Source organism: Halichoerus grypus, chromosome 8 (assembly GCF_964656455.1).
Source record: "Halichoerus grypus chromosome 8, mHalGry1.hap1.1, whole genome shotgun sequence".
Lineage (NCBI taxonomy): Eukaryota > Metazoa > Chordata > Mammalia > Carnivora > Phocidae > Halichoerus > Halichoerus grypus.
This window is the reverse complement of record NC_135719.1, coordinates 143,869,222-144,013,400: the sequence shown is the minus strand read 5'-3', so window position 1 is coordinate 144,013,400 and position 144,179 is coordinate 143,869,222. Positions and strand designations below refer to the sequence as shown.

At 42.1% G+C, this 144,179-nt stretch overlaps 1 protein-coding gene across 4 annotated transcripts; it reads right to left on the bottom strand.

The window, feature by feature from the left end:
- Positions 1-31,994: 31,994 nt before the first annotated feature.
- Positions 31,995-125,897, bottom strand: VRK1 (VRK serine/threonine kinase 1). 4 transcript variants are annotated; one of them, XM_078054183.1, is made up of 14 exons: positions 125,801-125,897; positions 92,618-92,782; positions 80,631-80,686; positions 72,704-72,773; positions 71,841-71,928; positions 68,222-68,330; positions 68,011-68,103; positions 65,588-65,720; positions 64,689-64,809; positions 64,330-64,388; positions 53,095-53,273; positions 41,272-41,359; positions 39,959-40,030; positions 31,995-36,386 (listed from the first exon to the last, which is right to left on the bottom strand). In XM_078054183.1, the coding sequence occupies exons 2-14, from the start codon at positions 92,775-92,777 to the stop codon at positions 36,355-36,357; spliced, it is 1,260 nt and encodes a 419-aa protein (XP_077910309.1). In that variant the 5' UTR covers positions 92,778-92,782; positions 125,801-125,897; the 3' UTR covers positions 31,995-36,354. The 4 variants fall into 4 exon arrangements, with proteins under 4 accessions (XP_077910309.1, XP_077910312.1, XP_077910310.1 ...); XM_078054186.1 differs by lacking the exon at positions 125,801-125,897 and adding an exon at positions 125,349-125,547; XM_078054184.1 differs by lacking the exon at positions 125,801-125,897 and adding an exon at positions 125,199-125,339.
- Between the last annotated feature and the right edge of the window lie 18,282 nt (positions 125,898-144,179).

Here is a 144,179-nt window from a genome sequence, read left to right as displayed (position 1 = left end):
ATTAATCACAAGGATGGTGACAAACTATGATGACACAGAAGCCTGGAGTCACCGGGCACTGCAGTAGAGGGTGAGCCGGTTAGGAGGAGGATGTGGGCAGAGGTGAGTTCCCAGGAGGAGCAGATCCAGGGGAGAGGGAACCGGGGGGGGGGGGGGGGGGGTGCGGCACTGTGCACGCGCCATAGATGAAAATGAGCTGGGGGCCTCCAGAAACCAAACAACCCCAGGGTGTCCAGGGCGGAGTGGGCCACAAGGAGGGAGGAACCAGACAGCTTGGAGAGGTGGGGAAGAGTCAGGGCAGAGGGGCTTTAGCACAAGGACAACCTGATCATGGGGGCAAGTGTGGGAAGAACGAATTCAGACTGCATTCGGATTTGACACGGCAGCCATCAGAATGTGAAAAGACAAAGCAGATTGGGAGAAGGTATTTGCCCCGCATATGACCAGCCAAAGGAGAGAATCAGAACATATATAAAGAACATCTACAAATCAGTGAGGAAAAGACAGAAACGATCCAAGAGGGAAGACTTTGAACAGGGTTTCCGCGAAAGAAGAAACACCAAGAGGCCACAAGCTTATAAAAGGATGTTCTGCTTCGCAAATAATTAGGGGATGCAAATTTGGCGCCCACAGGGCTCGGCATGTGGTGCAGGGCGCGACGGGGCACAGAGCCCGTTAGGAAGCATTTGTGATTATTTAAGAATAAAACAAGAATATATTTTTTTAATTTACATGTGTTAGTTCTTTCAAATGGTTACTAAGTTGTTAGGACATGAATATGTATCAGGTCGTCTGGACCTAATACTTAATAAACAGAACCATTGGGTATTTCTTTGGTGGAAGAGTTTGTGAAGGAGTCCTGAGACACGGAGGGTGCCATGAGCTGAGGCAGTCTGGGGACCTCAGGGTTAGAGAAGACGGGGCTGTTCCAGAACCAGTCTAAGAGGCTGCCCCCAAATCACGGAGGGGTGGGGAAGGCAGGTGGAGGGTTGTGTAGGGGGCCTCTGGGAACCACAAACAGTCCTTCTCCTCGGGGGCCATAAGAGTTCCTCTAAGTGACTCGCGACCAGCTCCTTCTTGTCCCTGTTTCAGGGTGCAGGCAGTATGACTGGACATCGGACGGACTCAGGGGCAAGGGTCCACGCCCTGCGTGGTGGCCTGAATTGTGTCCCCAAAGCCATGTCTAAGTCCTAACCCCCAGAACCCGTGAATGGAAACTTACTTAGAATTAGGGATCCTCATAGATGTAATTAGGTTGAGACTCTCAGTATGAGATCACCCTGGATTTAGGGCCCACCCTAAATCCAGGATTGGGGTCCTTATAAGAGAAAGGCTGAGGGAGAGGCCCGAGACCCAGTGAGGCACGGGGAAGAGGACCACAGGTGCAGACAGAGACAGAGAACGGAGAGATGCCACCCCAAGGTGGGGAAGGCCAAGAGCCCCCAGAGTCTGGAAGACACGAGGCAGCCCTCCCCCAGAGCCTTCGTAGGGAGCCTGGACCCTGCTGACACCTTGATTTAGGACTTCTAGCCTCTAGGACCGTGAGAACAAATTCTCATCATTTTAAGCCACCCAGTCTGTGGTAAGTTGTGGTGGAAGCCACGGGAAATGAATACACCGTGTCTGGCCATTGCAGCAGGCCAGCCGGCATGGGACCCTCCACTCAGAGTGGGCTGTCACATCGTAACTGCCAGGAACTAGCAAACCTACCCACCTGACCCAGCCGTTTCTGTGCACCAGCGACTCTGACCTTGGCATAGTGGCCTCCCCAGGCGGCTTCCCCCTCATGGGAGGAAGGAAGGGGCCGACACACAGCCCGTGAGACACTAGGAGACAAACAGCGGCAGCTGGGGAGAACGATGCTGGTTCCCACCCAGGTCCCCTCATTCTGTGCCGTGCAGTCATGGGTCCGTCATTTCCCCCTCTGGGCGCCCGTTGGCCCACGTGCCACATGTCTTGAGAAATGAGTTAGCGTTGGGCCCTTATAAACCATCCACCAAGGGCCCAGCCTGTGTGTGTGTGTTAGGCAAGATGCTCCAAGTCAAGTCACCACCGTGACGACATTTCCCTCCTTGGCAGGTGGGGCAGGTCCCCACATGTACTGGTCAGTTAGCACTGTTCTAGCCAAGTCCCACACACCGCGGCTTCTAACAATGGAAATGTATTGTCTTCTGGTCCCAGAGGCCAGAGGTTGGAGATCCAGGTGTTGGTAAGGCTGGTTCCTTCTGAAGACGGTGTAGGAAGAAAGTGTGACTTTAGACAATTGTCTTAAACCCCATGAGCCCCTGGTGCTTCCTCTAGAAAATGAGAATAAAATCTCAGTAGTTGGTCCACGGGGTATCGGCGACAATTAAAGGAGAGAAGCCTGGGACATGTGCATGTACGTGCCCTCGGCAAGCAGTACGTTATGACTGTCCTAGGTCCCCACTTTCTGGCACATCGTGGGCATTTAATTCATGTGTGGGGAGTAAGGGAGAGAATCAGAATATATAAAAATAAACCAATAAGTAGCCATGATTTTGACAGCTTAGGAATAACCAAGCTTCCGCCTTTGGGGAAAAAAAACCACAGTGCCCAGTGAGTTGCAAAGATAGCCAATGTCCCTGCATGTCCCCACCAAGGCGTCTTCCGTGGGAGAAGGCAGCTTCACGGTTTCTCCCACTGTCGAGACTGGTAAATGTTTTATAGTTATTTACAAGGCAGAGCAATTATGTATAATTATTCCATAATGCAAACACATTATGAATACTTACAGCACCGTTCCCCCCCACCCCAAGGAATCTGGCGGAACTGTGTGTTAAAGATATTTTGTGTAATTGAAATTTGGAACAGGTGTAGAAAGGAAAAAAGAGCCTTCCTGACAGAGGTAAGGGAAACTGCCAGACACTCTCTTGTTAGAATAAGAAAGCCATTCCAGGAAGGAATGGGGAAGGGCCCTGCTGTGGGAGGTCCCGCAGATGAGAGCATCGAACTCCACTCCCGAGAAGAGGCCAGGTGCCAGCCCGCTCTAACACAGCACCTCTTCTTACCCCCCATCGCACTCACCACCTCCAAGGAGCCTCACCTGCTCACTTGTCCGTGGTCCGCCTCCCCCACGGAAGGGGAGGATTTCTGGTCTTGTGCACTAGTCGGGCGCACAGTTGACACTCAATAAATTCCTGTTGAATAAGCAAGTGTAAAAATGAATAAGTCACTCCCCAGGGGGAGGAGTGGGGGAAAAGGAATTAGCATTTGATGAGCACTTACTATCTGGGAGAGTCCCAGGACAGCACTTAGCCCTCAGGAGCTCCCGGGGCTCGGGGTTTTGCCCCCCAGTGCCCAGATGGCGAGATCACACAGGGACAGGACTGTGGAGATGAGCTTCTCACTCGGGCCCCGCTCCCACCCCTCCAGGACAGAGGCCGTCCTCGGCATCTAACACCAGCCCGCTGATAAAAGGAACATTCTGTATGGGCAGCCAGGACATCATAAATCACCCTACTGAACAGTGCCGCTGTGATCAAAAAGGAGCCATCAGACACAAAAACTGCTCTTAAAAATGAAAAGGGGAACCCAGTGGCCACAGGGGGCGGGGGGGCGGCCTGCATTAGGCAAGCTCATTTTCCCGACAGCTGAATGGAAACTTGAACCGCAGTCTCTCAACCTGAACTTCGACTTGGCCTAATTCCATATCAAGTGACAAGTTTGCCACCTGTCCTGGGTCTGGCCCGCAGAAGACCTCAAAGGGCACCTCTCCCCTCACTTGGCCTTGACGTACAAATCCTATCTGTTTTATTTAAGAAACAATAATAGCATTTATACCCCGTCCCCGCACAGATGGCTGGACAGTCGCCTGATCCTGTGTCTGCCCCTCCATCTGGGAGAGTCGGCGGCGGTGGGGACGGCCAGTTTAATGTGCGGGTGAGGCTGACGAAACCACCTGCAGGCAGAGGAACCGCTTTAATGGGGGCGACAGATGAAACTCGCCCACCTTGGCCCTAAGTCTCAACTTGAGGACACAAGGTGAACCTGGTAGTCAGACAGACTGTGGTCAGGACCCTGGTCCCTCACATACTCCTTGTGTGACCTTGGGCAGGTCACCGGACTTCTCTGCTCGGCTGTTTTAGCCATAAAAAGAACCCCTTCCCTGTGGTGTGATTGTGACGGTTTAATTTAATGGGATAATGTACGTAGATCGCTGCAGATCTGACATGAAATGAGCTTCTCAAACAGTAGGTGTCATTCTTAGGTTACTGACTCTCGGCAAACATCTCCTGAACCAGCCAAGTCTCCAGGAACAAGGCCGCAAATCTGGTTCCCTGTTGAACTCACTCCTTCCCAGGGCTCATCCAGAAAGTCAGGGCCTCACAGATCTGTGAGAGACCTTACACGTCATGTGATGTGCCCGTTCTCTACAGAGAGGGACACCAAGTCCCCGAGAGGAGAGAAGAATTGGCCACGGCCACCCAGGGCAGTGGTGGCAGAGCCAGGAGCAGAACCCCGGATCGCCGAGAGTGTCCCCTTAGCTCCTCTTGCTTCTATATAGTCTGTCAGTTACCCTTGCTGCGTAACAAATGCCCCCAAAAAGTACCGGTCTAAAACGACAATCACCTTCTGCGGCTGCTACTTTGCTCGGGCTGCTATCACAGCAGCTCACCACACCCTGAGCGGCTTAACCAACAGAAATTTATTTCTCGCAGTCCCGGAGGGTAGAAGTCCAAGATCAAGGTGCTGGCAAGGTTGGTTTCTCCCAAGCCCTCTCTTTGGCTTACAGACAGCTACCGGCTACCTTCTCTCTGTGCATCTACATCCCTGGTGTCTCTCCCCTTCTTATCAAGACACCAGCCAGACTGGGGTAGGACCCACCCATCCTTAGCATCTCATTTAATTTTCTCTTTAAAGGCCCTAACTCCAAAGACCGTCACATTCTAACATCCGGGGGTTGGGGCTGCCACATACACACTTGGAGGAAGGTGCAAAATTCAGCCCCTGACATTGTCTGCCACTGGTTCTGCAGGCCAGGAATTTGGGAGTGCTCAGCTGGACGGTGGGGCCAAGGGGACCGATGGTGCGGCTGCAGTCAGATGGCAGCGGCTGGAGCTGGAATGGCGGAGGGCTGGAGCCTCCGGGGCCGGCAGGGCATTTCTCTCTCTCTTCTTCATGATCTCAAGCCTTCTCCGGGAGGTCTGTGCACGTGGACAGCTCTGGGCTTACGCAGGCAGCCACGCCGCTCCCATGACGGCACAGGGCTCCAGCACGAGCAATCCAGCCGACAAGCTGGAAGGTGGACGACCGGGCAGCACATCACTTCCACTGCCTCCTTCGAGTCACAAATTGTACCCGCTTGAAGAGGGTCCCCGCAAAAGCCACCAGAAGGTCACCTTATTTAGAAATAGGCTCGTTGCAGAATCAGGTAAATGAGGTCATATGGGAGTAGGTTGGGCCCTCGGGCCAATATGACTGGTGTCCGTAAAGGAGAGGGAGAATCAGACAGAGGGACAGAGGGGACACAGTGGGAGAAGGCCATGCGAACGCGGAGGCAGGGCCTGGAGCAGGGCCGCTACGAGGAAGGTCAAGGCCTGCCGGCAGCCACCAGAAGCTAGGGAGAGGCCAGGAAGGTTCCTCCCTGGGCCCCGCAGAGAGAGCACGGTCCTGCCAACACCTTGAGCAGTGAGGGAATAAATTTCTGTTGCTTTCAGTCACCCAGTTCATGGTAATTTTGTTGGTGGCTCTATGGAAAAAAGACACAAGCCCAGCCAGCTTCCGGGGAAGGGAATCAGACTTCACCTCTGGAAGGAAGGGGGCAACATTCTAGAAGAGCACAGGGACAGGAGAAACTGCAGTGACCACCTACGAAAAGTGCAATTGGGCACAAACTCTAAGTTGATGAGAAGAGGGACGCTAAGGCACAGGCCTCCAGACCCTCCCAAGCCAGTCCACGCCCTCTGGGGTTGACCACCTCTGCGGAGAGCCCCTGAAGGATTTAGGATGAGCCAGACCTGCGGCAGGAATGGGGCTGGCTCAGGTGGCCAGAGAAGCTGGGGAGGAGTGGCTTCTGCACCAGCAGGAAGCAAACCAGCGCCTTGTGGCCCGTGAAGCCTGAATAGGGGTGTTCACCGGGCAATGCCAGGAATCCGTCTGAGCTTTAGGAAAGCCTGGTGCTTCCTGGGCTGACTGGGGCTTGAGGGGACGGTCTTTTTTTTTTTTTTTTTTTAAGATTTTATTTATTTATTTATTTGAGAGAGAGCAAGTGAGCGAATGTGCGATCAGGACTGGGGGAGCGCAGAGGGAGAGAATCTCAAGCAGACTCCCTGCTGAGCATGGAGCCCAACACGGGGCTCGATCTCACAACCCTGAGACCATAACCTGAGCTGAAACCAAGAGTTGGACACTTAACCGACTAAGCCCCCCAGGTGACCTAAGGGGACAGTCCTTCTGATTCTAGAGGCACTCTGCCATGCCCCACCAGCCACTCTAAGCCGCCTCGCCCAAGCTTCCTGTCCTGCCCTTTTGTTGCCACGCCCTTCACTGAGACCACAAGGACTTGCGTTTTGTTTTTCAAATGCCACCCTTGACTCAGAGTGTTAGGGTCGGGGTGGAGGGAGGGTGGCAGGAGACCTCCAGTTTCCCAGGACTACTCGCTAAGATCACTCCCCACAGGTCTTAAGGGAAGACCCTAACAATCCAATCACTTGGGATGCTAAGGGTTGTAATAAACCAAAACTCCACCTTGAACTGCCTTGATCTCAAAGGAAATATTTTACTTCCTTCAAGTATAAGACTGGAAATAGGGTAAACTCCAAGAAGACTCTATTACTTAAAGAAATCCTAGCAGCAAGCAAAAGCAAACTCACAAGTGACTCATGGCTCCAAGTATAATAGAGGTTTATGGCTCATTCCTGTAAAGCCCAAAGCAGGGTTCTGGCTGGCAGGTGTCTCCTCTCCAAAGTATGACTCTGGGACCCAGGCTCCTTCCACCCTGTGGTTAGTCTCCTTTCAATGTGAGGATTCCAATGTTTCCGTGTTCAACTGCATCAAATTTACAGAGAGGGGAAAGAATTGGATGATGGGCGGGGGTCAGGGGCCTGCTTACTTCCCATCTCCCCTACAAGGACGCATGTTCCATGAGGGCAGAAATTTAGGAGGCATGTCTACCCCAAGCGTGGGATTCAGCACACTCAGTGAATGGGCTCGTTTTTAGACTTATCCCTCATGGTTGCAAGAAGGCTGCCATTGCCCCAAGCATTACATGTTCACACTGCAGCATCCACACCAAGAAGCAAAAAAGGAGACTCTAGCCAAAGGAACTCCTCATATATACTCTCTCTTCTTGTCAGAGAGGAAAATCTTTCCCAGAAGTCTTCTTGTTCATCTCATAATCCCAAACTAGAACATAGGACCACGGCCTTGCATATGACAAAAGGGAGACTGGCAAAGGGAATAACAGGATTTTTGAGCCTCTAGCATGGAAGGTGAGCAAGGGTGAGGGAAGTATAGAATAGGCTTTGCCACACAGCCTTACTCGAAACCAGCCCCGCAGTGGGGCGCCCTGGAGGCTGCATGATGGAGATGTCCAGGCCGACCTGGGAGGGGCGCCAGGCAAGGCCAGAAGTGACACGTGCAGCACGAGGCTCATAGGGAACTAGAGATGGGACGTGTGCCCCAGCCTCCCACAGCCCAGGACAGCACCACCGGCCCAGCCACGTGAGGAGTGAGCCGGAAGGTCCCAGAGTCAGCCCATGAGGTCGCGTTAGAGGTGCTCCCTTCGGCATCAGAAGAAGTGCGAGGGCAGAGATGAAGCAGGTGACTGTGAATGAGAACTGTCCCCCTGGGTCGAACCCTGCATTTCTGCAGTGGCTTCTGTCTGAAATCAGCAGCGCATGGACCCAGGCACAAGCTCTGTCCACCCGCCCGCCATCCCTGTCCTCCCTTTCTCCTGTTTAATTTCCCCCTTTGGACCCCGTGATAAAATACAGTACAGTATTTTCCCCCTCGGAAAGGACAGCTCTTTTAACAGTATTACAAAGCACCTTCAATTTGAACTCAACTTGTAACCTCAACTGAAGACTATTTTGCTTTTAGTACTATTATGTGGAATGTTATTCATTACTTTCTTTTTATTCCCAGCAATGTGTTTTCTATCAATGTGTATCTTTTGAAACTTTTTTTTTTTTAACATGAATGAATTTTTCTCTACCACGATATTACAGGAGGAGACAGCAGGCATGCTAAACTCCAGAGTGTCTGACTTCTTGGAAGGGAAAACTAACATGGGATGGAGTTCATTCTTTCTCCTGGGCCTGTCCTCAGGACCTGCCAAACCCCGAGTTCCCCACTGCTCACCTGCCTACTGAGAACTGCCCCCCAGGGCCACAGTGCAGGCTCAGTCTTCATGGTCATCCCAAGCGTTGGGGCTCGTGGCCTGTGCGTGCTCAGGTTCAGGATAGACAGGGGTTTGGTGACTCTGGACCCTCGGCACCAGATGTCACCCCCACTGAAGAGAAAGCCTGCTCTGCCCAAGAGAGCAGGGGTGGCTCCAGCACCCTGAAGAGTCTGGGGTTGGGTGCAGAGGGTGTATTTTCTGAGTGAGTGACCTTAGGAAAGTCACTGATCCCCAGAGAGCCCCGGTGAGCCTCAGTGTGATCTCTGCAGAGTCGGGGTCAGCCCCCAGGGCTGGGTGTGGGCTTCAGTCTCTCCTGTCCTTGTGCCTGGCCACCTCGGAAGGGCGGGGCTCTCTCTACATGGGAGTCATGTTGTTCTTCAGAAGAAGCAGAACTGCCCAACGTGGTCACTGCCCTCAGGACTTTACAGTTTGGAAGGAAGAAAGGCAAGAAATGCCTCCAGTCCTCGAGGCACCATCCCAATGCTGCCTCCTCCAGGAAGCCTTCCTGGTCCCTCCACCCCTGCTCAGTGCCCTGGAAGCAGGTGGTGAGCATCTTCTGTCACTTTATTCTTTGTGGATCTGCAAGCCTCTGTCATGCCTGAGCTCTCCCTCCTTTGTTCCTGAAAGCCCAGAACCTAATTTCTACTTGAAGACATTCAGAAAATACTAGCTGACTTAATTGAGACACCCAGAGGTGCAGACAGAGGTAATTGCGAAGTTAAATCACATCGGTCTCTGCAGCTGCAAGTGGGTCTCATGAGCATTCCCTCAAAACACAGCTCCTGGAAGAACTGATTTAGAAGAAGGTGAGGTGCACTGAAGGGCCAGGTCATGGCCAAGTGGTCATTTGGAAAGCTGAGTGTCATCATTTCCACATTACAGTGAGAACTTATAATTGACCAGGCCCACCACCATTTCCAAAGAGCTCCAGGGGATGGGGGCAGGGGGAGGACTATATTCACAATGTCTAAGCCTGCAATGGGTTAGTAGCTAGAATGTGCAAGAGACTCCTGCAGATCGAGAGGAAAAAGAGAGCAGACCTAATAGAAAATTGGGCAAAAGGAAAGAACAGGCAATGTACAGAGGAAGAAAACAAAGGACCAACAAGTATGTGAAGAGATGCTGGAACATACTAGTCATCTGAGACGTGCTATTTAAAACAAAGACAGCACATTACACATACTGGACTGGCAAAAATTAGAAAGCCGAGTTACGCCAGGTGTTGGTGAAGATGCGGGCTGTGGCACCAGTTGGTCAGATTACAGGCCCCACGGCACGAACACGCCCTGTGAGGGCACCCGCTGGGGCCCTACAGTATTTTCCCGAAGCCAAGCCTCACTCCACTGTGAGGAGCACCAGTCTTGTGTGTCCCTAATAAAGGGCAAATTGCCACCATGAATGACAAAATGCTTTCTTATCACTTAGGATTTTTATACTCATTGAAAGGGCTCTTTTTGATTTGTTTAGACACAGCTCTTTTTAAAAATTACTTTCTGCTCTTAGGCTCACAGAAGAAGGAGAAGATTAGTGAAATAAATGGAGTGGAGTCTTCCTAGCTCTCCTTCCCGCCCGGGCCCAGCAATCATGCACCAGCTTTTGGTGTTGGCAGCACCCATCCTTCCCAAACCTCGTTGCCTTCACGGCATTAATCATGGGCGTTTCTTGAAAGAGGGCTTGGCCATCAGCCCCCAACATTCTCCCAGGCTACAGTCGCCCCGCACAGGTTGTCCCCGCGCCCGTGCTATGACATCCGTGGGGGGCAGGCAGGGGCAACGTGTCACAATGGCCAACAGCAGGCACAGGGGGCCAGCCAACTTCAAGATGTTAGAATAACTAAGAACATGCCTGTTAGGATCCCTGAGGCATGGTATTTGTGGACTGGGAGCCCATCTGGGAACAACAGGAAAAACGAGACACAGACACCATGGAGAACCACGAGCCTAGAAGCATCAGACACGGTGTGCACACGCACCTGCTTATGTAAACCGAAGCAGTAATTCTCATTAAACTTATGGGAATGGTTGTCTATGTGGAGAGAAGGACAAAGGGAGTGGGGAGAAAGTGGAGCAGGTATCTAAATATGTAACAATGGGAGCAAGAGTGAAAGAGCGAGAGAGGTCTTGAAAACACTGAGAGGTCACATGTTCAGCTCATTTAATCCTCACGGCTCTGACCACTCCCAGGAGGCTCTGAGAAAGTGGGAAGGAGAAAGGGGTCCAGGAGAGGGAAAATTCCCATTTATTGAGCACCTAGGGTGCACCAGGCACTCATTCACTCAACCTCACACCAACCTGCCAAGGCAGGCATGACTGCCCTAGCTTTATAGATGCAGAAGCTGATGCTCAGAGAGGGAGCTCTCTTGCCTAAGGACATACAGCTCAGAAGGACCAGGCTGAAACTCCAGAACTTAGTTTTTCCACAATTTGCCTATTTCCCCAAGTGCCCATGAAAGGCTTGGGCCAAGAGAGGGAGGCAGAAGAAATTCCAAGCACTTGGAGCTCAAGGCCAAGCCAGCTCTGCACATTGACGAGGAGAAGGGAGGGGTGCACCTGCCGGGGAGGAGGCAAATCCCTTCCCACACTGTGGAACTCTGGGGCTATCAGATGGCCTCATTCACCCGGGCTAGACAGGAATGGCAGGCTTGGTGCACAGACCAGCAGGAGCGCCTTTGCCACATTCATCCTCTGCGTAGACCTCCAGGCGAGGCTCCAAGCATCCGTGCCTGAGCCCTCATCTGTCCTTACTTCCAGCCTCCCAGGCATGCATCTGTGCCCAGTCTAGGGGGAGAGATGGGGCAGAGTAACCACTGGGGCAAAGGTGGCTGTCCCAAAGGGAAGCAGGCTGGGAGAACCTCAGACCTCCCTCTGGCTGGAGCTCAGAGGGCAGAGGGAGGAGGATGGAAGTGAGGCCGTGGCGGGCAGGGGCTGTGGTCAAGGCTCTGACAAGGCCCCCTGCCCACCCCACGGGAACTGCAGCCCATCTCCCCTCCTGGCGTCTCTGGCTCCACTTGCAGCCAGCGAGGTGGTGAGGTCCCAACTGCCGCCATGAAACTCCATGGCAGGCAGACAGCTTCATTCGCCCTTGGAACTTCTCTCCTTCCAACGTGCTATCTGCTCCACCCTGGCCGACTGTAACCTCCACTGGGGCGGGGGCTTTGCCTGCTTTATTCTCTGCTGCACCCGTGGTACCCAGAACGGTGCTTGCACACCGCAGACCCCAGTAAAAGCTTTGCTGAACGACTGAAATCAAGAGCATCTTACATCCCCCGCCAAGGGGTGCAGTGGCCTCCTCCTTGAGGCGCCGGAGTGGCCACTGGAGGGTCTGAGTGGGCCTGTGACGGGCTCCGGATCTGCAGGGGAGCAGCAACGGGCCGGCTGGGCAATCTTGTGCAAGCCACTTAACCTCAGCTCCTTCGTGCGCAAAATGGGGATGACAATAGCACCTCCTCCGTAGGGTTTTGTGAGGGTGAAAGGAGTTCATGCCTGCGGTGTTTAGAACAGGGCCTGGAATGTAATATATGCTATGTGTTAGCCATGTACCAGTTAGTTTGTGCTGCATAACAAAGCCACCACAATTAGGGACTTAAAGTGGCAGTCATTGATCCAACTCACGATTCTGTCGTTTGGCAGTTTGGGCTGACCTCCACTACAAGGTTCTTCTTCTGGTCTTGGCTGGGCTCACTCTTCCGTGTGCTGGCAGTCATTGACCTCGCTCCCATGCCAGACAGTTAGCTGGATGTAGCCGGGGTGACAGGGGTACTGGGGCCGTGTGTACCCCCCGTCTTCCAGCAGGCCAGCTCAGATCTGTTTGCAGTGGTGACAGTCCCCAAAAGCAAAGAGTGAAAGCAAGCCCCAACAAGCAAGCACGCATCAAGCTTCTGCCTGCATCATTTTGCTTATATCCTACTGGCCACAACTTGCCACACGGCCAACCCAACTTCAAGGGGTAGAGAGGTAGACTCCACCTCTACCCCTTGTGATGAGAGCACAAGAATTTGTGGCCATTTGCACCATCTACTGGGGCCCTGGTGTTTTTCAGAAATGCTAAAGACATCTCAAGAGAATTCAGAAAGCCTTTGCCAATGGCCAGATTTGATGGAAGACTAGAAGCCCTCCTGGGGTGAGAAAGAGAAAACCAGCCTGTCCCATCCTATATTCCTGCTTCCAGCCCTCTATGATAAAAACCAGTCATTTCGAGCAGGAAGTGAGCTGATGCCAGAAATTCCATCTCAAATGGTCCTTGAACTTTTGAGGATGGGGAGGGAGCCCAGGCTTAGGGCAGACGTTCTTCAGGGGGTGGGCAGAACTCTCTCTGCCTGAGGCATCCTTCTGAGGGTGGTGTTCCCAGCCCTCAGCCTCCACATTCCTGGCACTGATAGCCTGATCTCACTTGCTGTCTTCTCAAACAATAATTTGAAATCAACGAATTCTGCTCAGACGTCCTCCTCCCCCATGATTACTGAGCTCTAGACATGGGGAAACAGACATTTCTCAACTGAGCCCTCGATCAGTGATTACCATTATTGCATAATTGGGGACATCAGAAGCAAGAGTGCCGCGAGCTGCCAGGCCCAAGCTCCTGCTCAAATGACACTCCGAGTTCAGCTGCTGGAAGACGGGGAAATGTGGCTAATTGAGACTAAAGACTGTTCTGCATAGCTTTCTAATTTTCCACGGTTAGTTCTTTTTTATTCTGCAGTGGTATCCTTTTGGTAATTGACTTTCAAATACTACTTGTTACATATCGCACTTAAATGGGAGTATTTCTGGCAGGGTTGAGCTGCACGTCAGATCTAGAGGTGGATTTCATCAGAGGAACCAGCTCTGTAGATCTAGGGCACCCCCAACAGTGCCTGCCACACATCAGTGCGCAAGAAACACAAGCCCATGGGACACATTCCCACAAGTATCAGTGTAAAGAAATCATGGTGTCATGTGCGTGTGCACACAGCAACCACGCACATGATCACAGAATTCCCACATCTTTTCTCTCATTCTACAAGATCCTGTGAGTTTACAAGGACCCATGATAAATGAGGCAATGGGTTCATGAGAGTTGGAGCGGTCATTCAGAAAGCATTTCATTGCACATCTACTACAAGCCAAGCACTGGAAACATGGATGTGAATAAGGCAGCCACGCCCGCCTTCAGGTGTCCACGGTGTGGGCGTGGGGGTGCGAGGAGAGCAAAAGCAAGCAGATTGTAACAACGCACTGGGAAAGTCTACCTAATGGAGAGCTACACAAGCGCAAAATGAGGCCGAGGGGACTAACTGTGGGGATGGAGGAAGAGAAAGTCAAGTTGAGTCTTGAAGGATGTCTAGGAGCCACGCTGGTGGCAAGGGGGTTAAGGCACTCTGGTTAGAGCAGCAAACATGCCTGCTGCAGGGAGGGGGAGATTCTCCAGGACCGTGTGCCAGGGGCATGGCAGAGTGCAGACTGACCACAAGACCCTGGCCTTGACTCAACAGCCATCATTTTTGTGATTGTGGGCTACCTAACTGCTTGGCAAATACATCCCCCTCTATGCCTGCATGGGACCTTTTATGATGTCCCCTGGGAAGCCACATACGCATTTGATTGGGACTGTCACTGCTCCAACCTCATTTGGATTCTTCTTTTGGAATTGCCACTGGAGCCCATTTGTAAACCATATAATGGCTTTGTTTTTATGGCCATACATTGTTTTTGATTCTCCAGCGCCATACTCCTCAGCACGACTGCCCATTCCATTGCTAGATCTGCCTCCAGAGCATCTGAACTATCTCCAAACATCAAATCTGACCCCAAAGGTTGGTGATGGCCTCTGCACTGAGCGAGTTCAAAGAAACCCGCCCTTGTAGATAAAGTTATCCCTCTCTGTGCCGCCCTTGTCACCCCTCCCCGGGGGAAGGAAACTCTGTCTGACCAGTCAGTTCCAGGACACGGGCTGGGCTACTCTGGGCAGGCGACCAGGAGCCCGGAGGCCAAGGACCCTGAGTAACCTTGGGTAGCACCCTGTCCCCAACCCCACCATGGACCCTAAGATCTGGAATATAGAAGGCTCCGCTGGGGCGCCTGGGTGGCTCAGTCAGTTAAGTGGCTGCCTTCAGCTCAGGTCATGACGGGGTCCTGGGATCGAGCCCCTCGTCGGGCTCCCTGCTCGGTGGGGAGTCTGCTTCTCCCTCTCCCGCTGCCCCGCCCCCTGCTCGTGCTCTCTCACTTGCTCGTTCACTCTGTCTGGTAAATAAAATCTTTAAAATAAAAAAAAAATGCTCCGTTTGTTTTGATAGACAACATACTCATTAAGATACAAACAATGTGGAATGTTTGTTTCAAAACTTCTGGTGATTTATTAAAAGCCACACCTCGCACACAGTCAATGCGAGGAAGGGTAGCAAAGCATTTTCCATTAAAAATGTCGGCAAAATCCTTTTCAAGGGAGCATGACTCTGAATCCAGAGAGGTGATGGGAACCAAGAGCCCATTTCGTAGACCAGCATGCTAGTCACAGGGTTGTCCTTCAGGGCACCGGGTGCCCGTCTTCATGCATGGGGCACCGCCCCCCGCTGTGGTGGGAGCCCCCGGCCCAGATCCATCACCTCAAGGAGGCCACTGCAGTGCTACAACTCCCACCCTGGCTGTTGGAATGACATGCTGTGAACTACTGAGAACAAAACCCCGGGCCCGCACAGGGCATCCGAGAGGACGACTGGCATTTCTGGGCTGGGAATTACAGATGGAGGTGCCCTAGCGGGGTCTGTGGTTCCTGCTCCTGAGGGCGACCAGGGCGGCTGGCTGCCCCGCTTCCCACGGGAGCCGGTGAGCAGTGTGACACCGTCACTCACCAAGAAAAGTTCACTTCCCAAAATACCACACGCTGCAGGTAAATGGAAGAAAGGTCAGAATGATGTAGGTGTGCGTGTTATAAACCACCTCGTACATAAAAATTGCCTAATTACTGGGAAGATATGGAAGAGCATATATTACTCTGAGCAGCTAACCCCCAGGGCTGTGTATGAGGGGGAGCACACCTTGGAGCTGTGTAGACCCACCAGACCTCAGCTTGCTCCAGCTGCATAGAAAACAGCAAAATTCTTTAGCTCCCACCCCCACATTATTACATATAAAGTAATCTCTGTAAAAATAGCATGAAAACGTCATTTATATTAGAATCTTTTGTATTCCTTTCATACTTAAATAACGTGACTAATCATTGTTTTTTACTCTGTGTCCTTGAATTTCATTATGAAAATTCAGAAGGTATAACTTTCACCCATTAGGTTAGGAAGCATACATAGTATGTTATTTGAATGAATTAAATTTTGTTGACTTCTGTCTGTTTCAGTCAGAGTTTGAAATAAGAGATGGGTGAACATCGTGTCCGCCATCACGTCCTTCTGCATTCCTTGGTATCCAATCTCTCTGTGCCCCAAACTCTGCAAATAGGGGTTTTTATCAATTTTTATTCAAGGACCAAATGCCTTTGGAAGCAATACAATTACGATCCCCTTAAAATAACCATAATTCATTTACCCCACTAAAAATTAATTTGTTGGGTGTCCCTTATGTTCTAGACATTGGGCATTAAAGATTAAGTCAGCAATTATTGCTCCAGTATTTCTGTAAGCTTTTTAGAAGAAGACAACCTATAGATATTTAATTATAAAAATAGCTGTTTAACAGAGAGCAAACCGGCGGGATAGCCAAGCCAGGTTGGTGGTATCAGGGAAAGCTTCCTGGAGGAAGTGGAGCCGACTCTTAAAGGATTACTAGGAATTAGTTAAAGGGGAAAGAGCTGAGGAAGGGCTTTTGGAGCAGACGCAGTCCCGGGTGCAGACAGGGAGGCTGGACAGAGCAGCTCACTGGAAGACCTGCACAGTGTTCCTTTAAGATGCATTGCATCAACACGGACCAGGACGAGCAAGCCCTTTGTTTCAACTTAGTTTTTCTGCACAATAAACAGAACACCTTCTCGAGTCTTCCTTCTTTTTCCCTCGGTATGACCGTGAATCAGTGTCATAAGTCTATACTTTCTTAGAAGATAGCCAGTAGGAGAGAGACTCTCTAAGCCAGGGTAACAGAGATTTCTAGAGAGATGGATGGGGAGTGAGGGCAGTGAGGCTCTCGGATGTGCTGGTGAAATGCGGATCCACAGGCCACAGGAAGCGACTCTGACCATCACAGGAGGAAATGGTAGACGCAAAGTCAACCTCTAAAAAGGGCTAGATTCTGCACTCCCACCTCCCTGTCTGCACGTGCATATGCACATGCACACACGCACACACACACACACAAACCGAGGTCGTCTGGGAGAGCTCTGGGTCATTATTTCAGGTTGATCAGACCAGCAATAGTGATTGTGCGGCCTGGGGGAGAAAACCGGGAAGTAAAGGCAGACACTCGGTCAGAAAGGAATGACTGCAGAGCAGAGACGGAGTTGTCTACGTCCCAGGAATCACTAGTCACAGACTCAAGAGTATCCTCAAGATCCCACGTGTCCACTCAGGGAAGAAAGTGTCTGTGGCTATGGGGGGAGCAGACGACTTTGACCTCCTGAGGCCTTGCAGAAACGCGGCTTCTCTGCAGTGCCCACAGACCCAGCGGACAACACAAATACCCTCCAGCGCTTTCCATTCACTGGAATTCCGTAACCCTGTAGGAACTTGGAACTGTTTTCTTAACTTCTTAATTTCCCAAACTTTTTCCAAAGGGAAATATAAAACCAGAACACTTCCAAAAAGTCAGTTTGCCCAAGGGTAATTCCTTACCCGGTGTATTGATCATGCTAAGCCACTGGTTCTCACACTCACCCAGTCTCTCCGGAGAGCAAGCGCTAGCGAGGCGAGCTGCCCTGTGGCTCACAAGAGAAGCAGAGGGCTCGGGTCCAGTGCCTGGGGGTTAAAGTCTCTGGGGGGTGGGGGTGGGGGACGAGATTTTGCACAGGAGACAAGAGCACGTGACAGAACCCAGCCAGGAGCCTGGAGGCTGTGCTGAACAGATCTAGTTCAGCAGATCTTTACTGAACGTTCGCTGGATCACACGTTCCCCCATCTATCTGTCATTCAGTGTCTGCCAAGCACCGTCCAGGTGCCACAAAATGTGGGGAAAACAAGGGTGATTCAGAAGCCAGGTGTTTCTTAACAACGAAGGGCAAGAAGAGAGTCAGACGTGACTGCCGCCCAGCCTTGGAGCTCACGAGGGCCACAGGGGCAGCGCTGTGGGCATCTAGAGGAAGAAGAGAGCCCCGGCCTCGCCTTGAACACCGTGGGCAGCCTGAACCCAGTAGCAGGCTGATGCGGGAAAAAGGTGTACAGAGACTCAGCCCTTCACCTGAGTGTGGGACTGCCCTGCAGGACGGTCCCAGCCTCCCTCCACGGTGCCTGCACCGCAGCTGAACGTCCCCTCTGCCCCATCGGTCTCCCTCACTCCCCAGCAGGCAGTGGTGTGCTGGAGCCCGGGGCCACCGGCTGCCAAGAGCCAATCCCCTCTTCCCAACTCGGGTGTCAAGGGCAGGTTGGTAACGAGGAATCGGCCACCGTGGGAGAACTGACACCATGGAAATTGGCAAAGCACGAGTCAGGACTCTTCCCCACCAGGAAATTGTTAGGAAACATTTACCAGCACGCTGCTGCCCACGCGGCCGATCCCAAGGCATGCTTCAGTAAGCTTCCTGAACTCAAGACTCCTCCCCATCTCAGGGTCTGTTTCTTGGGGACCCAACTGAAGGTGCTAGCTGACCTCAGGTGGGGCCCCTCTTCAAACCAGCCCTGCCTCCACCATGGGAACTGGGGTATTTCACCTAATCTCACTGAGCCTTAGTTTCTGCATCTCAAGTGAGAGGCTTGGCCTACATCTGTGACTCTGGGCCGTGTTTCGTGGAGCGTGGTTGCACAGGGTATCAGTGAGGTCATGAAAAGGTTATCTCGTCCCAGCACGGCCAGAGACATCAGCCCTAGGGTCCTCATCTATACGATGGGGACCAGTCTCAGGTTGTCACAAGGAATGAATGAGACCAGTGAACAAAGTCTCCAAGCTGGTGCCCAGCCTGAGATGCTCTCTCTGCATATGAATGGAGCGCTCTTGGGCCATGGTCCCACGAAGGGAGCGTTCCTTACTCACCCAGACCCTGGTGGCTCAACAATGTGTCCGGTGACAGGGCACACAGCATGGACAGAAAGGACAGCCAGGCACCCCACGAATTAAGGTCTTCACTCACACTGCTCTTCTCTAATGCTGCCAGAAACAAGATAATCGAGAATTCTAGGAGCAGCTTGTAACGGACAAATAGTTAAACCACGTCTTTAGAACCACTCTGCTGTGCTTCCCACCGTTAGGCTGCTGGCTGGTGCACCGGGTCTGCCTTGGGTTTTGGCGTCACACTCCGGCTTCGTAAAAGAGATCCGTTCTGCCCCGTCTACCTTCGTCCAGCTTCGAGTGAGGGCTGATCGTCACCTTGCAGTGCATTTGCTACTGCGGTTCTCTCCTCATGGAGGGTCATCAGGAGGATTTCCAGTAACCCAAGACGCAGAATCATGCCTTCTTGGAAGCAGATGAAAGCCATTTGTCTTCAGCATTCTGTTGTGTGCCTTACCGATTCCCAATTTACGTGTATCGGGAATGCAGTCGGAGACACTGCTTCCTTGTAGCTCTTCGGCAATGTGCTTTCCTGAGCTGTCTCAGATTATTTAAAAATTAGCAGCACTTGCATTTCAGGTGGAGTTTAGCAAGCAGAAACAGAGGAAACCCAGTTACACTTGAATTTCAAATAAATAATAATGTTTTTAGGATAGGCATGTCCCAGGCAGTATTTGGGACATATTTATACTACAAAATTATTTATTATCTGAAATTCAAATTTAGCTGGGCATCCTGTATTTTACCTGGCAACCCAAATTTTAGGGAACTTTCAGAAATCAAAGAGTAAGAGAAATCTGTGAGCTTCAACTCAAAGCCGTGTCAGCCAGTTTTCTTATTTTGTGTCACCAGAGGTGCGCATGATTAGCCATCTCCCTGGCCGACCCAAATCCCTGTACACAGCAGCTGGGGGAGGCCCATCGGTGAGAGGAGATGGAGTATGGCAATATTCTAAAGACTTGAAATCGAACTTCCCAGCCTTGAATCATAAATTTTGGAGGAATCGCTGAGCAGCAGGGGAAAAAAACAGAGGAAAAAGCCCCCCAAAAGGCAGGCGTTGAACGCAGCTTGGGCCATCTGGAATGTCCTCTAACTGACCTCAGTTCCTGACCCATGAGTAGTTAGCTCCTGCCCATGGGGAGCTCCTGCACCTTCTCCACGCCCTGCTGAGAATGGAGGGGGCCTGAGTCAAGTTTAGAACCTCCGCCCCTTCACAAGGTAGTTTATTTCTGGATTTGGTGCCTCAGTTTCCAAGCAAGAACAGAGGACTACAGCATACCTGAGAAGGTGGGGCAGGGAGGGAAGGCAGAGGGAGGGAGGCAGAGGGAAATCAGAAACCGTGTGCAGCACAGGACTTGCCCTCAGCTGTAGACAAAAAATGCTTGCATTCCTCCTGTGTTCTCGGACCAAATGGCAGGAGAAAGGCTGGGTGCAGACACGAGTTTGCACACTTCTGCTGACTACATGGGCCATGCCTCCACCACCCACGCTCGCACCCCAGGCAGCTGCTGAAGGAAACAGTCCCCACAGTCCATTTGTAACGAGATCCACAAGATCGCCTTCCATGAGCTACACGGAAAGTCTCGTTACGTCACATTCATGCCCTTCAGGTCGTGATCTGACCCCAATAATTTATTGTTATTTTTAACTTCCTATTGGCCTACGTGAGAGCCTCTGTTGGTCACCAAGTTATTTCCAGATCTCTTTTCCAGTGCAGCCTGGGTCCTAAAACATGGGAAAGGACAAATCCCTGTGATTTTTCAGCCACTGGGATTCTAGAATTGTTTGCTGTTGCAGGATGACCTATCCCACGCTGACACAACAGGGTTGGAAATGTTTGGGGGGTGCAAGGCCAGGGTGCAATGGCTGAGCATGGGCTACCAAGTCACTCACGGAGATTGTGGCCACCAGGGGCAGTAGCAAAAAGGTGGCTCTGCACAAGGTTCACCTCATACCCCATTAAAGAGCCCTACCTGCGACTCTGGGCGCCACCTGACCTAAGCATCAAGCTCCTGGAAAATGACAGCACCCTTGTCACAGGCTCTTTAGGAAGATTACAGGGGATACTGCGGGTACATAGCACCGTGCCTGGAATACAGGAGACACTCAATGAAAGTGAGTTGATGTGAGTATGTTTTATATTTATTTCAAGATGGAGGGTCTGAAAATAAAACTCCCCACCACAATACATTTAGCAAGCTTTACGGGAAGCGCCCAAGGGCTGCTGGTTCTATTTGGACCACGTCCCTCAGTCACCTCTCTGCCCTGTGCCAGCTCCGTTTAACTTCCGCCTCTTCAGGCCCTCGTTCTGCTTCTCTGGTGACTCAGTAAAGTCCTATTCTTCTCTCACAGGACAGATTTTCAAGTATTGGTACACACGGACCTTCTCCACCATACTCCAATGACCACTTCTGTTGTCTTCTCCAGAGTGAACAGTCCTGGTTTTTCCAGTGTTTCCCCATGTGACATGGCTCCTTAACCATCCTCCATCCCTGGACTCTCCCTTGGAAGCCCCTCAATTTGTCCAGGGCCATCCAGTGGGGGAGCACCAAGATGTGCTCTACTGGGTGCAGACTAGGGGGTCATAAAGCAACCTCCCTATGGCCATCCCCCTCTGCTGACCTAGCCCAGGAGATGGTGATCAACCCAAACCCCCTGCCCTTCCCCTCTATCTGCTACTGGGCCATGTCTCCTTCATCCTGTTCTTAGGTAACTGGTATTTCTTTCCTTAATACAAATGCTTGGCAGATTAATTTCACTTCCCGGTTTTCCTTGTCTTCCAACCATTCATTCATTCATTCATTCAACAAATATCTATCCCACACCAACCATGTGCCAGACACTCTGCTCGATATTGAGGCTACAAAGACCAAGACAACAAGATGCTCACAGGCAGCTGAGGGAGACTCATCAGTAATCAACAAGACTGTGCAGACTCTTTTGACTCTTTGTATCATCCAAAGTATAAATTGCTAGTCCTAGTAAATTATTTCATCTGTAAATATGATAAGCAGATTTTTATGTCTTTATCTAAAACGCAATTAAAATGTGGAGAGGACGGAGAATCACAGCAGGACAGTGGGGACTCTGGGTGAGCTCCGTCAGCCAGCTACAAGTCTTTCTGACAGTACCAGGCCCATCTTTCTGCACTTTTTCCAGGGCCCTCTCCCTTGCTAAAATAAAGTTTTGTGGGGCACCTGGGTGGCTCAGCTGCTTAAGCGGCTGCCTTCATTTCAGGTCATGATCCCAAGGTCCTGGGATTGAGCCTCAAGTCGGGCTCCCTGCTCAGCAGAGAGCCTGCTTCTCCTTCTCCCTCTGCCTGCCGCTCTGCCTATCTGTGCGCTCTCTCTCTCTCTCTCTCTGTCAAATAAATAAAATCTAAAATAAATAAATAAATAAATAAATAAAGTAAAGGTTCGCTCTGTTTATTCCTCCTAAATGCTAGCAAAGTCAGTATACAAGGAAGGAAGAAGGGAAGGAGGGACAGAAACCAAAGAAAACTTTTAAAAAAAGAAAGGTTAGTATCATCAATTTGAATAACTAAATCCAAATTTGAAGATTTGCCGGTTCCAAGTCTCTGACATTTTTCACTTTTTCCATTTCTCAAAAAATCAACAGTATTTCCGCCACCACACGAGTACATCCTAACTGCCCCCTAGGGGGGCAACAGGGCAGTGCCTGGGCACCTAGATTCATCTGGAGTGTATGCCTCCCAAGTCTGTATTTCTCTTCAGCTTGGAGCATCCCTTAAGAAAATTTTTCCTCCATTAAGAAAACTGAAACGAATTAACACACAAATAGTTCTGCTTATTCTTTCATTGGAAAAGACACTGGGTACCAAATCAGCATTTGTTAAGTACGTGAAGTTTTTGAAGACAGGATGAAGGGTGGTAACTGACCTAGCAGAGCAGAGGCTCCCCTGGTCAGCAAAGGACCCCAGGTTCCCGGGAGCTGTGGAGAGAGGGGCTGGGCTGGAAATGAGGGTGCTCACCACAACCCCAGCCTTCCTTCCCCACTCAGCAAGGCCTAACAGCTCCAAAAAAATTTAAAGACTCTCTCAAATACATTGAAGGCTAAAACAAACTTCTCAAAAAAACAGAATGAAAAAAGAGAGGAAAAAAAATAAAACAGAGGTCTAACAAAGTAAGTGCTAAGAGGTTCAGAAACACAAAAGAGAGAAATCGGAAGGGAGGAAACAAAGATATGGTGCAAGAGCATTTCTCAGAAGTGAGAAACAAAGTCCTCTGGTCTGAAAGGGCCACCAGGCCGTGCTGCATGGAAGTCCGAGACAGTCCACCCTTGTTCCTCTCTGGCCTGCCCTCCCCGAACAGCTGGGGTGTCTTAGAAAGGGTAAAGTGGAGCCTATCGCCCTTCTGCACATGACCCTCCCAGGGCTTCTCTGCAAATCGGACAGAACCCTAACTCCCTTCCACAGCCCTGAACGCGAGCTACAGCTTCTGCTCAACTCTGGGACTTCACTTTGCCCCCCCTGCTTCCTCTGTCCACTTCTCCCCAGCCCGCTCTGCTCCCCGCTCCTCCTCAAAGCACCTCTATGCTTGCTTTTGCCTCCGCCTGGAACTCTCTTCCCCAGGTGCCTTCCTCCTCATCCTCCAGGCCTCAGCTCCAACATCACCTCTTCACAGAGAAATTCCCTGGGCACCTACCATAGCACCCACTGTCCAAGACATCTTTCAGCATCATTTTTCTGTGTTGTATTCTTCATTGTACTTGTCACTACCTGAAATTATTGAGTTATTTTCCCATTTCTCATCTTTACCCCCTGTTGGAATGTAAGCTCCATAAAGGTGAAAACCTTGTCTGTCTTACTCACTGCAGAATCTCCAGGGTTTAGAACAGCACCTGGGACAAAGTAGTGTTCAATATTTGACAAATAATTGAGTTCCCAGTACAACAAATGACAAGAAGCCTCACCAAGGCAAGGGTGAAGAGAAGATCCTAAGAGTTTCAGAGAGCAAAGGGAATTGGAATGCATCACACTTCCCCTCAGCAACATTAAATGCTAGAAGATAGTGGTGCAATACTAAAAATATCTGAAGGAAAAGAATTTTCAACCTAGGCTTCTATACCTAGCCAAACTTTCTCTCAGATGGGAAGGTAGATTAAAGATGACATTTTTAGACATGCAAGGATTAAAAAAATAATCGTTAAGGAAGCTTCTGGAGGATGTTAGTGGGAAGCAAGAGAGAACATTAAGAAAAGAAGCTACAGAAATAAGGAACAGGAGACACAATACAGCAAAGTGGTAAAGAGGAGCCAGTGGTACAGGGAGGGGAGCTCTGGGTGGAGAGCCGTGTGGGAGCCCAGGGCCTCACTGATATTGGATGGAGCAGGAAGGAGGCCTCCAATTTAAAAAAGGAAAATAAAGAAATTGGTGGACTTTCTGATATGATTGAGCATAAAGAAGAAAAAAGCTAGTGACATAACAGATCAACGGAATAACTGTAAAGAATCAAAACTATGTAGGAAAGTTTGAAAATAACAAAAAATTAGAGAGGTCTTTTTTAATGCCAGGAGAAACAAAAAGTTTTACAAAAAAAAAGAGGAAATATCCCAGTACATTGAAATAAACAATACCTACCTAGTCAAAATAATGAAAACACCAAGTACCCATTTAGGTAAAGATACATAATTTTGTTGAGAGGATGGAAGACAGAAAAGAACGAAGATCTCATCTATCATAAAAAGAACTCAATACTTGAGTGTTAAATTTGATAGTGAGTTCATCAACGTCACAAGATTCAAGATGAACGCACAAAACTCAATTGCGTTTCTTTATACTCACCATAAACATGTGAAACTAAAAGTAAAAACACCATTTACAATTGCTTCAAGGGAAAAAAAAAAGACCCAGGTATACACTTAAGAAAATAAGTAGAGGATCTGTATTCTGAAACTTAAAAAGTACTGATGAAAAAATCGAAGAAGACTTAAGTAAATGGAAAGACATATGGTGTTGATAGAAGACTCAACATACCAGAGACGGCAATTCTCCCAAACTGATCTATAGTTTTAATGCAATTCCAATCAAAACTCCAGCAAGTTATTTTTGAAGATAAAATGAGTTTATTCTGAAATTTACAGGGTTCCTGTGTGGCTCAGTTGGTTGAGCGTCCAACTCCTAGTTTTGGCTTGGGTCACGATCCCACGGGTTGTAGGATTGAGCCCCATGACCGGGTCCTTGCTCAGCGAGGAGTCTGCTTGAGGATTCTCTCCCTCTGCCCCTCCCCAAACTTGTACACACTCACTCTCTTGCTCTCTCTCAAATAAATCTTTAATAAATAAATTTTACATAGAAAAGCAAAAGTTCTATAATAATCTTAAAAAAAAGGACAAAGTGGAAGGAATCACCCTACCTAATGTTAAGGTGGATATACAGCTACCAAGAATCAATAGTCTGCAACTGTGAAGGGATGGACGTACAGATCGACTGAACAGAAGATCCAGACACAGATGCCCAAATATGCCCAACTAATTTCTGACAAAAGCGCAAAGGCAATTTAATGGAAAAAGGGTAGCCTTCTCAAAAACTCATCCTGAAACGAAGGACGTGTATAGGCAAAAAAAATTGAAACCTGACTTAAAAGTCAGACCTTATACAAAAATTAACAAAATGGATGACAGATGTACATATAAAACACAAAATGATAAAACTTTTAGGAAAAATAGAAAATCTTTTCAATCTAGGGCTGAGTTCTTAGACTTGACACCAACAGCACAATCCATTCAAGGCAAAAATGGTTACACTGGATGGGTGTTAAGGGTGAATGTTTGTGTCCCCCAAATTCATGTTGAACTCTACCTGGCACACAAATCTCGCAGGCTCTTTTAATTACCCCCAGTGAAATGTATCTCACAACACCCAGTGTGACAGTCCTAGGACGTGGGGCCTTTGGGAGGAAATGACGGGCAGATGAAGTCAAGGGTGGAACCTTCATGAATGGGATTAGTGCCCTTGTAAGAGTCGTGAGACAGCTTATTTCCCTTTTGCTCTCCACTACGTGAGGATACAAGAAGTCAGCAGTCTACAACCCAGAAGAGGGCCCTCACCAGAACCTGACCATGCTGGCCCTCTCATCTCGGACTTCCAGACTCCAGAACTATGACAAGTACACGTGTGTTGTTTATAAGCCACTCAAGTCTATTGGATTTTTGTTACAGCGGCCTAAGGTAAGACGATTGGGCTCTCTTAACAATTCAACCTTCTGGGCAAGGGATAGGAAGAATTTTCTCCAGGGAAACTGACCAGTCCAAGAGGAAAGACTAAGATAATTAATTAGATGGCAGGGCATGGGGCACCTCTTGTACATTGCTTCAAATCCTCTCATTCCAGCCCAAGCCGCAGAGACAGTCTCTGCACAGGCTTCCACCCGCTCCCAAGTGTGACCTGAAAGCCCCTCTTACTTCCGTTTCTGGAATTTGCAGGAAACACCTGGAGGGACAGTGGGTATTCCACATGTGCAACTCAGGATTGTGGGGAAGTTAGCACGCAAAGAAAGGCTGTGAGAAAGAAACATTTCACTGGGTTACCTAGAAGGTCCTGCAAGATTTGAGTGCCAGTCACTCTTCGTTCACAGCCAACTTGATGACGCACCACTGTAACTGTGCTCCCTTCCTCCCTGTCCCTCACTTCTCCCAGGGACCACATCCACAATAAACCACCTGCACATAAGCCTTTATCTCCGGCTCGACTTTCTGAAGGTACCAGGTTAAGAGACAGGGTTCTTCTAAAAACAACCCATGCTACAGGGAAGCCAAAAAAATGACAGCTCAAAACCCCTCCTCATCCCATAGACTCGGAACTCCCAATCACCTTTTCAGTGGCTTCTATGTAAACAGACAGCCGTGAAAACCAGACATTTGAGAAAACCATCTCAAATGAAAGACAAAGACCAAAACAAACAAGATAGGAGAATAGGAATGTAACTAGGGAGAAAGAGAGACTACGTAGGGACAAGAAAGCTTCCAGATCTTACAATTAATATCCTCAGAGACAGAAGATCCTGCATCCATAAACTAAGTCCAGGATGACATTTTAAAGAAATTAGGATAACTAAGGAGCTCCTGGAAAAAATTTAAGAACCAGAAGAATAGAAGAAAACACTGAAGAAATCTCCCAGGGAGTAGAGGAAAAAAGACAAAAGCAACAGAAAGCAGCTGGGGAGGGAAGGTTGCGGGGGGAAGGAAAAAGGGCTGAGATCAGTCCAGGATTCCCAACATCTGAATAACAGAAGTTCCAGAAGGAGAAGACAGACAGGTGCTCAACAGCAATCCTGGAACCCAGAAGTCATCAGAGTGATGCTTTCAACACACCAAAGGAAAATGATTTCCAATCTGCAATTCTATTTGAGTTGAACTATCAGTCGAGAGAAGGGGAGAACAAAGACATTTTTAGACCTGAAGATTTCAAAACAATTACCTCCCATACATCTTTTTGCTCCAGCAATTAATGGAGGATGTGCTCCACCAGCTAAGAGGAGTAAACCCAGAAAGAGAAACATGCTGGATCAGGAAACAGGAGATCCCACACAGGGGATACACAGAGGAAGCCCCAGGATGGGAGAGAAGGGGACCAGGAAAGCTTGTGCAAACAGACGTCGCCTACAAATCTACGCCCAAGGTCTGTGCTGGGCTCCTGAGCCAGAGCCACTGGTCTCCAGTGCGAACAGGCAAAGCCAATCACCTCTGTTGATGGGTCATTAAGAGATCTTCAAAGATAATGATGTAAAACGGAGACCAAATGATGAGACAGTATGTCCCCTAACATCATGAGGAGTTACACTGAAATCTGGCATCTGGCCCCATACCCTGACTCAATTATCCAATAAACCACAACACAGAAAATTTAAGAACTTTCCGTCTCCCCGCAACCCTGCCTTGCTCTCTCCCTCTCTGTCTTTGTCTCACTCTCTTTCTCATACTCACACACGCAGACAGATGGACCGTGGCTTCGGAAAGCTATCCAAACCTGTAACACAGGGGAGCTGGCACTAGGGGGAAGGAAAGGTCTCCGTCTTTAATTTTTCTGCCATAGATTCTTTCAGTTTTTAATGCAACAAATAAAACAGGATTATTCTCCATCCAGATCCCTTGGAGGCCCATGGTCTTCAGTTGAAGACTTCTCACTACTTGCTCTCTCCCTACTGATTTCTGTATCATGTGCCACGTGCATGTACTATCTATTCAAAAAAGGGGAATTTCCTAACGATTAGTTTCAAATGATGTATGGTCAGGTGAGGTCTAACATACATAGCAGACATTCAGTTAAAGCCCTCAAAGCTCACCCATCAATAGCGAGAGGGGTCCCTTAAAAGCCACGGCAGGGCTGGCCCTGCCTTCAGTCTTGGTGGGAGAGGCCCTCAGGCCCTGACCTTTTAGAGAGTTTGTGATCTGATCTTCAGAGCCAGTTCCATCTTTATTGAAGGCCAATTAGTCACATACACCTTTTTAACAGTATGTTAATTTTTTTTAACATATAATCTAGGGCCAGATAAAATGGCCTCTCTTGCCCTCTTCCATCAGCTTCTGGCAGAGAGTAAAAATCACCAGAGAGGGCCACCAGCATTTCTGGTCTTGCTCACCTTTGTCACTGAGACCACACTTTCACTGATGGTGCCTCAGCCCCGCAGCCAAAGGCTGGAGAAGCGAGTCAGGACCAAAGTTGTTACGTGAGCAAGGGCTACTAGGCCTTTTCACGTGGAGGACCAAGTGTGAGGAGCGGTTGGGGCTTCACTAGAATCTGTCTGCCAGGCGGCCTTCGGTAAGGAAGACCGCAGCAGCAAAGCTGAAGCTGGACAGCAGGCCTGAGAGCCTCAGAGGCGGCCAAGGAGAAGAATGGCCAGACACTACGAAATAGAAAGGACTCAAACCCACTCACTGCTTTAAAAATTTAGTTAAACTACAACTCCAACATCTTCTGAATGGGGAAATAGAAACAGCCGCTCTTTGTGGAGTTGCTGGGTTTTTTTTTTTAATACGTATTTTTGAAGTAGGAAAACTACCTGTTCATTTCAAAACAGGGCACTGGCCGAACGGGCGGGGTGGGGGTGGGGGTGGGGAAGCGTTTCAGACGCACTCGGCTCAGTCAAGGTGACAGACTCATTTGCCTGCTGGTTTCTCTCCACATCTTCATTCCTAGGGTTCCAAGGATTCAGAGATGAAATGTCAACTGAACACACCCCGTACCAGTCTAATTTCTCCTGACAGCCTGCCTCACAAATTATACAAATTTCTGAAATCAAGTATCTTTGAACATGGAACACAGACCCACCATCCCGATCTGGAAGGAGGAAGACTCCACGTGGAAACTAAAATCACGGTAAACTAATTTGCAAAGGGTGGGGGTGTTAGCGTCAGAAATGGTCTTCTGAATTTAAAAATAATGACAATGGGGACTATCAATTAGGCAACGGGCGCTCGGAGCCTATGTGCTGGCTCGGCTACAATTTTTTTTTTTTTTAATGTCTGGCAGAATGTTTTACAAACTAAACCCAGCAAGACTACAATTCTACCAGAAGGTGCCTCAGATGGTTTTGCTAATAATTTTGATCAGCTGAAATGGAGAAAAACATCATTTCAATTATTCACTTTCAAAAACCGTCAATTTTCAGTTGGAACACTAAATGCCCCTTTCTTCCCCCCTCTGTCGCCACCAAGCAAATAAAGCCCAACCCCAAAAGAACCCTCACAAAAAGGAACCGGGTGTGAGCGGTGACATTTTTGAATATGTGAACGTAACAAAAATCTTGTCGACATGAATTTCTTGCCACTTGGAAGTTCAGTCCAGCTTGTGTGTAACTTTGCTGGAGGAGAGTGAGTTCCTTCAGAGAACGCGCGGGAGGCCGGCATTGCTGCGGCGGCAAACGTGGGGAGTGCGAACCACCATATATTGGCTTTTGTTTTAATAGCCTTTTAACCAACTTTGTTAATGGACTGAATGCAATTTAGATATGGAACTTGGCTAAAATGTAGCTTCAATTGGCTATTAAAATTTAAGAGCCAACTAAGATAGCTAATTACAAAAAAAGCCCCAGTGATAATGCTAAGCAGAATTAGTAATAGCAAATGACAGTCTGTCTAGTCTTATTCCCATAGGGAAAGAAACTCTTAACTGAGAAGTCAACCAGACAATGTGCAGCAAACCTAATTGCATTACTGGTATTATGGCATACAAATCTGGCAGCTCCCTGGGACAAAACCGGGAGTGAAGTCTGTCAGACTCGAGTCAGAAAGCAACTGACCCTCTTTTACATCCCAGTTAGAGCAGATTCCAGGAAATTTCATTTTTATTCACAGCTGATGGGTAAGTGCTGTTTCACTGAGGGAAGTTCCGGTATAGCCCTGGCAGGGACTGAGGACGGAGCACGGAAGGAAGAGGCCCTCCAAAAAGCACCGGTCGAAAGGAAAAGATCCTTCACCTACCCAGAATGAGTCTCCCTGTAGATGGTTAGGTCTGAAAAAGACAACAATAAATATCTGACTGCTAAAAAGTTGAGCTTAGGGAAAAAAATGTTCTACTTCTTTGCTTCATTACAGATACCCTCATTATGGCATCAGCTGAAGTGCAGACTAGCTCTCCTGTGAAGATTTATCATGCGTGGTGGCCACTTTGAATCGGAGGTACCGGAGTCTTTAACATTCCCTAGTCAAGTGTCTCCCTGCTGCGCCTGTAAATGTCAGTCCAGTTTTTTCACGGCTGTGCGCACAGATTAGAAACAGCGGGCGAGCTTGGGAGTATGACTACAATACCAGTAAGGACACTTGTCTTCGTGGCACTGCTCAAGTGATTCCTGGAATGTAGGACCCTGCTGTTTTCTAATATTTACACACAACTGGAGTCATCAAGAGCAGTAAATGCAGTCTAAAGGCAGCTTGCTTCTTTTGTTAGGAACTTTACATTCAAATAGGGATAGCAACAATAACACCAAAAAAATTTAAAAAAAAAATTAGAAACCCACCATTTTAAAAAGTTTCATATTTTCCCCCAATTTTGCCGCTAAAAGACCAACCAGGTATTATCCTGACTGTTCACTTAGCTCAACCCTCGCTTCCAAACATTTTCTATGTGCATCACACAGTTCACTGGGAACAGCAGGTGTCTGGGATGCTTGACCTCGAATTGTGTTTCTGCGGGCTGTGCTTTCTCTGACCTCTACAGGAGCAGACAGGGCCTTGGAAGCCATTTTCATGTAATTTCAGCCACCTTTGCTTTCTGAACACTTTGCATGGCAGAGCAAAGACTTATTTCGGGGCTGCAGCACCTGGAATACAGACAACTTCTTTGAAAAACCTGGTTAGGAACTTTAAAAAAAGGGGAAAAAAAACCCACCACAACTAAACGTGTATCTTAAGAGATGTCTAAATGATCCTTCTTTAAATTACAAATGGTAGGACAAATTACGTATCTTTGTCATGAGCTTTTCAATCTCTGCCAAGGATTTCTGGACTAGAAACCTGAAGGGCCGGGGGGGGGGGGGGGGTGCGCTGTTGCACGTGGGACCAGATCACACAGCTCTGCAACTACAGTGTTAAACCCATCAGGATGTGCACAATACTTCTCCAGCTGAATGGACTCACGCCTTAGCACCAAAATGTTCTGACGAGTTAATGAAATAAAAGAAGACAAAAGAACACAGTTTTCTTTCCCCGGTTTGGGGTGGGGGGTGAGCTCTTCTTAGGGATCTTAGGCACATTTCTCTATCTAGGAAAGTGCAAGAACTATTCCTCCCTTTTCCCTTCACTGGGAAATGGAATGGAATCAATAGAATCAATATGTACTACCCAACTGTAACTTTCCCTGTGATCTATTGCCCTGGAACTTTCCGGTGTTCAGAGTTAGCAGACCCTTCAGTGGCTCAACTCTGACATTTATACAGTGCTAGCACATACTGGACCCTCGTGAAGTAAGTTTGGGAAAGCATGTAGGGGCATCGCTCTCATCTGAGAATTATACCAAGAAGGATCAGCGTGAACTTCTGTACTAAGATTCTTGTGTCAAGGTCAGAAAGAATTACTGAATAAGCAATTTTTCAGTTTTTAAACAAACTAGCCTGGCTGTTACAAGGTCTTCATGTATATGACTGTGATCACTCCTCACTCGCTTCTGAAAGGTATTAGCAGCAGAAAGACAACCTACAGAAAAGCAGGAACAGATTCAGACCACTGTCCCCTCTCTTCCCCTTGCAAACTCTGGACTGGCCCTTGGAACTTCTTCCCACCCCCGCGTACCAGGGACAGAAGTTATCTTACAGATCATTTCCAGTCATCCTTCCGATAATTCAGACTTCTAACGAGTGCTGCACTTTAAATCAAAAAGAGGAAAGAATTTTCAGAGATCATTTATGGTGGCTCACTTAAATAAAACCATAATTTGCTCAATGCAGAAATTTTACAGGTTAACTTGAGCCAAAATTACAAAAATTCAGGAACGCTACTCACAAATTGCAAAACACTACTGTCATAATAAAAAGCTCACCACTATATGAATAATACATGCTCAGTACAGTGGAAATGGTAAACATTTTATTTGCAAAATCACACCCAAGAATACAGAGTTGCCTAAACCACCTGGTCAGCGGTATACTGCAAAGAATCACTGATCCAATGTGTGAGGCTGTTGCTATGTACCCAGAGACCCTTTTCCAGTATTGATTCCTCAGTGTGCCTTGTCCTCCTTATACCAGCAGAGCTTAATGAATGAGGGGTATAGAATACCTGTAGAACTTTAAAAGAAACCAAAACTCACAAAACCTTATTTATCTATGCAACTGCTATAATTATGAGAAATTACGAAGGCATGATAACAGGACTTAAAAAATATCCTACCCAAAGAACAAGAGTTTGATTTTTGTAGTGTAGTAAGCTCATAAGTGAGTTTTTTCTTTCATTTTGATTTCTGTTAATGTGGTCTAGGAGACAAGAATAAGTAAAATGGCATTAATTACAAATGTGTGGTGCTGGCATAAGGACAGACAGACAGATCAATGAAATCAGACAGACAGTCCAGAAACACACCCTGGTAAAATAACTTAATATATAATAAGGCAGGCATCACAAACCAGGGCATAAGGGGCTGGGGAAAGATTTATTTAACAAAAGTATTGGAGGGCGCCTGGGTGGCTCAGATGGTTGAGTGTCTGCCTTCGGCTCAGGTCATGATCCCAGGGTCCTGGGATGGAGTCCCACATCGGGCTCCCTGCTCCTTGGAAGCCTGCTTCTCCCTCTGCCTCTCTCTCTCTCTCTCATGAATAAATAAAATCTTAAAAAAAAAAAAGTACTGGAGCTACCGGTTAGCTATTTGGAAAAAAAAATACATTGTGATCCTTACCTCCTGGCATAGATATGCCAAAACTAATTCCATATGGATGAAAAATTTAGGAGCATTAAGACAAAAAGCCTAGAAAAAGCTATGGTAAATATTTCTGATTTCAGGATGAGGAATATTTTAAAACACTGGTGGAAATTACAATGAAAAAGATCAAAAGATTAAAGCCATAAATATTAAATTTCACAAAAATAAAAAATATTACCACCAACAAAAAACAAATGGGAAAAAGTCAGCAACAAATACAACCAAGGGTTAAGATCATCACTATACAACAGTACAATCAAATACACCAGGAAGAAAACAGAGCAATTAGTTTACAAATAAAAAATAATTGCTCAGGTTCACTAGCAATTAAAAAAAATTTACCTTATCAAATGATAAAAATTAGTAATATTCAAGGATGACAAATCTAAGCTGTGCACTCTGATTTGCTGGGCAAAGTGCTGGCTGGTGGATTTCTGCAAAGCAACTTGTTAATATGCATCAGTAACCTTCCATTTTCATAGTCTTTGACCCAGTGGTTCCCTTCTGAAAATCTAAGGAAATATTCGCACATGTGGACAAAGATTTCTGCCTAGTTTAATCAAGAATATTACTTATAGGAGCTCCTGGCTGGCTCAGTTGGCAGACCATGCAACTCTTGATCACGGGGTTGTGAGTTCGAGCCCCACACTGGGTGTAGAGATTACTTGAATGAACTTAAAAAAAAACTTAAAAAAAAATTACTTATAATATCCCAATACCAAAGACAACTTAAATGTCCAATATTAGGGAAATGGTCAGGAAAGCGTCATAAATCCACAAGAAAAAATATTATAGAAACAAAAATTATATTCATGAAGTATCTATAATAACATGGAAAGTATTTAATTCTAGCTTTAAAAAGCTATATATGAAGTTTTATATCAAGTATAATAATTATTTGAAATAAAAATGCATAGAAAAGCCTGGAAGAAAATGTGTCAAGACATTCACCGTGGTTGCCTGTGGGTGGGAGTAATATGGCTGGTTTGTCTTTTGATACTTTTCTGTGTGTTCTAAATTTCCTACAGTGACCAGGTATTATTAATAAACTTTGGTAATCACAAGAATATAGCCAACAAAATAGCATTTTAAGGGATAATCAAGCACATATTGCTCAACCACATGTAAACACATACACATAAATACATATAATTTATTTATATTTCCACCACTAATTTATTGCTATGCGACTTAGGCCTTCATATGCACATTTAATTTAGTAATTCAAAAAAATAATTGAGGCTTTATAGCTCTGGCCTATTAGCATTTTATTTGTCTTAAGAGATCACTACTGAAGAACACCTAGAAGCTGTTTTACTTCAGGGCTTAGTTGGTTACCAAAGATGTATCGGTTGCTTTCTAGAACATCTAGAGCACGTACTGCCCCCACGGTGTGAAGGACAAGAGCCCAGCACAGGTGTCGATCCTCAGCAGACCAGACCATCTCAGCTCACTAACAACCAAGGAAAATGGCAGAGAAGGCAGGACCGCATGGTGCCAGGAACACCTGTCAGAACGTGGACGCTGGGTTATGAAGGAACAAAGACTGGCAAAGTCCACTGAAACACGGACTGGAAAGGAAACAAAAATGATGCAAGATAAAAATAGTAAGTACAAAACTGAAAAAGGCAAAAAAAAAAAAAAAAAAAAGCATAACGCCAAATGACGAGGCTATTTGATCACTGATTTAAAATAACGGGAGCCTAAAAAAACCCAGTGTAAGGTAGGAAGGAGAAGAGCAGCGGAGTAAGGAGATGCAGCCAATGCATCCAACTGGCTACTATGGCTACTAGTTTTTAATTTCCGCAGCCCTGCCAACAGAGTAACATTCGAGAAAATGCCAGCACTTGTTAAAAACAATATGTGAAGAAATATCTGTTTTCTTAATATTTAACCAACAGGTTTTGCTATGTTTTTGTGTTTTGGAAAATAAAAAAGGCTAAGGCATATACACAAAAACACACCACACACATTTTATCCTATTTTAAGCATCAATGTGTTTGAAACAGAACTTGAGAGTTGATTTAGGTGTTACAAATAAACTTGGGACCATAACACTGATGAGCACGAAAATCCAACATTCTACAGAAAACAGGAGGAGGTTCTGCCCAAAATCTAGTTCTCTCTTCTGCAAAGACACACAGCTCAAGAACTTCAGGAGGCATTTAAAAGATGAACTTTCAAAGGAAAGTCTGCAGATCTGGTCTGCACTTTTCAACATCTGACCACTACAGTGACACGTATTCCATGTGACACCTAAACACCCACATTTGGGGCCAAAGTTTTAGAGTCTCAGTGTTGGCTCAGAGCTCCTCCAACGTGGTTCCACCTTGACAATTTGGGGTATGTTGACATTCCACCTGTACTATTACTTAACATTTTCTTTAAATCAACTCACTTTTTTAAATACAGAAATACCTCCTTGAAGCTTGTCCTAAGCAACAGAGAAATCACCAGTTTCATGTGCTACTTATGTTCTGAACACATATTAAAATACATGCTTAAATGCTGAAATAAAAGTGTGTCTCTATGTCATCTACAAAGATGGGATGTGCCATTAAACGGTAAGGTGTACCACCCTTTGGGAAATCCAACCCAATTCCAATTTCTGCAACAAAGTAAACCTTGAAATTGTTCATATAGTTTAAATCCCAAGCTTTTATTACCAGGGAAACTATAAAAAGTTCAAATCTGAAAATCTCTGATCACTAAAACTCTCGAGTGCTTTGGTTTACTGCACAGACATCATATGCTACAAAAACGACACTTAGAAGAAAAATAATCTCCTGTGAATGAGCAATAAGCCTGCTTTGTTTTTTTTTCACAGGATCTCCTTAAAAGAAGCCAGTCTATAAATCTGTAATCATGCTACCACTGGATACTTTATCGTATTTTCTTTCATACAGTTTGCATGCTTAGGTAGTCATTCTGCAATCTCACTTTCAAATACGTGGGTTTGGTCTCCCACAGACCTGCTTAGTACCCCACTTTTGCTTTCATAACCCTTTCCCTTTTTTGTTCCTCTTGCTTCATACAGCAGGTGCTCAATAAATGCTTGTGGAACTGAACAGAACCAATGCAATCCAAATCTTATGGCCACAACAAATGGTGTATTTGTATCATGCAAAAAGAGACCTTTATTTTAAGGTTTGTATATCTGCTTAAAGGGGAAGATTTTGCCAAGCATTTCTATACACTCGGGGCAATGGACAATGATTAGAAAGTGCACATCATGGTGGTTTTTCTTACAGCTGCTTCAGAACCTCAAACACATACAGCTTGGGATCAGCTGAAAGAGTATGACCTATAGATTTTCAATTTTATAATTAGCCTTTAATAAATTGTGCAAAGTATTTACTTAATAAAAAAGTTTATATTTTTCAAAGACATAGTATTTCATGGTCAGCCCCATCCTCAAAGACTCACATGAAAATATAACATTTAAAATAGAAAAAGAGGAAAAAGTCAAATGACAGGAAGAAAAGGAAAGTCGGTTGACAGCATTTGATTTACTTCTGGACTCTCTTTCTGGTTTTTGAACCTTGAAGAGAAAAAAAAACAAAGAAATTCAAATCATTAACTTAAAAAAACTAAAGAACAGATATATAAGCATTTCCATGATATACTTATTCGTATTTAAAAATCTAACTGACTATGAGGATTTGTGGAGATTAAATTCCTACACAAAAGTAATGGCTAATAGCCTGAAAATCTTAGGAAATTGTGTCCATTTTTTAGTATGTCCAAAAATATGCTAACATCTACCTTTCAGTCTTAAGTCACAACAGAACTCTCCCACTGGTAAAACACATCCAATTCACAAAGGCACTGAAATCTTTCTCCCCAAAACTTTTATTGTGCAATTTAAAACAGTAACTCCTAATGTAAGCTATGGCAACAAGACAGGCATTCATTTCCTGGAGGGAAGCGATGAAGTAACGCATATTCTGAAAAGCAAGGAATAAAATGTGTTGCTTTTTAAAGCCTGTTACCTATACTCTCTAGGCAGGAGAGCCCTGGCCATTCCAAAACACAAAGTCTTTTCCACTAGGAATTAAAGAGATCCCAACTGAGCAGCCTTCTAAAGATGCATCACATCTGATCCTGGTCAAAGTACCTCATGACAGTTCCTATCCAACTACTCCTGAGTTGGAATAAATCAGTGATTCTTTACTGGGGGCGGAAGTCTTTACAGGAACTCCACCTCACCAAGGAGACTCTGTTCCCACCTAGCACCCCCACTCTACCTCCAAGGCGAGCACAGCAGTCGGAAGGGTACGTGTAAGCCCGATCACGGCTGCCTAGCACGGGCAAATGATGGGTGCCTTCCCTCTGCCTCATGCCTCCCTTGGCCAGGAAAAGAGCAATGGTACCAGGGTGAGGGGCAGCATGGTCACCCATAATTAATCAATGAATGCACTAAGCAACAGATCAATACTTCTTTTCTGAAATGTACAAAACATTCTTTGAATCTAGGACAAAATATTTACCACATCTAATAATAAATCCTAAAGGTTTTCTGTTTATAGGCTTAGTTACTTGTGTGGAAGATCAGTTTAAAAATTAGTGTTTTCTTTTTTTTTTCCAAGTTCCAGTTTTTATTTCATTGCCATATATATATATTTTTTTTTTTTTTTTGGATTTTATTTATTTATTTGACAGAGAGAGAGCACAGATAGGCAGAGCAGAAGGCAGAGGGACAGGGAGAAGCAGGCTTCCCACTGTGCAGGGAGCCCGATGCGGGGCTTGATCCCAGGACCCTGGGATCATGGCCTGAGCCGAAGGCAGCACTTAACCGACTGAGCCACCCAGGCGCCCCGCCATGTATTTCAATTAAAACAAACTTCAAATTTACATGGATATCTTTTTTTTTTCCTGCCATTGATAATACATAGCCTTTACTATAGCTGGTTTAAACTTTTGAGCTTTTCCCTCAATTTTTGTGATAGATAAAAAATATTCCATGGTAGATTTTTAATTTTTTATTTCAAGAATTTTGAAATTAATTTTGCATAGAAAAGTAGGAATACTGTGATGGGCTGAGGTGGGGCGTAATAGGGTATCACAAAATCCAGGTCAATAATCAGTACTACAGTACATCTTCCTTTCAATAAATTTGGAATAGTCACATTACAAAGGACACTTAACAATAGTTATCACTCTGTTCAAGTAGTATTATTATCACTAACATCCTAATTTGTCATTTTACACTTTTTTTTTACTCTTAAACACCACTGCTGATCTCCTTCAATCTAGATTTAAAATTTTTCACTGCAACTAAAAACACTACGTGGAATTTATTATGTAATCAGGATCCTGCAACGTGAAGTCTTTGCTGTAGGTATCAATTCAGTATTTTCCCTAATAATCAATTCTAATTGTGGCAGAAAAAATATTTTTCCTCTTCTCGTCTCTTTAAAAAAATATACCCATTTTCCTAATTTATTACTATTGGTAAAAGGTGCAATCTCAAGAGTAACGTGTAAAATTTAGTATCTGAAAAAGGAAAAGTACTCTTCTATGATTTTATTAATGCAGAAATTTAAAATAAGTGGGAAGTTTCTTTGTAGTGTGCCCTTAAAAATATCCCTTTTTTGACTAGATCATAGATATTCGAGAGGTAACCGTCAATCCTGCTTCCCTCATATTTCTCAAGAATGGACCAAAATTCAAGGTTACTTCAAATATAACACTAACAAGAGAAGGTTGTGGAGTACTGTCCATTTTATGAACGGGAGGGACAAAGCAGCTAGCCATAAATATCATGGCTACATTAACTAATTTTTAGTACAATTCTGAAGTACTGGGACGGTTTTGAAATGCCAGAATATGCATGATTTTTTAAGGCTTATCATTTTGTGGGGGAAAAAATTACTTGCAGCAAATAACCAAATTTTCTCAATTGGTAAAAATTATGCCTTGCATAAAAATAAAAGGATTAGAGGCCTCTGTTCTTCTTGAAAACCACCCCGTCACCCCCTCTCTTTCTTTGAGAAAACCTACACAATACACATTTTGAAAGCTTTCAGAATGTGTTCTTACACAATAGACCCCCAACTAGTCAAAATGAGTTTAGGTGTATCAAGAAAATTATACATGTTTTTAAAATGGTCTAAATAGATATTAAAGGAAAGTTGCTCCCATTTTGCCAGGCACAGCATTCTGAAAGATCACACAGTGAGAAAAATCTCTTACCATATTGTAAACCATAAATTGTGTTTGAAAATAAAATTGTTAATGAAGAAACTGACATTTCTAAAGCTGCTGTTAGAGGTAACCATTCTTGAAACACGTTTATGACACAAAATCTTAAAGCTCTAGGACACAGAAGTCACTGAATTGTATTATGTATTTTTTTAAAACAAAATTCAAACATAATAATGTGCCTCCTCCTTCAAGTTATTTTAAAATGATGAATACAAATACATATTTTCATGAACACTGGCCTTTTTTTTTTTTGCCAGAAGCAATAACATTTTACCATCTCAGGTAATATTTCTCTCATTTATGAATATTTAGACAATAAAATACTTTAACTAGCCCTATACTTTAGGAGAAAGGATAAATTACAATAAGAAGAGAAACAGCATTTAAGTAAAGCAATTTGGAGTTTATATAAATAAGGGAGAATCTGATTATTCTCTATCTTCTTTTTGTTTAAATTGAAACAAAAAATCTGGATTGTTCTCCTCAAATATGCAATGGGGTCCACACTCTTATTATTAATAAATAAAACAAAAATACTAATATATTTTCTCCCAGTAAAAACCAGCAGTGTAAGGACCTTAAATTAAAATTTGGGGTATAAAAAACATTTTTTCATAATTATAGTCCAATTTAAAATTATTGATGTATCAAAACAAATAACTCTGATGCTCATTAAGCAAAGTTCAGGTAACAAATGACCTTCAGGCAGTCAGGAGAGGCATGAGTTTTCTCCACGCACAGCTGTGAATTCACTCCAGTCTAAATGGGTATCAACCTTATTATCACAATGTGGGCTGGTTCCTTTGCTGAACTAAAACTCTGTTTTAAAAATTTTTTAAGGGATTTTTTTAAAGTAAGAATATTGCTCTATCTTTACAAATGCTCCTTAATTTTGCTCCCACTCACTGTCATAGCTGCTGCCGCTAGCCTCTGGCTGAGACAGGCTTCCATGCACTGCTCCTCGGGACTCCTCACTTCCTAATAACAAAATGAACAAGACGGGAGGCGGGGAGAACAGTAGGGATCGGAAAATGGCTGCAGAAGACAGAAAGAACTTCTTCAAAACCTTTAGCCTCCAGGGTGAAGTTCTATCCTCCCTCTCTAGATACCCCCAGTATTCTCTGGGGTGAATTCATGTAAACCTAAGGATGCCCTATCCGTACTATACAAGAAAGACAATGTTAACAGACTCGAGTGCAGAAGATTCTCTTTGAAAGTCAAATGTGTGTCTTCCACAAATGTGCACAGGCAACTCTATCAAAGGAAAGGTAAAATACGTCCCTGGCCTGACTCAGCAGGGCACTTGGGCTTTAATGAAACTTTTACCAAAAATGAGCCTTTTCTATTAGAAAGTGAGAAATGTTTCAGAACCAATAAAAGAATAAATAAATAAAAGGCAGCGAGATAGGAGAGAAATCTGGAAAAAGAAAAACATGGTCCTGCAACCAGCGCTGAATCTCTTCATTGCGTCCAAGAAATCATCTCTTGTGAAACCTGGAACCTGTTTTCCCTTTTCTGAGCCGCCCAGAGGTGTGTCTACACATCCGCACTGGCCGTCTACGAAGTGGACCACACGGAAGCCCAACCCCACTGTGCCCTTTGCAGACGCAGCCCTGCTAATGTCAATGCTAGCTCGGCTCCATACTGGAAGAGTCTTCAGCACCAGTTTACGAGCCATCTCAGAAATGACTTTATACTCTGCTTTTTGCTTCAAGAGCTTTGAAAAGTGATGATTGAGGCTTTAATTCCTTGCGTCCCAACTTGTTGAGAGACAAGAAGAGCTGGCAGACTTTGTGGGGGGCACACGGATGGCTCAGGCCCGTGGAACTTGGCAGCCGCAGTAAGCCCAGGTACTACTCGCCGGATCTGGACCTTCCCCTGTATCCCATGATGTGTAATAAATGTGCAGAAATGGAAAGAGAGTAGCCTGAGAGGTAAGAGCTCTGGCTCTGCCATTTAAGTGCTCCATGTCTTGGGCTCCCTAGATGCAAAATGAGAGTAGCTCCCCACCCCAACTTCGTGATTACTGTGAACAGTAAATAATACAATGTATACAAAGGACACTGTGATAATACTACACAAACAGAAGATCTTCTTGTATGATATTTTATCATAAAATCAAAACGTTATGACCATAAGTTAACCTCTTACTTAGTGGAAGGAAATGAAATCTGTGTTTATATATGGAAAAAGCTAATAGGCAAGACTGTTCAACTTACGGGTTTTTGTGGCCTCTTCTGTCTGTGTACCTGAGCATTCCATATCTTCAACACTGGATTCAGTGCTCTCCTCAATTCCTTTCTTGCGCTTGGTACACACAAAGATTTTTGAAAAGAGAGAGAGATGTGGTCTGATGGTCAAATAAGTAAATACACAAACTTACCATATACTAGTATATATGTGAATCTATCCAGGTGTGGGTGAATCAAAACATACAGTAAGAATATACACAACTACAGGGCGGTAGTTACCTAAGGGGAAGGGGCTGTGGATGGAAGAAAATGTGATTAAGAGAATCTTCAACTATACAGTTAGTCTGAACGTCAGCTTGTTTGTTGTACCCACCTCAAGCTTTTATGCTTTTTATAGTTCATCACTGAAAGCCTAACCATCAGGATTGATGATACAGAAACTCTCTTTTAAAAGCAAAGCATTTAACAAATTTGGTTTCACCACTCAGGCCAATGATACTTATTCTCCGCATTTTACAATGTGTGTGGGCTATGTGGGGGGAGGGACAGTAATCTACTTGATAAATGGGAAAATATACACCTTGTGCATATAGTATATCACTGGTTATACCCTATCAATCAATGGCAAAATTCTGTTCATGAATCAATAACAACAAACTTCCAATAAATGTCTTCTTTTGGTATACTTTTCATTAAAAGTTTAAGGGGGACACCTTCCTGTAAAGGAAGAGTCTTAAAAGTACACAGGTTTCCTAAAATCTCGAAAATAGGTTGGATTCTCCTCAACTTTCTATTTATTTTTTCCAGCTTTCTATTTATTTTTTCTAGTTGAGGGTTACTTAGGAATTAATGCTTAAATTCTGTCACCAGGCGGTCTTCCCAAGTGTTCGTTCAGTTTCTTTTTATTATTTTCTATCACTATGACATTTTCTAACTAGTTCAGTCCTGTGTGAAGTTTTTAAGTTACTCCACACGTCTACATGTAGGAATGACTACGGAAGGACTTAGTAATAACTTTACAACTTTGTATTTCTCCTATAACTTTATCCCATGTAGTCTCAAATTTAAATGCGTTAAAATCCAAATGATAATTCAAAGCTTCCCTGGGTGGCCCAGACTTCGTTTAGGAAGTCCTCTCATCTGTCCCAAATTTCAGATTCACAATGCATCAGAACGTCCTCACTTATATTTTCTAACAATTAATATTAAGTTAAACTTCATCTGAGCATCTCCCTTGCTTCGGGCCATTCCCCACAGTGTGCCTGCTGACAGCACACTGCTCTCTTGCCTGATGGCAACCGCGGGTTCTGTTCCACAGAGAGCTGCATGAGAAAGCTCCACTCTACTCAAACCACATTACTTTAAAACCCCAAAATGGTCAGAACTGTTATTATCTACATATTACAAATAATCCCACTGTTTCAAAATATTCTTAAGGTGGCCATGGAAAGATCAGAACTCCAAGATCCCCGCCACGCTCCTGAAGAAAACGCTTCACACAGACAAAAATAACTTGACTAAACCTTAAGAAACTTTCAAAGGCATTCATTTAGCAGATTTGTATATGGAGATATTGCGTCTCAAAAATAGCTGTTAAGAGTGGCTGTAACTTCATATAACTGATGAGAGAAGGGGAGAGTGCCTTACATCTTTCTTTTCCAAAGTGTTGCTTCATGATTACCATCTAAACCCTGCTGGGCTGAACAGATTGGTTCGATAATTACATACAATAACTGCAGTGGGCAGGTAACCCTCAGCTGGCACAGGGCAGCTCCCCTGTGAGAACTTCCATATGCAAACTGCACTGATGGAGTGCATTAGGTGCATCTTTCCTGCCGGTGCACAGGCCTGATTAACGCCAGCCAAGACTCCAAGGTTAGCATGTCAGCAGATTTGTGATGCATTAGGCAGGAATAAACACAGACACTTTTGTTCGTTCGGACCAAAATTAAGGAGGAATATTTCACTACTTTATTGCTTTCCATACAGGAAAGAATGCATTTTCCGATTTTAAGGAGGCAGATTTTTAAATGCTCATTATAAAGGGAGCTATCCAATACATTCTACCCAAGAACCTAGTGCATTCATCTTGTTCTCAAGCTTATTTAATAAAAAAGAGCTTTCTTAATCTCCATGCAAGTAAATTACATAGGAATGAAAATCAGCCAGTATTCAACCAACAAAAAAAACACCTGTATTTTAAGCATCATGCAATAGGTAAAGCACTGAATTTCATTAGTCCACACTTCAGCTGGGTATCTCCTGCCCAACTTTTCTGAGAATGTATTTAGTTTTGACAGAAGGGGCCAATGGCCTACAGGAAAAGACCAATTTCAAAAAAAAAAAAAAAAACTTTCATATTTAATAGCATTTAAGTGTGTTATTAATTCTATAAGGCAATGAGTAAAATTCCAAACAAATTGACTGGCAGCTTCTTTCTCCTGGTATCTCCTAATGCTTCACTTTGTTATTTGTCAACATCTTGGGCTTCAAATAGTGCATATTTTGGTTCTCTCTGAACAAAAAACGGCTTCACAAAGGGACTACACTAATCTCTGATTCTGTCATATTCCATACCAGGTCCCACAAAGTGCCTCTGCATCTATAAATGAAATCAAAATATTATACAACACACCAGAATGACTTATAAACTTAGAATAGAGTTTTCTTTTAATTCAGCACAGCTAAAATATCTGCAGAAAATTAGGTTTATTTCAAAGGGCATTAGCGAATGTATTACACATTGTATTTTTGAAGTGTTCAGATATGCTAGGCTAAAATTTAATTAGCAGCTTCTCACTTCCAGCTTAGAAACAGGAAGACAAATCAGCTAGATGCATTTGGGCTAATAGTCTAAACATTGACTAGAGACCACTTAGAGACTTAAAGCTGTTTTAACAGGACAAAGAATAAAAATCCTACGAGGCAAAAACCGAAGACCCGTTCATTCTTTGCTTACCAGGTCACACATCAAAAGATCACCTCTAGATGCTTTCAACAGCCTCTAAGAAAAGCCAATCAGATCCATGGCTATATCAAAGGTGAGGAGTATTCAGGACTGTTGTTGGTTTTTAACTCTTTATTATAAAAATCACAAATGTTTATTATAGAAACTTAGAATATACAGCCTAAAATTTCTAAATGTTTGGTACTATACATGTGTCGATGAACAAAGAACTCTAAATACAATTATTTAGAGACTGACTGCACCAATCAGTTCATCTTATTTATTTACTTAAGACCACCTGAAGTCACCGTGCAAATGGTACAGACTTTATAAACTAATAGCATGATTTATCTATGCTCCTACATTCATTAATAGCAACCAAAAAAAAACAGGTTGTTACTCGACAGTAACTAAAAAAACACAGAACACCTATCTTCTATGAAAGCAAAGCAGACATGTGTGTTACACAATACTTACAAACCAGCGGAGTTAGTTAAAATTCACACTATAGACAGAAAACGCTGAGGCTGGAGACAGAAGAAGGCTAAGAGAACTGGCTCAGTGTTTCTCAGCTGGGCGTGGGAAAGACTAGAACTCAGAGCTCTTCGTTCCTGCTCCAATTTCCGTCTCAGAGCTGTGCCGCCTCCCTTACAGTCCCCAGCTGCTGAGCTCCCACGTTAGTGCCTCCCTTCCTAAAGAGGGAGAGTCCACCAAGCTGTGTGCCTGGCAGAGCCTCGTCCACACTCCTGTTTCTCCCTTCTGTATGTGCGGAGCTCTCGTGGAGCCTAGCATGGTTATTTTACACAGAAATATCTATGGGTCTGCACCTCTCGAGCAACGATTCAACTAGTGTTGTAATAATAAAGAGCTGACTTCCTATTTTACTCCAAGCCCTTTACAAACTGTGTAATGTTTAAGTGGACTTAAGTAATTACAGATATATTTTGAGAAAAAGCAGGAAAAGGTCAGACATAATCGGAAAAAGAAGAGATGAAAAGATGGGAAGTGGGTCAGGAAGTGAGTGACTTAAAAAGAGGGGCAGATTAATTTAAAGAATAATCTAAAAATATTCTGCTAGAATGCATTAAAGTGATTTATTATTTTAAATGAGTTCTAGTGATAAAGGCTCTAACAAGAATCATGAATATTACAATTTCCTTCTGCAATAACATGGGCCTTCACGTTACCAGGGGCAGAGAACCCACCACATACTAACTAAGCACCCACTATGTACCTGGCACTGTTACAGGCTACATCCTCAAGGTGAAAAATACATGCTAAAAAACAGATTAAAGCAAAAGAGTAATCTTAGCTTTTATCAAAACATTAAACACATACACATTAAGTCTCTAAAACTGTAAGTCCTGGAAGAAATCACTTCAGAGTTCTGTAAATCGTCTTAAGTAAGTGTCCAGAGTAACCCCACATGCACGAATGCCATGTGGTGAAGGATCGATGCACTGTAAGTGGAGCCCATGCAGGACTTCATTGTATTTGTAGTTGCTGTTGTTACTTGCTTAGTTCAGATGTCCTGTCAACACGTTTAGCTATCTACTCTGGAGGCAGGAAGAGCAAGTACAACTCGTGAATTCTGCTAATTATTAACAGGTCTGGGGGAAAGAGCTTAGCAAAATACAATGTTACAACATAAGACTAACAAAGTTAGGAATATTGTGTTCTTCACTAGTTCAAGTTCTCCACTCTTAAGATGCCATGAGGAATGAAGAATTTACTGTCATTATCCAAAAATGAATTAATGCTACCACGTGTACAAAAACTGAAATGCCAGGTGACTGTAATGTGGGAGACGGTCTATGAGGAGCTGAGAGGGTGACAGCACAACACATGCGGTCTACTCTCATGGGGGAAGGACATAGATTTCAGTGACCCTGAAATGTTCACACCCACAAACAAGCTAAACTGTGTGTAAAATAGGGGACATTTGGGGGGTAGTATTTCAACCTCTGCCCCACTAAACTCTGAAGAAATGAACACAAAATAGCAATTAAAAAATATTTCAGCAGCAACAGTGACAGAGCCTCTCACCATAACCATTGGGAAGTTGTGGCCAAGAAGAGTCAGACACTTCTAGGAAGAAACATGTGGCTCCTGAAGAACCATGTTGGGGAAAAGAACTTAAGTGAACACCATTCAGAAACTTTTCACCACTGACCTTCAATTTACAAAATATAAATAGGAAGCTTGAAAAGAAAGACTGGAACAGCCCCTGGAAGAGACGTTCCCTACTCCCACAGTCCCTCACTGAAAGCAAGACATGTGATTCTGTTTCTTCCCTGGAGAAAGAGGGCAGAATAACCACAATCATTCAAGACTAATTATTTTCAACAATAAACAATGATTTACCAAAATATACGACAAAACAGAAAATGAGTAAAACATAGCTAAAGCCATAGAGAAGAACCCCCAACGAGGTTTCTCTCCCGTGGATTTAGATTTTACCAAATTTTTGCCTCCTCTGGCCAGGAAGGGAATGGAGCAGGTACTGAGGAAAGACAGGTAATCTGACCTGCGTACCAGCTGAGCCATGGCCCTCCAGATCCTCCCAGAGTATGAACTGCAGGCAAAAAAAGTCCCTTAACAATGCCAAACCCTCAAATCCGAACCCTGAGGAAAAGCAAAACAGTTTAATCCAATGGGAAAGCCAAGGATTCACAAATAAAATAATCTGTTAAGCCCAGGTAAAGCTATTCTATTCACTATTAATACGATCCAGAGAAGAAGCATGCCAACAAAGTTAGAAATCTTGGGGACAAAAAGAGAAGATGATAAATGGTCATAGCACACAAAAGACAGCTGAAGATTCCACTCTGAAAGAAAACACAGTCCTCCCAAAAGAAGAAAATTTCATAACATGCACTGGAGGCTTAAAAAAAAAAAAAAATTTAAAAAACTGAGTAAATGAGAAATGATAATTTAAAAAAGAAAATGAGAAAATGAAGAGATAACAAGGAAACTGCACAGCCAATAAATAGAACAATAATCACTACAGAACTTATATTAGAAACATCAAAAAACAGCAGACAGAGCTGACAACCAAATGACATGAAGTGAAGTTCTATGGTAATTACAGACGATACAAAAGAAACAGATGAAGAATTAATAAGCACTTAGAAGAAAACAGACATGGAAGATGGGTATGATCTCTACACAGCCAGAGACAACTGCAAACATGACTGAGATAAATGAAAGACCACCTAAATACAAGGGTGTACCATATTCATTGACAGAAAAGAATACTGTGAAGATGTCAATTCTTCCCAAAATGACAGAGTCAATGCAATCTCAATCAAAATCCCAGAAGTATGCGTGTAGAAATTAATAGGCTGATTCTGAAATTTATATGTAAAGCTGAAGGGCCAAGAATAGCTAAGACAAAAAGAAGAACAACAAAGTTGGAGGACTTCCACCATCAGATATCATTATGAAGCCAGTAGTTCACCCAGTGTGGCTTGGCAAAAAAGGTAAGTGGGCCAATGGCACAGAACAGAGTTTCTAGAAGCAGACCCAAACATATATGGTTACCTGAAAGTCTGCTACATGCTGTGGGGACATTATAGACTTTTCAATAAATGGTTGAAATCAACTAGTTATCCACAGGAGGTAAATAAATACAGACTTACACTATGCACAAAATCAGTTGCTGTTAAATTGTAGACCTGAATACAAAAGATAATATTTCTTGATAATAACAGAATTATCTTCATGATCTGGGTAGACAAAATTTTCCCAAAATAGAATACAAAAAGCACTAACCATAAACAAGAAGACTGGTAAATTAGGCTTCATTAAAATGAAGAACTTTCTGTTCATCAAGAGATATTACCACATTAACAGAATGAAAAGATAAACTACCAATTGTAAAAAAAAAAAAAAAGAAAGAAAGAAAGAAAAAAAATGTGTGTAATACATAGATTGCTTATATACAAAGTAGTCAAGTCTGGCAAATCAAAAGAAAGCTGACAACCTCCCCCCTTTTTAAGGAACAAAAAATCTGAAATGCACCACACTGAAAAAGGGCAATGGAGACTGATACGCATATGAAAAGGTGTTCAAAATCAATATTCTAAAGGAGATTAAATTAAAACAACAAAGAAACACCAGTACGCACCTACCAAAATGGATAAAATTAAATATAATGCAAAAGCTAGTGTCAATACGCAACTGGACCTCTCGTAAGCTGCTGGTGAGAGCATCAGCTGGGACAGCTGCTGGGAAAAACTGGCAGCACCTACTAAAGCTAAACATAAGTAAGCCCTCTACCCCAGTACTTCCGCTACGTATATACCCCACTTGAAATAAATATATGCAGTTCCCAAAAGAAATTACAAGAATGTTCTTAACCAGCATTACTACAACTGCCAAAAACCGGAAACAGTATAAACGTTTGTCCATCAATAGAAGAGATAAAGGAATTATGATGTACTCATATAGTGGAGTGCCATACTATACAGTAAGAAGAAACAGAAAACTTTTGTTGCATGCAACAGCATGGAAATTCAGACATATAATGAATAAAAGACACAAAAAAGTATACATTGTATGGTGCTATTACTATGAATGTTCTTTAAATGGCAAAATTAATTTATGGTGTTGTAAGTCAAAACACTGCTTATTCTTAATGAAGGATAATGGCTGAGAGGGGGCCTGAGAGAGGTTTCTGGGGGCTCAAGTGATGATACATACCTTGATCTGGGGCATGTTTAAATGTGCATGCTCAATTTGTAAAGTTCAAATTCCACATTTACTTGTGCATTTTTCTGTACATATGTCATAACCTTACTTAAAAATATAGAGAAAATGGACGCCTGGGTGGCTCAGTCAGTTAAGTGTCTGCCTCTGGCTCAGGTCATGACCCCGGCGGCCTGGGATCAAGTCCCACATCAGGCTCCTTGCTCTGCGGGGAGCCTGCTTCCCCCTGTCCCTCTGCTGCTCCCCCTGCTTGTGCTCTCTCTCTTTCTCTCTGACAAATAAATAAATAAAATCTTAAAAAATATATGTATATACACACACACATAGGGAAAAAAAGCTACCTGACAAAATCCAGCCCAAATAAGACAAGATTTAAAATACAGAGCTCAAGCACCTAGGGAAAGAATCATTAGTAAACAATGAATCCACTTACATAGAAAACTAAGGCTAAATCCCCATCAGAAAACAAAGAAGTGTCTTGACTTCAACCATCTAAATTTATCTAAGGAAAATACAGTTTCTATTATTGTAGCATGCTAACCAAGTGAGACAGACTTTCGCCAAATTCAGAGGGTTTATTTGGGGCCATCTAACTGAAACTACAGGCTGCATGGGATGCAGTCACCTCAAGAGACAGGAAGGTGCCACCAGAGGAGCTGCAAGCCACTGGCTGGCAATGGAAGGCCTGTACTCTTATTCGTCTCTTTGTACCATGTTCCAAGCTGAGTGCCAGCAGGGATTTATTTAATGGTTAATCATTTTTCAGAGAAACTCTAGGAAGGCCAACTAGCATAATATAACTTAAAAGAAATAAAAAATATGGGAGTGGAGAGAAGGGTATGTGCGAGTCATTCATAGGAAACAACAGTATATACTGTCTGAAAATGAAAAAATGCAAATCACAGGGCCACACTCCAGACCTACTCAATGAATCTCCAGGGATGAGACTCGAGAAATTCTAATGAACAGCCTTTTTGTTGGCTTGGGCAAGCAACTTAATCAAAACCTTACAAGAAAATAGCTAATGGAGGTATTAATGTCCTTTTAACTTGCTGAGTTCTTTCCAGTAAATTAAGCTGTTCTTAACCCAGATGGGACAGGAAGGAATTCTTTAAGAATGGAACTACATGCTATTGATCTTTATAGCCCCAGGGACCTAGCCTAGACCAGGTACATAAATTAGACCTTTATATTGTTGAATGTTGGTTTAAGAGTACACACTGAATCCAATAACTGCTGGAACTGGACTGCCCAATTCTAACGCAAGTGTTCAGTTCTAATTAACAATGAAAATCTTTGGCTGTGTACTTCCTAAGGGTAAATTGATGTTTAGTTTTTTTCTACTTCAGCCTTATGTTATCCCAAAATCCTGTGCTTTAAATAAAACTCGGGCTACTGAGGCTGAAAACATTTTCAAGTGGGTAAATTCATATTTCACTCTAGTTTCCAAATTTACTGTACCATAATCAAGCATGGCTATTTAAAAATGGATAGAAACCTTGTTTCATTCCACTGCTAATCAATTCTCATAGGTTTTTATCATAATGGACAACTCTCAGGAACATAAAGAGAAATATAAATTGAATTAATTAAAACTATCCCTTTCCAAAAGAGATTTGAATGTCATAAATACAAAGAATATATCTTAAAAAGTTTTAAGAAATCATGAAAAGGGAAAGGAGAAAATATGCTAATTATAAGGATTAACAGAATTTCTATGATTAAGCATCATAATTAACTCTGAGCTTCCTAGTAACCAGAGCAAAAAATGACATCTTGATTACATACCCCTTGCTAAAAGAAGAGATGGCATACTACCTTATCAAAGCAAAAGCTTTTCCTTGTAGAGAGCCCCTAACTTTTCAGTTGGTGGAGCTCTGCTTTTATCTGCTAAGGGGTATTTACAATTTATTTGAAGAAAATGTCCTGGGGCTTTAAAAAAAAAAGAAAGAAAGAAAGAAAGAAAATCTTAAAAGAGAAAACTGGCCTGGTCCAACTCTTTCACATTAAAACACAAGACAAATGGCCACCAAATTAACAACTCACCTCCAGTTACATGGCCATCAAGCAGCTTCATGATCTTACCTAATCTTAACTTTTATTAACTTCTTTTTAATACAAAGAATAGCCCTGTGTCAGCTATGAGGGAGGGGGGGAAAAAAGCAGTAAACTAATAAAGGAAATCTAATAGTTCACTTGTTATTCATTAAGTTTCCCCCTCTAAATAAAGCTTTATACATGTGAGGGATGATCCAGCAGGAAATTTCCAGCCTTCTGAACTACCCAAGGACACATGAGAATTGTAAGGTCACAGATGTTAGCTCTGCAGCAGACTGACCTATTCAGCTATAAAGTCAGCCAAACTGCAGAAACCAAATTTTCTCCAGCATGTAAGTCCAAATAACAGTAAGCGGGTATGGCACTGGACAAGTTCTCACTGCAACAGAGATCTTTACTTCTCAATCAGCAAAATTTTAGAGGAAAACACCACAGAAGCGATCTATAAATATTAATGCACAGAAATCTGTCCTGAGCAGGAAGATGCATTCTGTATGTTTATACATACATGCAAACTCTAAGTTCACTACCTTACTGAAAAATTCCACTCAGGCTTCCATTTTATCCTCTTAATTTCAAAGCTGGATGTGGCTCTCAACACACTTGTTGACCACAAAAATGGAGCGATGCAATTAAGAAAAAACTTACGAAAGAAAAAAAAAATGTATACATAGATGCGTGTGTAATTTCAGATTTTGGAGTGAAACTACAAAGAGACCTACTATTTGCCAAAAAAGTCAAATTCAAGATACAATTTCAAAATTTCCATCTCCTTTATAAGTTAAAAAGAACTACAAAAACCTTTTAATAATGCTGCTTATTTTAAAGAAAGAAAATTTGTTTTTAAACCCTTTTTCTCATAGTTCAGAATACAGTATTTCCAAAGGAATCTACTGGAATTTACAGAGTCAGTGACAGTAAAAATAGTCAATTGTGTAAAAAAATATATATCTATTTTTCTGGGGTGCCTGGGTGGCTCAGTTGGTCTGCCTTCAGCTCAGGTCATGATCCCAGGGTCCAGGACTGAGCCCCATATCAGGCTCCCTGCTTAGCAGGGAGCCTGCTTCTCCCTCTCCCTCTGTGGCTTCCCCTGCTTGTGCTCTCTCTCTCTCACACTATCTCTCTCAAATAAATAAAATCTTTAAAAAATACATATTTTTTTCTTCTAAAAGTAGTTCTTTTCCATTTAAAAGCATTATTGTATTCAGTAATTTCAGACTATAAAGGAAACCTCTGAGTTAATCAATAATTTAACTATTAAAAATAATCAAGTTAATGCATACCTGTAAAATCTAAATTTTAAAGTGATATCAGGAGTTATTTACATGCCTGCACAATATTTGCCTGTAAAGTTCACTGCTAACCTATCTCTCTGATAAATTAACCTCTTTATATGCAGATACATAGCTTTACATAATGACATTTCTATAAAGAGCAAAATAATTTTTCAAATGGCAAGCACTTCACACCAGCAAACAAGGAAACTTTCGAACGTTAATTTTCAAATAGTAATTTTCAAACACCAATTTTCAAATGATAAACACTCTGACCACACCAACAAAGGAGGAAGAGCTAAAAGACAAGACCAACCCTTCTATGTGGCCTGGGAGAAAAAAACACCCACACTGTGAATCGAGTGCCCCATCCAAATCCCCCTGCCAGATGTCAGTATCCCAAATTAGAATCTTTCCAGGAATTTACAAACTTGCTACTGGACATAAGAAATAGATTACCTATTGGGCGCCTGGGTGGCTCAGTCGTTAAGCACCTGCCTTCAGCTCAGGTCATAATCCCAGGGTCGAGCCCCACATCGGGCTCCCTGCTCTGCAGGGGGTCTGCTTCTCCCTCTCCCTCTTTCCCTCCCCTCTGCCTGTTTTCTCTCTCACTCTATCTCGCAGGCACATGCACACACAAATAAATAAAATCTTTTAAAAAAAAGAAATAGGTATCTATTCATTCTTCTACAACCCTCTACATGTTTCATGTCTCATAAGAGTGTCCCTTTACCTAATGGTGACACATATTTAATTGCCAAGCAATCTGTTACACTTTTCTTTACTGATTTACTTCCCTAAAATTAGTGTTTGCTGCAATTACCATCACAGGAAGCCAAAGGATAACTTAACAAAATTCACCTTTATTATTGATTTTGTTCTCAAGCCTCCGTTCTCCACAAGGCTGAGGTCCAACTTGCCGTCATCCTTGCTTCCTATAGCTCTCAGTCCTTGCAAAAGAATGTCTCGCAAATTCTGATAAAGAGGTTTCTCGGCATAGTCCAGTAATTTCACTGTTTCCATGTACTTAGCAATCTCATCTAAAAGAGTAACACAATTATTCTGTAATTTTTTAATCACAAATACAACATATTTATCTCTTCTAAGAAAATAACTCACGGTTATAGCAACATTAGAATGCAAATGTCTATCCTGCTAGAATATGTTTTTACATAAATCACTTTTTCAATGGAAAAGTACACTTTTGAAGTCAGGAACTGTCAGGCAAGTGAAATAAGAAACTTATTTTGAGATATAATGTAAAAGACATTTTTGTAATTGTAAGGGACAAAAAGTAAGGAACATACTAGAATTTAAAAATGCATGAAATAACTGCTGTACTTTTAAGGCTACAAAAACAAAACAGGAAAGGACCTCGAACAGATTATAAAGTAAAAAGTACTAAAGTACAAGGACTATCACAGCCCATATTTTTTTTCCCCACAAAAGCCATTAGTTCTATAGAAAATAGCTGCATTCTTTGTATAAATGGGAAATAAAACATACCAAAACCAGGTTGAAGAAGGAAGAAAGAAGCAAGACCTAGTTTTCCCATAAAAGAGAAAAATCAGGGAGGAGTAGGAGACCTGGATTTCGTCTCCTCTCAGGAATTCAGCTGGATAGGGATCAAACCATTCTGAACACCTACAAACTCAACAGGAGATCGAAGAAAAGAAGAGCAACAACTCTGAACAGAAAAGCGACCACTTTCTGGAAGGTAGGACGTGCGGAGAAGTGAATCCGAGGTGATATTCGGGAGGATAGACGGCGGGGGAGGGGCCTCCGTCGGCCGCTTCTGGCAAGTGATAAAGCCACAGAGCACAAAATCGGAACTTTTAGAAGTCTGCTCCGCTGAGGGACGTCACTCTGGTGGCGAAGTGGGGGGTGGAACCCTCGCGGGACAGTGTGGTCTCAGGACCCTCGGGGTCACAGAAAGACCGGGGGTGCCTGAGTGCGGCAGAGCTCCCAGGTATCAGAGCGGGGAAGCCGGCTGCAGAGACGGAGCCCAGGCGCGGGCTCTCAGCTCGGGGTTGTCATAAACCGTGATCCGCGGCACAGTCGGGCCACCGCTCCTCCAGCAGGGACCCAACAAGCAGCAGATCCAGGGAGACTCCCCTTCTTCCCCCGGGAAGAGAGGTGCGGGAGCTCACCGCAGGGATCTGCTGGGTTTGGAGACTCCACCCAGGGTCGGGTGCCAGATAGAAAGGCGCGGTCACAGGCCGGGTGAGCGCGGAGTGTGGCCGGAGACCGGGGAGACGGGAGTGACTGACTGCTTTTCTCTGGGGGCTCGCTGAGGAGCGGGACCCCGAGTTCTCGGCTCCGCCGGGGCGGAGACTGGGAGGCCGCCATTTTCACTCTCCGCCTCCAAAGCTGTACGGAAAGCTTGCAGGGAACAAAAGCTCCCAAGAGCAAACCCGAGCAGATTACTTAGCAGGGACCGGCAAGGGCGGGGCAATTCCACCTCCGGCAAAGACATTTGGGAACCACAGCAACAGGCCCCTCCCCCAGAAGATCAGCGAGAACAGCCAGCCAAGACCAAGTTTACTGATCAATGAGAACGGCAGAACTCCAGCGCTAGGGGAATACTGCACATAGAATTCATGGCTTTTTTACCATGATTCTTTAGTCTTTCAAAGTTAATTATTTTTTTTAACTGTCTTTTTTTCTTTTTTCCTTTTATCTTTTTTTTTTTTTTGAATTTTTCTTTTTCCCTTTTTCAACCAACATCTTATCAATCCCTTTTTAAAAAAAAAAACATTTTTATTTTTCATTTTTAAAGTCATATTCTATCCCTTCATAGTAGTTACCCGTATTTTTGGCATATATATATAAGTTGTTCTCTCTTTAAAATCTTGAGATAGTTTCTTCTAACAGATCAAAATATACTCTAAATCTCTAGTGTATGGTTTTTTTCTACTCCCTTGCCTGATCACATTCTCTCCCTTTTTTCTTTCTTTTTTTTTTTTAATCCTCTTCTTTCTTTTTTCAAACAACTTATCAAATTCTTTTTTAAAATTTTTTATAATTTCCATCTTTACAGTCATATTCCATCCCTTCATCATATCAACCCTTATTTTTGTACATATATAAGTTTTTCTTTCTTTAAAATTTTGGGAGGGACTTTCTTTTAACAGACCAAAATACACCCAAAATCTAGTGTGTGGCACTGATCTATAATCCAGCCTGATCATATTTGATCACATTCTGTTTTTGTTTTGTTTTGTTTTGTTCTGCTGTTGTTTGTTTTTATCTTTATCTTTTTCTTTTTTCTTTCTTTCTTTCCTTTTCTTTTTTCTCTCTTTCCCTTTCTTTTCCCACTGCTTCAGGTCTTTTCTGATTTGTTTAGAGTATATTTTCTGGGGACGTTGTTACCCTGCTAGCATTTTGTTCTCTCATTAATCTATTCTCCTCTGCACAAAATGACAAGACGGAAAAAATCACCTCAACAAAAAGAACAAGAGGTAGTACCGACTGCCAGGGACTTACTCAATACGGACATTAGTACGATGTCAGATCTAGAGTTCAGAATCATCACTTTAAAGATACTAGCTGGGCTTGAAAAAAACATGGAAGTTATTAGAGAAACCCTTTATGGAGAAGTAAAAGAACTAAAATCTAACCAAGTCGAAATCAAAAAGGCTATCAATGAGGTGCAATCAAATATGGGGGTGCTAACTGCTAGGATAAATGAGGCAGAAGAAAGAATCAGTGAGATAGAAGACCAAATGATGGAAAATAAAGAAGCTGAGAAAAAGAGAGATAAACAACTACTGGATCACGAGGGCAGAATTCGAGAGATAAACGATACCATAAGACGAAACAACATTAGAATAATTGGGATCCCAGAAGAAGAAGAAAGAGAGAGAGGGGCAGAAGGTATAATGGAGCAAATTATAGCAGAGAACTTCCCTAATTTGGGGAAGGAAACAGGCATCAAAATCCAGGAAGCACAGAGAACCCCTCTCAAAATCAATAAAAATAGGTCAACACCCCGACATCTAATAGTAAAACTTACGAGTCTCAGAGACAAAGAGAAAATCCTGAAAGCAGCTCGGGAGAAGAGATATGTAACCTACAATGGTAGAAACATTAGATTGGCAACAGACTTATCCACAGAGACCTGGCAGGCCAGAAAGGACTGGCAGGACATATTCAGAGCACTAAATGAGAAAAATATGCAGCCAAGAATACTATATCCAGCTAGGCTGTCATTGAAAATTGAAGGAGAGATAAAAAGCTTCCAGGACAAACAAAAACTAAAGGAATTTGCAAACACGAAACCAACCCTACAACAAATATTGAAAGGGGTCCTCTAAGCAAAGAGAGAGCCTAAAAGCAACATAGACCAGAAAGGAACACAAACAATATACAGTAACAGTCACTTTACAGGCAATACAATGGCACTGAATTCCTATCTTTCAATAGTTACCCTGAATGTAAATGGGCTAAATGCCCCAATCAAAAGACACAGGCTATCAGATTGGATTAAAAAACAAGACCCATCGATATGCTGTCTGCAAGAGACTCATTTTAGACCCAAAGACACCCCCAGATTGAAAGTGAGGGGGTGGAAAACCATTTACCATGCTAATGGACACCAAAAGAAAGCTGGGGTGGCAATCCTTATATCAGACAAATTAGATTTTAAAACAAAGACTGTAATAAGAGATGAGGAAGGACACTATATCATACTTAAAGGGTCTATCCAACAAGAAGATCTAACAATTGTAAATATCTATGCCCCTAACATGGGAGCAGCCAATTATATAAGGCAATTAATAACAAAAACAAAGAAACACATCGACAACAATACAATAATAATGGGGGACTTTAACACCCCCCTCACTGAAATGGACAGATCGTCTAAGCAAAAGATCAACAAGGAAATAAAGACTTTAAATGACACACTGGACCAAATGGACTTCACAGACATATTCAGAACATTCCATCCCAAAGCAATGGAATACACATTCTTCTCTAGTGCCCATGGAACATTCTCCAGAATAGATCACATCCTAGGTCATAAATCAGGTCTCAACCAATACCAGAAGATTGGGATCATCCCCTGCATATTTTCAGACCACAATGCTTTGAAACTAGAACTCAATCACAAGAGGAAAGTCGGAAAGAACTCAAATACATGGAGGCTAAAGAGCATCCTACTGAAGAATGAATGGGTCAACCAGGAAATTAAAGAAGAATTAAAAAAATTCATGGAAACCAATGAAAATGAAAACACAACTATTCAAAATCTTTGGGATACAGCAAAGGCAGTCCTAAGAGGAAAGTATATAGCAATACAAGCCTTTCTCAAGAAACAAGAAAGGTCTCAAGTACACAACCTAACCCTACACCTAAAGGAGCTGGAGAAAGAACAGCAAATAAAGCCTAAACCCAGCAGGAGAAGAGAAATAATAAAGATCAGAGCAGAAATCAATGAAATAGAAACCAAAAGAACAGTAGAACAGATCAACGAAACTAGGAGCTGGTTCTTTGAAAGAATTAACAAGATTGATAAGCCCCTGGCCAGACTTATCAAAAAGAAAAGAGAAATGACCCAAATCAACAAAATCATGAATGAAAGAGGAGAGATCACAACCAACACCAAAGAAATACAAACAATTATAAGAACATATTATGAGCAACTCTATGCCAGCAAATTAGATAACCTGGAAGTAATGGATGCATTCCTAGAGATGTATCAACTACCAAAACTGAACCAGGAAGAAATAGAACACCTGAACAGACCTATAAGCACTAAGGAAATAGAAGCAGTCATCAAAAATCTCCCAAAACACAAAAGCCCAGGGCCAGATGGCTTCCCAGGGGAATTCTACCAAACATTTCAAGAAGAATTAATACCTATCCTTCTGAAACTGTTCCAAAAAATAGAAATGGAAGGAAAACTTCCAAACTCATTTTATGAGGCCACCATTACCTTGATCCCAAAACCAGACAAAGACCCCATCAAAAAGGAGAATTACAGACCAATATCCCTGATGAACATGGATGCAAAAATTCTCACCAAAATACTAGCCAATAGGATCCAACAGTACATTAAAAGGATTATTCACCACGACCAAGTCAGATTTATCCCTGGGCTGCAAGGTTGGTTCAACATCCGCAAATCAATCAACGTGATACAATACATTAACAAAAGAAAGAACAAGAATCATATGATCCTCTCAATAGATGCAGAAAAAGCATTTGACAAAGTACAGCATCCTTTCTTGATCAAAACTCTTCAGAGTATAGGGATAGAGGGTACATACCTCAATATCATAAAAGCCATCTATGAAAAACCCACAGCGAATATCATTCTCAATGGGGAAAAACTGAGAGCTTTCCCCCTAAGGTCAGGAACGCGGCAGGGATGTCCACTATCACCACTGCTATTCAACATAGTATTGGAAGTCCTAGCCACAGCAATCAGACAACAAAAAGAAATCAAAGGCATCCAAATTGGCAAAGAAGAAGTCAAACTCTCACTCTTTGCAGATGATATGATACTTTATGTGGAAAATCCCAAAGACTCCACCCCAAAACTGCTAGAACTCATACAGGAATTCAGTCAAGTGGCAGGATATAAAATCAATGCACAGAAGTCAGTGGCATTCCTATACACCAACAACAAGTCAGAAGAAAGAGAAATTAAGGAGTCGATCCCATTTACAATTGCACCCAAAACCATAAGATACCTAGGAATAAATCTAACCAAAGAGGCAAAGGATCTGTACTCAGAAAACTATAAAATACTCATGAAAGAAATTGAGGAAGACACAAAGAAATGGAAAAACGTTCCATGCTCATGGATTGGAAGAACAAATATTGTGAAGATGTCAATCCTACCTAGAGCAATCTACACATTCAATGCAATCCCCATCAAAATACCATCCACTTTCTTCAAAGAAATGGAACAAATAATCCTAAAATTTGTATGGAACCAGAAAAGACCCCGCATAGCCAGAGGAATGTTGAAAAAGAAAAGCAAAGCTGGCGGCATCACAATTCCAGACTTCCAGCTCTACTACAAAGCTGTCATCATCAAGACAGTATGGTACTGGCACAAAAACAGACACATAGATCAATGGAACAGAATAGAGAGCCCAGAAATGGACCCTCAACTCTACGGTCAACTAATCTTTGACAAAGCAGGAAAGAATGTCCAATGGAAAAAAGACAGTCTCTTCAACAAATGGTGTTGGGAAAATTGGACAGCCACATGCAGAAGAATGAAACTGGACCATTTCCTTACACCACACACAAAAATAGACTCCAAATGGTTGAAAGACCTCAATGTGAGACAGGAGTCCATCCAAATCCTAAAGGAGGACACAGGCAGCAACCTCTTCGACCTCAGCCGCAACAACTTCTTCCTAGAAACATCGCCAAAGGCAAGGGAAGCAAGGGCAAAAATGAACTATTGGGACTTCATCAAGATAAAAAGCTTTTGCAAAGCAAAGGAAACAGTCAACAAAACCAAAAGACAACTGACAGAATGGGAGAAGATATTTGCAAATGACATATCAGATAAAGGGCTAGTATCCAAAATCTATAAAGAACTCATCAAACTCAACACCCAAAGAACAAAGAATCCAATCAAGAAATGGGCAGAAGACATGAACAGACATTTTTCCAAAGAAGACATCCAAATGGCCAACAGACACATGAAAAAGTGTTCAATATCGCTCGGCATCAGGGAAATCCAAATCAAAACCTCAATGAGATACCACCTCACACCAGTCAGAATGGCTAAAATTAACAAGTCAGGAAATGACAGATGTTGGCGGGGATGCGGAGAAAGGGGAACCCTCCTACACTGTTGGTGGGAATGCAAGCTGTTGCAGCCACTCTGGAAAACAGTATGGAGGTTCCTCAAAAAGTTGAAAATAGAGCTACCATATGATCCAGCAATTGCACTACTGGGTATTTACCCCAAAGATACAAAAGTAGGGACCCGAAAGGCTACGTGCACCCCGATGTTTATAGCAGCAATGTCCACAATAGCCAAACTGTGGAAAGAGCCAAGATGTCCATCAACAGATGAATGGATAAAGAAGATGTGGTATATATATACGATGGAATATTATGCAGCCATCAAAAGGAATAAGATCTTGCCATTTGCAACGACGTGGATGGAACTGGAGGGTATTATGCTGAGCGAAATAAGTCAAATAGAGAAAGACATGTATCATATGACCTCACTGATATGAGGAATTCTTAATCTCAGGAAACAAACTGAGGGTTGCTGGAGTGGGGGGTGGGGTGGGAGGGATGGGGTGACTGGGTGTTGGACACTGGGGAGGGTATGTGTTCTGGTAAGCGCTGTGAATTGTGCAAGACTGTTGAATCTCAGGATCTGTACCTCTGAAACAAATAATGCAATATATGTTAAGAAAGAAAAAAAGAAGAAGAAGAATGTAGCAAGAGGGGAAGAATGAAGGGGGGGAAATCGGAGGGGGAGAAGAACCATGAGAGACAATGGACTCTGAAAAACAAACTGAGGGTTCTAGAGGGGAGGGGGTTGGGAGGATGGGTTAGCCTGGTGATGGGTATTGAGGAGGGCACGTTCTGCATGGAGCACTGGGTGTTATGCACAAACAATGAATCATGGAACACTATATCTAAAACTAACGATGTAATGTATGGGGATTAACATAACAATAAAAAAATTAAAAAAAAAAAGAAAAAAAAGAGAAAAATCAGCTTCTGAATGATGAAAGGCCCACTGTACACTGAGGCAGGACCACTCCCCTAAAAAGAAATCTTACCAGTCAAGATCAACACTCCTCAACACCAGAAATCCATCTTTAGGCTAACAACTCCTACGTTCACCAGCCTCATCCTCCCACCAGCCTCCAGGAACTTGTGCGCCCACGGCCTCATACACTGGCTCCTGGATCTCTCACTGTCCTTTGGAATCCCAACAAATTCCAATCCAAACTCCTGACCTACCCCTAAACCTGTTCCCCTGTGGTCTCCCTTGCCCCGTTACTAAGAACTCCATTCTTCCAGCTCCTCAAACCAGAAATCTCTTCCCACACCCCACATGCAATAAACCAAGAGAACTTGTCAGTGCTACACACACATATACACACCTCCGTTCATTCCAACACTGACCAGCACTCACGACACGGCAGGCACAATTCTAGGTACTTGGGAAACATGAGGAAAAAAGAAATGAAAATCCCTCCCTTCAACTTTCTTAATCTGATAAAGGGGATCTATGGAAAACCTAAAGCAAACAACACCTAATATAGTTTCATATGGAAAACTTCCCTTCTGAGAGGGGAAAATGTCAAGCATGTCCATGTTTACCACTTCTGTTCAGTGTAATAGTTATATATGCTTTCAGTCAGTACAGTAAGGCAAGAAAAGAAACAGAAGGCATAAAGAGTGGAAGGGCTTATTCACAAACACAGCAGTGTATGCAGAAAATCCTAAAGAATCTATAAAAAACTAGGAGGACTAATAGATAAATTTACCATGGTCACAGGATATAAAGTAAAATATTAAAAAATCGTTTTCTATGTACTATCAACAAGCAATTCGAAAATAAAACTTAACAAAAATAGATCATTGGGGCACCTGAGTGGCTCAGTCAGTTAAGCCTCCGACTCTTGGTTCAGCTGGGGTCATGATCTCGGGGTCACGAGATCTACCCCCACAGCGGGCTCCACATTCAACAGGGAGTCTGCTTCCCCTCTCCCTCTGCCCCACCTTCCACTCATACACACGCGCTCTCTAAAATAAATAAAATAAAAAACCTTAAAATAAAATAATAGCTCATTTACAATGGCATCAAAAAACCATCAAATACCTAGCAACAAATACAATGAAGACAGGCAAGATTTTTTGCAGACAAAATTATAAAACATAGTGAAAGAAATGAAGTGGAGAATATACCACATTAGTGAATTGGAAGACTCAATAGTATAAGGATATCAGTCGATCTAGAGTCAATGCAATCCCACTCAAAATTCCAGCAAACTGGAAAGGGAGGGGATATGTGTGGGACTGACAAGGTGGCTCTAAAATGTACACAGATACTCAAAGGGTCAAGAATTGCAAAATAGCAAAGTCAAGTTTAAAGAACAACAGTGCTGGAGGACTTATACTACCAGATGTCAAGACTCAAGATAAAGCTACAGTCATTATGACACTGCTGCCCAAGAACAGACAAAAAGAAAACTAATGATGTATTGTATGGTGACTAACATAATAAAATAAAATTTTAAAAAACAATAATAAAAAGAAAGAAGTCCAGAAACAGATCCACAGATCCACGCTTAATTTATGTCAAAGGTAGCACCATACGGAAAGAGCGGTTTTTTTGTTTGTTTTCCCCCAAGAAAAGCTACTGGGTCAACTGTTTATAAATATTGGGGGGGGGGATCTGGCCCCTCCTCATATAAGGCACAATAATCGGTTACAGGTGGACTATACATCTATATGTGTAACTGGCAATCTATGGTTGCCAAAAATTGGAAATAGTCAACAGCAGAATAGGTAAGTTATATAATAGGATATAAATACAACAGAATACTATTAGAAATGAGAATGAACACATCACTGTTAAACATGCAACAACAGGGTCCCATGAGGATCTTATGCACAGCATGGGGATTACAGTTAATAATTTGGTACTGCAGACTGGAAAGTGGCTGAGAGTAGATCTTGAGCATCACCACACATACACATACACAAACACAAAGTTAACTGTGAGGTAATAGAAGTGTTAATTATCTTGATCTTGTTAATCATTCTACAATATAAATGTATGTTAAATCACCACATTGTACACTTGGAAATGTATACAATTATATTTGTCAATAGAGTTAAAAAATAAATAGGAACATTAAAAAAAAAAACCCATGCAACAATGGGAATGAATTTCACAAAATATAATACTGAGTAAAAGAAACAGGATTCTAACAAAGCTAGAAGTTAATGTTATGAGGGCAGGGATTTTTATCTATGTTGTTCACTCTATGATTCCATTTTTATACAGCTCAAAAACAAATTTTTGGGGTTGGAAGTTAGGCTAGTTATTAGGCCAGAGGGAGAGGCTCGTGATTGGTAGGAGGCACAAGGGGGGACTCTGAGAAGCCTATAACATTCCATTTCTTGTGTGGTTGGTAAGACTGCAATTTTAAATAGCATAAGGTCAGGGTGGACTTCCCTGAAAAGGAGACAAATGAGCAAAGGCTTGAAAAGACACCGAAGTATATGCAAAGTGACCACTTCTCAATACTCCCACTGCTACTTCCCTTCCTTGCCTGGATTACTGTGGTGGCCTCCTAACCTGCTCCTGCTCATACCTGCCTTACTCCCTCAGCAGTCTATGCTCGGGACAGGAGCTTGAGATTTCCCTTAAAGGTAGACACTGATGTCACTCTTCTACTCCAAACCTTACACTCCTGCTGAAAGGAAAAGTCAAAGCCCTTATCATGGATGGCCTAAAACGCACTCCGCAAGTACACCAGGTACTTACATTCTTTCTGCCTACAATACTGTTCCCCAGACTTCCACAGAGCTCGCTCCCTATCTCCGACTGCTCAAACGTCACCTCTTCAGTAAGGCCACCGTATTTAAAATTCCAACTCCCTCCCACTCTATTCCCTACTTCATCCCCACACCCACTAATTCTATTCCCTGCTTTCTTTTTATCCCATAGTACTAACCAAATAATATGCTCTAAAATTCACTCATGTGTTCACTATCTCTCCCAACTAGAGCATAAGCTTCATAAAGACAGGAATTTTGCTTTATTTTGTTCACTGGTGTATCCCTAGTGCCTAGAATGGTCCCTGGCACACAATCAAGCCTCAATAAAAAAATCATTGAATGAATGAATGAAATTTGGTTCCTCTCCTGAAAGCTAAGTAATAATTTAAGGAAGCTCAAGTACCCCTTTAGCCCACCTTTGGAAACGGAACTGCTGTCGTGATGAGAACAGGCCCCACTACAATGATCACACTTGAAAATACCTAAGCTTTTACATTACGGGATATGCCATAGACATCATGACTCTCAGTCTTTTTTCCTCAGAAAATGAAACCCCTATGAACATTTAAGAAGTCTTTTCCAGGTTACCTGGCTTGTTTCTCTCAGGAAAACATGTGTCCATGAAGTCTGCAATATTTTCTCTGTATCTGTTAAAAATTAAAGAATGAGTCATTGTTTGAAGCTTTACACCATGGAAATGTATTAATATTTAATAATAATAAATAGCACAATAAGCAGAGCTGTGTGACATCCTAAATACTTTGTTTTAGACTTTCCTCTAAAACAAACTGAACAGAAGACCAAAGACTCTTCCCATTTAGCAAGTACCTTCTTGTTTCTACATTAGTAGCAGTTAAAACTATAGTCTCCATCAAGAAATTCTGACTTAAATACATGTACCTTATCATGATTTTGCCCAAAATAATTTATTGTAAGTTTTCCTTTACCTAATTTTGGAATCTCTAACATAGTTAGGGTCTTTCAAATTATCCTCCCAAGGAAGATGGCCACTAAGCCACTGGATCATGCAATAACCAAGGATTTCCAAATCACCACGTCTTGACGGGGCTATGAATACAAAAGAAGCAGGTTAAGCACCAAAATCACTTTGAGGTATAGTTTCAAATATATATAAACCAATAAGGTAAAACAGTCAATCTTATAGTCTTTTCATCAAAACTTATCACTGCACTTAGTAAAAGTACTGAATAAACATTGGGCAATATGAAAGAAATAATTTACGTCCAACTAAGAACTTACTTTAAAATCCAAACAGACAAACTCTAGAGCTTCAAACTGAGACTACTGGTCTAGGAAACAGATTATAAAGCAGACACACATTTAATACTATCCTTAGAAAGTTCAAAGACACTAAAACGCTGTAAGCTACAGAGAGGCCCAGAGAACTGGGGTCTCAGCTCCTCCACAGGGCTGGGCACAGAAAAGGAAAACGCCTGCTAAAGGAACAGGCCAACTTCAGAGGTGACAAAGTCAGTGTGCCTGCTACAAAGTTGTGGCTGCCTAAGAAACTTACAGACTTTAAGGGGGGAAAAAAATTCCCCACATTCGACTAAGCTAAATAGAACCAAAAAGAAATCCTCAGTGAGCTGACCGGACCACCTTCCCTGCTAAAACCAAGGTCAGAAGAAGACCACCAGGGAAAGACCCTGGTGGCCCCGTTACACGACTACAGGCGTCCAACCTCCTCCCCCGACCCTTTCCCCACCCTACCCTGCCTCTGCGATTCTTATTTATCTGCTTGTTTATTTGTACAAAATTAAGAACCATGCAGGATTTCAACTGAAATGTTGGCAGCATATTTCTCAGTCAGGTGTCATTGACCTACCGACACCATTGTGCGCATCAATGCTGGTGAATTCAATGGTGCCATCGTGACATCTTTTGGGGTCTTCTTTGTATTCTTTATGAATTCCTTCTGGGCAATACCGGTAAGCAAGGCCGTAATCTACCAAGTACACCTATAAATGTCCAAGCACCAAGAAAAATCAAAGCCAAAATGATTGCACATATACTCCTTTATGGCCCAGAGACAAAATACTGTCATTCGAAGGTGGATTCATTTGCAAGGCCACCCACTGTACCCGAAACAAGTGAGATCCAATATGCTAACAAAAGCAAATACTTAATCCTGAAAGACTTTTTTTTTTTTTTTAAGATTTATTTATTTATTTTGAGAGAGAGAGAGAGAGAGAGCACGCGCATGCACGTGAGTGTACAGGCAGGGAGGGGCAAAGGGAGACAGAGTCTTAAGCAGACTCCATGCTGAGTGCAGAGCCCAGTGCAGGGCTTGATCTCAGGCCCCTGAGATCATGACCTGAGCCAAAACCAGGAGTCAGACACCTTACGGACTTTGCCACCCAGGCACCCCAATTCTGAAAGACCTTTTATTTCAAGAAAAATGTGAATGCTCATGTCACTATAGTCCAGATAATAATATCACCTGCCTCTATACATTTTAGGTAAGTATGTTATACTTGTAATTAATCCTGTCTCCTCAACTTGAGCAAAGACTGTAAGAATCTTATACTTTTTCTTGCAGAGTCCAAAACAGAATTAAGCACAGAGGAAACCATCAATACTTGTTGCAATACAACTGCCCCACACCAAGTATAAGACTACCTACTTAGATGACACATGATAATTAATTATTTTCTATTCCTCTGCTCCTCCACTTATGAAATAATCAATTTATCAATTCACTTCATAAAATTATTTCCAATAACAATAATGATGTGAAAAATCTTTAGATAAGGCTCTTATCTCCCTTTAAATATATATTAAAGTCAAGTTTCATAATTAAAACTAAATTTTAATATTACAAAGCATATATCTGTGGGCATGTACTTGTGGGTCTCATGAGCATACAAAGCCAGTAAATTTGGCTTTCTTCTATTCCATAGCCACATATCACATCTCTGATTCTGGGTAACTGTCTCACAAATGTATGCATGTGATCACAAGAGGAAACTGAAGTAAAAATATGGGGATGGATCTAGCACACACATCTAACACTAGAAAAATAATCCCATCCAAAGCATATGCCCGAAGGATAACGGAGCTGCAAAAATATTTTCCTATAAACAAAAGGCAGCGTATTTTAGTATTTTAGCTAACTGCAAACTGAACTAAACTGTATTTTTATTTATTGCATTGTACAAGTCCAGTTCACTTCAATTAATGGAATCCTTATGGTTCAGGTTCTCAGCTATGTTCTGTTTGTTTGCTTGCTTGCTTTTAACCTTTTTAAAAACATCTAACACAAGACGTCTGGGAATCCTGTGAGTGCCTGTAAGATTTCCCCACGAGCATGCTACAGTATAGGGACTTTCCTCTGTTGTACATGGAGATCCCTGACCGCCACCATGACAGAGACGGGGGTTGGGGGCAATACCTGAGATGGTAGAAAATAGAGGGAAGGTGAAGGGAAAGGGAAAACTAAGCAAGAGAAAGTTAAAGATTGGTTTGAGAAAAAAATAAAATGGAGTGTCAACATAAACACACTTAAAATACTTAGATAGCCCTTTCTTATACACCATCAATAAGATGCAAGAACATACATGGGACAGATTCCACACAGTGGCCTGACCAGGAGTGCCAACCAAACCTTACTTTAACTGAAATTGTGGAAACAGCTTCAAGAAAATTGCATAAACCCCTCCACTCCAACTAAACTGATCCAAATAAAGGTAAAATAACATTAGCTTTTCTCTTTTCCTTAAAAAGTAAAAATTACAAAGTGAATACAATAAACTAAAAAAAAGTGCACATTTGAATTCTAAACACTAAGGGTATACAAATTTAGACAGCTAAGATATTTCTGTAAACCAATTGATTTGAATAATCAACATGTTAAAGACCAAATTTTCCAAGTAACAGAACACTTATATTTGATGGATTTCTTGAACAAAGGAAATAAAAAAATGACAAAGCAGACAAGCAAACATAATTCATCGGTGCACTATATAATTTTAAGCTTCCACCCCCAAATAGCTATTTGAAATTCATTTTGTATCACAAGTACTTCTTCTGAATATTATTTAGGGCAAAATAGCCAACTTGATAAAGTGCCAACAAATCGCATCAAAAATGTAGAATGTTAACTAGATAAAAGTGTCAAGAAGAAATATTATTATTACCATATCTACTCCAAAAAGTAAAACTTCTGCACAGGTTCAAAAGTTCAAAGCAACCATATTTGTTTTCAAACAACAGCTTTTAAATAGTAGAAATTAAAGTTAATAAAGCTACCTGGTCAGGATTCTTGTAGCTCAAAAGAAGATTTGAGGCCTTGATATCTCCGTGTACATACTCATGCTCGTGAATATATTCCAGAATATCCAGCTATGAAAGCATCATATAGAATAAATTAATGCAGTACCCAACACCAGCCAGCAGAGGACTGAGCTTCAACACAACTCGCCTTTACTGGATTAAAACAAGAGGAATGTAGCTCACATACAATTCTCAAGCTTAGCTGCAAGACAGTTTTCCGAGAAAACCTTCTGGCATTTGCTTCATATATTTTCTGAAGGTCACTTCCAAAGCGATCCATTATCATAAACCTGTAACTAAAGACAAACAAGAAAAGTCAATGAACAAAACAGAACTCTGGAAAACCTACTTTGCAGTGACTACTCTCCCTTCACAGTAATTTTTTCAAGGCCATGTTTAGTGAGAAAGCAGAATGAAAAGGGAAAAAAGGAGAAAGAAGGAAAGAAAGACAAACATTTGAAACCCTTTCTTCCAACTAGAAATCTCAAGAGTTGGGAGTGGTTCCCTGTGCTGCCCGGAGGGCCTCCTCCTGGTGGCAGCCAGGTGGTTTCCTGAGACACTATTCAACGTGAGCTAATCAGCCCGCAGACAGATGCTCGCGATTCGTTCACAGGAAAGAGGAGACCATCCATGTAAGACTAGTATCATGGATTTTCCTCACACCAAAGTTAATTTATGTTTCTGGATATTAGCTTGTTGTTTTTCTCTACTTTCAGGGCACATTTTAGCAGTATTAACATTTTATTAAAATCGAGACTATCAAGAGATGCTGTAATAATAGCTAAATTCAATAAAATTGTTTAAATGGCATAAAAGGGCTGTATGTTAAATACTCAAAGGACAAAAGCTAGGGAAGAACAAATATCCTGGGGAAACGTGCAGATTTTTGGTTTCGCCACAAACCCACTAGGTCACCTTGGCCGAGTCACATTACTTCTGTGAGACCTAATTCCCACAGATATGGAATGACAGCGTGGGGCCTCATGCGTGTTGAGGTCTTTTCTGGCACTCAAATTCCAACATCTGACAACCGTAAGTGACATTTCTGTGTGTGCCCGAAAAGCAACACCTCGCTCCAGTAACACAGTTCACCGTATGCTCTGAGGATCACTTTTATCTTTATCAAGTTTTCCAAATTCTGACTCGTCTGGTTAAATCACTCCATAAATCAGTAAAAACCAAGACCACACTCACAATGTACATTCCAATGGGGATAAGATTAGGGATGATGACCGTAACAGCAGCGAGCACGGACTAAAGCCTTGGTCTGAGCACGGCACTGTTCTGAGGACTTCAGATGTGCTAGCGTGTGTCAACCTCACATCACCCTTGTGAGGCAGGGGCTCCCATTCGCCCCATTTTACAGCAGAAGAAAACCGATGACTGGTAATTTGTCCTGTAGGAAGTGGTGGCACCATGCTTTTTCACCTCTACACTAAACATATCCAAACAAATAAACGTCAGTGGTACACAAAAATCCCCTTATTTTTATCTGAGAAGCCTACAACACATACCATATGACACGTTCAACAGGGAAGGAAAGCTAACATTAAAAGACAACATGCCAAATTAAAAAAAAAATCAGGATTCTATCCATTTTTGAATTGGAAGAGAATGAGAGATCAACTTGTCTAAACATCTTTTAATGAATAAATTAATTAAGTCTATAGAGGTAAAGTGATTTGTCCAAAGTCATGCAGTTAGTGAGAGGCAAAATGTATTCATTCGTATAAGATTTTCCAGTACACTGCGAACTCTATCATCATAAAGAAGGAACAATAATTCTGACTTCCTGATTTCCTTTGTACAACAGGTTTTGAAAGGTTGAGGGATGAGAACAGGACACACACACACATTTGTTTTTACAGTAAGTGATGTAATTAGTATAAAATAATACAGGGGTAACAAAAATACAACCTCTGCTAAGAGTCTAAAAGAGGGCTAAAACACAACTGCTTAATTCAACATGAGATCTATTAATACATCACACTGAGTACATCTCTGTTTTCATTCACAGACCACTCCACCAGTACTGTAAATCATCCCCTAATCGCCTGTTTCAAATTATACACATCAACTGATTTTCCAACATTTGCGTTTTATCATTTGCATTTATCCAAGTCTCCAGGAAAGCACACATTGATGGTTTCCATTACTGGCCTCAGGCTCCTTCCCCCTTCCACATGCACATCCTATTCCTTGAGAAAGAGCAATGCCAAGTGCCACAAGGCAGGCCAGAGACCTACCTTGCCCCTGCATTTGCAATACTCTCCCGCCTAAGACGTATCCTGTTCTCCAACGGTTTTCTAAATCGGTAGTTCTGAACATTTAAGGGATTAAGACCCCTTTGAGAGCAAAAGCTAAAGTAAAAGCTAACACAGTATTTTACATATATTCTAACAGCTTTACGTTTCACCCCCTCATTAAGTGGGTAGCTATTCTTCAATTTCACAGATGAGGAAATTGAGGCCAAAAGGAGTAACTTACCCAGTCACATACATTTTAAGGAGCAAAACACAGATTTGAAACCAAACAGTCTGGCTCTAGAATCCCTGCTCTATATGTAATTATTCCTTGCTCTATACTACTTCTCCAGAAATTTTCATAAAAACTATAGAGACTTGTCCCAGCAAAACCATATGTAACAAAAAAATGCTATCATTTCAGGAAGTTCGCCATATTCCCTAAGAGGTACACAGATCCCAGGATAAGAACTTCCAAGAGAAAAACAGCGCTGGCTGCCCACCCAAACAACTACCTCTCCTCTCCATCCTTTCCAACAGAGCACCAACTGGGTTCAAGCATTCCATCCTCTTCCACAGGGCCGCATGCTTCGCCATGCCAATCACTGTGATCGCTTGGCCCTTGCCGGTGACTGGTTTAAGAACGAGCACCGATAAAACCCGGACCAAGAAACATGAGAGGAAGGGAGGTTCCTTTGCCAGGAAAGTGAAACACAGAGCAAGCAATACCTTCTACTGCCGTGGGCTGCTGTGTCTGCATGTGATGCCTAGAAATGGGGCAGCCACCTTGAGGCCACACAATGGAGAATTAATACAGCACAAAGCCAAGAGGAAGAGGGAAAAAGGGCAAGATAAAGGAACCTGGGTCCCTGACGATCACTTCAGAGAGCGGAGTCAGTTTTCCTTTACTTGCAGCTGAAAGCACCCTAACCAATATACCCCCAGGACCGAACTAAATCTACTTCTCGGACAGCTGCCAGCCTTACTCCAGGAAGTTCCATTCATTCATTCAAATATTTTTAAAATGTCAATCATGCACCAAAGTATGGGAGGTTTTCTCCAACTCAGCGGTGCCAACAAGGTTCTCTCTCCAATCTCAGAACTCCTAAGACACGAAAGAAGCGGAGTCACACAGTTTAGTAGCACTTAGTGGTTATAATTGTCTCATACTTGTTTGTGTTTTCTCACCAGCTAGACTGAAATGTCATAAAGAGGAGGACGCTGCCATGGGCAGATCATGTATCTAATATGAAACACCAAACTGAAGCCTGAAGGGCTCCCTTTCCCATAAACGACATGGAGTTTTTGTTTGCTTGCCTGCTTATTTGTTAAGAGGAAAAAATGCAGGGTGCGTTTGCTTTGTTCCTACTCATCAGCTGGGCTCTAGTCAGTTCTAGTGCTCTGCACAAGTCCTCCAGACTAGGGATAATGTCCTGTTCATCTCTGTTAAGTGCATGCCCTGCAGCCCAGATGGAGGCCCGGCAGAACTGCAGGTGCTCAGTAAACAATGGACAGTGAATGCTCAAAACAGGGAGAAGAAACACAAAACATGCAAATTTTTACCTTTTTCCATTTTTATCATGTAGGCCAGACCCCCAATACTTAGGAACGCCCAGGTACTTCAGTTTATGGGTGCGAATCCACTTCTGAACTACAAGTTAAAAAACACAGGCCTGTGATTTCACTTTTGTTTTACATGATTTTTTAAATCATTAAGAGCAGAATGTACTTATACATGCAATAAGATTTCATCTTTTTTCATAAAAAAGTGAATACATTATAATAACAAATAACAAGTACCTTGCAATCAAAACATTTTTATTAACCCACAAAATTTTATCCTGCTCTAAACATTGTCTTTCAAATGAAAAATCTGCGAAAGGCATTTAAAAAAAGAAAATCCAACCACAGTATGCCAGTTGCTGTTACTAGCTCTAATGATATAAATGGTTACTCACTTCTCCAGAAAGACATTTTACCCAATCTGGAAGTTGTTTACCTCATTTCCAAAGGTCGTCAACCAGGAAATAAAGCCCGGGGGGGGGGGGGGGGGGGCTTGAAGAGGTCTAGCTCTCTTCCCTGCGGGTTGTTCTGATTCATCAATTACAGCATCCCCCTCTGCCCAGGTTATGTTCTCCAGAGTTTAGAAAAAATTCTCAAAAAGACTGGGAGTCCCATACATGAATTAGGATTACTTCTCAATTTTTAACAATATTTACTAAATCCTATATCCTCCACTAACTTTATTCTATATATCAATATAAGTGAAATCGTATCATATCAAACCCAATAAGAGATCAGAATTCTTTCATACAAGTAAAAAACAAAAAGCATGGTAATATCAGATCCAGTGCTCTAGTCTTGACTTCACACAACAAGCGGCAGTCACTTTAAGAGTGTAGGCGTAAGTGTGCCTTATTCCTTACTTTGCTCTGGTTTGGCAGCTCGCTGGTAGAACTTCAATTCAGTAAAGAGAGGTCCATTGTCACTGGGCTCCTTAAAACATAAGAGGTAATTGGCGCTAGCAGTCGTTAACATTATGGAGTCATTTTTAATGAAACTTCAAAAAGCACTGATGTCAAAAAACATCAGTGTTTCTTTCCAATGTAATTGTGATAACTTAAGTTTGTAACTATGTTTAAGGCACACCCTCTTTCAAAATGTTTTAGATATTCTCAGAAGAGTCCATGAATCTTGTATTTTTGTCAAGGTCCACTTCTGTAAGTGATAAAATGTTCAAAATCAGATATACAGCTCCAACTTCGCAGAAGTTTAAGAAAAATATTTAAACTCGTTTTCATCTTTGTTAAGCTTTCTCTTAAGCAGTAACTGGCAGCCATGTGAACTGTTTCACCAAGGGGCTATCAGAATTTTATTTCTGAGAGCTAATAAAATTCCAATACCCGACTTAACCAATTAGTGGCAAAATCCAACTCTTCTCCCTGTTTCTCAGTACACTTGTATCTAGTTGATCAGGACTGGCAGAAACCAACCTTGTCACAAAGGGAATTTTCTGAACTCCAGAGCAAGCAAGCACTGTCCACTTAGTGACATCCCTTCCTTGCTGGCACTGATTCCCGCCTTTTTCGAACTAAGGAGCCCCACAATTTACTTCCCATGTGATAATGCAAAGTCAAGAGGAAACTGGGGCTCGGTAATAATTGTTTTCCACCAACTTTACTGGACTACATTCATTTTACCTTTTAAGGGATAGTAACAGTTAAAATGATTGTAAAGAGCTATGTACGCACAAAAAGGCATGGACAAACAAGAAATATCAGCCTGTTGGGAGTTTGCCTTGTTAAATACACATGGGAAGGGTAAAAAAGACCTTACAATTTTGTGGACTTTTTAAATAGTAAGTTGTGTCTGAATCAAAAGTGGTTAGCATGTCATGTTTGATCATTTCTGTTGGTATTATCTTATTTATTGAGAACCTGAGAAAAATTCTGAAAAGCAGTGAAAACTTCAAATAAGGAAGCTAACATTTCCAAACTAATTCTAGGGTTGCTTTTCCTTTACGAAATACGGGAAGAAAGTCATTTTGGACAGAACATCTGTGTAGCTGGAGTTCCAAGGTCAGCAGAGCATTGTAAGAAATGACGATGAGGCCCACTAGCTTTAGGAACCCCTAGTTGAAGCACGTACAGGAGGACTGGCCGGCCGATCTGCAGTCAGGCAGCACCTCGTTAGGAACGAGCACTCAGCCACAAACAGGCAACACACACAACTGACACGTGGGTCAGAACCTGAAAACAAACTCGCCTTGTTCCAGGTAAGTATACTTGTCTGTAAGTATACAGAATGGGACACAGGGCTTGGCATCTCATCACCTCTTAAGAAGTAGAAGCTAACCAACATATAAGGTATGAGTCCAAATCCCTAATTTTTGGACTCAGTACCTCCAGTTCCACCACAGCCTGCGGCTCTCTTCTTGGCATCAGTGCTCTCTGGATAGACACCTGTACCTGTTCAGAGCCCACAGCCAGGCCTTCAGCGGAAGCAGCAGTCTCCGTGAAAGAAATGAAAAAAGTAGTGGAAGTTCAAGAGAAGACATTTTGGTGAAGTTCTCTCCAAAGGCTAACTTTTAGAATAGCTTATTAATATAATTCAAGTTTGAAAGGGGTTTTCCTAAGACAAATCCTGGCTTATTACCATCGTATAAAATTCTGATTCATTCCATTTCGACCTATGTCATATCAACTTTAATTTCCAAGCTTCCCTTCGGGCAATAATTTATTAAACTTATAATAATAAGAATCAACCTATATAAATCAGACTATTATAATGAAAGCCCCACTACAATGAAGGCTCTTTGAGCTCATTTCATACTTTTTTCTAATCCAATAAGGTTCCATTATAACAAAATAAAGGAGCTACTTCCTTGGCATTGCACTCTGGCCAAAGCTCGCTATTTCTGTGGAAGAAAATACCTTAACTCATAACTAAAATTTTATTAACATATTTCAAATCTAAAATACTTTGCCAACTCTATAATAGCCAAGATTTAGAAAAGAAATTGGGACTGACATTTTAACTAGAATATCACTAAACGTTTCTTTAAGACTTCTAAGTGTCAAAATGAAGATGACAACAGAAAAAAAATTAAAATGTGATATATTTCAATGGCACCCTCTAAAAGCAACTGGCTGCCATTTAAAAATGAAGCTGTATAAAGTTTCCCCTTCCTACCAAAAAATTATGATATATGAATTGAAAATTCAGGTCACTTCTCATAAAGTCTGTGAGAGAAATTAAACATCAGTCTGCAAACTTCTTGCCAGGGAACTTCAAAATACAGACTTTATGTCCGTTCACACTGTAAAGGGACCACGAAATAAGGAACTGTTAGGCTACAAGACCCAAAAGCCCGCCCTCCCCCTCAGTTCTGCTCTGAGCTCACTGACATGACTGCAAAGGGGGAGTGTAACTGAAAACTAATTCATTATCAAGGCTGTTAACAAGAAAACACAAAAGAGTATTTTTTTCCTCCTTCCATTATCCAACTTTTTACCAATTTCCCATTTCTCACTGCACATCATCTTTCCTGAGATAAAATACAAATAGGGTATCTCAGTTATCTAAAGGCAGAGAATACAAGTTTACCATCTCTGGTGACCCCAGCACCACGGCTCCAAGGCTGCTCCCCTAAGTCAGTAAGGAGTAAGGCCCTAAACAAAACCAGAACGGTCATTTGGTAGGAGAGAGAAAATATTCAGTATGTACCTAAACATCTATCTTGAACATGTCTGTCTTAACTTCCATTTCAAGACCAAATGTAAGAAATGCGTGGGTTCACTATCCGAAGCTCTTTCCCAGAGCAGGGATGCATATTAGCAGCAACCACATTTTTTGACAAATCTTCCACACTGAGGTGGGAAGCCCTACCAGAAGCACAGGGAACCTGCCGCCTCACTGAATGAAAGGACCCCCAAAAGTACACATGAGCATGCATGATTCCACTGAAAATAATGAAGGTGCTGACACTCTACCAGTGGTTCTCAACCTTGAGGCACAAAAGAATCCCGTGGGGAGCTTTACTAAAAATACCAATAACCAGGCTCTGCACTCAGAGATTCTGATTACACCGCACAACCGGAGTGGAGAACCACTGTTTGATTTGATATGCCATTGCATTACTAAGTCTAATTTCACATTAAAAATGAACTTGCCTTTGATTTTTTTTTTTAAGATTTATTTATTTATTTATTTGAGACAGAGAAAGAGGGAGAGAGAGAGGGCATGCACACAGAGAGGGAGCAGACTCCCAGCTGAACAGGGAGGCCAATGCGGGCTCAATGCCAGGACCCCGAGATCATGACCCAAGCTGAAGGTAGACGCTTAACCGACTGAGCCACCCAGCCTTCGATTATTTCTTTTTTTTTTTTTTTTTTTAAAGATTTTTATCTATTTATTTGAGACAGAATGAGAGAGAGAGAGTACATGAGAGGGGGGAGGGTCAGAGGGAGAAGCAGGCTCTCTGCTGAGCAGGGAGCCCGATGTGGGACTCGATCCAGGGACTCCAGGATCATGACCTGAGCCGAAGGCAGTCGCTTAACCAACTGAGCCACCCAGGCACCCAGCCTTCGATTATTTCTTAAATAACATTTGCTAAGGTGATTTTTCTCCAAAGATAATATATGTGCTTATTTTAGAAAATTTGGAAATATTTTGACATACTTTCTTCACATTTATGGCTGTTTTATAAAATTACCTCCATACTACATGTAGTTTTGTATCTTGCTTTTTTTTTAGTAATTACTTATGAAATTTCCCCAAAGAGTAGTACCTGTTCTTTGAAAACATGATTTTTAATAGACCTTAATGTTTTAAATGGCAAATGTTCATAAACATTTGATTTTCATACTGGAAAGATCTGATACTCATTTTACAGGCTTGTGTTTGGTGAACCATTTCCACCTTTAATATTATAAAGCTCTGAGAGCAAAAGACTTACAGGATAAGTAGCAGACAGAGCTACGTCACAGCACGTCACAAGTGAAGGCAAATGATGCTACTTGAAAAGACACAGACCAGAGATGAAAGTGGGTGGCCCCAAGAAATCAAAAGGTGGCGGGAAATTATGGCTACAAAGTTTTCAGAAGAATAAAATAGGCAGTTAAAAACGTGATAAAGAAAACAAGTTTACAACGAGGTCCTTAGCATTAAACAACTTGAAATCCAGCTAACACATACAAAATTAAAAGCAACTGTGGCATGGGAAGGATATTAGCATCTGAAATGGTAAAATAAATGTAAACAGAATAAATGCTACTAGAGTTTCAAGGAATTCAGAGAGGATAAGGATCTGGGAAGGAACCAGCAATAGCAGCTACAAGGCTCTCCCCGAGAGAGGAAAAGGAAAGTCAGTAACACTGATCTGTTTATGGCATTCTTCCAGGATCACAAACTACCGCACTGAAAATGTTGCTAAGATATTAAATGCAAAAGAGAAATCAACTGACTATTTATCATTGTCCTAATGACAAAGAGGAGGAGTAATACAGGCCAATGGAAACAGAACTAAATTAGGAGACAGGAGAGATGCAGAGCACTAAACTAGGTTTGATAACAAAAGGCTTTAAAACTAGAAATAAAGAGTAATTTACTACATTAAGCAGTTAGGAAATGCTTGTTCCTACTCATTTTTTTTCATAACTCTGTAAGTAAAACAGGGAGTACAAGTGAGGTTACATTAAATAACAACTAAAATACTTAGAATGACCCATAATAAAGAAGAGCATCTTCATTCTAAACCAAACCACGGTTAGAAAAATCTCAGGCTATCCAGAAGAAGACAGACACGGTGACACACCAGCCCCACCTGTCAGGTGTGGCCCTGGTGCTGACCTTCCAACACGTGGGGAGGGCAGGGCAGGTCAGCCAACGGCAAGGTAGTCACAGCCAACCACGTTTTCTGAACCTCAAGACTGTGAGAAGTCATAAGTGGACCTGCTCTAACAACGGAAACTTTTTAAAGATCCTAAGAAGAAAGTGGTCTTGCCTGCAGATTTTAATTTTAATCTGTCATATCAAAGACCAATGCAGATAACGTTCTGTGTTTCCATACAAACAACCCAATTTAATAGTAAGAACTTTCTTCCTCTGATACAACAGCAAACTGGGTATTTCAAAAGAAATATTAGTCCACAAAGAGAGAAAAATCCAAAATGAAAGGGCTTAAAGAAAAGCAAAATGCCTGGATATGCCCATCAGGGTATCAACTTTACTTACAGGCCTGCCAGAGTAAGTGGGACCCAATTAGCCCACTGCTATAAACAAATATAAAAACTGGACAAACAGATGGAATCCCTCCTTTCAGACATTAGAGAAAACAGGCAGTATAGACTGTGATCTTTAAAAATTGGGAAACAAATCAGGGCATGTGGGTGACCAGTCAGGATCTCAGGGTCATGAGATAAGGCCCCGGAGTCAGGCTCTGCGCTCACCAGGGAGTCTGCTTGAGATTCTCTCCCTCTGCCCCTACCTCTGCCTTGCGCTCTCTCTCTCCCTCTCTTTCTCTCTCTCTCTCGCTCTATCTAGTAAATAAATAAAATCTTAAAAAAAGAAGGGGGGGGAACAAACACAATGAGCCCCAGGCCAGACTCCGCTTTCCTCACAGAGGCACCAGGAGTAAAAAGGAGGTGATCCAGGGTTCTGCAGGGCAAGAAGGAAACCGAGCGCCAATAACCCTGATGCCAAAACTAAACAATGAGAGTGGACATTTTTAAAATTTAGAAATATTAGTAAAAAAATTAAAGACCAATATCCCTCATGAACAAAGATGGAAAAATCCTTAACAAAATACTGGCAAATCAATGTCAGCATTATGTATAAAGCATAATACACCATAACTAAGTGGAGTGTATGTTAAGAATAAAAGTTTTACGCTCAAATTACCAATCAATATTACTGCCACATTAACAGAATAAAGGAGAAAAATCCTATGATCTATCTCAAAAGGTGCAGAAAAAGCATCCAAAAAACCAAACAGGCAAACGACAAACTGGGAGAAAATATTTACAATGCACACATCTGGAATAGGACTTGCATCCAGAACAACTCTCTTACTACTCAATTATAAAAAGCAAAACAACCTAGTTATTTCAAACAAACAAAAAACTGAGGAGGCACGTCACAAAATACGTGAATGGCCAGTAAGCACAATTCCTTGGAAAAACTAATCAAAATCAGCCATCAGGTAAAACTCTGAGACACTACTATACACCCAACACCATGGCTGCGAAGCAATCCCGCCCACCTGACAACCACACAGCCAAGGATCGGGAACGAGCAGGACTCTCCCACCTCACTGGTGGATGTGTAAAATGGCACAACCACTTTGGAAATCTGTCTGGTACTTTCTTATAAATTTAAATATACACCTTTCCTATAAACCAGCAATTCTCCTTTCAGATATTTATCCAAGAGAAATAAAAACCTTGTACAAAAATTTTTATAAAAGCTTTATTCATAATAGCCAAAAACTCTATCAACAGGAAATGGAAAAAAAGACTATGTCTATATAATTTTCTGAGCAGTAAGACTGAACGAGTTAATTGATACACCAACAACATGAATGAGTCTATTAAACATCTTGTGGAGCATAAGAAGTCAGAAACAAAACAGTATATACTGTATAATATAATTTATACGCCGTTCTAGGCAAGAATAATCCACAGCACAAAAAAAAATTTTTTTTTAAGAAAAAAAAACTCAGGTAAGTAGTTACCTCCAAGGGTGCAGGATGTAGGGGTTTGACCAGAACACAATATAAGAAATCTTTCTGGGGTGATAGAAATGTTTTATATTTTGATACAGGTGGGAGATGTACAAGTACATGCACTTGTCAAAAGTATTCAAATTATTTAGTATCTATGGATTTCCTTGTAAAAACTATGCCTGAATAAAAAGTATTAAAAAGAATCACTAAAACAACTCAGGTCCAAAAGAGTTAATTCACAAGGGATCAAATATATTCCTCATTGAAAAGAAAGTGAAATAAAACAAACCAAAACACAAAACTTCAGGATAATTCTGATTTCTGTAGCCGTTAGAAAAAAAGGAGGGGTGGGGAACTTATGTAATTTGCCCAAATTAACAGAACCTGTTATCTCTTCTATTATTTAACAAAAACATGTTCTTCACACAGGGTAAAGAACTTTGAGAGGAGTTAGAAATGTAACTCTGTAAGCAGAAAGATGCATAATATATTCTTAACAAAAAATAGTAGTTAAAATGCCTTTTAGTGCACCAGTGTGTAAGTTGACCTGACTATTCAAAGTATGCTTATATCAGACGGGATGCTGTCAACCTTTACTCATCACAAACTAATTTCAACATTAGTTTAGCAAAAAGAAGGTTCAAAGTGATCACAATTAAATAAAAAATTTACTAAAATGGATGGGGAAGGGAAAACTGGAAATAAAATGAAAAAAATTGACCAAGTGGAAGTTCAGAAGCAAATGCAAGATAAAATACAATAAAATTTCATTAGAGTAGTACAGTCTTGTGGGATATAAATAAAAAAGTAGCTCATCTTTTGTAAATATAGCTGAAATAAAAAGAATGAGCTGAGTATTTGTATTCTACATTTGTACACCTCCATACTTTCATTCATTTTTTCCCCAAATACCTGGATCACTCTAATTTAAAAGAGAGGAAATGGACTTTTCTAACTAAATTACTTAAAACTATAAAGATACTTTTATGTCTTATTAAACATTTATCAAACATTGTTAAAAATGTAGTACCTTATGGTTTCATTAATTCTAGTTATCAAAGAGGATGTCTTACAAAATAAATACTACACCCATTCAACAAAAAAGAAAATCAGCTAAAATATTTTCTTACCACTTTTACAACACAGGGTGCATCGCTTCCCACCGATTTTGAAGAATTCGTATCAGCTGTTTGAAAAAAGGATATATGTAATATCAGAAAAAGAAGTAGCATTATTTTAATTAGCCTGTTACTAACCCTTTGTTAATATTTAGGTCTGTATATCTATAACTCCTTGATAGAATAAATTTCAGTTCCCAAATAGGTGTCTCAGGATATCACTACAGTATATTTCATCAATTTGAAGCCTTTTTTTTTTTTTTCATGATTTAACATATCTGAAATTGGAAGGCATTTTATAATTGCTGGTATCTTCAATAGGATCATCAATTAAGTATGGAAAACTCTGAGTTAAAGATTTCTTTAATTCAAAAGTACTCATGGCCTTTGATATGCTAATGTGAGTTGTGAATTCCCAAGAGGATGATAACTGATGACATTTCTTAAATTTCACAAACCAGGGAACCTTTCTAAGGGGCAAAAAAAAAAAAAAAAAAAGGTAAGAGGGAGCTAAAGTTCCAAAAAACACTAATTTGGGGGAAAAGAATTCATCTGTATCAATAGTTCAGGCTGTTGGCACTAGAACTTTGAACTGCCATCCATAATAATCGTCATGTGGCTGTCATTGTATTTCATGCAAATAAAGCACAGGTGCCCTGGAACACTAAGTCAGGAATATAAGGCTGCCCACATTCATGAAACAAATATTTTTAACCAAGTACCTACGATATGCCAGTTTCTAGGAAATTGATTTAGTAATGAACAGGAAGAAATAATCGCTATGCTACTCTTATGAAGCTAACAGTGGTAGGACACAGACAACAATTAAGTATAAAGTATGCTTGATGGTGTAAGTGTTACAGGGGGAAAACAAAGCGGGAAAGGAAGGCAGATGTGTTGCAAGCTCCTAAGAGAAACCTCACTGACAGGGTGTCCCTGGAGCTGTGGTCTGAAGGCAGTGAGGGAATAAGTCATGTAAATATCTGGGAAGAACATTCCAGGCAAACCAGCACAAAGGCCCTGACATGGAAGCCTCTGCAAGTCTGAGGAAAGCAAGAAGGCCAAAGTAGCTGGAGAAAAGTGAGAAAAGTGAGGTGGAAAGTAACAAGGGACAGATCAGAAAAGCAGCAGGGACCAAACACCAGCATGACAGGTGACGTAAAGCTGTCATTATGAACTGAGAGAGCCACTGGAAGGTTCTAAGAAGAGGACTGGCAAAATCAGACTTTTGATTTTTTAGGAATTCTTCAGGCTTCTTAGTGAAGAATGGAGTGCAGAGGGCAAGGGCAGAAGCAGGGAGGTTGGCCAGGCTATGACGAGACGTGGTAGCAGACAAGGTGGTGATAAGTGGTCACACTGTGGACGTATGTTCAAAGAAGAGCCAAAAGGAGATGTTGATAAACTGGGTATGGAGCGCAAGAGGGGAAGAGGAGGTAAGGAGGCCTCCAGGTTTTCAGCCTGAGCAACTGGAAAAAGGAAGTTGCTACTTACTAAGATGGAGGAAGCTGCAGGAAAAGCTGGTGCTTTAGGGAGCCTTATGCCTGAGATGCTTAGTAAACATCCAAGTCCACATGTTAAGCAGGCAGTTGATATACAAGTCTTGAGTTCAGAAGAATGGTCCAAGTTGGAGAAATAAACTTAAGAGTCACCGACATCAAAACACTACTCATTTAAAGCCAAGACCCTAGGGCATGAGTGTAGTGGAGAAAAGAAAAACCCTAGGCCTGAGCCCTAAGGCATTCTCCCGTTAGACAGTGAAAAGATGAAGAAGGACCAGCAAAGGAAAACAAGAAACCACCAATGAAGAAACCGCAGCTACAGTACTTCAGAGTGAAGAAGGAACGCGAGTCACAAAAACAGCTACCACAGGCAGATGGAAAGGTGTGAGCTCCAAGACACATCATTCAGATGCTGATTAGTAATAAAGCAAGATTAGATCTTTTTAAATAAGCACTTAATGTATAAAATATTAAAATAAGGATAGTATCCCAATAATACGACACAGTTCAAATGAGGAAAGGAGGAAAAGGAAGCTCAATAACTCAAACATTATGTGCTACAAAATATGCCAGGTACTAGGAACACAGTAAGAAGAGATGCCCTGTTGCCGAGAAAGAAAAGTAATTTCAATACAGCATGGAAAGTACTGTGAAAGGGTTAACACAAAGGGCCTATAAACAGATAGTACCTGCCCTAACCTCAGCTTGGGAAAAATGAAACAAGAGAAGCATCACATATGGAGATCAAGCAGCAAAGGGCAGCAGGATGGCTGAAGCACAGATCCTGAGGAAATAAGACTGATGAAGATTAAAGCTACATAGGGACCAGACCAGAGGGAGGGTCTCGTATGCCATTCTCCTATGTCTGGCACTTTATCTCCACCCCAGGGCGAGCCATTCTGGAAATTTAACTAGGCTAGATCACTCAAGCCACAGCGTGAACAGTGGGATACAAGGGGGCAAGACCAAGCAGAGAAGAGTCACTGCCGCAGTGAGGATCCCAACAAGACCTGAAAATGACAGGCACCAAGACAGGGTCAGCAAAGACTAAGAGAAAGCGCAGAGTTAAAGCTGCAGGACTAGACGAAGTACTAGGGTCACTGGTGAAGGAAGACTTGAGAATGCCTTCCAGTGTCTGGCTTGATATACGCCTCTCCTGGTCACGAGAGAGCCGGCAGGCATCCACGGAGAGTGCCCTGTAGGCCCCTGGCCGTGGGCCTGCACTCAGGAGATCAGGTCCCAGGCTACAGATAAGAGATGGGGAAGTGGACAGTAAAAAGGCATCAAGAGCAGCCATGAAATCAATGAGAGAACTCAGAGAGAATACATGGAAGGAAAAGTGAGCCAAGGAAGGAAAGCCGGAGAACACAGAGGTCGCTCTGAGGATGACCACGGACCTCCAGAAGCAGCAGGAAAGCAAGAGGGGACATGTTCCCGTGAAAGACACCGGAGCAATCTTTCCAAGAAGGAAACATAAACAGTAGCAAATGCTGCAGAAAATATCCGAAGAAAATTCAAAAGCAATCTTTTTAATTCGTCAGTAAAAACCGTTGATCTTGAATATGGCTGCTTTTGTGTATCAGTGGGCACAGAGAGACAAACTGGAGGCAGCAATACTAAAGCAAATCCAGACTGATCAATCCAGCTTTACAAAAGCCAAGCTCTATTACAGAAATCTGTCAAATCACTGAATATTAAAAATAGTACTCAGGGGGCGGAGCAAGATGGCGGAGGAGTAGGAGACCTGGATTTCGTCTGGTCTCAGGAATTCAGCTGGATAGGGATCAAACCATTCTGAACACCTACAAACTCAACAGGAGATCGAAGAAAAGAAGAGCAACAACTCTCTGAACAGAAAAGCGACCACTTTCTGGAAGGTAGGAAGTGCGGAGAAGTGAATCCGAGGCGATATTCGGGAGGATAGATGGCGAGGGAAGGGGCCTCCGTCGGCCGCTTCTGGCAAGTGATAGAGCCGCGGAGCACAAAATCGGAACTTTTAGAAGTCGGCTCCCTGGAGGGACATCGCTCTGGTGGCTAAGAGGGGGGTGGAACCCTCGTGGGACAGTGTGGTCTCAGGACCCTCAGGGTCACAGAAAGACCAGGGGTGCCTGAGTGCAGGAGAGCTCCCAGGTATCGGAGCAGGGAAGCCGGCTGCAGAGACGGAGCCCAGGCGCGGGCTCTCAGCTCGGGGTTGCCATAAACCGTGATCTGCGGCACAGTCGGGCCACTGCTCCTCCAGCAGGGACCCAACAAGCGGCAGATCCGGGAAGACTCCCCTTCCTCCCCGGGGAGGAGCGGCGCAGAAGTGCACCGCAGGGATCTGCTGGGTTTGGAGACTCCACACAGGGTCGGGTGCCAGAGATAGAAACGCTCGGTCACAGGCCAGGTGAGCACGGAGTGCGGCCGGAGACCGGGGAGACGGGAGTGACTGACTGCTTTTCTCTGGGGGGCGCACTGAGGAGTGGGGCCCCGAGTTCTCGGCTCCTCCGGGACGGAGACTGGGAGGCCGCCATTTTCACTCTCCGCCTCCAAAGCTGTACGGAAAGCTTGCAGGGAACAAAAGCTCCCGAGAGCAAACCCAAGCAAGTTACTTAGCCTGGACCAGGCGGGGGGGAGCGGGGGGCAATTCTGCCTCCAGCAAAGACATTTGGGAACCACAGCAACAGGCCCCTCCCCCAGAAGATCAGCGAGAACAGCCAGCCAAGACCAAGTTTACCGATCAATGAGATCGGCAGAACTCCAAATAATGCACATAGAATCCATGGCTTTTTTACCATGATTCTCTAGTCTTTCAATTTTTTTTTTAACTTTTTTTTTTTTTGAATTTTTCTTTTTCCCTTTTTCAACCAACATCTTATCAATCCCTTTTTTAAAAAACATTTTCATTTTTCATTTTTAGAGTCATATTCTATCCCTTCATAGTAGTTACCCTTATTTTTGGCATATACATATAAGTTGTTCTCTCTTTAAAATTTTGAGATACAGTTTCTTCTAACAGATCAAAATATACCCTAAATCTCTAGTGTATGGTTTTGTTCTACTCTCCTGCCTGATCACATTCTCTCCTTTTTTTAAATCCTCTTCTTTCTTTTTTCAAACAACTTATCAATTCCTTTTATAAAATTTTTTATAATTTTCATCTTTACAGTCATATTCCATCCTTTCATCATATCAACCCTTATTTTTGTACATATATAAGTTTTTCTTTCTTTAAAATTTTGGGAGGCACTTTCTTCTAACAGACCAAAATACACCCAAAATCTAGTGTGTGGCACTGATCTATGCACCAGCCTGATCATATTTGATCATATTCTGGTTTGTTTGTTTTGTTCTGTTTTTGTTTGTTTTTATCTTTTTGTTTTTTTTTTTCTTTTTCTTTTTTCTTTCTTTCCCTTTCTTTTCCTCTGGCTTCAGGTCTTTTCTGATTTGTTTAGAGTATATTTTCTGGGGACGTTGTTACCCTGTTAGCATTTTGTTCTCTCATTCATCTATTCTCCTCTGCACAAAATGACGAGACAGAAAAAATCACCTCAACAAAAAGAACAAGAGGTAATACCGACTGCCAGGGACCTACTCAATACAGACATTAGTACGATGTCAGATCTAGAGTTCAGAATCATCACTTTAAAGATACTAGCTGGGCTTGAAAAAAGCATGGAAGTTATTACAGAAACCCTTTCTGGAGAAATAAAAGAATTAAAATCTAACCAAGTAGAAATCAAAAAGGCTATTAATGAGGTGCAATCAAAAATAGGGGCACTAACTGCTAGGATAAATGAGACAGAAGACAGAATCAGTGATACAGAAGACCAAATGATGGAAAATAAAGAAGCTGAGAAAAAGAGAGATAAACAACGACTGGATCACGAGGGCAGAATTCGAGAGATAAGCGATACCGTAAAACGAAACATTAGAATAATTGGGATCCCAGAAGAAGAAGAAAGAGAGAGAGGGGCAGAAGGTATAATGGAGCAAATTATAGCAGAGAACTTCCCTAATTTGGGGAAGGAAACAGGCATCAAAATCCAGGAAGCACAGAGAACCCCTCTCAAAATTAATAAAAATAGGTCAACACCCCGACATCTAATAGTAAAACTTACGAGTCTCAGAGACAAAGAGAAAATCCTGAAAGCAGCTCGGGAGAAGAGATATGTAACCTACAATGGTAGAAACATTAGATTGGCAACAGACCTATCCACAGAGACCTGGCAGGCCAGAAAGGACTGGCAGGATATATTCAGAGCACTAAATGAGAAAAATATGCAGCCAAGAATACTATATCCAGTTAGGCTGTCATTGAAAATAGAAGGAGAGATAAAAAGCTTCCAGGACAAATAAAAACTAAAGGAATTTGCAAACACGAAACCAGCCCTACAAGAAATCTTGAAAGGGGTCCTCTAAGCAAAGAGAGAGCCTAAAAGCAACACAGACCAGAAAGGAACACAGACAATATACAGTAACAGTCACCTTACAGGCAATACAATGGCACTAAATTCCTATCTTTCAACAGTTACCCTGAATGTAAATGGGCTAAATGCCCCAATCAAAAGACACAGGCTATCAGATTGGATTAAAAAACAAGACCCATCGATATGCTGTCTGCAAGAAACTCATTTTAGACCCAAAGACACCCCCAGATTGAAAGTGAGAGGGTGGAAAACCATGTACCATGCTAATGGACACCAAAAGAAAGCTGGGGTGGCAATCCTTATATCAGAAAAATTAGATTTTAAACCAAAGACTGTAATAAGAGATGAAGAAGGACACTATATCCTACTTAAAGGGTCTATCTAACAAGAAGATCTAACAATTGTAAATATCTATGCCCCTAACATGGGAGCAGCCAATTATATAAGGCAATTAATAACAAAAAAAAAGAAACACATTGACAACAATACAATAATAGTGGGGGAATTTAACACCCCCCTCACTGAAATGGACAGATCGTCTAAGCAAAAGATCAACAAGGAAATAAAGACTTTAAATGACACACTGGACCAAATGGACTTCACAGACATATTCAAAACATTCCATCCCAAAGCAACGGAATACACAGTCTTCTCTAGTGCCCATGGAACATTCTCCAGAATCAATCACATCCTAGGTCATAAATCAGGTCTCAACCGGTACCAAAAGACTGGGATCATTCCCTGCCTATTTTCAGACCACAATGCTTTGAAACTAGAACTCAATCACATGAGGAAAGTCGGAAAGAACTCAAATACATGGAGGCTAAAGACCATCCTACTAAAGAATGAATGGGTCAACCAGGAAATTAAAGAAGAATTTAAAAAATTCATGGAAACCAATGAGAATGAAAACACAACTGTTCAAAATCTTTGGGATACAGCAAAGGCAGTCCTAAGAGGAAAGTATATAGCAATACAAGCCTTTCTCAAGAAACAAGAAAGGTCTCAAGTACACAGCCTAACCCTACACCTAAAGGAGCTGGAGAAAGAACAGGAAATAAAGCCTAACCCAGCAGGAGAAGAGAAATAATAAAGATCAGAGCAGAAATCAATGAAATAGAAACTAAAAGAACAGTACAACAGATCAACGAAACTAGGAGCTGGTTCTTTGAAAAAATTAACAAGATTGATAAACCCCTGGCCAGACTTATCAAAAAGAAAAGAGAAATGACCCAAATCAACAAAATCATGAATGAAAGAGGAGAGATCACAACCAACACCAAAGAAATACAAATAATTATAAGAACATATTATGAGCAACTCTATGCCAGCAAATTAGATAATCTGGAAGAAATGGATGCATTCCTAGAGACCTAAAAACTACCAAAACTGAACCAGGAAGAAACAGAAAACCTGAACAGACCTATAACCACTAAGGAAATTGAAGCAGTCATCAAAATTCTCCCAACAAACAAAAAGCCCAGGGCCAGATGGCTTCCCAGGGGAATTCTACCAAACATTTAAAGAAGAATTAATACGTATTCTTCTGAAACTGTTCCAAAAAATAGAAATGGAAGGAAAACTTCCAAACTCGTTTTATGAGGCCACCATTACCTTGATCCCAAAACCAGACAAAGACCCCATCAAAAAGGAGAATCACAGACCAATATCCTTGATGAACATGGATGCAAAAATTCTCTCCAAAATACCAACCAATAGGATCCAACAGTACATTAAAAGGATTATTCACCACGACCAAGTGGGATATATCCCTGGGCTGCAAGGTTGGTTCAACATCCACAAATCAATCAATGTGATACATTAATAAAAGAAAGAACAAGAATCATATGATCCTCTCAATAGATGCAGAAAAAGCATTTGACAAAGTACAGCATCCTTTCTTGATCAAAACTCTTCAGAGTATAGGGATAGAGGGTACATACCTCAATATCATAAAAGCCATCTATGAAAAACCTACAGCGAATATCATTCTCAATGGGGAAAAACTGAGAGCTTTCCCCCTAAGGTCAGGAACGTGGCAGGGATGTCCACTATCACCACTGCTATTCAACATAGTACTAGAAGTCCTAGCCACAGCAATCAGACAACAAAAAGAAATAAAAGGCATCCAAATCGGCAAAGAAGAAGTCAAACTCTCACTCTTTGCAGATGATAGGATACTTTATGTGGAAAACCCAAAAGACTCCACCCCAAAACTGCTAGAACTCATACAGGAATTCAGTAAAGTGGCAGGATATAAAATCAATCCACAGAAATCAGTGGCATTCCTATACACCAATAACAAGACAGAAGAAAGAGAAATTAAGGAGTCGATCCCATTTACAATTGCACCCAAAACCGTAAGATACCTAGGAATAAATCTAACCAAAGAGGCAAAGGATCTGTACTCAGAAAACTATAAAATACTCATGAAAGAAATTGAGGAAGACACAAAGAAATGGAAAAACGTTCCATGCTCATGGATTGGAAGAACAAATATTGTGAAGATGTCAATCCTACCTAGAGCAATCTACACATTCAATGCAATCCCCATCAAAATACCATCCACTTTTTTCAAAGACATGGAACAAATAATCCTAAAATTTGTATGGAACCAGAAAAGACCCCGAACAGCCAGAGGAATGTTGAAAAAGAAAAGCAAAGCTGGCGGCATCACAATTCCAGACTTCCAGCTCTATTACAAAGCTGTCATCATCAAGACAGTATGGTACTGGCACAAATACAGACACATAGATCAGTGGAACAGAATAGAGAGCCCAGAAATGGACCCTCAACTCTATGGTCAACTAATCTTTGACAAAGCAGGAAAGAATGTCCAATGGAAAAAAGACAGTCTCTTCAACAAATGGTGTTGGGAAAATTGGACAGCCACATGCAGAAGAATGGAACTGGACCATTTCCTTACACCACACACAAAAATAGACTCCAAATGGTTGAAAGACCTCAATGTGAGACAGGAGTCCATCAAAATCCTAAAGGAGAACACACGCAGCAACCTCTTCGACCTCAGCCGCAGCAACTTCTTCCTAGAAACATCGCCAAAGGCAGGGGAAGCAAGGGCAAAAATGAACTATTGGGACTTCATCAAGATAAAAAGCTTTTGCATAGCAAAAGAAACAGTCAACAAAACCAAAAGACAACCTACAGAATGGGAGAATATATTTGCAAATGACATATCAGACAAAGGGCTAGTCTCCAAAATCTATAAAGAACTTATCAAACTCAACACCCAAAGAACAAAGAATCCAATCAAGAAATGGGCAGAAGACATGAACAGACATTTTTCCAAAGAAGACATCTAAATGGCCAACAGACACATGAAAAAGTGCTCAACATCGCTCAGCATCAGGGAAATCCAAATCAAAACCTCAATGAGATACCACCTCACACCAGTCAGAATGGCTAAAATTAACAAGTCAGGAAACGACAGATGTTGGCGGGGATGCAGAGAAAGGGGAACCCTCCTACACTGTTGGTGGGAATGCAAGCTGTTGCAGCCACTCTGGAAAACAGTATGGAGGTTCCTCAAAAAGTCAAAAACAGAGCTACCATACGATCCAGCAATTGCACTACTGGGTATTTACCCCAAAGATACAAATGTAGGGATCCGAAGGGGTACGTGCACCCCGATGTTTATAGCAGCAATGTCCACAATAGCCAAACTGTGGAAAGAGCCAAGATGTCCATCGACAGATGAATGGATAAAGAAGATGTGGTATATATATACAATGGAATATTATGCAGCCATCAAAAGGAATGAGATGTTGCCATTTGCAATGATGTGGATAGAACTGGAGGGTGTTATGCTGCGCGAAATAAGTCAATCAGAGAAAGACATGTATCATTTGACCTCACTGATATGAGGAATTCTTAATCTCAGGAAACAAACTGAGGGTTCCTGGAGTGGGGGGTGGGGTGGGAGGGATGGGGTGGCTGGGTGATAGACACTGGGGAGGGTATGTACTATGGTGAGCACTGTGAATTGTGCAAGACTGTTGAATCACAGATCTGTACCTCTGAAACAAATAATGCAATATATGTTAAGAAAAAAAAAAAGAAGATAGCAGGAGGGGAAGAATGAAGGGGGTGAAATCGGAAGGGAGGACGAACCATGAGAGACGATGGACTCTGAAAAACAAACTGAGGGTTCTAGAGGGGAGGGGGGTGGGAGGATGGGTTAGCCTGGTGATGGGTATTAAAGAGGGCACGTTCTGCATGGAGCACTGGGTGTTGTGCACAAACAATGAATCATGGAACACTACATCAAAAACTAATGATGTAATGTATGATGATTAACAGAACAATAAAAAAATTTAAAAAAATAGTACTCACTATTAGATGGCACTTTCTAATGATAAATATAAATACCAATAAAATAGCAGAAATGCAATGCGAGTTGCAAATGTTCCAAAGGTTAAAAAAGCAAATTAACTAATACAAAATGAAGAACCTACTTGCTTCAAGTTCCCATTCCGAACATGGGATATCCTAAGTCCACACATTCTGCAGCATAAACAGCTTATAGAATCTACCATCGCTAACCCACAAGGTCAAAACCTATATACCTGGCCAACACAGCCGCTAACCTTTCTTGGTTTATGAGGATTTTCACCTTAACAGATAGCCTAGTTTACTAGAAGAGGCTTGGCCCTGAACAAACCTAAAGAATCAATACCTGTCTCCCAAAGGCAGGTGCAGCTGACCTAGAGAAATCTACAACATACAACAGAGTACTAGGCTTCAAGCTGTCTCACGAACACACCCCTAGAGGCTGCAGCTAACCCTACACCCCGCTGGTCCTGGAGGAGTTGGAGTCGGACCCTCCTGAGTAAGAGCTCTTGATCTCCACCAGTGGCTCTCACACGTCAGCATGCATCTGAATCACCTGGGAGACTTGTTCAGTCGCATTACTGGGCCCTCTCCCTACGTACAGCATCTGATTCCTAGGCCCAGAATAGGACCCAAGAATCTCAGAGCTAAGAAGTTTCCGCTACTAATGCTGACCTAGTAACTAATATTAGTATCCTGAGTAAGATGTTGCTTGAAAGAAAAAAGGGTTCCTTTACTAAAAATAAAATTTTATAAACCTCATGGCAGAAATTAAATAATTAAGTAAATAACTAAATCGAGATTAGAGGTGGAATAAGGGCCTATCATGGAAAAGTTAGAAAGAAATTTCAAAAGCAAACATGATAGTAGGAAGGGAAAAATGAAGAGGGGGAAATCGGAGGGGGAGACGAACCATGAGAGACTATGGACTCTGAGAAACAAACAGGGTTCTAGAGGGGAGGGGGTGGGGGTTGGGTTAGCCTGGTGATGAGTATTAAAGTGGGCACGTACTGCATGGAGCACTGGGTGTTATACACAAACAATGAATCATGGAACACTACATCAAAAACAAATGATGTAATGTATGGTGATTAACATAATAAAATAAAATTTAAAAAAAAAAGCAAACCTGAAATATACTGTATCACTATTAATACTCTGGGTGAAGCGGTCACCTTTAGAAGCAATCAGGTAAAATATTTTTATATCAACAATTTTGTTAGCCTATAGAACTCAGGGTTCCACATAGGTCCCTCAAAATTTCAGGCTAAGTATCTTAACTAATAGCACATTTAATCAGGCCTAGTATGTAATTTTTAGGTCATTCTCTCAATTCCACTACAATGACTACAAGGGTTATATAGAAAGAAAAAAAAATCCATACCTGTTATCTGAAAATCTCCAAATTAAACCAAAACAGAGGGAATAAAATCCCAACTGAGTGGAGGTGGGGAAAGAAAGATGGCCATGGCTTTCTCCGGGTCTCAGAAGAGTTAAGATTATACAGAATCTCTTAAAAATCTAAAGGATAATAAAATTAAATCTAAAGGATAATATCACCCTCTCTTTCTACTGTGACTAAATCAACTACCGTTTTTTCCACTCCTGTGTCATTGATGCATCTTTGCCAAATCATACAGTATTAAGTTGAATGTAGATAACTAGGAACATCCTGGAAAAGCTCCTAACTGAGAAACTATTTTGATAAGAAACACATAAATCTTCAGACTGGTATACTTACCAAGATATATACAGCCGAAGCCACCCTGGCCAACGGGCGATCCTAGTTTCCACTCCTTCTTCGTCATATCAGTGATTATCTCCCCAGCTGCAAAGTGCTCTGCAAGTCGTCTCTTTCCAGGGCCCTGTCTTCCAGCTTGAGCTGCTTTTACACGAGGCATTTTCACTATAAAATGAAAGAAAGCGACACTCAGAATTCTAATCCTCAAAATGCTGAAAACATTTTCCACTAAGGAAAGCTCTGTGGTACAAAGGTGCTTTTCAAATGTGGACAAGGATTTATGACATTACAGGAGATACTTTACACACAGGCCCCGATCCACCCTCACATCTCTGTGAGGATTACATTATCATCCCCATTTTACAGATGAGGAAATGAAGGCTCGGCAAAGTTTAGCAAGCTGTCCAAGGTTATGTACCTAGAAAGTGGCAAAGCAACAGAAATCTGCTCTGAGGACTAACCTGGCTTCTGGCTTCAAAGCCTCAACACCACGGCCCACAATTACAAAAGTCACCACAGTGAAGGAGAGGACCTTTCAAAACAGTGACAAGGGAACAGTGGCTCTTTGGTCATTTGGCTTCACAGACAAGGCCAAGCTGGTGACCCCCAGCGCTCCATGCTTCCCTTCTCACCCCTTGGCAGTGAATCTGGATTCACCTTTCTCACTCACGGCCAAGGTTAACATAACATTCAGAGAAAGCAGCGTGTTACGGTGAAAACCGCCTGGGCTCGACTCAAAAGCCCCAGATTCCAGGGCAGCTAGTCTGGAGACTGTGATCAAGTCACTTCTCTCTGGGCTTTAACGGCCCTGAGATGTAGAGAAAGAACCCCCGGGGGAAGGTTGGGGGGGAGGCTCAAACTCTCAGTTCTACACTACTAATTGAAAAAGATTTAAAACAAATACTTTCTCGGGTAGTGAGCACCTGGGTGGTTCAGTCTTAATTAAGCATCTGCCTTCGGCTCAGGTCACAATCCCAGGGTCCTGGGATGGAGTCCCTCGGTCACGGAGCCTGCTTCTCCCTCTGCCTCTGCCCCTTCCCCCATCTCATGCTATCTCTCTCTCTCTCTCAAATAAATAAATATTTAAAACAAATACTTTCTCAGAGGCTATAGTCTGCAACACTTGAAATGGTTGTTCAGGTGAAAGACAGGTTTGTTACATTACATAAGGTGGTTTGCTTTGGAGCCTAGATATTCTAAGTACATATACAAAATACTAGAGGGGGATTTTTTTTTTTTTTTAGCAGATCTCCACCCACTATCACACCACATACATAAACTCCATATATGCAAATGCTCTTTATTAACTTATTGGGGATTTTTAAATTTAATTTTTCCTATAGAATACCAATCCCTCTTCATTGTCTAAATCTCTAACAAAACATCTTCAAAATAAATGAATGTGGCTATTATTTCTTCCTATCAAACAATTCTCTTAATGTGTATTTTTAATCATTATAAAATCTTCCTGAATGGAATTTCAGTGTAAACTGTAACAGACCAGACTCAATACACCAGACAAGGTGACTTTTACAGCAATGGTTGTAGACTGAGTACAAGAAATAACCAAGACCAAAAAAAGGAAAAAAAAAAAAGAACGAACGAACGAACCAAGGCATAGCACTTCCAAATACTAAAATGGATGCCTTCTAAATTTACCTCACTGTAACAAATCATCAGAGTAATCTCCTATTTGATGATTTCCTTACAGTAGTCAAGACAATTTAAAATGAGTTAAAAAAAAATCTTTTCCTCTTTCTGCAACTCAAGATAGTAACCAGACTATCTTTTGTGTTTTACTGGAATTCCTTTCCAAAAGTGACCATATTTCAAATGCAATATGCTAGCTCACCTTCTACTCAACATAAACTGCAGTCAACAAAAAGTGTTTTTCCTCCAAATTAAGTGGTTAGCTTTTACTCTGAGTTTTATTCCTATAGCCTACTTGTAACAATTAATGCAGTCTGGAATGACTTTCTTTCCTTCCTAAAATCAAGTCTCACAGAGTCAGCCATCACTGTGAGTCTCCTGAATCCCTGAACAAACCACTGCTTCCAAAGATTTGCTGCTACTGAAGATGGTGGGACTGGCAGCACACCTGTTTAATCTCCCTAAATTTCCCCATAAAACCAAACAGGACAACTGGAGAGCAGGACTCAAACCCGATGGGCAACATCTACAACAAAACTAAGCGACAGTATTCCCTACATCCACAAACCCCAAAATGGGAGTGGGTGAAGAAGCCTCAGACAGCAAGATGACCTACGTGCTACCAGCACCTGTGAGGGAAGCAGCAGAAGCGAGGGCGGTGTCTCTGATGAATCTAAGAATCCCCAAGTAACCCCAGGTTACTTCTCAGAAGCACAGAGACAACGTGGGAACAGCAGCCCAAGCTGGGAAGGGCTGTGCACACCCCAGCAGCGGGCTCATGCGGGGCTCTGCTGGAGGGGCTGGAGCAGGCTGACCTCCACAACTCGCAAGACCAACCAGCCAAAACACTCTCAGGTCAAAACCTCCCCAGGTGGACAAGAAATGGCTGGGAATGGAATCCAAACTGAGCATCACAAAGCTAATACAAAGAAAGGAAAAAGAAGGTTCAAACACAAAAGTGGATCTGTAAGTTAGCCTCCATTGTTTTGGAACACTATACCAAAACAAAACAAAACAGAACAGAAGAGGAGGCTCTAGAAAATGACATAAAGTCAACCTGAACTATACCATCGAGAACTAATTGCACATAAAAGAAAAATAATTGCTTATAAAACTCAGCAACAAAAAAGGATCAAGGCCTAGTCCCGTGCAAATTGAAATTTTTTTAAAAATCCCTGCAGAAAAATACATAAAACATGCTTGCCAAAAAGTTGAGAGCTATGAACCAGTATTTCAAAACAAGCTTAAAAATCTTTATATAGAAAGATTAACAAGAGATCAGAATTAGAAAAACTCAGAGACCAAGCGATAGAAGGAAATAACTAAAAAGTCACAAACATTTGAGAGATGAAAACTAAGCTAGAAGGAACATCAGACTGAAGACAATTTAAACACAGTGACTTAACAAAAATAGAAAGTGAAAAGGAAAAAAATTTAAAAATCAAAAAGGGTGAAAAAGATAAACATTTCAAGAGAAAATCATAGATTTAGAATGCAGAAAAAGAAAAGCCAGTGAACATATAACAAAGAAAATCAAAGCAAGGGAACAGAATACTAAAAATGCTTTAATCTAAGAAGACTTTCCTAAACTTTAAAAAAAAAAAAAGTGAAATTACAAAATGAAAGGTCACACCTTACACAGTACATGGAGAAACCAGCCCAGGACAACCCGCACTCCAACATCACCTAGTAAAATTACAGAACTCCACGAAAAAGAAAGTATTCTTTGAGCATCCAGGCCAAAAACAGATCTTTTATAAGGAAAATAAATCAGACTGTCATCACTCTGACAGCAACACTTATGCCAGAAAAAAAAGGGGAAGTAACATAGTTAAGACAAAACAAGAACTGAAGATTTTATACTAAGTTAAATTTCAAGTATAAAGACCAGAGTGTTCTCAACATGGAAAAAGGGAATAAGAATCCACCAGAGAACAAGCCTCAGATATCCAAAATGCCTAAAGAAATGTTGCTGTAAGAACTGATAGTGAGCAGTAAGCAGACACTGATTTGTAGAAGCAAGACTCAACAAGGACTATAAGGAGAGGACAGAATATGTAATGGGCATATGTTCTGATGAAGTAGATATAGTACAACTGTAAAACATGGGAGAACATATGCAAAAACACCCAACTCTCCAGGATTCATACTATAAGTGATACCTGGTTTTGTAGACTAAGGTTACTATACACAGAGCTGTGGAATAATGCAAATGAGTAATTATGTGATATTTTAATTCTGCCATCCCCTTGTATCCCTAAAAATCGAGATTCAAATACGAAAGAAAGGGGATACAGATGAGAGAAGAGGTAAGGCTAAAAATGCTTTATTTAAAAATAGTTTTCAGAGGTTATTTTATTTTTTACAAAATGCACTCTTGGCGCGCGCGCGGCACACACACATACACACACCACCTTTGCATTTCCTAGCCCTAGCCACAAAAAAGCTTAGAAACAAATAACCAACCCAGTAGTAATGAGTATCTCTAGTATACAAATTGTATTCTTAAAAATACTGTTTCTTGTCAAAGAAACCAGATTTCTTGAAAAGAGGACTGATTCCAGATGTGGAGCCAGAAATGTACAAGACAGACTTGGAACATCTTGTCATTTCTAGGTGTCAAGGAAGCTATCAGAAACTACTAGAGTGATGTCAGATATGTCTAAGGAACCCACTTAGGTGTTCCCACTGACCAAAGATGGGCCAATCTGAGTCAATAAAGATAATAACCGCTATGGATTAAAACACATAAAATGGGTAAATCCAAGAGTTTATAATAGTTAAGAAAACCTAAGCGGTCACCTCTAGAGAATAATAGGAAACCACTCAATTTTGAAAGCTGCTTTTAAAAAAAAAAAAAAGGAAGGAAAAGATTCGAGCATTTATCCTTTCTTTCTTATATGAATTTTAAGACTGGGTAACCAAATATTAGATGAAGAGAAATTTCTCCTTATGGAAAAATTTCAGCTAATAAATGAATAAGAATGGTTTTAGGTTAACACCATTTCCACCTCCTAATGAATTAATGGATCTAGACACTGAGCACTGATAGCTACTAACATCAAAATATGAGAGATGTCCAGACATATTATACGCCTCCTGATAAAAGTACATGCCACTACCCGTGAAGTAATCTTGCCAAAAAAGAAAAATAAAAAATTAATATACCCTGAAGCTGATCAAGCCTATCAATTCACAGGATATGAAAAGAACAGAAGAACATGATAAACTATAGCACAGGAATGCAATCAGCAAAGTCCCAAGGGTGAGAAACCCTAGAGTACATATAATCCCATTTCTTCAACAGATAAAGGGAAAAAAAGAAGAGATGGGGGAGAAGAGAACCAGATGCAGAAAGACTTAATACAACATATCCAAAACAAAACAAAATCAGGCAAATCTACACCGCAGTTTAGGGATGCATATTTGTGTGGTGAACCGATAAAAAAAAGGAAGCGATTGCCATAAAAGACAAAAGTTACTTTCAGGAAGCATAAGAAAGTTGTGATGAGGACGGGCAGGTTGTTCTATTTCATGATGTGGGTGGTGGTTCTAACAGTACCTTATAATTCATTAAGTCTGTATCTGCTTAATAAGGTCTTCTGTATTGTGAAATATTTTATGGTTTTAAGCATTAAAAAATTGCTGTTCCTATAATTAACAATCACCAAGGGACAGAAACTGAGAATCTTTTCATACTCTCTGAGCTTGTCCAATCAGACGCACACACACACACACGCACACACACGCACTAAGTAAAATCTGTACTTCATTTCCTAAGAACTATCAGTTGCCTTTTGCTTTTTTATCTATAGGTACTTCCTATATATTCTCTAGTGAAGAAATTAGCTCTTTATATTGCAAATAGTCTTCCCTATTTATCTTTTGATATTGCTTATTTTTAGCTTTTGGACTTTATGTCATCCTTGGAAAGTCCCCTCCCAGTCAAATTACTCTTTTCAAATATCTCCCATGTCTTCTTTTAGTTATTTTATGGTTTCATATTTTGCTGATGAAATTTTGATTTGTCTACACTTATACTGGTATAAGATAATCAGAGGAATCCAGAATTTTCCAAATGGTTATCCAGTTTCTTTTCTTTTCCTCAGCCATGTGTGCACATTAGGGAGATCCACAGGGTTCAAGGAACTTAAATATACCATACGGCCTAACTAAACTAAGGACAAAAAAAGTTCACACAACGTTGTTCTTTCTTTTCTTTCTCTTTTTTTCATATAAAGTTGTTCTGCCAACACCAGAACACCATTTCTTATTCTTCTAAACAAAGGCTTATTGGTTGTGCCCCAACTGGTTGTGCTCCACTCACTCTGGTGAACACCCGTCCTCCAGCTTGCTCTGAGGTCTGTGTCCCAGCCCCGCCAGTGTCCCCTTTCCACGTCCTACCACACCCCCATTTGACTTTCACAGCGTTTGGCCACCCGTCTTATTTCCTGGTTCAGGGTCACAGAAGTCTCCTACTTTCAGAGAATATGAGAGCTGTGTTTCTCAATCTCCTTGCTCCTTTTCAGGTGATTTCTGAAAAGAAGAAAGAAGTATTTAACACCAGAAGCCTCTGCTCAAAAACTGTTAAGTTTTACAACCATAAGCATTTGCCTCATTTATTCAGTGACGTTCATAAAGAACTTAAAACACTAATTTGAATTCTACAATCACCTCAATACATTATAGGTTTCTTCTAATGATGAAACCCATACCTACATTAGGTTTCTATTAAACAATACACTGGAGGACACAAACCTCAACCAAATTCAACCTTTCTGCATCACTTCTGCCCACTGGGAGCAAAGCAAATCCACTATTATGGTAGCTTACAGAGAGGTTTCAAAGAAAAGGAAAACTTCACTGTCACAAAATCCATTACATAATCTGACCATTTCTTTTCCCAGTGATAGTAAATGAAATGCAGATGCAAGTGAAAAGCACATCAAGATGCAAATCAGCACTGCCCTTTGCTGAAATCACTCACTGCCATATTCCGTATTAGCATATTCACCAAAATTTAATTGTAAACAGAGTAATTATGGTACTAAAGTTATTAAATACACAAAGCAAGCTTGGAACTATACATATTCAAATAGAATTTCAGTGGCAGATCAACTTTTATATCTGAAACAATACCCTAATTAATAGTCAGCTCTGATAATAAAATGGTCCTGTTTCTCAGATAACATTCCCAAAAAAGTTCTGCTGTGAATATTAAAATAAAGTTTTGTGAAGAGATTTTTTAAATTTCAATAGCTATATTTATCACAATATGGTACTGTATTTAGACAACTGACATTTTTCTCAAGTCCTGGATTCAAATTTGGAATAATTTTCAAGACAGAAAAAAAGCTTCAATGGATCGAAAAGTATCAATTACACTTGATGAGCTCTACAAATTCATCCGATCCAAACTGGGAATTTACAGTACAGCAATAAAGCCTGTTATACACTGGATGGCTAGTCCTACGTTCCCCTACAATAGACATGCACATAAGCTCCCCTGGGGGGGTGGTCACATACTTTTAGGAAATCTTCTTTAAATCACTAAGCTTCTCTGATATGTTTTTAAACTGCATGGAGACACACTGACTCAGGGATAATTCTGAACAAACTGGACTATTCACCATTCCAACCATTAACATGGTACCTACGGATTCTTCTCTTCACTCAGGGGTGTAAAGCTTTTTCTCGCCCTCCCCCATCTACATTGACTCAGGTCTTTTCCAAACCCAAAGATCCCTCTCTTCTTCAATCAGATCTGATCTCTGAAGTTTTAGGACTGTTCTCACCTCTTATTTTATGTAATAAATGTTCTGTAAGTTTCTAAGCTCCCTGGGTACTAGAACTGTCTTCCAACACATGCAGTAGGTAGGAATTCAATAAATGTGTCAAATTAAACAGCAAAAAGGGGTTTTCTTCTCAAGTATCTAATGTCTAACTTTATGCTTAATGTACCTCACTCAAATGCAATGGACACTGCCCTCCTTCTATAAGCCTGGCAACTGACATCTCTTCCCACTTTCTACAACGACTATGTCGAACCCTGTTTATTCTCCTCAAAACCGTCCTTCCCTTTCTTAACTCATAAATTTCAACAGATGACCTCATCTCCCAGTTCACAGAGAAAACTGAAGGTTTAAGTGGGAAATCTTTTATCTTTCTTTTTTTTTTTTTTGTTTGGGAATTCTTTTATCTTTCTAACACCCAAACCTACATACCACCTTCACCCACATCAAGCCCACCTGGGGCATCCATCCTATCTTCCGTCCCTCGTATCACAATTCAGGTAAGCTCTGCTCCTCTACCAAATGTCAGGTCCTTTACCTCTGCCTTGTATCCCATCCCCTCCCACCTTCTTAGGACTTACACTATTAATTAGTCTCTCCCCATTATCATCCTAACTTTCTTCTTCCTTTCATGTAAATGTCTCAATAATCACGTGCCCCTACTAACCTCTCCATTCTCCTCCCTGGCGCCACACCTGGCTCGGTCCAGACTTCACCTTCAGGATCCGCTCCTACTGCTCTTGCTAAGGGCACTGAATCCAAATGACAGCGCACCCTCCCATCTGCCTGCTCAGGAGAATACAACACTGTTGTTCATTCTTTCCTTCTGGAAACATTCTCTTCCTTTGCTACTCTGGTATCCTGGTGCTCATTCTATGGTTTAGGCCATTCACAGTCTAGGTGATTTGGGAAATACAACAAATGAGTAACAGGCTGTTTTTTCAAGGAGTTTGTCCTGCTTTTTGACATACGGTTTTCCAGGGGTGAATTGTGTTAAAAAAGCAGACCACCTACATTTCCCCAGCTTACACCAAAATATACATTTTATAATGTGAAAGTAAATTACATAAAAGAAAAAACATGCTGTTAAATAAACCTAAGATCTTAGAAATAAAATTAAGAGCTTTGAAATTAAGATGGAGGCATATACAAAAATAGAACTGGTTGATATACTTTTCCTGTAAGCTAACAGAGCTCAAGAAAAGACTATAGTCTCGAAGAGATAGTCGCACACCCATGTTCAGAGCAGCACTACTGACAACAGCAAAAAGGTAGAAAGAAGCAACCCAAGTTGCTTCCAACTGCCCAAGCGTCCGTGGGCAGATGAATTGATAAACAAGATGTGGTGTATACATACAATGTGGTATTATTCAGCCGTAAAAAGGAAGGACATTCTGACACCTGCTACACTATGGGTGAATTCTGAAGACATGCTGAGTGAAATAAGCTAGGCACAAAAAGACAAATATTGTAGGATTCCACTAATATGAGGTATCTTACAGCAGTCAAATTTATAGAAACAGAAAATAGAATGGTTGCCAGGGTTGAGGGGAGGGGGAAGAGGGGAGCTGTTGTTTAATGGGTACAGTTTCACATTTGCAAGCTAAAAAGACTTCAGGAGACTGGTTACACAACAATGTGAACATACCTAACACTACTGAACTGTACACTAAAAAATGGTTAGGGTGGTAAATTTTGTGATTCTCTGTTGTTATTTTTCCCCCACAATTAAAAAAAGAATGAAAAGAGTTTTATAGACCCAATAGGTAAAACAGAAATAGTATAATACCAATATATTCTTGGTGACTATGGAATCACCCTTCCCCTGCGCATGTGCACACCCACAATTGGAAAAGCATTACAAGTGGTATTATCTCAAAGGTTGTCCTTACGGATGCTAATTACGGGCCTATCGCCTTTTACTGCGCTTTGCTTTATTACGCTTCATGGATACTGTGTTTTTTTTTTTTTTACAAATTGAAGGTTTGTGGCAACCTTCTGCATAGCAAGTCTATTGGCGCCATTTTTCCAACAGCATTTTCTCACTTCGTGTCTCTGCGTAATTTTGGAAATTTTTGCAGTATTTCAAACTTTTTCATTATTATTTTATTTATTATGGTTAAATGTGATCAGTGATTACAACTCACTGAAAGCTCAGACAACAGCATTTTTTAGCAATAAGATTTTTTAATTAAGGTATATAATTGTTTTTTTATCCATAATGCTATTGCACTCTTAACAGACTACAGAACAGTGTAAATATAACGCTTATATTTGCACTAAGAAACCCAGATATTCATTTGACTTGCTTTATTGCAATATTCGCTTGATTGTGGTGATCTAGAACGGAACCTGCAGTATTTCCAAGGTATGCTTGTACAGAAATCTACTAGTTATCACAGTAATAAATAAAGGCTAACTGTGACTTATGTGAATTTATTGTATGAATTACATTCATTCATTCACTCACTTAATGAATATTTATTGAATATAAGCCATGTGCCAAGCACTGTTCTAGATACTTACTTAACCTCAAGGAACAAAACAAAGGTCCTGCTCTTTTGACAGATATTCTAGCAGAAAAAAATATTAGAAAGAAAAGAAACAAACAAACATAATGGGTAAGTTATATAATATTTTATAAAATGTAGGTGCTATGCTTTAAAAAAAAAAAAGGAAAGGAAAGTAACAGATCAGGGGGCTAGAGGACAGGGAGAGCAGGGTGGCAGGGGGCACGTGAGCCTCACGGAGAAGGTAGGTGAGATCTGAGCAGACTCACAGGTGGTGTGTCTGTGGGGATACTGTGAGCAGAGGGACAAGCAGTGCAAAGAGCTTAAGGTAGGAGCACGCCAGGCAACCGAAGAAGAAGGACGCCAGTGTGGCTAACACGGGGGGAGCAGGGGAAAGTAGGAGGGGACAGCCAGGTAACACGGGAGGAACACACTAAGCAGAGCCCCACAGGCCACTTCAGGACTCTGACGTTAGCAAAAGGGGAAACATACTTTTACAAGATTTGGGGACATGTATTATGCTTGCATTTTAATTCACAATACTTCAATCAAAATAAAAATCATACTCTGAACACAAGTCAAGAATTCTCCTCCCATTGACCTATTTCTCACCAAAGTTTTCCCATGTTTGATATTTTTTGCTAATGTATGTTATTTCATTCTCAGAATCCACTCCATCCATAGGCTAAACTAGGTGAGCCTGTTATAAATTCAAAACCTTCAGTGCTTCTGTGGTGCCTCTGTCACTAACATCACCTCAAGGTAGGAACGGGTTTGTAATGGGTCAGTTTCCATTCCTAAAAAGTAGAGCCTAGGACGAGGCCCTATTCTCCCTTTAATTTTAATATAAGTAATTTAGTAGTGCTATTAGAGTGAACGGTTTGTAACTTTTTGACAGGAAATATAAAAATTTTACCATGCTACACCTCTAATTTCAAATAAAAATAATACTGAGTTCCATGCCATTCTGTATTATTCCAATGTATAGTGCCTGCTTCATTAATTCATTTGCTTGACAAATATTTATGCTGAGCATACTCTGTGCCAGAACTGTTCTAGAACACAAGGATAAAGCAGTGAACAGACAAAAATTCCTGCCCTCATTAAGCTTTTTTAAATTTAAGAGAGAGAAACTGTTAAAAATTAAAACATGCTCAGTGTCCAATGGTAATAAGTGCTAAGGGAAAAAATAAAGTAGGAAGAGGGGAGGGGGATGGGGGTAAAATGTAAAATATGATCTGGTAAAGCCTTATGAGAAAATGACACTTAAGCAGAGACCTGCAACACAGTGAGGGAAGCTGGCCATGCAGTCGTCTAGAGGAAGAGCATCCCACATGGAGGGAGCAGCAAGTGCAAAGGCCCTAAGGCAAGAGTATGGCCAGCTAGTTCTGGAAGCCAAAGTGGCAAGGAGGTGGGTGCAGCTGGAGAAGAATCCGCCAGGGGACAGCACTAGCTGATGTCAGAGATATAAAAGAGCACAGGCCTGGTGGTCACGCCCAACACACAGGCCACTCACTGTAAGGACACTGACTTTGGATCTCAGGGAGATGGGAAATCCTGGGAAGGTTTTGCGCAGAGAAGTAGCATGCTTTGGCTTACATTTTCAAAGGCTAGCTCTGGTGAATCCATCAAACATACTGGATGGGGGCAAAACAAAAACAGCTACCACTTATTACAATGGTGTTGCTATTGGAAAAACCAATGACTGCATTAATCCTTCCTAGATAATAAGAATGTCAATTTTTTAAACACTGCACTGACTTTTAGCCACCAAACAGAGGGGTACAGAATAACCTAAGAGGTTTTTTAGATTTTTTTAAACTTTACATGCATTACCGTCCCCCCACCCCCCAAACAAGTCTTCAGTGCCAAGCAGAAACAATTGAAATTAGTGACAGATGGTCTAGGAAACATGCTAATCATCTCTTACTCTAGATTTTCTAAGCTCTATCTTTACAACAATTTAGTTCACCAGAATCAGAATATTTAATATTTGAACTCCTTTATTCCAAAGGCATTTATAAAACACCTCCAAAATATGTGCCAGAAACTGATGCTTGGAGCTGGAAACGCACATGGATAAAATGCAACCTTTGGCCTCAAGAAGCTGCATTTAGCTTCATGTAGAAACACCTTCATACGGTTAGGATTTTTATATCATCAGCTTCAAACAAGGATCAATAAAAAGCCCTCCAGGTCAAGAATGTTTCTGAATCCTCTGATAAAACTATTTATTAAAGACAGTGAGCAGTTGTAGACATCTACAGAACCAAACTCTGTTGGTTTCAGGGCAAGGACAAAGTGCCTCTTCCAGTGGGGTGCAAGTTTTTAAGATAACAAGATCTCTGAAGCTCCTGTTTTCTCATTTTTTCAATGAGCGCCAGCAAGTTCAGAGCAAAATTATAAACTGAATTACGTAAGTATCATGGTCTATGGCAGCAGCTCTGAGTCCTGGCTACGCATGGCAATTACCAGCAGAACTCTGAAACCAGAAAGGGCCTCTTCCACAAGAGCCCTGGCATCCATGTGCTGAAATGCCACACAGAGGTGATACACGGACTGGACCACCAATCTAGATATGCCGGCACATGTTCCTCTCTACGTTCAGTCACTCATTTTCCACATACTAGCTCTGTTACACACAACTCTACTGTATAAGAGGATGTCAATAAAAGCTCCCTCCAGTTCATTTCAGAAGTTGGAAAAAAACAGAAATTAGTGAATGAATGATTCAAGAGGAGCCCCCCAAAAAAACCACCCTTTTCCCATCCCCTCATATCCCAGATCAAAAATCATTCATTTACATTTCAAACTTATTTGGGATTAAAAAGTAATTACATGTTTTGGTATAAATGGCTTCCTGCCAAACTACAGTAAGTCAAAGAATAAAAGCAAACAAGAGATAATCGGTCAACAAAGAACTTCATCACCTCTTTTGCTAAATTACATCAGGAACAATTTGAAAGCAATATATTTAAAGACAATTCTCTTACAAATGAGCCAGCTAATCAGAAGTTGATTAATGCATTTGATTACTGCTAAGAAATCATCTAAAAAATAAAATACAGCATCTTGAGTTTATATAGCCTCTTCCCAATCATACCAAGGGTCTTCATATACTTACTTTTTTTATCCCCACAAATCCTATGGTTGAGACTGAACTGTAAGGATATCCATAGAATAAAAATATACTTATTATCAATACCATTTAACATAAAAACCTGTGACAAAGGAAGGTTAATTGTGAGTTCCTATTAGGGGCACCCAATCAATCAGTCCCCCTGGTCTCACTCTGAGAACCAGGCGTATCAATTTAAGTAGGAAAAGCCTTCCCGGCTGTATGGTACCTGTAGGGACACTAACAAAACAAGAGTCAAATACAGCACAACAATCCATGAGCATACAGAAGTGAACCTCCAGAGATAATGATCCTATAAATTCATAGGCTTATTCCTGAAAAACATTAAGCTAACTCAAACTGTGACACCATCTTTGGAAGCAATTGTCACACTAGTCAGGTTTTCACACCTACGCTGGAAAGAACTAGGTGAAGACTCACGCTTCTAATTCTGAGAAAGAAAGTGGGTATTTTCAGAGAAGAAAAATTTCTTCCTAGTCAGAATGTTTTCTACTTGTAGTGGGAAACTGATTTACATTACACTATAACATTTTTTGGTACAGCGAATAAAATGTTTAAAATACAGTATATCAAGTGTACTTCCTCAACTTTAATTTCCTTTAAATGATTTCTAAAAGTTCTAAAAGAGGAGCACTAACTGCAGAATTAATTTTCAACTGAGAATACACAGGATGGTCCAATTTCAAACATAAGCACAGGAGGCCTCGCGCCACCCCTTCCCTGGAAAGGCGAAGGTTCCGGTGAGGTCTCGCTGTGCACCTCTCTTTCTGACTTTAGAGGTGATGGTTAGAAGATCCATCCCTGGAGTCCTAACAGGTCTCCAGGAACCAACCTTGAAGAAGACATTCCAGTAACATTCATTCGTCCTACAGAGAGTAGACGCTGGGTACCTGGGTACTTCCTGCTCTGCCCATACAAAGGCATGACATCTAAGAGGGGAGCAAGTCTGAAGATGCTGACTTCAAAGGGAGGTGACCCATAGGCCCTACGAAAGGAGCTACAAGGAAATGCTTCTCTATGTTAAGCAAACACTGAAACTGTTCTAAAATTGGAAAGGTTAAACTATACTGTTAATATGTTTATACAGCACTTAGCATGTTTTGGCAATTTTGTAAACGATAGATTTCCCATTAGTTTTCCTATTTGAGGACAAAATTAACAACCAAACTTTGTTTACAGTTAATTCTCTGGGTGTTCACATTTAAATCTGCACAGGATAGCAACTGCACGACATTTTTCCTTATATATTCTTGTGGCAGGGCTCAAGGGGAGAATAGCTCTAAATACTTGCAAAGTAAATTAGGATGACCAAATAGTCCGAGCATATCAGAAGTGTACTTCAGTCATTAAAAAAGTCTTCATGAAAACATAAAAGAAAAACTTTAAAGAGTCCCAGAGACAAGAAGGTTTTTCGAGACAACAAAATAAAACAGTCAAGCCATACTGTTTGACAAAATAAAAATTCTCCACAGGTTAAAAGTAGCATAAACCCGAAAGACAAATGAAAACTATATATAAAACATGACAAAAGGCTAATTTTCTTAGTAAAGATTCCTTTCTTTAAAAAAAAAAAAAAAAAAAGGGACAAAAACCCAACAGAAAAATGGAGAAGTAAGGTGCAGATGGAAATTCACAGAAAAAGAAATACAAAAGGCTTCTAGAAACTCCTTAGTAGGAGAATTTTCAAATCCATACAAAGTAGAGAAGCAGTATGATGAACTCCTGCATACATGTCACCCAGTTTCAACAATTATTCACACAAGGCCAATCTGTTTTTTCCCCATACCCGATCCACTTACCCCTGCAGACGGTTTCAAAGTAAACCCCACATATCATATCGTTTCATACGCAAATTCTTCTAACAGTTACTTTTTTAAAAATACAGTCACTAAATATCATCACATCTAACAAAATTGACAATCATTCTATGATATCATCTAGTAACAAGTTTAAAGACTCCCTAATTGTCTCAAGAAGTGTCTCCTTATAGCTGATTTTTTACTTGCTGCATCTGGTGGATGTGTCTTTGAATCTCTTTAATGGACAAATGCCACCTCCCTCTTTTATTTTTTTTTCCTTCCCTTGTCGTTTGTCTTGTAAAATTTCCCCCTTTGTGAATTTTGCTGATTGGGTCCCTCTACTGTCACTGAATGTGTTCCCCGACACCTTCTGTTACTGTTGTTGCTCAAACTGCTCTGTCATCAACCTGGTGTTAGTGCCCTTCAGTGAACACCAGGAACACACCTACAGTGAAACCAGTTGGGAGAACACATTCCACAGGGAACAACACTAGGGTGGCTCGGTAAGAGAATGTTAAAAACAATCTATTATAGGATTCAGGCTCTGGCTGGGTAATTTGGGGGAGGATCTAAGGAAGCAGGAGCTTCCCTAAATTGGATGTCAGAAAGTGGGGTAATTCTATGACTGGGTATGTCAGGGAGGGGAGACTAGAATGAAGATAAGGCTGTAAGTGGTAAAGAAGCAGCCATCACTCATTTTGGTCAAGAATTTTGTGGACGACACAGAGACCTTGGCTTTGTGCCTGGTTTCATTTTATCATAATGTGAGTGAAACCCCGTCTGAGGTATTCCGTGAGACTGCTTACATTTAACCGGAGGACACGGCCTGTCTATGGATGTCAGGCTTCTGCAGCCAGGGCTGCTCTTTTCTCTTTTGCAATGAACACTGGAAGCCCCCTGGGTTGGCCACCATATCCCTCTGATTCAACCCCAACAGTCCTGGACGTTCTCCTTGCTTTCTAGTATAAGATGTTCCAGGTTCCTCAGGCTCATTTTCCTGTCCCAAACCTAAAATTAATCACTTCTACAAAGAGCCTGTCTTCTTTTAGTGGAAAATGGATTAGAGACCAAAATCTGGGCCCAATGATATTCACTGGTCCCAAGTTGTCATTATTTCTAGATCTTTTGAGTGGACAAAGCTAGAAGAATTTTTTTCAAAGAGAAAATACAAGTTTATATTGATATTTCCTGTTCAAACTTAGGATTATAGGGTTTTTGCTGAACTTCTTTGCCTTTATATTTGTCTCTATTCTCTGTTAAAGTCTTTGGTTCCAAACAACATTAACCTAAATATTTAACTGATACATATTCTCTTTGAATCTTTATAATTTTGTAAAACATTTACATTTCCAAAACCAAAACAACACACAGTGTGTTCAGAAGTCTAGCTTTCATTCTCCAGCCTTCCTGTCCTTTCCCACCATGTAACTGCTCTTGTTAGTTTTTAGTTTATCCTTCGTTTTTTCTTTGTAAGCAACAAATAAAATACATTTATCTGCATCATCTCTGTCTTAGGTTAAGAGGTAAAATATTATATACCTTGTCTGTCACCATGATTTCTTTCACTAACACTATATCCTAAAGATCAACAGCAAATAGGCTCAGCTTCATTAATAAAATGCAAAATAAAATTACAGTAAGACTTATCATTAAAATCACATTTTTAAGCTATCGATTAGCCAAATTCAAAGAGTTAGAAAATACACTGGATTGGTAGGAGTATGAGGCCCACCAATTTAGCATTAGCTATCAAAATGTTACACTTATCATTAAAATCACATTTTTAAGCTATCGGATTAGCCAAATTCAAAGAGTTAGAAAATACACTGGATTGGTAGGAGTATGAGGCCCATCAATTTAGCATTAGCTACCAAAATGTTACATACACCGCCCTATGGCTCAGTCCACTTCTAGCAATTTGTCCTATAGGTACACTCACATCCTGTCAAATGTATGTGAAAATTAAGGAAGGGAAACCTCACTAAAGTGGAGTCAGGAGGCTAAAAGGGGGAGCCAGACCACTCAACATCAATTACTAGAAGAACTGTCAATTACAGACCCACAGGGAAAGATGTACATTGCACCTCCCACAAGAAATAGATCGCGGGCCCAGCTCAGCCCCTGAGAAACCTCAGCACCCAGAACCCTTGCTTCTCTCCAGTGGACTTTCGCTCAGAACACCCTCTCCCAGCTTCCTCTCGCTTCTCTGTAAAACGTTCCTCTCCTTTGTCCGACCAGCCTCTGGTTTGGCCACAGTTTTGCCTTGTCCTGAATTACAATTCTGTTATTTCTGAATGCATCCATTTCTGCCAGTAAAATAAATGTATTTTAAGGTTAACATGTACATGGATATTCACTGCAGCATAATATAACAAAAGACTAGAAACATCCTTAATTTACATCAAAAGGGAACTTATTAAGTGAATGATGACATATCCATAGAATGAATATGCAATTTAAAAAATGAGGTAAACCTACATACATCAATATGGAACAGTCTACAAGATACAGTTAAGTGAAAAATGTACGCTGCATATGCTCGAATATATATGATTAGCACTCGCAGGACTTGTGCAACAATGTACCATGTATATATATAGCATATTACTGGTACCCTATATAATCAATTGGTAGCAACAATGCCTTTGTGGTAGGTTTAGTTTCCATTCTTTATCCTCCTATACGGTCTAAATTTCTTATTGTGTGCATGTTATTTTTCAATTAAAACATTTTTTTAAAGATTTTATTTATTTATTTGACAGAGAGAGAGACAGTGAGAGAAGGAACACAAGCAGGGGGAGTGGGAGAGGGAGAAGCAGGCTTCCCGCTGAGCAGGGAGCCCGATGCGGGGCTCAATCCCAGGACTCTGGGATCATGACCTGAGCCGAAGGCAGACGCTTAACAACTGAGCCACCCAGGCACCCCTCAATTAAAACTTTTTTTTTCAATTAAAACATTTTTAAAGAATTCTTCATAAATAATAAAAGAACTTGTATTACATAAAATAGTAAGTAGCTCTTTCCATTGTTGTCACTTTGGAATCTGCCTGTGCTCTTTTAACAGCAGGATCTGCCCAAGTCAGCCCAGCCACTGCCTCAAATTAAAAACAGAGCAATCGACTATGTAGAAAAACAACTCTCAATGCCTACATTTGCAGACAAGCCCATACCTTTGTGTTTTGATGTAAAGCCCAGGTCAGTCTTTAAAGAGCAATACAATCTGAAAGACTATTAACTGAAAGTGAATACTGACATGAAGTTCTTACATTAGTATGATCATTTATTTTTGCCCAAATAATCCTAAATGAGTAAAAATATGGATGACTGAATCTATACAAGAAATAATCAATTAACCATTAATTACAGCTCTTATCTATGAATGAACTAACATATAACAATAGCTACCCTCACTATTAAGCACCTATATGACAGGCTCTATCTTGGCTAATTTAAACACATTATCTTTAACTCTTAAAATAACCATGAAACATAGGTGGCATTATCCTGACTGCATATAACAAAACTGGGAATAAGAGAAGTTAAATAATTTGTTCATGGCTTTTACAACCAATAAGTTAGCAGGACCAAGATTCAAAACACATGTATGGAAAATAAAATTTCTGCAAAAATGCCTTTTTGTTATTTAACACAAGCATTAAAAGACAGCACATACTACAGAATAAATCACTTGCAAAACAAGAAGTCTTAAGGTGGTAAAATATATGCTTTAATATTACAATCTAATACTATTACAAATGCCATTAAAACAGTATAAAAGATAAAACAGAAATACAGTCACATGTTACTATAAATACCCAGCCCAGCTCTGCTGAATAAAAAGAATGACTTCCAAAGATCAAAAGAACAAAAGAAGTAATGAAATAAATCACTGATGTAAAGATCTTCAGAAAGAAGTTTTTAGTTGTTTTTTAATAAAAAAATATTGACAAATTCAGGGAAAAAACAATGTAATAAATCACTGCAGAATATTTGAAAAAACAATTAATAATATATGCATAAAAACACTGTACTTGATGAGACTATCTTCAGATTCCAGTGTAAAACCCCAAACATGCTAAGGTCAGTTTCTTCCGCAATCTCTGCATCTGAATGATGGCACTCTTGTTACCGTTCTTTACTAAGTGGTCCAGACAAAATCAACTACTCAAAAATCTAAAGGAAAGGAAAGTGCAAATTTCAGCACTGAGTGGTGTTAAGAGCACTAGACTCTACAACCTTGCCCACATTTCACAACACCGTGACACTGTATTACCATTAATTGCATATATGTCACTCTCTTTTGACATATTTTGTGAGAATCTGGAAGTTAGGGACCCTGTCTAACCCTGGTATCCCAAGTCTAACACAAAGCTGTCACCTCGTGAGAAACCAACAGATTTTTCTTAAGAATGGAGTGAATTAAAGCTATGCTCCAGGTCTACCTGCTGTGAACCTAGACATGGTCCAACTTCTCCAGGTCTTTTTTCCTCACCTGTAAAATAACTTGGATTGAAGTCTAAGCCAGGAGTTTTACCTACTGATTTGTAGAGAAAGAAGCATGGTTCATTTTAGAACCAGTATGAACTATAAAAAAAAAAATATATATATATATATATAAACTTATTAAACTGAAAAAATAAAATATAAACTTACTAAACTGGAAAAAAAAATAGAACCAGTATGAACTATAAAGGATCTATTCCAGTAATCAGGAGATGTACATTTTCCAGTCTAAGGTATTCCACAATTATGTAGGTTGCCAAGGGAAGCTGTTGCCAAGAGAATGCAAAAGGCCTGAAAACCACCTTAACCCTCTCCCTTACTACAGAAAGAATGAATGGTCCCTGAACAAAATGAAAGAAAAACAAAGGAAAGAAAACCAAAGCAAAAGAATATTTCTAGCTGAAAATAAATCAAACTGAATGTTCAAAGGCTAATGAACTCAATAATAAAAAGACAACCCAATTTAAAAATGGGCAAAGGATTTAAACAGACATTTCTCCAAAACAGATGTACAAATGGCCAACAGCACACAAAAAGGTGCCTGACAGCAGTAATCATTAGGGAAATGCAAACCAAACTACAGTGAGATACCACTTCACACTCACAAAGATACAAACAAAAAGAGACAATATAACAAGTACTGGTGAGGATTTGGAGATCTGAACCCACCCACAGTGCTACTGAAAGTGTCAAATGGTGCAGCCGACTCTGAAAAACAATTGGGCAGTTCTTTAAAAAGTTAAACATAGAGTAACCTCATGACACAGCATGTCTACTGGTAGGTACATACTTAAGGGAAATAAAAACATACAGCCACACAAAAACTTGTACATAAATGTTCATGACAGTGTTACTCATAATAGTCAAAACTCGGAAACAACTCCAATGCCCTTCAGCGGATGAATGAATAAACCAATGCCATCTATCCATACAATGGGATATTACCCAGCAATAAAAAGAAATGAAGTACTGGCACCTGCTACAACATGGATGCACCTGAAAACATTATACTAAGTGAAAGAAGCCAATTACAAAAGACCCTATATTTTACAACTCCCAATTATGTAAGATTTCCAAAATGGGCATTATAGAGACAAAAGCAGACTAATAGTTTCCTAGGGCTGTGGGGGGTGAGGAGAGAATGGAGTGACTGCTCATGGGTAGGAGGTTTCTTTTAAGGTTGATGAAAATATTGTACAAGTAGATTATGACAATAGTTGCAGTCCCCGGGAGATGCTAAAAACCACTGAACAATACTCCTTAAATGAGTGAATCGTAGGGTATGTGAACTATATCCCCAATAAAGGTGTTTAAAGAAGTTAATGAGAAGAAAAATGTGGTATCAAGGATAATAAAGGAAGGAACAATATAGCTATACTGGAGTTATATTGTTTTATGGAAACAAAACTTTACCTTCTGAAAGAAGGGTAGAAGTTACCCCAAAGCAGGCCTCTAAGAACACACAGGAACCAGCAAACAACAGATTTCCTGTTCTGTCATCCAGGTGGTTCCTGACTACTCTACTTAGGACACAATTATAGTGTGTAAACCTGGTGTTCAAAGGTACGCCGCTTTCCAGAAGCACATATGTAAGATGCTCCAGAGGGAGACTGCCTAGATGAACTCGCTGGTCACAAACAACTTCTGATGATTCATGAAACTCTACACTGTATCTGTGACTCTTAGAAGTTCAAGTAGAAACTAAAGTAAGGGACAAGTATAAGGAATAGTATATGCAAAAGGCTTTCAAAAACTGAACTGGTGTCCTGAACCATGGCTTACGAAAACAGAATAATGAGTTCCTGGCAGGGGACAAAAAATACCAAGAAGATCAGAAGACCATGTTTGGGCAGTGACGTGCCAACGTGATCAAAAAAGCTGCGTTTCATCAGTAGCTTAGATGAAGACCTAAATGGCATACTCATCACTATTGGTGATAGCAGAAAGCTGGGAGGTATCATGAATACATCAGATAGAATTCAGATCTAAGGAGAGTCTAACAAGCCTAAATAAAACTGTAGAACTAGATAGAATGATCTAACAAACCAGAGCTAGAATGAAAATCAGAACACATTTCATTCAAATCCTTCCTTTTACAGATGAAGCTGAGGCCAGAAGGGTTTAATAATAAGCCCAAGTTCAGAAGGTGCATGAAAGGTTAGGTTAAGGCTAGGAATATAGGAACCCTAACTTCCAGTTGTGTCCACCTGACCCAATGCTACGTTCTACTACTCCTATGGATAAACATATTGGGGGGGGGAGGGTGGAGAGGATCTTGACCTCCCTACCTCACAACAAACAAAAATCAATTCCTGGACACTCAGACCTAAATACGAAAGGTAAAATAATAAACCCAGTAGAAGATAACATTAAAAAAAAAAAAATCTTCATGACTGTGGGGCAGCAAAAGTAAACAGGTCATAAAAAGCACTAACCACAAAGACTGATAAGATGGAATTGATTAAAATTTAGAATTTTAGTTCATCAAAAGACACGTTACAAGAGTGACATGGCAAGCCATAGGATGGGAAGACATTTTTACAATTCATATATTCAACACAGAATTCATATCCAGAATATATACAAACCCCAATATTTCAATAAGAAAATGACAACCCAATTTGTCAAAAATGAGCAAAAGACTTGACAGTCACTCTGCAACACAGGATAACCAAATGGTTAACAAGTATATGAAAAGGTGCTCAAATCACTTATCAAGGAAATGCCAATTAAAATCACACTGAGATTTTCTACACAAATATGGAATGGTTAAAAAAAATTCTAGGGGTGCCTGGGTGGCTCAGTCGGTTAAGCATCTGCCTTCCGCTCGGTCATAATCCCCGCATCGGGCTTCCTGCTCAGTGGGAAGCCTGCTTCTCCCTCTCCCACTCCCCCTGCTTGTGTTCCCTCTTTCACTGTGTCTTGCTCTGTCAAATAAATAAATAAAATCTTAAAAAAAAAAAATCTAAGTATTTAAATGACAGTACCAAGTAGAGGCAAGAGTACAGAGCAACTAGATCTCACATACACTGTTAGTTGGAGTATAAATTGGTACAACCACTTTGGAAAACTGTCTAGCAATATCTATCCATCAAAGCTGAAGATATATACACACTATGGCAAATAACTCTACTCTTATATACCCAACTAAAATGAATATATACGTGAACCAAAAGATATGAACAAGAATTATTACAACAGCATTATTCATAACTGCTCCAAAGGAGACATTACTCAAATTCATCTGCAATACAGTGGATAGATTGTGGTATATAATTTGTGATGACTTTTAGAAATGGCCACAAATTCTGACACCTCTCTCAGAAAGACATGAGGTCTATGTTCCCTCCTCTTGAATCCTCTTGTATCTATTTCAACCAATAGTATAGCAGAGTGACATTATATGACTTTCAAGGGTAAGTCACTCTCAGGAAGCTTCCTCTGGGAACCCAGCCGACATGCTGTGAAAACCCAGGGCCTAGTGGAGAATTCCACATGCAGCTGCTGTGGCCAACAATCCCAGATGATCCTCGTCTTTGAGACATCCCAGCCAAGGCACCATGCATGTGAATGAAGGAACCTCTAAATGATTCTAGACCACAACCACCGTAGAGAGCATAGACAAGCTATGCCCACCAAATTCCTAACCCACAGAATCCATGAGCCAATACAACGGTTGCTGTTCTCCCCCACTAAGTTTGGAGTGGTGTGTTATGCAGTAACAGATAACCAGAAAAACAAAGCTACAAAAAAACAACAAACTACATGCAGCAAAGATGAAACTCAGACACAATGCTGCATAAAAGAAGCTTGGTAAGAAGGATTAGATATGGTAAAATTCTACTTAGTGGGCAAAACTAAGCTATAATAGTGGAAGTCAGCCTAGTTGTTACCTCGGGTGGGAGTAATTACTGGAAAGAGGCACAGTAGGGGCATCTGGAGTGCTAGAATAGTGAATGTCTTGCTCTGGGTGGTGGTGATTTCAGTGTGTTCACTTTGTTTAAAAAAAAATTGCTGAGCTAGATCCTTAATATTTGTGCTCTTTTTCCAGTATGTGTATTATACTTCAGAAAAAAAAATTTTTTTAATCAGTAGAACTTGGTAATTCAAATAGATGCAAGAGTGTGAAGAACTGAGGACGACTAATTTTCCAGGCATAACTGACTAGGTAGTGCCATTAACTGAACAGTTAAATGACAGGGCAAATACAAATGTGCAGAGAAAGCAGACCACGTCCTATTCGTTTTGTATTCAAGTATCTACCACAGTACTTCACACAGTCACTCCAGCCTCCAAGACACTCCTCTCATTTTCATTCTACCTTCTGCCCACCCCTCCCTTGGTATCCTTTCTTCCTTCCTTTCTCGTAAATGCCTCTTAATATCGGGGTTCCCCAGGCTTCCATCTTAATCCCCTTTTCAATCTCCATGCACACATGCACACACATGCAAACACACAGCCCTTGCTCCTGTATTTTCAATCTCAGTTGACAGCATCATCACCTACTTCTTTTAAAAGAAACTTCCAAGTCAACCAAGAATTAATACTGCAGTTAGCTAAATCCAATAAAAAAAAATTTAATAGGATACACATAAGCTCCCATGTTGGACCCCAAAACTAATGCCTGAGAACAGGATGAAGAAGATACAGCTTAGACATATCTACTCAACATCACCCAAGTTTGATGTATGATGTAGTCATCAAAGCTATTATATAGCTGATAATAAGAACAAAGTATGTAGAAGAAAGGTATTATTCTTCCCTACACTAATAGAAGGAAAATACTAAACAAGAGATGCGACTCTATTTTTTACTAATTAAACCAGCCCTAGAGTACTGCATTCAATTCTAAGCACTACAGTTTAAAAATGGAATTAAATCAAAAGAAAGCCATCAATGTGGTGCAATGACATGAAATCATGCCTTGTAAGGAATAGCTAATGAACTGGAGATGTCTCAACTCAAGAAGATTGAGAAAACTTGATGATCATCTTCAGGTATTTGAAAAGACATTATACAGAACACAGCACCACTTGTTCTAAGTGTCTCCAAAAGACAGAATTGGGTAGGAGAAACAATAAAGAAGACTTCCACTCAATATAAGAAAAAGCTTGCTAACTTGCTTAAAAACAGGATCGGCTGTCTCTAGAACAGTGATTCTCAATCTGGGATGATTTTGTCCCCATGGCCAGGGATGCTGCTAAACATCGTAGAATTCAAAGAACCCCCTGCCCCAACTAAGAATGACCCATCTAAAATGTCACTAATGCCATGGGTGAAAAACCTGCTCTAGAGGTAGTGAGTTCCCTGTCATTGGAAGCATTCCATTATAGACCAGACAACGTGCTAATATTCAGTACATGACTTTCAAAAATGGTGGGGGATGAGCTGAAAGAAGATTTCCTGTTTCAAATAATTCTCCAGAGAAAAATACCCTCAGGTATGTTAAAGCAACGATGATGGTAGTAACGATGAACACTTACTGTGGGCCAGACATTATACCAAGTAATTCAGACACACATCTCACAGTTCATTCTCACAGCCACCCTGAGATAGATATTATTTTACTTTGATTTGATGGTAAAATCAGGTGGCCGTAATGTCATACAGGGGTTAACATCTGAACCCAGATCTACCTGACTTCAATCACATACATCGCTGTCCAAAGCACAAACATTAAATGACTTCCAAGGCTTTTGTACTCTGGAAAACAAATGAAGCAGCACATATTCTAGAAGTATAGGGACAATGTCTGAACAGGTTTGTACTCGCTGCAAACCTAGCTGGCTAGAAGAAAGAGGAAAGGATTATTTGAAGTAGTCCTGTGATGAAGGAGAGAACAATTATCCTGATTGTCCCCAATTGCCTACTTCTGTAAGAGCCAAGAAGCTCTTATATACCCACGGAATCTCAGTCAGAAGCTGAAATTAATGATGACATCCCTTTATCCATAGGCGTGAAAGCTCAGGATGGACAGACGTTTGAACATCCCCGACTGGGAATCCTGCCCTTAACAAATACACTAGATGCAGATACATGGTTTCTTGGCTGCCTATACTCCCGCCCATCTGTCAGGATGGCAGTGTGCCTGCTCACATGTTGGTCAAACTGTCACTAGGGCATAGGTGCCAAGCAATGATAGTTTTAAATGGGCAGCTTGCATAGCACTGTAAGAGCTTGCTCTTCTGCATAGAAAAAAAAAATCTCTGTGATAATACTGAAGGGTTGCAATCACAAAAGAAATATTCTTGGTCAATCTCAACATTTCAGTGGGAAAAAGATCTAGACTGGTAGAAAAGAATCAGACTAAAGAAATTAAATCAAACAGGAAAGGTACTTTGAAGACAAGCAGTCGCGCTAAACCTTTTCACACTGCCAATCTTTCATTAACACACGTCACGGTGATCTCTTAGGCAGTAAATCCTTGCTCAAGAAGTCATCATTGTTTTCAAAAATGGGATGACATGCTTTTCCATGTTCTAAGTAAGAAAGCAGAAATGCATTGATATTTAGCAGTCTGCCTGAGATTAAGTTCTATTTGTTGGGTGATTATTTTTTAAATGACAGAAGTCCAATCAATATCCAAGATAATCTTTTAAATGCAAGAAAGCAGAAACCAAGAGATTCCCACAGATGAATAGGGGGAAAAAAGTATAATTTGTTCAGAGAAAGAAATCAAGAAATGAAACGAGTGCTAAGAAACAAAAACTGAGTAATTTGGGTCACAAAATTAACAAATGAGGACTCAAGGCCTGTCCCTGTCACATCCCCCTGACTAAAACAAAATGTTCCCAAAGTACATGGAGGTTCCTATCATGGCCTTAAAGATCTTTCAGATTGCTTGCGTGAAATATCCAATGTTATTATTGTCTGGAAATTCTTCCAGATTCTGACCTAAGGCTCATCCCAAATGCTGCAATTTGGAACATGCGTCCTTGTTTAGCCCTCAGTAATTTAGAAAGACTGCTGGGCCTCATTCTCTGTAGAGTTCTTCATACACAAGCGGCAGGACACACTGACTGAATAACCCGAGACTCTTCTCTGCCATGATTAAATAAAGGCGGTGCCATTAGCTTTCCTCATCAGACCAATTTCTTAACTCTTTATGCTTTCACCATTTAAGTTGTCCACCTCGAGGACCTTCAGGCTTGAGAAGAAATGTCAACCATGTCAACAATGAGTCAATAGAAACTACTCTTCTTCCCACATGTAAAATGTACCGAAAGTAGTATTAATTTGAAAGAGTTTGGAAGTGCAGCAGAGTTCTCTTTGCCAAAGACAGTGGCAAAAGTCTGAAATCTACCATGATTCTTCTAGAAAATACTAGGGACTTAATACCGACATTACACCACTTTTCGAGCTTTCCAGTAGACATCCTGACACAAAGCGCTAAGTCAAGGGCTATGGTTATACCCCGTTCTTCCTTGTGAACCTGTTATCGCCACACGGGGCCTACAACAACCTCTATGAATGCCCATTTCTACTGGATCATTTTCCTGCTCAAGAACCGCAGGAGCAAATGAAACCAATTAGAGACTCTATAATCTAGCCAATGGTTATATTCCTAAAGCAACTATCTTTCATCTTCCTCCTCCCCTTCACTTACCTGCTCCCTAAGAGAGCCAGTTCTTATTTTTTCTAGGACTTGTCTTTGCTCATGCTATTCTCTAAAATGTTTTCCCACTCCTCTCAAATCTGTACGTACTTAAGACTCAAGCCATGTCATACTTTCATAAATCTGTATTAATTTTCATACTTCATTGCACACTCACTTCCTATCTTCATTTTGGTATGATGTTTACCGTGTATGGCCAATTGATTTTTTTTAATAAAAGTAAAATATGATTCAATGAAGCAAGGGTAGTTTTTTCAACTAATGGTTTTGGAACAGTTGGACATCCCTAGGCAAAAGGAAAAGAAAAACAAAGACCAAAGACCTAAACTTCATATCCTGTGCAAAAATTAACCCAAAATGGATCATAGATCTAAATGTAAGGCATCAAATTATAAGTATCCTTCTGACCTAGGATTAGATAAAAGAATTCTGACACATGCATGATGCCAAAAACACAACCATATATCAATAAGCTGGACTTCATCAATTAAAAACTTTTGGACTACAAAAGACAGTATAACAGACGAAAAGACAAGCCACAGACTGAGAGTATATATTTACAAATCACTTATCTGGCAAAGCACTTGTATTCAGGATATACAAAGGACACTCTAAAACCAACAGTAAGAAAACAAACAAATCCAATCACAAAATGGGCAAAAGATATGAACAGACGAGTCACAAAAAAGATAGACATACCAAAAAAGATAGATGTTCAACATCATTAGGCATTAGGGAAATGCAAATTAAAGCCACGATGAGATACTACTGCACACCTATTATCATGGCTAACATAAAAAATACTGCCAACCCCAAATGCTGGCGAGAATGTGATGAAGCTGCATCTCTCAGAGTGATGATAGGACTGTAAAATGGCACAGCTACAGTGGAGACGTTTGGCAGTTTCTTAAGTTAAACATTCACTTACCCCACAACCCAACATTCGCACTCCTAGGCATTTATCCTATAAGAATAAAAACATATTCACACTAAAACCTGTACATGAACACAGGCTTCTAGTTATGGAATGAATGAGTCACAGGAATAGGACAAAGTAAGGAATATAGTTAATAATGTAACAGCGATATATCCCGACAGATGGCAGCTACATACTTGCGGCGCAGGTAGCAGAATGCATACATGTGTCCAATCACTTTGGTACACCTGAAACTAATGTAACCTTGTATTAACTATATTCAAATAAATTAAGAAAAAGAAAGAAACCTGAACGTGAATGTTCATAGCAGCTTTATGTGTAATAGCCAAAAACTAGAAAAAATCCACAACTCCTTCAGTGGGTTAACGGTTAAATAAAATGTGCTTGAGCCATACACTGGACAAGCACAGTACTACTGGCAAAACCAGGAAATTGTCATTGATACAGTATTAGTAACTAAACTACTTATTCGAATTTCAGTTTTTACATCCTTTTTATGAGTGTTATGTATAGTCCTAGGACAGTTCATCATGTAATGAATTGTGTAACCATCACAACAATCAGGATACAGAACTGTTACTACACAGAAACTCCTTTGTGCTACCTCTTCAGAGTTAACCCACCACCACCCCCAGCCCCAACCCCACAGAAACTGATCTGTTCTCCATTTCTACAATTTAATCACTTCAAGAATACTATATAAGCAAATGATACAGTCACACACCCTTTTGAGATTGGCTTTTTTCACTCAGTACAATGCCCGTTAAGCTCCACCCAAACTGTCGCATGTCGACAATATTGTTCCTTTTTTTTATTGTGAGTGGGTGTTCCATTATATGGCTAGACCACATTTTATTTAACCATTTACCCAGTGAAGGACAGGTGGAGTTGTTTTTGGGTTTTGGCTATTATAAAAAAAGCTACTATGAACATTCATGTACAGGTCTTCCTGTGAATAAGTTTTCATCTCTCTAGGATAAATACCCAAGAGTACAATTGTTAAGTATATGTTTAGCTTCTTAAGAAACTGCCAAACTCATTTCCAGAGTGTGGCTGTACTGTTTTACATTCCTACCAGCAGCATGAGAGGTAATGTAAATTTGAAAGTCACAATTTCTAAAATATTTTCTAAAGGCCTGAAAAACCAGTAAGATTAAACCTCTAAAATGTTATAACCTGAGCCTCGCTTGCTAAAAAAAAAAAAAATGAATTTTTTAAAACTTTTATCTTGATTCCCAAATAATAGACTTTTCCTTACTACCTTTAACAAAAAAATGTATACTTAGATATAATCCCTTTGTTGCTAGCTCTGTTGCCATATTATAAACTGCAATAAGAAGTGAAAAAAGGCAATATTGCCAACAGAAACAGTACAAGTTTTTTTCTGCGTCTTCCAGCCATAGCCTATGAAGACTGAAGGTTTAACAGCACTTTCCAACTCTTAGTATTGTGAAATGTGTTCACAATGCATTTATACATAGTATCATCAAACAATGGCACTTGTTCAGCTGTTACTTGGTAAAACAATTGGAGAAAAGCAATTAATCTGAAATAAAGCTGTAGTTAGCTGTAAAATTTCTAACTTCATGATTTTTTTTTTAATTTTAAATATAAATGACAAAGACGGATAATGGAATCTCTTTTGGGTTCTTAAAACAAGGAGCTAGCTGTGGAGCAGACATCCTCGTGCAAACAGCAGCAAGATAGCCAGTCTACAAAGAGATGAAATAAATGCACAGAAAGAACTCTAACTTCCCCCAAAAGAGTGGGAGGCAGGGGGTGCTGCTGTCCTTGTTCCTAACGACTTTCCAGTTCTTAGGTCCCTTGTGGGACCAACTAGATAGTGAGGTCCTAAGACAAATGTTTCTTTCCAATAAAATATGCTATTTGTTTAAAAGGTAGAGGACAGAACGCTCTTAAATCTCCCACCTAATAACCTTGCAATTTAATTATATGACTCCACCTACTACATCATCCCACTTAAGGTATACGGCTTTATTGGTAAATATCTTAGTATGTGCATATATTTAATATTCCCCCTAAATATTAGCCAGTGTTAACAGTGTCTATCTTAATTTTCAAATCCTAGAGTACTGGTTCCCATCCAATGGGCCAGAAACCCATGGAGAGGCAGGAATTACTGCAAAGAATCATCAAAGTCCATGTATCTACATAAAGACTAAAGAAACAATAAAATTCACACTGTGTTTTTCCAAGTTGACAAAGATGCTGTGACTAACAAATTTCTTAATAAATTTACTGGAGAATGCTACTACTAAGTAGTTTCTTGTCATTAGTATTTATTGATGAATATTAAAAATCTAACTCTTACTGGGAGGGAAGGGCACACCTCATCCCTCTCTAGGCTCTCTAGAGTGTTCCTTTTCAAAAGGGTTGCCCATGTCATCCAGAAGAAGAGTAGCAGACTGTGCTTGGTTTGAGTGCAAAGATGACAGACTACATTGGGAGAGCTGGGGCAGGAGGAATTGGGAAAGTGCATGAAATTACTTCAAAATAGCAACCTCAGTGCTAGGTAAACAGCATTCAGGAACCAAGTTGGGGAAAAATTAAAGGGCGCAGCCCTCTTCTCATATTTACAATGCCAAGGAGGAACATATTCACAGGAGTTTCAGTCAAGGGGCCAAACGTATTCTAGAATACAAACATATCCTAGCTAAGTGCTTTGTCAGGTTCTGTCACCTTTCTAAACTAATATTATATCCTTATTAAAAATTCCAAATTTTCTAAATTTATCAATAACGGTGTAGTTTTTCAAATGTGTCCTATACATATATTGACTTGTTGTGCGCTGGATGCTAGACAACTGAAATCAAAAAGAATGACCTCTATTAATTTAAAACAAAGAAAACGTGTTTAAACACAACACTCCAATGGCAAGAAGAGACTATAACCAGCTAGCCCAGTTCCTGACATACAGTAGGCAGGCACATGATATCTGGTGAATAAATGAGTCTATTTCTGCTCACTCTGAAAAATAACCTCGGCAAGCGTGGAAAACATCCTACCGGTCCAAAAAATACTCTCCAGTCCTATTCGGGTACCAATCCATTCTCATAACCCACCAAAACCAATTTGCATGAAAGCCTCACCCACATACACAGAGGCAGCACTTAATTCCCATTAGGTTCACTGCCTGATATATGGTGTTATCAGCATTTGCACATTTGCATAAATTCAGGACTCATCCTTCATTTGATACAAGGTAAATTTTAAAGCTTCCAGTGAGTTTTATTTTTCATATCAAAAATCCTTTCAAAATTTTATTTTTCAATTCAAAATTCTATTCATGGTACACCGTATCTTATTAGGGATGACTTTAAGGCAAAAATATACAGTTATCAAAATAAACTCTTATTTTTTCTTTTCTAGACATCTAAGACATTCACTTACATATTTATTATTTCACATTAGTTCTCAAATACAAAAAAAAAAAAAAGTGGCCTATTTAAGAAATTTTAGGGTCTGTCAACATTTGGAATGTACTGCTGGTTTTAAATATACACTTGCATCCTGGAATAAAACTTAGCCTAAGCTTTCCACAGAACCATTTCCTGGGCACTTAGTAACTTATTCTATGCCAGGTTCTATGCTTGACACATTACTCCATTATCCCATTTGTTTAACAAATAACCTCTCATAATTTTTGCAGTACTAAACGAGAAGCCACTACACTATAAACCTGGTATCTGTACCAGATACTAGCACTAAATTTACAGTGATACTTCACACAAGTTTTTTGTTATTAAATTCAAGTTGTCTTTCTGTATTAAAACAGAATCGGATCAGCAATGTTGAGATGCACAGAGAATAACCATCTGTGATCGCTTCAGCAGAGAAAGCTATTATTAGGTGACTACTTAAGTTACATTCCTTCTATGGGTAGATGAACATAACCTTATCTATCCAGAAATTTAATTCCAATTACTACATGCCATTTTGAACAGCATAATCTAAATAAAATGATTATATAAAGAACCCTAGCTTCCCTCTGAAATTGCTTTAAAACTGTAGATTAAATTCTCCCCAAAGAGATGCTCAGCATATGATAAAAAGGTGTTTTGATTCTGAACTCTGAAAAATAGTGACATTCTTTCCCTCTTGTGAATTCAGACTCAAAAGATAGGCAATTTAGGAAGGAAGGAAGGAAGGAAGGGTGGGAGGGAGGGAGGGAGGGAGGATGGATTAATGAGGCTCGTCAACAGCTCCCTAAAACCGCCACCCCAACAGCAAAACTGGTATTTCCAAGTTGTTCCAAGAAAAAAAGATGGGGGAGGGAAAGGGAAGAGACGATACAAAAAAAAACAAAAATGAGTGACTTGACAAAAAAGAAGTTAGAAAAATGGATGGCCTCAACAGGAACCTAGTGTCTGCCTCTCAGCCCAACGCCTCTGGTGCTGTCCGTCGATTTTAACTACATCACCTAAGAGCTTTGAGACCAGAACCAAAAACTACTTCGGCAGCAGGAAAAACTATGTGTTGCCCTCAGATACAACTGCATCAGTAAAGGGTGCCACCGTGTCAGCCAGGGAGAGTGAAGGCATACGAAATCCCTTACAGCATAAACGACTCACGGAGCTCTCCCGCCTTGCACCATGCCCTCCAGGGCAAGCTCTTACCTGGCCTGACCCGGACAGACAGGTTGGTAAGGGGACAGTCCCCCACCCTAAGGTTCCCGGGCCTGGAACGCTATCCTCAGGGGGGCAGGCTCCCTCTCCCCTCTCGGTTCTCAAGTCAAACGTCACCTCCTCTGGGATGCCCTTCCTCACCGCCATCACTCTGGCCTACGATCGCCTGTCCTGGTTTCAAGGGAGCTTTTCGGGGTCTGCAAACTGTAGCACTTGCTTCTATTCGGTGTTTCCCCTCCCGAATGTGAACTTCATGATGCCAGAGGGACCTCGTCGGTCCTTGCTGGCACCCGGCCCCCGGCCCTGAGACTGGGCCCCGAGTGCCCAGGACGCGAGGCAGGTCTGAGCGCGCGAGAACGAGCAACTAGGCCGGAGGCGGGGGGGGGGGGGGGGGGGGCGGCTGGCAAGTGCAGGAAGCCGGGGCCGCTGCTGGGCCTGAGGGGAACCTGCAGGAAGGGACGCCCGCGCGGCGCCGCCCGCGGTCACGGCCGCCCGGACGCCCGGCGCCAGCGCCGGCCCAGCCCCCGGACGCCCCTCCGCGGTCACCGCTCGGCGCCCGCGCTCTCGCACCGCGCCGCCCGCGGCCTCCCTACCCCGAGCCGGAGACGCGCCGCCTTCTGCACTGTACGAACTTCCCGCCGCTTTCGCCGACTTGCAACTCCACGGCGGCGTCGGCCCCGTCACACACTGCAGTATAGAGCCTTCCCATTGGCTGAGGGCGAGCGGGAGAGGCGGGGCAGCCGCGGAGCGGGGCGGAGCCCGCGCCAGCCCGCACCGCCTCCCCACGCATGCCGGGAGTTGTGGGCCGGCGCTCCCGCTGCATGCTGGGAAATGGAGTCTTTCCCAGGCTTAAAATGATCCGGGTCCCTCCGCCCGCCTGAGCTTCCGGGAAGTGTGGTTTACTGCCTGCGAGTCAGTCTTGATGAGGTACTGTACCCTCCAATGATGTTGGAACCGAAATAAGTATTGCCAGTGTTCGCAGTAGCTTGATTTATTAAATTTAAGTGTGTTGGCAAGGGTTGGATGTAGTAGAAGCCCTATAGTCCCGTGGGCTAAGGGTCTCCTCTGCCTACTTGCGCTCGCGTTTTCCCACCTTCTGCTCCGCCACCCTGGAAGGCTCGTCCCCCAGCAGCTTGGTTCAGTGCACTGCGGCCTGGGTCTGGAATCGAACAGCCCGCAATGCAAACCCTAGCTCTTTCACTTTGTAGCTTTGTGACCTAAGGAAAGTTACTTAACTCCTGTGAGTCTTGCTTTCCTGTTTCTGTCAGGATTAAATGAGATGATCTATAGACAGTGCTTTGCACATAGTAGGTGCTCAATAAATAGTAGATAATATTATTCTACCCAACGATTGTCATACATCTAAATCCTAACTGTGTTTCAAAGCCTACTTCAATGTCTACCTAACCTTCCGTGGCATCTCATCTATTATCTTATGCCATGGTTTCCTTTGTATTTACAATAAATTGTCTAAACCTCCATCAGCCATGCAGCTGTAAGCTTACTGCGGACTGGAACAATGTTCTAGCTCAAAATCACCAAATCCATAGGCAGAAGGATATTAGTGAGAAGGGTCATTGATGAGGATAGGTGTTGTTGGCAAGGTCACCTCCAGTTGGCTGGTCCCTCAGCTGAAGGAGCAGTGGCTCCCTGGCCCTCCCCTCCAGCTTACAGTGACAGCTCCCTCCTTTTGTGCCTCAGATCTGCAGACAAACACCACAACTACTCTGAGCCACAAGCTACTGTTCCACTCCTGTGGTTCCCACACCCACACTTTTGTTAATAGTCTCCTTGCAAATAAACCCTCCTCAGATCATCTTATCTCAAATGTGTCATCTGCTTTCTGTTGAGACCCCAAAGGAAACACATGCACAAGGTAAGCACTCAATGAGTATTTGTCAGCAAAGAGGTCTCAAGATTCACACGTCTCATGGGTGTGGAATTCCCCAGCAAGACAATGTGTCTAGAATCCATTGAGAAAAAGACACTCTACACATACATACACACACACACACGTACACATGCGCATGGACTCATGTGCTAAGAAGACTTAGAACAGGACTTCCCTTTCACATTGTGACCATGTTCCCCTAACCTCAACATACACATACGGAAGAAATGTCCCTGCTTCCGCGCTGGGTTCACAATTGGCTGGCCTTAAAGCACAATTAAGCCAGCAGCAGTGCATGGAGTATTCCAAGGTGAGAATGGAACATATTTATTCTGGAGCTCGTGGTTATGTCACCCTCAGTTGGATGGCTTACTGTTAAATGCTACTTAAGTGCAGTTAAGTTCCCAGGCAGTTGCTAACACCTCCAACACCACCCACATATGCTGAGAATGTCCTACCAGTGCAGAGCATGGCAGGAGACCAGTCCAAGCTGCCTTCATGGAGACAGTGTGTCTGAAATGCTGTAGATGGGGAGACACCCCTGGGATACACCCCTGTAGATGGGGATACAACCCTGGGACATCAATGAATTTTGATGAGTTGATAGCTTGGTATCAAGATCAGGGTTGTGCAGAAGGTTGATCAGTGAGAACTTGCTATGGATGGGTTTTAGAACTTAAGAATTGAACTAGAGAGGAAAGGTCCATGAATATAACCCTGTTATCTATGCAAAAACATCTACAGTCCAAACAAATGTTTACTGAGCACTTACTCTCAGCCAGGGTATGAGCTAACCTCTGGGGACTCTGGGGATTCTGATTTAACTAATGTTTAAGGAGCCTCTACCATGGGTTAGACACTGTGCTTTTTCACATACATTATTTCGGTTCTTAAAGGGGGAGAAATATCTCAAAGACTTTAAATTATTCCAGGACCCCTGAATCTACGAAGTACTGTTTTCACTGCCTCTTTATGCACAGCCCCAGTACATTAGGAAACTTCTAATAAAGACATATTTTCAATGCAGGAATAGAGATTTGTGCACAAGGCTGTCATAGTCAGCTAATGGGATTCCTGGCTAACAGATCATCATAGATAAAGCAGGGTGACGCATACGTGGGTTCAGCTCAATGAATAAAAATTTTCCAGCTTCCTAGCAAAGGCAGACCAGCCAAAAATCTATGCATGGGATCTGTATTGATTTGCCAGATAGCCAGGCCCCAGATTGCCCTTTTTTATTCCAGGAGCCCAGCCAGCTCTTATAACCCTAGTACAAAGGCACAGAAAGGTAACAATAGAACAGGGCACTTTGACGGAGAGAGAGAATGTTGGTATCGGCTAGCCCATGCTGGAAAAGGTCTGGGAAGTTCAAACAAATATGATAGTCACCAAGAGGCAACATTGCCCTGGCAGGCTGCCCAACAGTCCCTGGTTCTGCTCATGAATCTGTTCCTGAGTCCTGGTCCCTGTTGCTTTCATCCATAGAATAGGAATAATCATCCTGGGCCAACCAGTTCTCTGCCTTCCCCAAGGCTTTGAAAGGGCTTTGATCTACCTGGAACGAAGCTGCTAGGGTGTCATTAGTCAGTATAGGCAACCTAACAACAATCCCAGGAAACATTACCTCCTGGGAGGGAGGAAAAGGAAAAGGAGGGAAGAGTGGAATGTGTATGAGGGTCTTCTGAGTCCTCTGCCCCTGGTTTCAATGCCTCTTTTCATCCCAGATGCCCAGAGCCATTCTTGCCATTTTAGCAAGGACTTTTGAGCATCTAGCATATGCCAGGCACAGTGTCCTTAAGAAATTTATAATCCAGTGGGAAAGCCAGCCATGTCTACAAATTCTAGGAGCTGTGAATTTTTATGAGCATGTATTATGTGCTGGGAAAACTACTCCCGGTAACCCTGAGAGGTGAATAATATGATCCCCAGTGTCCAGGTGGGGAGACAAAGCCCCAGAGAAAGGAACTGATTTGTTCAAGGTCAGGGCCGGTGACCAATAGAGCTGTCTGATTCTATAGCCATCCTGATATCAGTTACAGCTGCTGATGTTGGAAAAGGACGTAAGGACTGACTGGTGGCACACAGACTCTGTGCAGTGAGAATGCAGAAAAAAGAGCAAGTTGTTCCTGCCAAGCTTCATAGACAAGGTGACAGACATTGACCTAGTTACTCTACTGAACTAATCTGGTGACTTCCATGATAGTAGAAACAGGTCCTTTTAGATTTAATGACACAATAATTGATGATTACAGATTATTCTGAGGTCAGAAGTGGATGAAGGGGGTTTTAAAGGCCTAGGAAAGTGTTTCCTTCTCCCCTTTTTCTTTATCCTGATGATGATGATGATGATGATGATGATGATGGAGGTGATGGTGATGATAACAGCTTCCATTCATTGTTTTAAGCATTTTCCAGGAATTGTGCTAATACTTTCCCAGCCAAATTTCAAGAAATCTTCACAATAGCCCTTGGAGGTTGCTATTACTACCCCTTCCCCCACTGCAGAGATAAGGAAACTAAAGCTCAGAGAAGGTAAGTAACTGGCTCACGGTCACACAGCTAGGAAGTGATGCAGCTGGACTTTAAGCCAAGGTTTCAACCAACACAAGACTGAATGTTTAACCCCTCCCCCTGCAGTGCACCAACCATTCATCTTTCGTGTGTTTCTATCTCCTGAGCCGGTTTTCAAGATGCCATAGTTATTCATCTTCCCCAAGTTTTGAGAGATTAATGGTACAGGAAAATTTAATGTGTGCACCTCCAAGAACGACTGTGCTGTTTCTCCGTGTGCTGGCTCACCAGCTCTCAGCGGAGGACACCGGTAGATGCATTGCTCTCTTCCTACTCAGTAGGAGTGACAGATAGGATCTACTGACACTCAGCACACATTTCTACCACCTTCTACTGCCCCTTCCTACTGCAGAGGCTGCAAAGGTAAAACCTGCATTTCCCAGACCCCCTAAGTACTTAGGGCTCTAAATGTATATTAGGCTCCACCAGGTGAGACTCCTCAGGAAGATTTGGAGGGCGGAAGTGAGGCATCAACACAGACTTGCAGCCTTGGGAGTTTTTTGCCACCATGTTCCAATCCCGTATGTCTTATTCCGTACGTGTCAGAAGGCAGTGGCTCTGGTGGAAGGAGCAGCTTCTTGATCCCTGGGTGACAAGTACAGTTGTGAGTATGTGTAGTAAAGAATTTAACCTTGCCCAAAAAGAGCTCTGACCATCGTCCCAGCTTCTGGGAGGTGATCTCGAAGACCTTGAAATGCCACGCTTGATAGGAGTGTCTCTGGTTGCCTGGAAGCCTTGGGTCACCAGATGGTCCAACAATATGATTTAGGGTGGGACCATGTTGGAAGAACCAACAACACAATTTATGGCAGGTGCTTTGGGTCATGCAGTATCAGTCAACCTCCAGAGGGTTTAGAGACTGAGATCAGCCATGTGGGCGATCAGTCATGCCTTTGTGGTAGAGCCTCAATAAGAACTCTGGACCCTGAGGCTTGGGTGTCTGGTTGGCAAAACTGACAGTATCATCACATGTTGGTGCTGGGAAGTAATGCTCTCCTAACCCCATGGGGAGAGGACAACTGATGCTCTGCATTTGGAATCCTCGGCTCTGCTCGTTCCCTTGGCAATTTTAATCTGTATCCTACCCATGCATATACCATGACTTTGCTAGAACTCTCACAACTTTATCTAAACTTGCAAATCCCAATGGCAGCCTCCTGTTCCTTCCCCTCTTCGACTGTGGCTTCCCTAACAAGACAATTCTGCAGAGTTCCAGCTAGTTCTGCTAGTCCAGCCCTTCAGCAATTTTATAAAAATCTTGTATTAAATTGCTTTGTGCTTAGAATACCTCAAATGGTTGTTGTGTCCTGTGTTAAGCTTCAAGACAGGATAGGAGCTGGCCTTGATAAAGGACATCTCGTATCAATTCTAACATGCAAGCTTTTCACTCTTTAACGTCTCCAGAATCAGGATATGTCTCACAATCAATGCCAGTTGTAATTGGTAGTGATTTCATCTTTATCAGAGGCATATAAAATAATGGGGCATGTTATGATTGGTGGATTTGAATAAATTCCAGGGTACCGGGTGCTTGCTTCATTAGAACCTCTCTCCAGATCATCTCTCCTGTTCGCTCCACTTCCCACATCGCACACTGGATCTGATACTCTCAAACTCCCGGGGGCATGAGCGTTCCTCCTTTCTCCCACTCCACACTTTCTGAAAGTGAAGACAAATGCCCTTAGAGAAAGAGAGAAACAGTGTGGTAATATGATAGCAGCATGGGTTTTGTGAATGAGGCAGACCCAAGTCTGGAAACTCCTTCTGCCTCTTAATTGCTGTGTGACCTTGTAGAAATTACTAACCTTGCTGAGCCTCTTTCCTTGCCTGGAACTGCTCGTAGTTGTTGGGATTAAATGAGATAGTGTGTGCAAAATTCTTGCCCCCTCAGCCACTCAGTAAAAGTTGCTTTCCTCCTTCTGTTCATCCCTCTCTTACTTCTCTCCTTCTAAACATCATGAGGTCCACCTCTCACATTGCTCCACCTCCAGGAGCCAGCCGCCAGAGGCTGTCATCATTGATTGCCAGTGACTAGCCATAGACTCAGGTCAAATACACATCCATGTTCATATCAGCTACCAGGTTGCAAACTTAGGAAAGGAAGGTGTGCTCTTCCAAGGCAAAAGCAAATTGTTGCTTTTCTTTTCAACCATCCAGCTCCTATTATGTTTTGATTTCAGGGCTGCTCCAAGATTCCGGAACAAAAGACACTATTTGTGAGCATTGTTATGAGACTCAAACGGGCCCTGAGTAAAACAGAAATCGTTTTATCACAAGAGAATTGGAGAGACTTGTTGCCCAATATAGTCACTGCATGGAAAATGCTTTTTTCCCAATTTCCACACATCATCACCATCACCACTACCTTGCTTTAACTAAACTCATAGCCTGTCAATTAATCTACAGGCAAATATTTTTCAATAGTAGTAACTGAAAGATGGGGCGCCTGGGAGGCTCAGTCAGTTGAGCAACCAACTCTTGATTTTGGCCCAGGTCATGATCTCAGGGTCCTGGGATCGAGCCCTGTGTTGGGCTCCATGCTCAGTGCGGCGTCGGCTTGAGGAGTCTCTCTCTCCTTCTCCCTCTGCCCCTCCCCCCGTTCACACACACCCACACATGTGTGCTCTCTCTCTAAGATAAAATAAATAATTTTTTTAAAAACATGAAAGATTTTAGCAGTTACCACGTGCCAGGCATGGTCCTAAGTACATTATATCTACATCTCATTTGGTCTTCCCAGGAGCTCTACCATTATTAGCCCATTTTCCAGGCAAGGAAATTGAGTCTTGGAGAACTTGGGCAATTTGCCCAAAGTCCTATAGCTAGTAAGTAGTGAAAGCAGATTAGAACTCAGCTGTACAATGTCACTGATTATGCTCTTCCTCTATGTCAAAGGGAATGTGGGATCCCACAGTGTAGGCTGGCACATGGCCCCTGACCTTCAGGAATCTGGGATCTGGTCATTGAGGTAATGTCAAGGTCAGCTGCAGGAGAAATGAGTGAGCCAGGGCTCTTTGAGAAGACAGAGTACAGTGGGCTAGATTTTGTTAATATGAATCACTTTACTCCCCTGTCCTTCCCCCCATTAATCTCTTCTGTGCCCTGTGGTTTCTCCCCAGTTCATGCAATAAGGACATTCCAGTCCTGTGTGTCAGGGACAGAAAGCCACAAGGAAGAGAGCCAGAGAGCAGAGATGGCAACTATCAGCTTTTTAATTTTAAAATACACTTTTGAAACTCATGGCAGAAGCAATATAATTCAGAAAAGATTTGTGAGTTTCAAAAGGTTGGGTTTTTAAGTGTCAAAGGTCAAGGTCTCGGGGGTAAGGCCAGAGCATAGGAGAGGTTTCCATAGACTAAACTGAGGGTGGAGGAAGCAGAGAAGGAAGAGGGAGGCGAAAGGATGAGGTGCCAAGGTGTCCCTGAGAAGGTCCTGTGTGTGTCCTGCCCCTTCCGAAGGCCAACCCCAGACAGTGGGCATGCTAGAACCCCATGTGGGACACATCTGATGTGCCTCAAGCCATGGGTCCCACCTTGTCTCCAGACCCTGGGCTGCTTGTTGGGCCTCTAGCACTGCTTCCACGGTGCTCTGGACTGAATTGTGTCCCCTCCTGCAAAGTTCATATGTGGAAGTCCTAACCCCCGGTATCTCAGAATATGCCTTTATTTATAGATAGGATCTTTAAGAGGTGATTAAGTTAAAATGGGGTCATATGGGTGGGCCTTGATCCAATATAACTGGTGTCCTTTTTTTTTTTTTTAAAGATTTTATTTATTTGAGAGAGAGAAAGAGAGCAAGAGCACAGACAAGCTGGGGAAGAGGCAGAGGGAGGGAGAAGCAGACTCCCCGCTGGGCAGGGAGCCCGACGTGGGGCTTGATCCCAGGACCCCGGGATCATGACCCGAGCCAAAGGCAGACACTTAACCCACTGAGCCACCCAGGAACCCCAATTGGTCCTTATAAGAAGAGGAGATTAGGACACAGACAAGCACAGAAGGATGACCATGTGAGGGCACAGGGAGAATGGGGCTACCTACAAACCAAGGAATCAGGCCTCAGAAGAAAGCGGTCTTGACTTCACTTTGATCTTGAACTTGCAGAGAAAATACATTTCTTTTGTTGAAGTCAGTCTGCGGTGTTTTGTTCTGGCAGCGCAAGCAAATGAATACACACGGTGACCAAGCCCTCGAGCTGCAGGGCTGGGCGGCCAATCCCACAGCACCAGGCTGCTCCTCCTGCCCGCTCCCAAGGTTCCGGGACCGGCTCCGGGCTCAGCACTCTGTCTCTACTGGGCCCCGGCAGCTAAGGCAAAGCAGCCGTGCACCAGGCCAGGTGCCCCTGCTTCTTCTGTTTTTCTGCTTAGAGGGAACCTTCTGTGAGGCCAAAGGTGTGAATGGAGGGAGAGATGGCGCAAATGTGCTTTCAGATGTAAGCTAGACGAATAAATTTCGGGGAAATAGCAGAAGGGCACAGGAATGGAAATGTGTTGTATGTCTGTTAAGGGAGACTTTGAGAGGGTGTTGACCTCTTGAATCCTTACTGTCAACCCTGAAAGGCAGGTCTGATTATCATTACCTTGCACTTGAGAAACAGAATCTTTGACTGTCTTTGCAGCTAGTTAGTGACAGAATGGGGCTTTATACTCAGGACGGTCTGACTCCAGAACCATGATAACTCCACACTGCCCACTAAAACTAGGTAAGTGCACTTTCTTTCTTCTCTTTTTCTGCATAAATGTCTCTGGCTAATGCCTTGAGAGAGATGAATAATCAGCAAGTTGATAAATTATACTCACTTCAAGCAAACAAGCCAGTTGTTTTTGCCGCTAGCAGGTGTGGCTTGATTGCAGACCATTAGTGACCATTAATAAAAGAAACTCAGGCTGCAATCCACTGATATGTTTGCCTTTCCCAGGATTTACATTTCACACCAGGGAGCTGAGCTCAGCCAATATTTTCATAAGCTAACACCTGCAATAGAAGCGTAAAGCCTGATTTAACCGAGGTAACATTTATCTCTGGGAATTAAAATATAAGCCAAAGGATAATTTGTGAACTTGATCATTCTTTCCCCTGGCTGTCATTGGTCTTAGGTTAGCATAGCGATAAGGCCTCAGGTGTTTTTAAAATTTGTCAAGCAGCTTTAAGAGGATTCGGGACATTTGGCATCCATTTGCAGTGCATCCTTTGATGCATCTGCATGCTTAACATTATACGTGTACTGTTGAACAAAGGTTTACTGAGCACCTACTATGCCCTAGGCACAGTGTTGGTCTCAGGATGGGGAGGGACAGGACTAGATTGCTATCTCCAAGAGGCCACGCTCTGCTGCGGCAGATGGACACAAAGTGACTGTTACAGGTCAGTGGTGGCTGCGTTATGAGAGGAGATTGCTGTTCCTTCCCTCAAGTTCCCACAAGGAAAATTCCATCCCGCATCCCGGGAAAAGCAGTAATAGGAAGGAATTTTAGCCCTCTCCCCCACTGACTCCTTCCAAATAAGAAAGGACTTGTCGGATGGGTAGACTGTGAGAAGTCACTGAACATGGGCATGGGACAGGGGACTCATCCTAAGGTTTAGATCAGGGGCCAAAGTCTCAAGGAAGCTCACAAGTCCACAGGTGAAACCACATTCTCCAGTGAAGCTTTACCAATCATAAAGGTGGCATTCCGCTATTCATCTATTTGATCCTAAGTCCGTATTTCAACTTATTTCAGAGGAAAGGAGATGGGGTGTTAGTTCATTGGATTCCTGAACTCCAATAGCTGTGACCAGGGGTAAGCAGGAAGAGATGAAGGAGAATAAAAATGAATGAATGAGGAGCAATATCTAACTAAGCAGGGGGAGTGGGCCAATAGGCAAAGCTGGACCCTCGAATCAAGTCTTGAAGGAGGTGTGGACATGAGTCAAGCAGACGGGGCTGGGAAGGACATTCCTGGCATGGGGAAAGACATAAGCAAAGGCATGGGAGTATGAGGCTTGGTGCTTTCGAGAAACTGTAAAAAGCTACCTTTGTCTTGTGATGCTCCATGGACTACACCTTCCTTAACTGTGGCCCTCTTTCTACATCTATGTCTTTGCTCCTTCATCTCCTCTTTGACCCTCTCTCTGACCCCTCCAGTATGCCCTCTGCCTCCTTCATGCCACCAAGGCATTCTCGCAATGGTCGCCAGTGGCCCCATGTTACTAATTATGGTGACCATTGCTCAGGTCACTGGGCCTGCTCACAGCAGCCCCCCCACCTGCCAATCTCCTCTTCTTGAGGTCTCTTGGCCTCTAGAACACACCTCTGCCCTGGTTTCTGTTTCCTTTTCTGAAAACTTTTTTTCCTGTGCCCTTTTGCTAGCACTTCCTCTTTGGCGTCAACTTCTGAGTCTTTAAGGCCCTTTTCTCTGTGTCTCTGTTCAAATCCACACAGATTTCAGAGGGTGCCAATAAAAACTTGGGGGTCATCAGCACATAGTTGGCTTGTTAGAAATGAGGATGGGTTATTTATGAGAATGGAGGAACTAACCTAAGGAGTGAGTATAGACTGAAGAAAGAAGTCAGATAGTTCTGCTGGTAGTTGGGGGGGTGGAGCTTATACCATACTAACCTCCCATGGGATGGCAGCCAACTGAAGGGGATTTGATCCTTGAAAGAAGAGGAAGATCCATGTTTATCTGACCTTTCCACTGAGGACACTCCGCAGTCTACACACCACATGGTGGCTAGAACTCAAAAGGAAAGTCGCAATCTCACTAGCCCTAGGAGTCAGAGGATGGGATCTGAACTGCTAGAGCAATTGGAAATGGAGAAGGATTGCAGAATGGAGCCACGGGGGCAGCCCTAAGACCCCCATAAAAACACCCCTGAAATCTCTGGCTGATTAATGAATTGCCCCTGCATGAATAAGACTCCAAGAAGCCCAAGGAGGAGACATTTGGCAGGCTGAAAGAGCAGGCAGAGATCTCAGCTGCTGCCCACCACAGGGGAGACTGAGTCAGGAGTTCGAGTTCTATCAAGTTGGCGGAGCTTGACTGACATGTCAGGCTGTCTATCCACTGAAACCCGCAAAAGACCATGACTTGAGAAGAAAGGCTAGCCTCAAGGACTGGAGAACTAAGAAACAGAGACCCCACCATGTCAGTAGCTTGTCCAGACAGGGCTGGGATTCAAACCCAAGGGCCCCGGCTCCAGAATCAAGCCCTCAGCCTCAACCACACACTCAACCTTCAACCCAAGCAGCCCACATCCTTCCTCTAAAGCACTCGTCACCAAATTCAATACCTGATGGCATTGCACATGGAGCTATTCATCTCTTGCACTAGACTGAAGCTCCATACAAGCAGAGGGCTTGCATGGTGCCTGACACACCATCCAATAAATACATATTGAATGAATAAATGACTCACCAAAGCTTGCATGTGCATAATGCATTAATATATTTGTTATTAGTGAAGACATATGATTAAAAATGCCTTCCTGCCATATAATTTCACACACCCCCTTATGATCCCGGAGTGAATTAAATCACCAATAATCACTCTGGCTTGTAGCTGGGCTTATTTGTACATATCTGTTACTGACTATTTTTAAGCACGATCAGGAATTTCTAAGTGTAATATGTATGACTCAGTATTTTGATTAATCAGCTCAGTAGGGAAAATTTCCATGGGTAATCAGACTGAACATAAAGATAGGGCATGCTGAGATTGAGTGGGGGTGGGGGGGGAAGAGAAAGACAGAGATCAGAGAAAAGAATTTTTTTTTTTTTTTATAGTTAGAAAGGCAGTTTGAGTCAACGCTACAGAACTTACGAAGTTCCTGTTTTATCATAAACAGGTTGGCAGCTGTTTTGGTTTCTTGTGGTTGCCACATGAATGACCACAAACTTGGTGGCTTAAGAGACATTTATTCTCACACGGTTCTTTTTTTTTTTTTTTTTTTTTAATTCAGGCAGTTGGTAATGTATTCCAAGTTTAAAACAAAATAAAATCTTAAAATACAGTGGACCTTGAATAACATGTATTTGAACTGCATGGGACCACTTATATGTGGATTTTTTTTTTTTAATAAATTTTTTTTATTGTTATGTTAATCCCCATACATTACATCATTAGTTTTAGATATAGTGTTCCATGATTCATTGTTTGTGCATAACACCCAGTGCTCCATGCAGAACGTGCCCTCCTCAATACCCATCACCAGGCTAACCCATCCTCCCAACCCCCTCCCCTCTAGAACCCTCAGTTTGTTTTTCAGAGTCCATCGTCTCTCATGGTTCTTCTCCCCCTCCGATTTCCCCCCCTTCATTCTTCCCCTCCTGCTACATTCTTCTTCTTTTTTTCTTTCTTAACATATATTGCATTATTTGTTTCAGAGGTACAGATCTGAGATTCAACAGTCCTGCACAATTCACAGCGCTTACCAGAACACATACCCTCCCCAGTGTCCATCACCCAGTCACCCCATCCCTCCCACCCCACCCCCCACTCCAGCAACCCTCAGTTTGTTTCCTGAGATTAAGAATTCCTCATATCAGTGAGGTCATATGATACATGTCTTTCTCTGTTTGACTTATTTCGCTCAGCATAATACCCTCCAGTTCCATCCACGTCGTTGCAAATGGCAAGATCTTATTCCTTTTGATGGCTGCATAATATTCCATTGTATATATATACCACATCTTCTTTATCCATTCATCTGTTGATGGACATCGTCTCACACGGTTCTGAAGGCCGGAAGTCCAAAATCAAAGTGTTGGCCGGGTCATGCTCCCTCCGGAGGCTCCAGGGGAGAATTCTTCCTTGCCTCTAGCAGCTCCTGATGCTCCAGGCATTTCTTGGCTTGTGGCTGCATAATCCCAATATCTGCCTCTGTCTTCATGGCCACCTTCTCTCTGTGTCTGCAAAATTTCCCTCTCCTTTCTCTTTTAAGGACACCAGTCATTTGACCTAGGACCACCCTAAATCCAGGACGATCTCATCTTGAAATCTTTACCTTGATTACATCTGCAAAGACCCTACATCCAAACAAGGTCACAATCACAGGTACAGGGGTTGGGACTTGGACATATCTTTGGGGGGAACACTATTGCCCATTACAATAGCCATGGCCAATGCTGCTGCCATCATTGCCTTTAATGGAATCAAGAGAGGAGCCTGCTCTGACAATTGCCCACTGACCCCAGGTGCTGTTGGGCATGTCTCCTGCTGCGATGCATCCTCCCCAAATTGGAGCTGCTCTGGCTCATGTACATCCACTCGGCAAGGTTCCCACCCTCCAGAGAAGGAGGCAGAGGCCAAAAAGGTTAAATCAGCTGCTCAAGGTCACACACATGCAGAAGTCAAGGTTTGACCTTAGATATGTCCTCTTCAAAGCCAGGGAGATGGCCATCCCACACTGCCTGAAACACTCCCATTATTAGAGAATCACTGTATTCTCTTTTTTTTTTTTTAAGATTTTATTTATTTATTTGAGAGAGAGAGAGAGACAGCAGAGGGGAGGGGGGAGAGAAGCACAGGGAGAGGGAGAAGCAGACTCCCCGCTGAGCAGGTAGCCCGACTCAGGACTTAATTGCCGGACCCTGAGATCATGACCTGAGCCAAAGGCAGACCCTTAACCGAAAGCCACCCAGGTGCCCCGAGAGTCACCTTATTCTTTAAATATCTTTACTAAAATGCAAACACTTCCTGAGAGAGGTTACCCAAGCCTTCGTAGAACCCCAGGTTGTAGAGATGTGTATTAGACCACCTTTTTAAGAACACAAGCGATCCCAGGGGTATGCATGTGGGGAGAGAGACAATAAGGAGGAGGGTAAATTTGCAGATTGAGAAACTGATGTGTAGAGAGGTTAAGTGACTTGACTAAGAGTACTCAGCAAATCAGCAGCATAACCAAACACCACCCCCAGGAGTCCTGATTCTGCACGGCCACTTTGGCTGTGCCAAAGGGTTGCTGTTGGTGGAGGCAAGTGGAAAGAGTGAAGTCCTCGCCAGACTCTGCCAAGAGGCTCCCTTGGGCCGACCCTTCCCAGGAGGCCTCCCTCCCTGCATAGTTCAGAGAGAAGTAAAAAGCAGGGAGCTGAGGGTTAGAGACCCGAGTCTTAATGGAAGGCCTGCTACAAAAAACCCAAGTGACCTCGAGCAAGTCACATCTTCCCTCAGTCTCCTCAACTTGAAGCAAAAAGGTTGAATTTAATCACCTCAAAATTGCCTCTGGCGCGAGGCTTCTAGAGCTTGTGCAAGCCTCAGGGCCAACTAGAGCTGGTTCAAACCCCCAGTGGATGTCTGGTGTTGGCTCTGCCCATTAGCCTTTCTCCCTTCCACTAAGAGCGGCCTCTCTCTAGTCCAAGGGGGAACCTCCCTCTGTAACTTTTACTTTACTGTTGGGAGGGACTGACCCCATTCCTGCTTCTGCCCTTGAGTGGGCCTGTGACCCAGATCTGGCCCCTCAGGGCAGTTTGCACCCAGAAAACGGGGACTGGTTCGGGGACAGGAGTGTGATTCCATCTGAACCAGTGAGATCCAATCCCAGGGCTTTTATTGAAAATACTGGGAGAAAGAAGTTCTCCTTCTGCTGGTGCTGCCAACGGTGTGAGAACGTGAGCACGGAGCGAAGGGAGGGTGGCCCCAGCTCGCGCCTCTGAGGAGCTGAGACGTCAAGGGAGGGAGGGAAACCAAGTCCTGGGAAGCCTGTTGGAGCATCAGGACGCGCCCTCGCCTGAACCCACAACACTTCCGAGGTTCGTGGTTACAAGAGCTGCTTAGTCCCCGCGTGGTGTCTGAAGCCACTTTAAGTTGTCATTGCAACTAAGTGTCCTGACTGATACAAAAGCCTTCATTTTATGGATGAGGAATGGAGACTGGGAGTAGAAAGTGGCTTTTCCTTATAATCTGACAGCAGGAAGCACCTCAGGACCCATCAAGTCCAATTCCACTCTTTACAGATAAAGAAACTGGTATCCGGAATGAGACGTGTCTTGTTATGTGTATACAACACACACACACACACACACACACGCACACGCACACACACACACACTGCTGTGTGAGTCGTCTTATTACAATGCTGAGAAACACTGTTTATCATCAAACATTTCATATATCCTATTACACGTGAGAGAATTATTATCTAGCCCAGTGCCATGAAATGCTTTTTCCCCATAATGGAATTTTACTCTGGAAGTGTATTTTGGTATTAAAAGGCTCCACTTTATAATGTCGATGGTTCAATCTGTGATCTAAAAGGCACTTAAACGCTTTGAACAAGAGGCATAAAGAGCTTTTATTGCAAAAGCCTTGCTGGATCCACCAATTTTGCCATTGATCCTTTTCCCCAGAAGACTGCTCTGGAAGCAGCCCGTGCGGTAGCAAATCCCATGGCGGGGCTGGACCTCCAGCTAGTGAGTGAGACACACTTCCCATGCGCCCGTTTGCAGATATTGAAGGCATTCTGGCTGGACCGTAATGAGTTTCTTCAGGCACATGGCTCAAGCAAAAACATCCAGCCATGCAGAATGCCCATGGTCCTAGTTCTCAGTCCCCTTTACCCCCACTGTGTGTGTTCGCTGGGTCGCTTCTTCTACAAAATAAGTTCAGTAGTACCAGCTCCCAGCATCCTTGTGAGGGATCAGTTGATTACAGTTGCTAAGAAGCCTGATACATATAGGTGCTCTGTGAATGTGGGGTCCACGTCCCTGGTGGATGTGATTCTTCAATAGCTGAGGGATTCAGGGTCCCCCTAAGAGCAGTGATGTAGTGGAAAGAACCCCACACTTGGAGCCCAGAGACCACCAATCTCTCAGCTTTACCCTGGGCAGGCCATTCACTTCTCTAAGCCCCCACTTCCTTGTTGTAAAGGGACAGCTGAATATGTCACAGAACTGTCATGGTCACTCATGTTGTACATGGATGATTATGGCTACTTCCAACCCTGATTCCATGAGACCTTTCAGCTCAGTCACCTGCCATGGAAAAGAGGAATATGATTAGCACCTCTTGGGCACTGATCCACCCTTTGCCCATAGCTGAGCACCAGGGATGTTTGGCTCACTCCCTGGTTGTCAGGGGCTAAAGGCAGGGGTATCCCCTGAAAGGAGCTGTGGGCAGAGCAGCAGCGAGAAGTTGGAGCAATTGAACAGCATTTCCCAGAGAACGTAGCATGGACCAGTGGCCCTACCAGAGTTCCAGGGTGAAATAAGTTTGGGAAGCATGGCATTCTGTACTTTCTGTGAGATCGCCAATGCACATCAGCATATTTAGCTTTTATAGTCAAAGGGAAAAAATTAATTTTGTTTAGTTTGGGGCTTCCCGAATTCTACCACAGAACATCTGTCACCAATCCGTAGCATTCATGGAAGGCAGAGCACACCTGGGGAGCAAGGCTCCAAGATTCCAGAAGCGGAAATGGAATCTTTCAGCGATTTCTTAGTTGTGATATTCCTGCCAATACTTCATATGCTTTCATTCAGGTATTCCAATATGAAGCCATTCCTTGGGCCACACCATCCATCCATTCCCAAAGCATTCTTTCATGCATGTATTCCATATTCACAGAGCATGCTTTGCTTTCCCCGTCTCTCCTAGGCAAAGAGAACACCCTCCAAAATACAGCTCCTGGCTGCAAGGAACTCATTGTCTAAAAGGGAAGAACAGATAATTATATGCAAAGTGACAAGGCCCATAAGATAAATGTGCACCTTGTGGGGTGGGATGGGGTGGGGTGGATGTCAGGAAAGCCTTGTTTGAAAGATGAGTTGCTGCGCAAAGAAACAGTCAGAGGAGGCAGGAATACTGCAGAGACAGCACATGCAAAGGCCCAGGAGGAAGATAAAGAGATTTCTGGATTTACACGTAAAAAAATTAGGATGGAGTGCTCAGTGAGGAGTCGGCTTCTCCCTTTCCATCTGCCCCTCCCCCAGCTCATGCTCTCTGTCATGCTCTCTCTCAAATAAATAAAATCTTTATAAAAAAAAAAAATAGGATGGAGAACAGAGGCTGAGGGGAAAGGAGTAGAAAAGTAAGGAGGGGGCAGGCCATGAAGAATTTACTGAGCGTGTGTGCCAGGGAGCATGGGAATCCTTCAGAGAAACTGAAGAGCTAAACAGATAGCTCACAAACATATGTGAGGGAGTATGCTCGTGTGAGCATGTGTGAACACGTGTGGGGAGGGGGCAGGAAGACGACATGGTTAGATCTGTGATTAAGAATGATAGTTCTGAGATCCCATGGAGAAGGGCTTGGGGAGACACTGGAAGCATTGGACAACAGCTAATAGGCAGGGTGTGCTTGGAAGGTTAAAGATGGCTGCAAATTCTGTCAGTCCTCTGAGAGGTGGGGTGTATTTCCCCTCCTCCTGAATCAGGACTGTCCTTAGTGATTTGCTGGCCAAAAGAACATGGAAGAAGAGACAGTGTGTGAATTCTAAGTCTAGGTCATAAGAACCCTTGGCATTTCCACCCAGCCTTCTTGGAATACTGAGTAATACTCAGTCTGGAGGGAGACCAGCTGTCCAAATCCCCTAGGACCACCATGCTGTGAGGAAGCCCAAGTTGGCCACTTGGGGGAGCTGTGTATTGACAGCACGATGCCCAGCCACCCCAGCTGCTCTAGTCACCCCAGCCCAGTCATCAGACATGTGAGGACAGATGCCATCTTGGATAATCCAGCCCAAGTAAACACGACGTGAGGAACCAAAGGAGCCCAGCCAACAGCCAGGACCAAGGCCAAGCACTGCAGCCCCAGTCGAGCTGCTCAGCTATCTGCAGTTGCTCAAGTCATCTGGGCTGAGGCCAAGCCACTGTGGAGCAGAGACCAGCTGTCCTGCATGCCTCTCTGCCCCAATTTCTAACCCACAAAATTGTGCATGTGATTAAATGGCTATTGTCTTACGCCACTAAGTTTTGGGGTGGTTTGTTACACAGCAAGAGCTAAACAGAACACTGGACAAGCTCAGAGCATCAGATCTGATAAAAAAAATATATATATATCCTGTGAACAGATAGGAAGTAGTGCACACATGTGCGTGCACACACACACGCAAACATACGTGCTCACACTTCTCAGACACACATCCTATGTCTAGCTCATTCCCACTCTGACCTCCACTCTAGCATGAGTCTCCCTGTGGCCACAATTCTGAAGGTGTATGGATGGTGGCCCATTTGACAAGGAGCACAGTGTAAATATAGAGAGTGTTATTAGTAGGTGGGTTTCATTGATAAGAATTTAATGCAATTCCAGGCCAGCAAGAACACCATGTCAGTCGGCATTTTGTTCCCATGGCAAGATCATCTATGCGGCAATTTCTTATGTTCCTGGGTCAAATCCAAGACCTCAGTGCAAAGCCAGCAAAAATCTCCCTTCAAGGAAGGCATTTGGGGGAATTTCAAGCCATTCATCTCCTCCCAAGGCTCAAAGTCAGCCTAGAATAGCCAAAGGCAAAGCTCAGCTTCACCCTGGCTTTCTGTACTGGAAATGTAGGGGCTGAGAGAGTCCTTGGGTGGGTGTTGGGGTCACTCTGCAGGAG

Excerpts from the sequence above, each read along its gene's own strand:
- VRK1 (XM_078054183.1), bottom strand. The coding sequence starts at position 92,777 with ATGCCTCGTGTAAAAGCAGCTCAAGCTGGAAGACAGGGCCCTGGAAAG. Across the intron at positions 65,721-68,010 it reads GCTACAAGAATCCTGACCAG|GTGTACTTGGTAGATTACGG; the intron begins GTAGCTTTATTA and ends GGACATTTATAG. Across the intron at positions 53,274-64,329 it reads TCCTGAGAGAAACAAGCCAG|ATGAGATTGCTAAGTACATG; the intron begins GTAACCTGGAAA and ends TTACTCTTTTAG.